The sequence below is a fragment of the Wolffia australiana genome, chromosome 3, assembly GCF_029677425.1.
Source record: "Wolffia australiana isolate 7733 chromosome 3, ASM2967742v1".
NCBI lineage: Eukaryota > Viridiplantae > Streptophyta > Magnoliopsida > Alismatales > Araceae > Wolffia > Wolffia australiana.
The window spans coordinates 3,689,181-3,833,359 of NC_135837.1; the positions used below are offsets into that span (position 1 = coordinate 3,689,181).

The 144,179-nt window shown below is 40.6% G+C and overlaps 3 protein-coding genes, 2 long non-coding RNA genes, 1 other non-coding gene and 1 pseudogene across 11 annotated transcripts; 4 read left to right on the top strand and 3 right to left on the bottom strand.

Annotated features, from left to right (window-relative positions):
• Positions 1–307: 307 nt before the first annotated feature.
• LOC144700477 (subtilisin-like protease SBT5.3) lies at positions 308–8,654 on the bottom strand (annotated as a pseudogene). The gene is made up of 15 exons (XR_013580778.1): positions 8,565–8,654; positions 8,371–8,483; positions 8,234–8,296; positions 7,987–8,151; positions 7,806–7,914; positions 7,116–7,651; positions 6,933–7,030; positions 6,615–6,860; positions 6,046–6,161; positions 5,469–5,999; positions 5,055–5,357; positions 4,224–4,928; positions 1,375–1,512; positions 962–1,175; positions 308–882 (listed from the first exon to the last, which is right to left on the bottom strand). The product of XR_013580778.1 is annotated as a subtilisin-like protease SBT5.3 (transcript).
• A 9,985-nt stretch (positions 8,655–18,639) lies between these two features.
• Positions 18,640–21,881, bottom strand: LOC144700666 (uncharacterized). Its single transcript, XR_013580821.1, has 2 exons — positions 20,704–21,881; positions 18,640–18,899 (listed from the first exon to the last, which is right to left on the bottom strand). It is a non-coding gene; the product is annotated as an uncharacterized LOC144700666 (long non-coding RNA).
• Positions 21,882–24,318: 2,437 nt separating this feature from the next.
• LOC144700667 (uncharacterized) lies at positions 24,319–31,918 on the top strand. Of its 3 annotated transcripts, XR_013580824.1 has the most exons (3): positions 24,338–25,429; positions 28,800–28,968; positions 31,745–31,918. It is a non-coding gene; the product is annotated as an uncharacterized LOC144700667 (long non-coding RNA). The 3 variants fall into 3 exon arrangements; XR_013580822.1 differs by lacking the exon at positions 31,745–31,918 and having other exon boundaries at positions 24,319–25,429; positions 28,800–29,017; XR_013580823.1 differs by lacking the exon at positions 31,745–31,918 and having other exon boundaries at positions 24,319–25,429; positions 28,814–29,017.
• A 25,288-nt stretch (positions 31,919–57,206) lies between these two features.
• Positions 57,207–60,354, bottom strand: LOC144700669 (seipin-3-like). The gene is made up of 2 exons (XM_078572123.1): positions 59,636–60,354; positions 57,207–57,694 (listed from the first exon to the last, which is right to left on the bottom strand). The coding sequence occupies exons 1-2, from the start codon at positions 60,290–60,292 to the stop codon at positions 57,248–57,250; spliced, it is 1,104 nt and encodes a 367-aa protein (XP_078428249.1). The 5' UTR covers positions 60,293–60,354; the 3' UTR covers positions 57,207–57,247.
• Positions 60,355–72,337: 11,983 nt separating this feature from the next.
• LOC144700670 (cyclic phosphodiesterase-like) lies at positions 72,338–75,789 on the top strand. 2 transcript variants are annotated; one of them, XM_078572125.1, is made up of 4 exons: positions 72,338–72,716; positions 73,092–73,128; positions 73,232–73,456; positions 75,637–75,789. In XM_078572125.1, the coding sequence occupies exons 1-3, from the start codon at positions 72,438–72,440 to the stop codon at positions 73,447–73,449; spliced, it is 534 nt and encodes a 177-aa protein (XP_078428251.1). In that variant the 5' UTR covers positions 72,338–72,437; the 3' UTR covers positions 73,450–73,456; positions 75,637–75,789. The 2 variants fall into 2 exon arrangements, with proteins under 2 accessions (XP_078428251.1, XP_078428250.1); XM_078572124.1 differs by lacking the exon at positions 75,637–75,789 and adding an exon at positions 75,054–75,248 and having other exon boundaries at positions 72,339–72,716.
• A 12,455-nt stretch (positions 75,790–88,244) lies between these two features.
• Positions 88,245–100,347, top strand: LOC144700671 (Integrin-linked protein kinase family). 2 transcript variants are annotated; one of them, XM_078572128.1, is made up of 13 exons: positions 88,245–88,685; positions 89,663–89,737; positions 90,402–90,497; positions 90,606–90,691; positions 90,768–90,888; positions 91,265–91,344; positions 91,424–91,486; positions 91,582–91,700; positions 98,493–98,578; positions 98,668–98,789; positions 98,871–98,982; positions 99,881–99,924; positions 100,018–100,347. In XM_078572128.1, coding segments are annotated over exons 1-13 (1,359 nt in total). In that variant the 5' UTR covers positions 88,245–88,331; the 3' UTR covers positions 100,019–100,347. The 2 variants fall into 2 exon arrangements, with proteins under 2 accessions (XP_078428254.1, XP_078428253.1); XM_078572127.1 differs by lacking the exon at positions 99,881–99,924.
• A 39,474-nt stretch (positions 100,348–139,821) lies between these two features.
• Positions 139,822–139,896, top strand: TRNAP-UGG (transfer RNA proline (anticodon UGG)). Its single transcript has one exon. It is a non-coding gene; the product is annotated as a tRNA-Pro (tRNA).
• The last annotated feature ends 4,283 nt before the right edge of the window (positions 139,897–144,179 follow it).

Consider the following 144,179-nt stretch of genomic DNA (forward strand, 5'->3'; position numbering starts at 1 on the left):
AACATGTAAATATATGAAATTATTACTCAATTGAGCGAGTTCTAATTATCCGTATCGAGCATATGATTCACAAAGTATAAAATTTGGTAGAAGTTTGCCCTCAACTGCCTCGTGTTTTTTTTTCGTCAAAGGTTGACAGTTGTGATATTGAATCAGGAAAAACCTACGTGTCCTCTTGTACTTTCACACACAACTCGGTCAATACAAAAGTCTATCAGATTGTCCGTATCAAAAAATTTATTGAACACACTTTCTAAAATACTGAGGAACATCTTCGTTGGATAAGTGGCAATGACGCCGAACTTAATGTCGTTGGGTTTTTATTACAAATAATCACCCCAAAGCATTACACGATCCCAATCACCAGGGGACTGGTGACATTACGGAGGGAGTCGGACCATATTAACCTACCATATACATATCCTTTCGCAGCACCAATCTGTGCTTCGAACGTGATACTGAAGTTCCTCTCCTGGCCGTAAGCAGTAAACTCCAAAGTATTTGGCACCACGGTCACGGAGACGTTTTGCGGTGCGAGAATAAACGCCGTGTACGTGCTGGAAGGCCCAACATTTTTAAGTCTATGACTGACGGTGGTGCGGTTAGCAAGGGACGGCAAAGTAATGGAAGGATAGTTCAGATCAATAATCCGAGACGGAGTAGGAGGGCAGGAAAAGGCCGCCTGTTGGAAGCTGAAAATTTGGCTGGAGTTGTATCCCTTGGCTCATAGGAAATTGAGATAGTCCGTCACTGTAAGGTCATACACAAGGCCGGGATCCGCTGCACGGTTTGGTAGGACATGTCCCGCACCGTAGCTGAAAGGATTGGCCGGAAGGAAGAAGGAATCAAGTATGTTGCCCCCTCTGTTGTCTTGAGTTGTAGCTGAAGAGAGAATGTATTAGTTATAATTCGGATAGGATATTAAGGTTGAAGAAGCAAATTCAAAGTTATAGAGAGTTACCCGTTGTCATGATTGCCGACTTGATTGCCGCGGGGCTCCAATCTGGGTGAAGGGCTTTCAAGAGGCCCACAATGCCAGCGATGTGAGGGCATGCCATGGAAGTTCCAGAAAAAACCATGAAGGGAATGCGTTGTGTGTCGATTGCTAAGTAGGATGGACCGACTGCTCCAGTGAAGGCTGCAACCACTCTCACACCAGGTGCCATGATGTCCGGCTGCACCCATCCCTCGTTAGAGAGTGCGAGACAGACAGACAGACATAGAGATAGAGAAAGAGACATATATAAAAACTTAGAGATATATTATAGAGAGAGAACAAGATAGATAGATATAGAGAGAGAGAGAGAGAGAGAGCAAAAGAGAGAGAGATAGAGAGAGAGAGACAGATGTTGAAAGAGTGGAAGGGCAATTTACCTTGAGAATCTCGGGATTAATATTGTTTGGGTCCACGAGAAAAAAAGGAAGCCATGAAAGGTGCAGGGCGAGTACCCAGCTCTGTAAAGGGCGCAGAGATACTGGCTATGGGAAATCCGGAGCCAAAATGGTGAGCCGCTAGACATGATTAGCTAGAAACTTAATCATGGGAATGTTTTTCAATTAATCAGAAAGAGTGATTTCCTGGCCACGGATATCCTGAATAAATAGATATTATTTTTATAATGTATTTCAACCACTGCGAATCACAATGTTTATTTTAGTAGTTTTATTTAAACAATGCGCGTGATCTTATCAAAGCATTCGAGAGTATATTGTTTAAAAAGATAAAAGTTTTCAGCGGGGAAAAAGTGGGTTTTGTTGAAGTGGAGCTGCACGAAAGAGTAGCGAAGGAAAAACGGAAGAGGATGAAGAAAGACTTGATGTATTCTAGCATTTCGAAACTATTACATAGTCTAAGTATTTATAGAGGATAGTGTTTCTAGTTTGTGTTTCTTATGACGTGACACTATTGTGAGTGGTGGGATCCGTGCATCGCGTTGCTCTGTTGCTTCTGGAAGCTTCCCAGTTGTCCGTTGCGTTGCTCCATCGATGTCGTCACACGAGTCGTTATTGCCACGTGTGTCGACTTCCTTGACACGCCCCTTGGAGCTCACTGAGGGGACGAGGTTGAGCTTCTGACGAAGATGAGTAAAGGGCTGCTTGGGCAGACTCTTGGTTAAGATATCAGCCGGTTGGTTCTGACTGGATGTAAATGCAATTCTGAGTTAATTTGCGGCAACTCGCTCCCGAACGAAGTGGAAATCGATTTCCACGTGTTTCATGCGTGCATGAAACACTGGATTTTGAGCCAAGTAGGTTGCACCAAGGTTGTCGCACCATAGCGTTGGGGTGCTGGCGACGTCGAGCTGTAGTTCCTTCATTAGAGAGAGAATCCAGATGAGTTCAGAGGTTGCATTAGCCATGAATTTGTATTCAGCTTCCGTGCTGGATCACGAGACGGTTGTCTGCTTCTTAGAATTCCACGATATAAGATTTCGAACGAGGTATATGAGATACCCGCTGGTTGACCTTCGATCGTCCACGTCGCCTGCCCAGTCAGCGTCATTGAACACGTTTAAGTGAAAATTAGCGTCATTATAATAAAGTAAGTTGAGGTTAGAGGTTCCCTTGAGATAGCGAAGAAGGTGTTTCGCATTCCTCCAATGTTCTGGTCGAGGGTTGTGCATAGATTGGCATGCTTTGTTGACAGCATGACAAATATCAGGCCGGGTGATCGTGAGATACTGCAATGCGCCGACTATTTTCCGGTATTGCTTGACGTCGCATGAATGTTCTCCGAATTTGCCTTGGGACGTTGGGGCCAGAGTGACCGTTGGGTTGCAGTCGGACATGTGGGCACGGCGAAGGATAGTCAGTAGATAATGGGATTGAGATAAAACAAGTCCTTGTGGATGAGGACTGAGTTGAATGCCAAGAAAATGTTGCGCAGGGCCAAGGTCGCGAATTGCAAAAGTGCGGAGAAGAGAATTGAGTAGAAGATTTACCCCCTTGCGATCCAAGCCGATGACCAGAAAGTCATCAACGTAGATCAACAAGTAAAGGCGAGAGTGCGGAGTAATCTTGAAAAATAAAGAAGGGTCCGTGTGAGAGCCGGAGAACCCGAGACGTAAAAGGTAAGAGGAGAGCTTGAGAAACCAGGCACGAGGGGATTATTTAAGACCGTAAATGGACTTGCGGAGAAGGCACAAATGATGAGGAAAATGAGGGTGGATAAAACCTGGAGGCTGGCGCATGTAGACGGTCTCCTGTAGATCGCCATGGAGAAACGCATTGGTAACATCCAGTTGATGAATGCACCAGTTCCTTGACACAGCGGCGGCGAGCAAAATACGAATGGAGGTTATCTTGACGACGGGGCTGAAAGATTCAGCGAAGTCGACGCCGGCAGTTTGGCGGTAGCCTTGTGCTACCAGACGAGCTTTATGGCGAGCAACGGAACCGTCAGGATGAAACTTGAGACGAAACACCCACTTGCAACCGAGCGGATCCAGGTTTTTTTGTGGCCAGAGCGTGGAGTTCCTGGAGCATGGCCTGACGCCAGGCCGGCTGAGAAGCGGCGTCAGCGTATGTAGAAGGTTCAACGGGGTTGCACGTTGAGTGCAGGCAATGGGAGGTGGGTGACAGAGCAGGAGTGGAGGCATAAAGGTCACGAAGAGATCGGGTGGGTCGGGCAGCGGAGGATGATGGGGAGGAGAGAACGGGTGATGCAGAGAGAGAGTGTGTTGAAGAAGGTTGATTGTTGACGGTGGGAGGCGGAGAGGTAGGTACAGGGCTAGCAGGATCAGCAGTGTGCAGAGGTGGATTCGGGGAGTGGGAGTGGGAGTGTGTTTGGTTGTTTGGTCTGGGAGTGGGTTGGATGATGGGAAGGTAGGTGTTGTGAGGTGGAAATGGGTTGGATGGAGTACCGAGAGGTGGAGAGGGAAAGTGAAATGTAGTGGGTGAAGGTGAGTGGAGCCCATGAAAGACTGTTTCATCAAAGAAGACATCGCGCGAAATGTGCACCTTTCCGGTGTTGAGAGAAAGACAGCGGTATCCCAGATGATGTGCGCTGTAGCTGAGAAAGACGCAGCGCTCGGACCTGGGAGACAGTTTATTCGAAACATAAGCACGTAAATGAGGGAAACATAAGCAGCCAAACGATTTCAAAACGGAGAAATTGGGCTTATCTTTGTGGAGAATTTCGAACGGGGATTGATGATGAAGTAGCGGCGACGGCAATCGATTGATAAGGTAAGTGGCGGTTGCGGCGGCTTCATCTCAGAGACTTGAAGGAAGGTTGGCATGGTGAAGTAGAGCGAGCACCGTCTCCACGATGTGCTGGTGCTTGCGTTCGGCGGTGCCGTTTTGTTGCGGGGTGTGAGGACAAGAGATCCGATGGTGAATCCCGCAGTTTTGAAGATGCGAATGAAGTCCTTGAAACTCCCCCCCCCAGTCGGACTGAAAGGCTTTGATTTTGAAATCGAATTGTCTTTCGACAAACGCTTGAAACTGAAGAAACGTGGGGAGGACTTCCCCTTTCGACTTTAAAGGAAAAAACCAAGTATATCGGCTAAAATCGTCGATGAAAATGACATAGTACGAAAATCCAAGGTGAGACTTGACTGGGGAAGGTCCCCATAGATCCAAATGTATGAGTTGCAGGGGTTGAGTTGCATGAGAAGGAGAGGAGGAAAAAGGCAGTTTATGACTTTTTGACACGGCGCAGTCTGAGCAGACATACTGTTTTGGAAGTTGGGTGGAGGGAAGGCCGAACGTTGAAATGACTTGTTGAAGAACGCGGAAAGAGGGATGACCGAGGCGTTGGTGCCACACAACGGGCATGCTTCGGTGACTGGTGAGGGCCGCCTTGGTAGGTTGAGACTGGAGCTTGTACAGTCCGTCTTCAATGTTGCCCGTGAGAAGTACCTGCCCGTTAGAACTGTCTTTAACTAGATAGTGGGACGGATGAAACTCAAAAAACACGTTGTTATCTGTTGTGAATTGTCAAACTTATAAAAGATTGCGCGTGATGTTTGGAGTATGCAAAACGTTGTTCAAATGCAGCTTTTTCGATGTAGAATTTAAAAATGCACTCCCGAGATGATGAATTTTCAAACCTGAACCGTCGCCAACGTAGAGTCGATCTTGCCCGCTGTAGACTTGAGGATCTATCAGTGTGTTCTGATCTGCCGCTACGTGATGTGTTGCACCACTATCCGGGTACCAATAAGATGACGAGGTGGAAGGCGCCACGGATGAGGTGGTGCTGAATGCTTGAGGAGAGTGCCGATATGCTTGCTCGAACGGGTGTGCCTTATGCCGGCATATTTCATGAGTTGTAGGCGAGTTTGCCCGAGGATCTTGCGGCACGTACGTCCGATTGAACCTCTCGTAGCATTCCAGTGCGCGATGCCCCATCCCTGAGCAAATTTGGCATCTGGGTGGAGGTCGAGGCGAATTTGTTCGTCCTTGTCCACGTCCGTTTCCCCTTCCGAAGTTAGGTTGATTTTTGCTTGAATTTTCAGGCTTACCTTTTGAGGCGTTCGCATTCCCTGGTTGCGCTTGAGTGAGATTGGCAACAGCTGGGAAATCTGCCGGCTCCTTGGCCGCTTGGTGTCGAAGTAGCATTGCTTCATAGTCACGTAATTCTGATATGGCTTTTTCGAAAGTAACTGGAGTTGGAGACGCTCGAATCGTTGTGATGATCGCCGAATATTGCAGACCGAGTCCGCGCAGGAAGGCTCGTACCATGGTACGGTGATCCACTCCTTCGCCTGCTGCTGCTAGCGAGCTGCCGATGCCACGGCACTGGGTGATGTAGTCTTCTAAGCTTGTCGTTCCTTTGACTTGAGTGTGCAACCGCCCGAGCAATTCTTGGACTCGAGCCTCTGCGGTTGAGGCAAAATCGGTTGCCAAGGTATTCCAGATGTCCTTTGCCGTTTTGGCCTCCGTTACGCTTCCAATGACTTCTTCAGTCATGGATGTTAGGAGAAAGGACATCATATATTGATCTTGATACCACCATCGGCCATTTGGATCGTCGGCTTTGGATGGTGGATCTTCTAGAATATGCGAAATTAATTTGTGGGATGTGAGTGTCGGTATAACCTGGGTTTTTCAGACGACGTAGTTCTCCCTGGAGAGCTTGATCGGTGGTGCCAATGTGGCTGCCACTTTGATGGGTCCCTTGTTGGAGGTTCGTCTCCGCGGGATTGACAACTCGTCTGAAGATGAGGAATAGTCTGACGCTCCTTCGCTCCGAAGCTGTTCGTCCATCGCGTGCTCCTGCTTCTGCTCTGATACCATGTTGAAGTGGAGCTGCACGAAAGAGTAGCGAAGGAAAAATGGAAGAGGATGAAGAAAGACTTGATGTATTCTAGCATTTCGAAACTATTACATAGTCTAAGTATTTATAGAGGATAGTGTTTCTAGTTTGTGTTTCTTATGACGTGACACTATTGTGAGTGGTGGGATCCGTGCATCGCGTTGCTCTGTTGCTTCTGGAAGCTTCCCAGTTGTCCGTTGCGTTGCTCCATCGATGTCGTCACACGAGTCGTTATTGCCACGTGTGTCGACTTCCTTGACAGGTTTCAACAATGTTTTTGTAAGTGGAAATAGTTTGATGGTTTCATGAAGTTTAAATGCAGCAAAAAACAGAAATCAGCGTGGGCACTTACGCGGTTGAGGTGGTGTAAGCCAGTAGATTCAGGCCATCTTCGTATGATAGGGTTACGGCAGGAAGGAGAAAAGGCGTAGCTTCCACATCATAGCCCCGCCACAACGAGTTGATGAGGATCATGCCGACACCGCCGGCCTGCGAGACTACTTGACCAATCTCGGCAGCAGAAAAACGGTTGAATACACAAATCACAATCTTCCCTTTCACCTTCTCCAGGTTCAAGGATCCCGGTATGCAAAGTTCGCTAAGAGAGGAGAACGATTTGATTCACAGACAACGAAAACAAACGAATAAGAAGGGGAGCACGTGTTCTTACGCGTTTGCAGTGGACGAATTTGCTGAGGCAGCGGCCGTGGAAAGAATCAGAGGAAAGAATTTGTTCGCGGGAAGACTGGAGGTGGATAAGCTCTGACCCTGAGAGTAAGTAACCCAAAAAACGTTTTAAGCGACGATAGAAAAACCCAAGAGGGATGAAGAATTGTTCCGAATATTTTGTCACCTTAAACTGTGTGCCATTCCCGATCGTTGCAAATGAGGTAAACTCCCTGTCTATTGTGCTGCCAGCAACAGTAAATATCCATGGGGCCACGTTTCCCACGTTTCCATTTCCAGGTCCCCCATTTCCGGCAGAGCAAATAACACTAATCCCCCGCTTCGCTGCGTGAGACGACCCGATAGCCACTACATCGATGAAATAGTCAGTAGCTGAGCCGCCAATGGACACGGAGAGAACGTCGACTCCATCATGTATGGCTGCTTCAAAACCCGCTAACAAGTCCGCGTCGGCACCCGCGGTGGCCGTTGATCGGAGGCCCGCAGACGCGGTACGCTGTCACGCGGGCTCTTGGCGAGCCGCCCTTGGCCGTGCCGCTGCCGAAGCCGAGCGCACTGGCTTGAGGAACGAATGCGCCGGCGGCGGTGGCGAGGGTGTGAGTACCATGACCGTGTGGATCGCGCGGAGTGTTTAGGTTTGGGTCTATTTGACCACTCGCGGCTTGATAGCCTTTGTTGAAAAACCTTGCGCCAATCAGTTTCCTGCGTAATCAAACAAAGGGACAATCTCTGTCGTCACCCTAGAAACTCAACATTGGCTTATGCAAAACTTCTCAGCCGTAATGGAGAAGGGGAAATGACGAAAAGTTTATGGACGATATAATTGATTGTTGAGTAATGAGATGTAAGAACATGCCTGTTGCACGTGACAGGAGCTCCCGTTCCCCTCTCGCAGGTCCCCTTCCATCTCGACGGCACAGGGCCCAATCCTTCGTCGCTGAAGCTTTCAGACTCTGGCCAAACTCCTGTTGGCAAGAAAATCGGCAGGATAAATTAAGTATTAGGTTGCAGCAGCGACCAACGATGAGGATAACTACCTGTGTCAAGATTTCCGATGATGACATCCTCCCCAAATCTTGCCTTTGTCCACAGGGAGCTCGCCGGTATTCCGTTGGCCGTTTCCAACCCCATGAACTCCCATGACCGGGTTGTCTGAATTTGCCTTGCTGTGTTAGGAAACACTGAAAGCACCCCCGGTGACTCTGCAAGAGATGACAAATGAATCGTCATTTTTCCTGTATTTATTCTGGGACGAAGTAATAAAACAATTCACTGTTTGCCCACTTGATATTTCGTCTGCCTTCTCTCGTGTATGAGTAGAAGATTGGGTCTCGCGCCTTCTCTCTACTTCAAGGCGTCGAAGAACGTCAGTGGAGCGATGAGGATTTCATCTTATCGGGAAAAGAGGCGAGACTAAACACCTGCCGAGAAAAGAACCAAGGAAGTCGTGGTGGGAGGCAGTGATATTTTCGGAATTCATCAAAGAGGCTTCCTCCTGAACTTCTGGATGCTCCCCCATGTACACGATGTATGACTGGATGCAGAGTACGAGACACACGGTCAGCTTGCAGCACATAAACATTAAGGAGATTGACATTCATAAAACAACAGTAACCTGTCTGCGAGCAGCGACGGCCGTTAATATCCAAAGTTGAAGGATTATTCCGAGGGAAAACATTATTGGAGAAGAAGAACCCATTTCCAGTTTCTCTTTCCTCCAGTTCTATCGTAGCTCTGCCAGAACTGCCTCCTCTTTTATATCAGGCGAAAGGCGCGTCGGGAAGATAACACGGAATTTCACCGTTGAATCGGTCCTTCGGGATACGTATCAGACTTAGCCACCGGCCTGACAGAGAATTCAAGTGTAGGAAATAAAAACTGTTATGAAAAGTATGCCAAATCAAGAAAAGGCCGTTATAAATTGCATGGGTTCCTCAACCACAATCAATAAACTGTGGAAAAAAAAGATTGAGCATCTTTATATGAATATCTTAATTTTATAGAAAAGGAACTGAGTGAACCGCGAAATATCGTTTTTCTTATTTTTTTATTTTTTTCTCATCGAAGAGTCCCCCGAAGACTGGAATTGACGAAGGAACCAACGCGAAGAGGTTCCGTAATTCTCAGGCCTTGATTCAGGTCATTGGAACTGGTCAAGAAATGCATAAAATTAATTCTACTTATATAGCAGATGGTAGGCAAGTCAAACTGATTTCTTCACCCAATGAAATTATATTAGCTTCCGAGAGAATAATTCATAAAGTTTTTGGTTGCTCCATTATGCTTTGACATGCCAAACTTTGACGAATTGTTGTATCAGTCAGCCTTGTTATTTAGGTACACGATCTTTCAACAACGCCGATCATTGCGGCTATCATTTCACTCGCCGGACGAGCGTTTGGTTTCTCACGTAGGACTAATGCTAAGTTTCCTAGGAAACGCATGCTAAGTTCTTATTTTGAGATATAAGGAAGCCGACTAAAAATCGTAAAAAATAACTTAGTCATCATAATCGGAAAATTAAAGTTGTCGATGGAAGTCTAGGACATGCGTTCTGATACAATTCTAGCGCCTCTAGCTCCATCTAGGTCGCCACTTACGGTTCGTATGCGGAAGGGGGTAATGATTTAAAAAGTAGATGTATCGAACACTGGAAGGCTCTAATATAAGTTGGTGACAAATAGTATCGAGGAATCAAATCAGACAGCTCACAAATACTGAATAGGATGCTGTCGGTTTTGTTAGATCTTCTTCAGCCCGATAGCCATAAACGCTAAACTGAATCCTTCTAATTTTTTTGAAAAAAATTATTACCCGCCCGAAAGAAATAGATGATGATTTGTTAGTAATCATATTATTAGGTTATTTTCTTCATATAGCGGGCGGCATGTTATGAAACTTGGCAACGGCTTACCGCCTTCGGCCATTCAACTCGCCCATCGTTTTCTTTCGATTGTCTGATAAATTAGACAAAAGTCGAAACATATTAACTAACCTATTGTCCTGATGGACACTGTAAAGGATATAAATTTATGAAAACCGTTATGTTTTATTAATATGGTAGTAAATGATTCAAATTAAAATATAAACGAAGAACTGGCGTACATTGTTTTTATCAAGAAGACCAATCAGGTAATGACCGAATGACGTATCCTTGCTGTATATTTTTCCCACATCTATGCCTTCTTGCTATTCATAAACCTAAAGGATGACTCATAACTCCATCCATTTCAACTTATCCAGTATGGTTATAGTTTAATGCTAATAGTGCTGGGACAGAGTCTCTGCTGCCACACCTTGGCAGCACCAATAGTCAGTGCTAATTGGAGAGATCAAGGGAAGAAGAACGAAGGAGAAGAAAAACCAGAAAGAAAACCCTCTTTCTTGTTCTAAAAGTCTAACATAGTTCCTTTTATCCGAGGTACAAAGAGGGGGAACTACAACAAGTGATGAGCGGAAACTTAAAATTAGGACCCGCCTATTAGTCAACGTTAGAAGAAAGAACCATATGCTTATAGTTGGGATACGTCATTTGTCAGCCCACTACCCGACATAACAACATCTGTATTCCTCAAACTATTTGTAGCACGTAGTTATCACATGCTACATGGTTTACATGAGCAATTCGACAATAAACAAATACATGCAGGTATAAATTTTACAGCACGCTACACTCTGATACCTTTTGTTCTTTTCTTTGAATGGGGACTACTAAAGCTTCATTCCTTAGTATGTGGGCATGCTTCCCTAATAGTTTTTGTTACTTTGCATCTGCAGTTTTCAAGTAATAATCGTAAATTAACTAAAAATGATGTGGGAAAAATGAATTAAATATGGTCAAATGTATAAAGTTTAGTTATAGATTCATCTTATATAAGAATATCCAAAAGTCATGGGTAATCATGTAGACCTCTGAGGCTCACCATATATTAGGGTCAACTATTGTGTGACGATAAATGACTGCTCCAGATCTAATCCAATGAAAATATTATTTTTGTACAATTGATCCAATGAAAATATTATGACTTTTTAATCATGGTTCTGGAGGCATTCAAATAATTATTTTTCTATTAACATGTAACTTTTTCATACAAGAACCCAGCCACATGACCTTGTCAGGAGGATGTAGTAGAGCAAGATAGTTGCCACTTAAAGCTGCAGGAAATGATGGGAATTCAAACAAGAAAACATTCTTCTTCTCACACATTGTAAGAAATTCTTCTACCCTGGACTTCCTCCGCGGGAGACTGTTCTAAAGTCATTCACGTGTTCAACCTTTAGAAGTATGTATGGGATTAAGGGACTATTGGATCTCCCTTCGTTCTTCTCTAGCTCATCTTGAATATCTTGGTGATCTTATTACAATAATTACCGTCCAGTGGGTGAGAAAAAAATGGAGAAGAAAGAAAGTAGACTCATCTCTGACTGGCCACAGCCCCTAAAATTGGTGCCCTGCTCTATTTATCAATTCTCAAAATGATCTTCTAAAGTCCTTTAAATAAAGTACATCAACCAATTCTATTTTAATCTTATTTGTGTGACTATGCAGGCCCATGTATAGTTATAGTCAATAAATTTTGTAGCCCAATAATAAATATTAGCCAATCTTCTTAATTAACTATAGCAACATGGAGATTAATTAGCTAAGGATAGATTTAAACCAATTCGATGGTTAAGTTTCCAGTCTATATGGTGCCAAGCTACATCTTAGGCTATGTATCTGGAATATACAAAGCATCAAATGAACTCCCTTATGGAGCCTTCAATATCATCAGTTAATGTGTATGTAGAGTTTTCCACTTGGGTGAGATTCCCTAATCAATTAGGGTATGGATAATTGTCAAACCCTGATATGTCATTCAGTTAGTATTGATGTGTAATTTGAATCCCATAAATATCCAATAGTACTGATCTATCATGTCCACATCAGACTCAAAGTACTAATGTATTCCTAGTCTCTCCTTTATAACGGCAAACAATCCTGTCTTGACAACTCAATCTTCTTCGTGCACTTCATACTATATCACTGCAAATATTTATTTGAATCCCATGATTCGAGACTCATAAGTTGTATTTAAAATATAGCTGTCCTTCCACGAGTTGTTCTCAATGTCATGGTTGAGCAGATCCCTTATGCAACTGTATTCATTAAATAAAGATTTTCCAGAGTGGATATAAATATTTTAGGTATAACACAATTCACAGATTGTATACATATCAATTCACTAAAATATTTATTCAAAGAGCACCCATTGTTTATCCTTATTGTCTCCATAGTAAGGACGACAAGATCAGTCATACTTATCGTATAACTAGGATCAGATAGTACTATTCAACCTAAATAATTGGATCCATCTCAACTATCTATCAAATACAAATGTTAGAACACATGCTTAAAGAATAGTGATCACTAGATTATGATCTAATATTAATTGACTAGGGCATAGTAAATATTCATAGACCTCTCGTATAGATCAAATAAGAATAAATAAATATTTATTTCTTTGAACTTAAGCAAACCATTTTTAGTATAATCACTTTAATGCTGCATAATATTCATCAATCTCACACATGAAATAAAGCCAATCATTTTTAGTCAATAATCCTATTTTTTTGTAGTGACAATCAACTCAATTAACAAAACTCATGAGCTAGATATAGTGAACTCTATGGAAATTGCGGGTCCTACTAAATAGAAAAACCATACTCATTGTACATGTATGCATTTACTTGCAACGTCGAAGACGAAACATCATTTTTTTGTTTCCCTCTCCTCTCGCTTCTTTGTTCTTTCTTCATCCTAGTTCCTTATTTTTTATTTCCTCTTCTTCAAGGTGGTGGGCTGTAGTCACCTCCTCTTCTCTCTTCCTACTCTTTTCCTCTTCTCCTTCCACCCTCTCCTCCTCTCTCCAATCCAAATAACTTGGTACGAGAGTGATGAACTCGATTTAAGGTAGTAACGATCATTGTTGTGAACCGAGTTTCACACAATAAGTTTAAATTTTTCCTCACTTAATATAGGAATTAAGTAAGGGTCGAACCTCAGGGAGCTTGGGTATGAGATTAGATTGTTTGTAGGATGGGAGAGAGTGGAGATATCTATAGTGTTAGAGAGGTGATTTAGGAAGAAAACTGAGAGGAAATGACTGAAACGAGAGTGAAGTAGATTATGGAGCAGACTATTAATATAGATATAGCGATAGTAATGATTAATGAAGATGGTTTTGGGTGATTTGAGGAATTAAAACAAACACTCTAGGGAAAGAACGTGGAGAAGAAAGGAGCGGAGCGACCAAGATTTTTCAATGAAAAGATATGACTAATTCCACTACAAAATAGGTTTAACACTTCTAAATATCCATGGAAGGCTTACAAGTAGGGAAAAAGTCCAAACCAACACACACAAACCCGTTGATGATGTCTGTCCTTGAACCGGGTGATGCAAGGCCTGCTACGACGGTGCTCCTCCACTTGAATGCACTCCCACAACACTCTTGAGCATCAAACAATGCTAGGAGTGGGCCTTGACCTTGCCCTGGTTCCTTCTGGTAGCCTGGTGCTAAGAGGAGAACAAAAAGCACGAAGAGAGAGAAAGAAAATAGTATTTGTAGGGGTTTTAGGGTTTATGGGGTAGTTTGTTCAATTTAATATTTATAAATTATATGGAACTCAAACTCGTGCCAAACTTATACCAATTGCTAGGTATGATCATTAGGAATTTACATTTAAATTTCAGTGCAAAAGGATATGTATATCAAAAGAATTTAAGGGTCAAATGGTAGGTTTCTGCGGCACCAATTTTCTCCCTCTTTATATGGAAATTTACAGAAAACCCCCTATTCATTAAACTCACTGTAACTTTCTCATTTTAACTCCGTTTGACCTCACATTTTTTTCATTGGATCAAGAATTTAATCCTTTATTTATTTACATGTTTGAAATCCTTAAATTTAGGTCTTTCTTATATTTTGTCCAAACCCTATCCTTGGAGACTTACTTATTGTTTCCAATACCTTTAATGAATGAAACCTGACCAGTATGACTACCTAAAGTCATGGATCAACCAGATATAAAGGGATGATCCCAAACTACTTGCAAAACTGATTTGGTGGTGCCCTGTAACTTTGCATTCGTCCATGTGTCATTTCCTGTCCCCTAGCATTCCAATACTCATGAAAAGCATGAGATGGCAACCACTTAACCTCAGGGGTGTCAAGTGGGGTTAGTCTCGTAGAATAAGCACATAATCACATAAAATGATGCATTTTAGGGTTAGGATGTGAATTAACATAAATGCAGTATTTCACCTTAGAATTAGCATAAGTTCATGATGTTTTTGATGAATTACTATCTAAATCTGACATTTTTATACATGTATGCAACGACAAATTCATGCTTATCAGAGAGCCAGTCTGACCACCTCATTCAAGCCAGTCACTTTTGAAGGATTTATTCAGCTCAATAAAAACTAGTTTACCATTCTTTTTTATTTCCAACTAACAAATGAAAAATAGCAGGTTTTTTCTTACAAGCCATTCTCCTTGTTGATCTATCATGAATCCTGTCTTTAGTAGTGTTCCAATGTTGATTGGTTATCATTCTAGTGTCATACTTGAACTAGTTGATAGCCCATAGCTGGTTTGGTTGATAATGTTCCTTAAGATGGCAGAATCTTCCTCTATTATCACGACACTTCAGAAGTTGATGACACGGCTGTGAGAGCAGCACTCTTCAAGCGACGATAAGCCTAAGGTTCTTGTGCTTGAACCCAATCCAATCAAGTCTGATAATCTTGACATATGTGGAAGCTAGATGAGGCAGGTGAATCTTATCTTGACTGCACATAATACATTAGGACATATCTCTAGGGGAAGAGCCCTTTTAAGGGGATTAGAAGGCTCTAATGATGGGGCACGCCTATAATTTCCATATCACCAGTTAGTAACACGGTTATATGTTTCCAATCGTGTCACGTACCCTCAATTAATCACTATTGCATCTGATTTGTGGAGGCCCATCTCTAAACTTTACACTCACGAGAATAACAATTTACCAGCTCAAAAGGCACACCATGAAATTTGAACAATTGTCCAAAACACCAAGTTAAAGACTGATAAAGTTATTGTTAGTATTAAAAATATACACATTTTAGAGTTAGTATATGCCCGATTTTATAATTTTTATATTTATTTTATTATAAATTTATCCTCAATGCATTAAGTCTTAAATATCTTCATTATGATCATGTATCTTCATTTAATTCTCTTTCATGACAGAATGTGAATTTTTATCTTGCTGTAAAAATGCTTATGGTCTTCAAAAGATAAAAATAAAAATATAAACAGTTTGCAGTGGCCAAGCCAAGGACATGCCAGCAGCACTCAAGCCAGCCGCCAGCTAGTGGATGCATAATGATCAAGCAGGCTGGTAGTCAGCAAGCACTATTGCACAAGTAGCCCAAGCTAGCCCATGTATGAGGCCAAACATGTATTCATGCACGCATTGAGGGGAGTATTTTTTATTTCATCAATATGAGATAACTAACTGGCTCTGTTTTCAAATCTGCATTGGGCCACACCATTTAGCCACAAAGTTATCGCGGTCTAATGGGCCGTGATCCCATGAAATTATAAAAGGAAATCATCAACGGGGTTCATACTGACCGGGCCTGAAGGCCGTTTCATTTCAGGCTTATCTTAAATAGGTGAATATGATCTCATCCATCCGATTTTCTTAATTAAGACCAGACGGCGAGATCTACCTCGTCTTAATTAATGATTTTTTATTTTCTTTTTTCGGCATTCCTATGGGGTGTCGTGGCTCCCCTAAGCGAGGGGCCACCCAAATGGATGAATCACATCAGATGCATAGTTGATGGGGCACGCTGACATGGCGTAGAGGGGTACACCATTTTAAAAATGGCTCACAACTTCAATTTGGTCACAGCCGTCGAACCATTTGAAGGGGATGATCCAACAATTGGGGGGCAATAACATCTTCTTCGCTCCCCCAACCGTTGTCCTCATTGGGCGCCCAGTGAAGACTTCCAATGAGGGGACCACTGGCCCATGGATGAAGTCTCACTCCGTGAGGGGTTGAGAGAACCCCTCTCAACCCCTTAAAGGGAGATTGGGGTGTATCTTTTCTCTCATCTTTGTTGCACGAAAGAAGGAGGCGGCAAGAACTCTTGAAGGTGACCCCGGATCTTGTGGAGGTGCTGTGACATGCCATAACAGCTTAAAGGACTCTCAAGAAGATCACAAAGGATCAAAACAGCATCGAATAGCACCAAGATGGAGGAAAAGAGCAAGGGAACCTACATGCCAAAGCTAGGCGGTGGTGATCAGCTCCGTGACTCTCGTTCCTCAAATCAGGGCATTTAGTGAGTCCTGATTACCGTAGATTAATTCCCCAACGTATCATCTTAATGATAATCAAAGAATTATTGTGACTGTTATAGGAATCATCAAGTTCATTTTCGGTCAAAATCCATAAATCGATTTCATTTTGGCATTCCATCGAACACCATGTGTTACAGAAATATAATCAATTCATATACATTCTTTTTAATAAACATTATAAAATCTTAAACTTTACATCTCTCCTTTATTGACCTCTCTCAGGCCGCCTGTCGAACATCCGAGAGGCATTCGATAGAGCTAGCCATTATAAACCATTTTCGACTCTAAAAACTATGTAATATACATAAATCATATAAAAATATGTAAACAGACCCCTCTCTTATCCAAAAAATATTTATTAAAAAATATAGAAGTATATGAGATAGACATATATATTAATTCTATAATAAATATAATAACTAAATAAGTCAATTTTTGAAACTATATGCAACTTTATAGATAGATATATACTCCCTAATAACCATTTAGTAACCCTTTTATCCTCTCTTAATCTATCTACAGCTATCTAACTACTTACTTATTCAATAGTTAGGTAATTATTTATCTATCCCTAGCTATCTTCTTAGCCTATATAAATATTTCTATAGCTTCCTAAGTTACCCCTAGGGAAATAATATCTCCCAATCTATCAAATTTCTACTCTAATACTCTTTTATTCTTTACCCTTATTAAATAATTACTCTAACAAAGTAACAATATCTTTCCTACATCTTATTATTTTAGATCATAAATAATTACTATCTAATCAAATATTACTAGCTGTTATTATACCTATTACCTATCTGAATATAAGTTGCTATTAGTTAAATAAATATAATATTGTCTCTATCAATAGTATTCATCTTATCTACCTCTTCACTACTTATATTAGCATCATCCTTAACTATATTATCTAATATCTTTCTTCTTTATTATATCTAGTATCTACATATATAATATTTTATATTCTCTCCTATCTAATTTTCTTATTCACCTATTAGTTGCTCTACTTACTCACAACTTATTTATTCTTATACTATATATCCTTATCATTACTATTATTTCTTATTAACTAAAGTGCAATTCTTAAATACATCTCTAAAGGCTAGTCCATGTGGCGATGACCTTACTCCAACTAGACCTTTCTGTGAGCTTTATACTTTTATCAAAAATTTTTGCTTGTATGCAAATAAACATTTAACTCTAAAAATTATTACACAATTTGCTTTCACCAGGGACTAAATATGTTGGAGAATTTTATCACTTACAGAACAGTATTGATTATTTTCATTTTATTCCCACTAAACCTGAAGATTTCATCATATTCAGGCAATGGAGTGAGCGTCTTCAGTTGGTTGATTTTATAGATGGTTTAAAGTTTGAATTTAAGCATGTCCTGCATTGTGCAAAAACGACATGCATTCCTATTTCATCCCCATTTGAAATAACTCATTTTGATATATGGGGAGCATGTAGGACGTCCTCAATTTCTGCTCATTGATGGTTGATTAAATTTATTGATTGGTTTAGTCGGTGCACTTGGGTATATCTCATGAAGCACAAGAGTGAAGCTTTTACTTGCTTTTAGCTATTTTATAATATTTTTCTACACGATGCTCAGCCATTGTTAAGCCTTTCACTGGGAAAATGGCACAAAATACATGTCATAGGAGTTCTAAGATTATTTTTCATCTGTTCACATCATACAACAGACACAGTCCCTTAATAACACCTGCCTGGAATGGAATGGCAGAACAAAAGAACATAAACTTGCTTGAAACAGCTTGCTGCATAATATTTTCGATGAATGTTCCAAAGCTTCTTCAGAGTGATAATGTGCTCACAGCTTTTTATCTTAATAATCATATTCCACTCTAAGTGTTAGGGTTCAAGACTTTGATTGAATTTTTGCAAGGTAGCAATTCTTTCATCGTACCTCCAAAGGTATTTGGGTGTGTATATTATTTTTCAGGATCATCAAACCTCTGTGAGTAAACTTGACCCTCGAGGCATCAATTGCATATTTTTGGGATATTTGCCAGTGCAAAAGGGATAAAAAGGTTGGTCACCTTCAGAATGACAAATGTATATAAGTATGGACATCACTTATCATGAGATCAAATCATTTTATGGGACTTATCTTAGGGAAGGAGACACCACAACTTGGAAGCCACTATTCATGCTTGAACACCAATCTCAAGCTCAACCTATATATCAGAATATCCCAATTCACACTTCAATCATCCAAGCCAATGACGGGGGGTTCAACTATTGCAAGAACTCCATGTGTGGAATAGAGAGTCCCCTACATCATATGTTATAACTCCACAACCCGCATAATGATGAAAATCTTGAAGATAAGTCCAATGACCATCAAGATATTTAGATGTTGCTTTTCACATAGTGACACGTCGCAAGATGCTCCCTTCAAAAGTTTGGGATGGAATCGGGTACAAACAGGATCTTCAAAACTTTGTGTCTTATGTAGCCCTTGAACCAAGCGATAAAAGCTTTATTGCATCTTTCTCTTCCATAATTGTTCATGGTAACTGAAAATCAGGGAGACAAGATCAAAAGTGGAAACAAGCAATGCCTGAAAAAATGGACACCCTTAAAGAAAAAAAACATGGAAACATACTGCACTACCAGAAGGGAAGAAGTCAATTAGATGCAAGTGGGTATAGATGTGACTTAGAAAAAGATGAAAATCACACAAATCTCATCACCAAGTGCCCTATTAGCTGAGTAATGTTTTTTCTTCATGTGTCTTCATCTGACCACTTTTTCAGTCCTTCACTCTTGGAGTACAAGAACGAACCCAAACGAGATTTTGAATGGGAAAAATATTCTGCTAATCGTCATTAGGAATAAAATTAAAGGGTGTCTTTTTTATAATTATGCTGGTTCTATTTATATATCCAAGATAGTAGATGGGTAGAAGATGGAGATCTGGAAGTACCCTCAAAATTTCAGCCTGAAACTCCTAGATCATTAGATATCATCATTTCAATTTAAAACCATATGAACCATATGATTTTATCTCCTCCAAAGGATATGGTGGATTCCCAGCATGGCAAAACTTCTAAGAGTGGAATAAATCAATTGATTCATTAATAATATCTTAATAGATTCAAATCTACATTTTTTGAAATAAATAATGGTTTTATTTATGAATTTATCTATGTAAAGGTCGATACAAATACTTCAAAATTGGTAAAATTAGAATGTCATATTATAAATATAAGGAATCCCTTAAATATTTAGATATATCTAAATTAATATTTGCTTACTTGTGAATTTATTTGATACATAAAATTAATTAGTAAAAGTGTATTAAAATACCGTAAAATAAAGAAAGTTTAAAATTTAGGATAATTTGAAGGAGAATAAACACAAAAATTACATGAAATTATAATTATTTTTTCTTGTTATTTGTGATTATCAGTACACTAGAGTTAACCTCATCCGTATATTGGACATATTGCGTCAGGTGAAGTCAAGACACTACATCTTGAAGATGATGATCCTCTACCATTCAATTAGGCGGTTGAAGCTTTTGACTCTCACAGATGGCAAGAAGTGATGGATTCTGAAATTCAGTCCATGCACAAAAACCAAGTATGGTACTTGGTTGACCCTCCTCAAGGTATACTTTGTATTAGGTTTAAGTGGATCTTTAAGAAAAAGATTGGTGCTAATGCCCAAGTCGGGAAAAGGTTGCAAAAGGTTATTGTCAGACTCATTAAGTTGAGTATGATAAAATAATTTTGCCATCTAATATGAGAAAGTCCATTAAATCTTTGTTCCATAGTTGCACACCATGACTATGAGATCTGACAAATGCAGGTCAAGATTGCTTTTCTCAATGGAAACCTCGAGGAAGAAGTGTGATGCCGGATGTCATCGAGGACGTTGTCTGGTCGACTCCGAGTATGATGGATTGGTGCCGAAATAGTTAGTGTATCGAACGTCGATGGTGTCGTTGTCTGACGAATGAACCCTAACGGGTTGATGTAACTACGATGCGCAGAAGATGCATCCTATGTGTCATACGTGCAAGCTCCGACTCGACGGAGGCACCGAGGTCCGAGCTTGGATGGGGTCCTCGAATGACACCGACGGTGACCTCTCGAACCTCTTCAGATCGACGAGGACGTCTACGGCCAAATGGAATTTATTCGTAGGGCTCACACGTAATAGACGGACTCATCCGTATTGGTAGAGACGCTCAAATTTCTTCATAGTTTCTCTCAATTCTTTCCTCTCTCACCTACCTAGCCCGAGCGCGGTGTAATCAAGACAAGATGAAGGTATACTGCATGAGGTAAAATAACAAGCGGCGGAGAGGTGTACCTCATCGTCGGGCCGCTCATCGTGCAGCCTGTTCATTGACGTGGCGGCCCGAGTGAGTGTGATGGATAGGAGCCGGAGAGCGATCGGCAGAGAGTGAAGGAGGGGAGCGAGGAGGGCGGCGCGAGGCAAAGCTTCGGCTCAAGCGATGTGGGGCCCGGCTAGCGCGTCCCCACGGGGCCGGTGCGGACGGAGTCCGATGGTTGCCGCGAGCAGTGGGTCGTCTCAGCGATGATACGTGGTGCCGTGGCGAGCGCCAGCAGCCTCTCGGGAGGATTGGCGACTCGGAGGCGGCGAGGAGTGGACCGGGGTGTCTGCATGTGGTTGAACGCCATCGGCCGACCAGTGTTGGGCCCGATCTGCAGCACAAGGACCGGTGTCGAAGGGCAGCGCCGACCAGGTTAGTGTCGACGGTTTGGCGTTGGGCAGAATGGCCACGGCCGTGACCGACGTCAACCAGTGGTCGCTGGCCAGACTGGTGTCGACTGTCGGCATTGGACTGGTTGGCCACGGCGATGACAGGTATCGTGCAATGGGTGTCGGCCATGTCAGCACCGGCTAGTCATTCTGATCTGTCCGACGCCGAATCGTTAGGCAGAGAGTCTTTTCGGCGGTGGTTGACAGCTTAGACTGGCCGTGTCAACGTTCTTAGCACACACTTGGAGCGCGGACGTCGGCCTCACGGGAGTCTCCCGTGGAGTCCGAAGATGGAATTCCGTCCACGGGATTGTCTGACGCTACAATCGTGCAGAGTGCCTATTCAGAAGCAGACGGTGTCGTCGGCCGTAGCACAAATTCGGCCGTCCAAATTTGAGCCGGTCGGCCGATCGAGCCCAAATTATGTGCCCAAATTGGTGCAGATCGACCGTCTGGGGAGGGGGAGTTCCTGTCCGTCGGTCGCTGCCTACAGTGACAAAGGCGGATCGACGGTGTGGTGGCAACCTTCAGCTCCGTCCGCGAACGATCATCTTCTCTTGGGTCGGTGGTAGAAAACGAAAATCACAGCATATATGTTCCGTGCGGAGAGAAGGTAACCGGGGGGGAAAGAAGGGCGACTTGTCCACCGTTTCTGGCGAACAAGATCTCATCCACACCCCCACGTCCTTCTTCCTTCCCTTCCTTCACCCTCACTTCTTCCTGTGCGGGAGGGGAGACCTGTCTTCCTTGAAGAAAACACAACAATTTCAAAGGAAAACAAATATGCCTCTTAGGGCGCCCACTATTCCCTTGAGTAGGGGAATTAATGGGCCCCTAATGGGTTAAGGGAGAAGGGGGTAGGTCCACTAAGGGGAGCCCTTGTATAATGGGCTCCCTCTTTTACACCAATGAAGGGGAATAAAGCAAATAAAAGAAAGGGGAAGGCAGGGGAGGAGGTCCAAATGTTTGACCTCTCCTCATTATGACGTGAACCGACCTGCGAGACGCGTCGCAATGCGTCAAACACAAAACAACGAGTGCGAAAAAGCACAAAACTCGACTAAAAAAGGACTATGAATTCAAAATGTGATAGACGAGCAGTTTCACCCGGCTGTAGACGACGGTGGCGGGCGGCGCAGATGGCGTCGTCGACGGTTCGAGATGGCATGCGCCATCAAAGTGTATATGATACAACACGAGGGTTATGCATTGAAGACCTTTTTAGATTCGGTGTGCAAGTTGCAAATATCCGTTTATGGATTGAAGTAAGCTTAGAGGTGCCGAAATCTCAAGTTTCACAAGGCTATGAGATCTTATGACTTGATTAAAATTAAAGATAAATCATGTCTGTCTAAGAACCCCACTAGGAGTGCAATCACTTTCATAGTTTATATGTGGATGACATTCTACTCATTGGAAATAATTTGGGAATGTTGTCATCACTAAAGGCATGGCTGTCTAAAAACTTCTCCATGAAAGATTTGGGAGACTCAAGTTATGTATTATGAATACATATCTATACAGATGGATCAAGAAGGTTGCTAGGAGATCCCAATCTATGTACATAAATACTATTGTCAAAAAAATTGCATGGGGAAATCTAAGAGATGTCTCATATCGATGAGACACAGAGTTCAAGTGTCTAAGGCGCACTCACCCAAGACTCCCTAAGATAGACTGATGATGGCTACATTTCCATATGATTGAGCTTTTGGATCCATCATGTAATGTTATATGCTAGGCCTGATGTTGCATTTTCTCTAAGTGTAACAAGCTCATTTTAATGAAACCCAGGAGAGGAACACTGGGTAGCAGTGAAATATATCCTTATGTGCTCAAGAATGCCAAAGGTTTTATTTCTGATTTATAGAGGAGAATATATAAAGTTTGGTTGCACTAAGTTGAGTTTCTAGTTAGATCCACGTGATCGCAAGTCGACACCTGGATTTGTATTCATGTTAAATGGAAGTATGATATCTTGAAAGAGTTTCAAGCAAATCACTATTGAAGACTCAACCATAGAATACATTGCAGTATCTGAAGTTGCCAAGGAAGCAGTATGGCTAAAGGAATTCATCATGGAACTTGATGCTTTTTCTTCATTCTCAGAACCTATTCCATTATTGTGGCTTAAGAATGGTGCAATAACACAAGTGAAAGAGCCACGTCTCATCAGAAGTTAAAGCACATTTCGAGGCAATTTCAGTTGATTAAGGAGATCATAGCTTCAAGAGGTATTGCTATGGAACGAGTTCCATCAACTGACAACATATCAAACCCAATAATAAAGCCACTAGCTCATGATCTTTGACTATCATTATGAAAAAACTGGATTATTGAATAAGGTCGACTGCTTTATTCCAAGTGGAAAATTGATCGATAATATGCGGCCATCAAGCCAAATCACACCACCATGTTTTACTCAATTCATTTAATAAAACTTAAGTTCATAATTTTTCAAGTACAAAGTTTATAATGAAGTCCATGAAAACATGCAATGACTAAGTGACTGATGATAACATCATAATACAGTGATCGCCAATTTTTTAACATGTATTCTAAGCATTATTATTCAATGGATTATCAAGATGGTATCAAATAATATAAATAGAATATCACTACCCGATACTACATATAAGGTGAGTATAATGGATCTTGTGGTTATTCGTGTGGAGACGCTAAGAGTAGATGGCGAATGCTTAGTGAAGAAAGATTTCATTGAACTAATAAGTATGGATCCCTAAATGATATTATGCCTAAATTTCAATCAGGTTGATTTATGTCACACTTGTATAAGTGATCCGTTGACCAGAGACTCCAAGAACATCTCACGGATATATGATGGTGCATGCCATCGAAGATCATCGACGACGTCGTCCGCGCCGCCCGTCGTCGTCGTCGAAGCTCGGTTGGGATTGCTCACTTATCGTTTTTTGTTTTCATCACTCTCTTTCTCGTGTTTAGTGCTTTTCTCATTTTGTTGTTGTGTTAGAGTCGCGTTCATGACGCGTCTCTACGCCCTTCATCGTCGTCACGGGGAAGAATCCTTAGCCAATTTGGAACCCCACCCTTGTGCCCTTTTTATTTCTTTCATTTTCATTTTATTTTAATTTCCCTCTTTATCTTCTAATGAGGGGGTCCATTATATAAGGGCCCCCTTAATGGACCCTTCTCCCCCCTTGTTGACCCAGCTAAGGGGGCCCAATTGACCTCTTCCCCTTTGTAATGGAAGAGGGGGCGCCCTAGCTCGTTAGACCAGGGATTAACGAAGAGGAAGAAGTTTTTTTTCTGGTCTCTCCTTCCTCCATCGAGAGAGAAAAGAAAAGGGAAGGAGAAGGGAGCAAGAGAAGGAAGAATCAGGAAGGAGGGAGATCTTCGAATCTAGAGCCTAGGAAGGAGGAGTGGCCGAACCCCTTCCTGGAACCTGTAATTTGCCGCAGTCCTCAAAGACCGACGGAGCTTTCTCATTCGATCGACTCACGATACGTCGGTGAAGATTTCCCGCGAACTGGTCGCTGAATCGACGTAGGACAATTCTTCAGGGCTCGTCGCCGGATTCCCACAGGAGATCTTCTCGGCTTCGTCCGAGGAACTCCTTCAAGTAGGCGAAAATACGATTTTGGATAGACGAGCATCGCAGACCCTTCCTGCGTTCTGTGGAAGATTGCATACGACACTGTGGAAGATCATTGCAGATCCCTCACAATTTCGGTGGAATTGCGTCGCAGAAATTCTGTCGCAAATTCTGCCGTAGGGAATCCGTCGGTATCTTGGCCACAAGCTCAAGCAGGCGACAGTCGAGGATTGTTCCCCCACCCCTAGCGTGAATTAAGTCCGTGTTGGGGGCCCCCATCCACATTGGTAGCGCCTGGTCCCCCCTCCATTGGTCGCATATTCTTCTGGCGCCCTGTGGAAGGCCGCACGCGACCCTGTGACTCACGGGTGCTGCAGAAGAGGGCCCCTCCACTGACGGCTTCAAACATGGAATCCTCCATCGAGCGCAACGTGACCAATGACACATCTTCGATCGGACGTTTAAGGTTTTCCTGGATTCCAATTCACTCCCCGAGCTGGCGATCAGCGTTATCAAGACCGCAGCCAGCTGGGTGGGGATCGGTCTTATTTGGTCATCACGCCATTGGTCGACGCCCTCTCCACCGACTCACACTCACGTTCTCCCCCACCCTTTTTACCAAGTGCCTGCAGCTACCGTCAGTAGAGGCGCCGTACGCTCTCCGGCTCTTCCCCACCCCACCCGCTTCGACGGCCTCCCACCGTCGACAAAATCTTGCACCGAGAGCCATGTCACGAGGTACGCCATCCTCTTCCATCGCTCGTTTATTTACCCTTTGCAGTATATTCTCGTCTTGACTCCACCGCGCTCGGGCTAGGTAGGTGAGAGAGGTTTTGAGAGAACAACGACATTTGAATGTATTACCGGTGCGGACGAGTACGTCCATTACATGCGAGCCCTACGGACAGATTCCGTTCGGCTGTATACGCCTTCATTGATCCGACGAGGTTTGAGAGGCCACCATCACCATGACTTGGCGACCCCGTCCAAGCTAGGAGCTCGACACTTCCCTCGAGTCGGAGCCTGCACGTACGACACGTAGGACATCCATTCATCAAGTCGTAGTTACATAACCCGTTAGGGTTACATCCGTCGGATGACGACACCGTCGACGTTCGATACCACCATCCTTTATCAGCACCGAACCATCATATTTTGTGTCGACCGGACGACGTCCTCGACGACGTCGGACATCAAATTGGTATCAGAGCCAGGTTTCGATCATGGAACCTGTGGGTTTCGTCCCCGACGACGTCCGCCATCACTATACCACTACATTTTGACTCAACTTACAAGTCTCTAATCATGTGATTCAAATAATTTTTAAGTCAGATATAGAAACAAGTCCACGGAGATGATAGGGTGGTCAAGACGCGATCATTCGCCCTTGATATTGAAAGAGATTGCCGATAAGAAATCAATGACAAGGTAGTCATGATATTGGAGAATACCTGATTAATGATCCCATTAATAACCAAATTGCGTATTTGGGTTTGTGGATTAATCATACCCTAAGACATACAAAAGTCTCAAGTAGATGAAAGATTATACATGTACGACAACTTATGACTGATAAGATTACATAAGAGAGTGAAAAAACTAGTCTATATCTTTGAAGAGCATGAGGTATACCTTGGCACCCCACGGGCTAGAAGCTTAACCTATCGATTGGGTTCAATTGTGGATATAGTTAATTGATAAGGTTGGTGAATAAATATTTTTTGTGCTTAAATTTAATAACTAGAATAATATAGGGGCCTCGAGGGTCACACATGAAAGATTAAAAGGATGTTGGAAGGTTCACTTTATTTAGTGCATTTTTGTAAAAATTATTTAATCAGTATAAGTAAAGAGGCCCCCATTTTAGATGCCCCGCCAAGCCCGATTTGGTCCCCCTTCCTTTCTTCTTTCCCAACCTTCTCTGCTCATTCCATAAGTTACTTTGATGGTGAGAATAATCACATGGTCTCTAAGGAGTGGTGAACAAGGAGAGGAGATCTAGCAACCTTCTAGTCGTACAGATACCAGTGGAGGCTGACCAATTGATCAACTTGAACAAACTATCACATGAACCAAGTCAAAGATGGAAAATGTTCCTCAAAAGTACTCGTTACATTGCATATTTTTATGATCATTTAGAATGATCTAATGTTTCCACAGATGAAAATAATATTTCCTGCACCAAAACTATAGACCCACAGCCCTACAACATACTTTCTGACAATGATATTAGTTGAGGAACAATAAATTAGAGTCGAATATATCGTTTAAAGCTTCTATTTTATCAAAGATTATATATTTTCCCTTATGCGCATTAAGTGACTCAGAGTTGAATCCATATGTAAGGATTGAACAAGACAATTTTATTTTTAATTTCTACTTTTATTGTCATATTTATTTTACGACTTTATTTTTATTTAAGTAAACCAAATCAGGGAAAAGTAATTCAAAAAAATTATAGAAAATTCAGAACATCTTACACCTGTTTAACCTAATTTACTTGCATTTTATCAAAAATTCTGAGAATTTAAGATGTACTTTTTAAGTATAAAATAACAAATTAGTTATAACTTAAAACCCCTTAGCCGGCACTTTGGGAGCATCACGTGATGCTAGATGGTGATGGACATGAGTGGAGTGGAGTGGATGAAAGAGGTATCATGCTGATTGTGATGGCGATGACGGTGGATGTGCGCCTAGAAGCAATGAAGGGGAGGAAAGTGATGACAACTTTACCATTGCTGGTGCGATGGAGATGGATGTGAGTATACGCCAAAGAGAGGCAGAACTGAAGGTGTTCTATGTGATAGTCGAAGCATAGGCTATCGGCAACGATAACATATAAAAAGGACGAAGACATGAGTTAGAAAAGACAAGGATCATAGTAATCTCATCATCACGTGTCCGACGGGTAGAGTGGTGCTTTTTCTTCGTGTGTCTTGATCTGTACATCCCTCCAATCCTTTACTCTTAAGGTACAAGAATGGACCCAAGCGACATTCTGAATGAGCAAATCATTCCACTATTTGTAATTAGGAACAAAACCAAAAGGGTATTTTTTTTATAAGAATGGGGAATCCTATTCATAGATCTAAATGGTGCATGTATAGAGGAGGGATAAATGGAACTACCCTCACACATTCAGCCTAATACGTCTTCTAGATCATTAGATATCTTAGATTAATTTGGAATAGTCTTACCCATCTAATTTTCCTCTTTGAATTTTTTGTCATCTTTGAGTTGTATGGTGGATTTCCAGCACGGCATTTGTTTCTAGGAGAGGAAAAAGTCAAATATTTTATTAAAAATATTCAAATAAAGTCATAGTTATACTTCTGACTTATAAAATTATTTTTTGTCTAAATTTATTTTCAGGTACTTGTATACAATATAAAATGCAGAAAAATCAAATTATGAATTAGATAATTTAATGAATTTTAACATTTAAAATAAATAATGTTTTAATTTTATTTTTATTCGTTCAACTAATATCAAAAAACACGTTAACATAACATAAGATTAAGAAAAATGGGAAATTTATTGTAAAAATGCAATAAATCATTTGAAGCATTAATAAGATGCATTGATGATCATTTTTGTGAAAATAGGCACATAAAATGGATCAAAGTATTACTAAAAATAGGATGATATTTATGTTTATCGATGTTAGCTTGCATCACATTCTGAAATGGGAAAACCCTAAGTGGGAAAGTCCTACTTATTTTACATGCAAGCATTTGGTTGAAACATTAAACACAATTAATTATTTTTCCGCCTCCCTCCTCTCCTTTCTTCTTTCCTCTTTCTTAATTCTAGTTACTTCCTCTTTCTTTCTTTCTCTGCAAGAGCTGGAGCTGCATTCTCGTTTTCTTTTTTTTCCCTCCTCTTCTTTTTTTCGTCTCTTCTCCTGTTCTACTTTGCTCACCTTCTCATCTCCTTCTTGAAAAACCCTAGATGCCTTGTCAATTGATCTGCCATATTTAAGTTGATGGAACTCTTTCCATAATGATAGTTCCTCGAGAAATTATCTCTCTAATCAAGTGCGTGCATCTTATAATGTGTTTTTACTTGTGATGAGACCGTGGCTCTTTTACTTATGTGATTACAGGATCATTATCACAGGATAATGGAGTAGGTTCTTAGGTTGCTGAAACCATACCAAGCCCTTTGAGGAATTTCTTGGACCATACTGCCTCATTGGAAACTTCAGCTACTTAAATGCATCCAGTTTTTGGTGTCATCTCAACAATAGTGTTTTTGCTTGGAACTCTTTCAAGGTAGTGTGCATATTTTTAATGTGAATTAAATTGTAGAATGTAAAACTAACATCATTTTGGTCTGAATGGATACTTGATTCAATATAACTTTGGAGCTTGGGCTCGTCCTCTTGATTAATTAGAAATAAATTAGAAGTCCTTACGTTTGCTTCAAATCTGCTCATTCCATTAGACAAAATCCTACAAAAGATCTAGTTCATAGCATTTTGTATATGATGGATGCCATAGAGGAAGCATATGGGGCTTTCTTTATCATTGCTTTGTCTTTAGGACTTTTAGGTGACTGCTCCTTTGATGCTTGATCTCGATGTCTCATCGATATTAGACCCTCCTTGAAGTTATCCATGCCAAATATTTTAAGAATAATGTATCTATACATTGATTATGATACACCTCGCAACCTCATCGATCTATCTCTATATATACGCATTCCCCATGCGCAGGTTGCATCTCCCAAATCCTTGATGGAGAAGTTTGTTGACAACTTGCCTTTACTGATGATAACATTCCTGCATCACTCCTGATGAGCTGAATGTCAGCCACATAGAAATAACAAAAGTGCATATTCTCCCCCTAGTCTTCTATACACAAGGCTATCTTCATCCTTCATGAAGTCATAAGATCATATGGCCTCCTCAGATCTACTATTCTTTCTTGTCAAAGTACTATGGATATTTGCAACTTGCACACCTTACATGAAACCTTGCATGTGTCAAATGTTCAATCCACATAAAAATTCACCTAAGAAAGATTTATTTACACCTGAGACCTGTTATACCTCAAGGAGGGTCAACCAAGTACTATGGTTTCTGTTGGTTCATCAATTGAAATCCAAAACCCATTTTTTTAATCCCCTTTTTGAGACTAGGAACCTTAATATGTTTGAGTGTAAGGCAGAGGATCATCATCCTTTAGATGTATTTTATTAACTTCATGTAACAATAAGTCGAACATAACAGTTCCACTATCTAGCTAATCTTTCTGACGTATCACGAAGTATCCACTAGATCATGTTCTTGAATGGAGCCCTCATCCAATTAGGTAGTGATTATGTTCTGGGTTGGAATTTCTTCTAAGTCCACTTCACATAGACTATCCTCTCATTGAAGATACTCATCCTCTATCAAAATGGCCCTACTTGAAGCAATTATTGTTCTTCTTGAGGGTGGTACATGTAGTAATCACATGTTTCCTTTGGGTGTCCCAGAAATCTACGTGGCTCAATATTGGAATAGTGGGTGGATGAAGTTTCAACTAAAAGTGATGAACTAGAGAGGTAGTGAGGCATGTGAATATGGTCATAACAATGGGCTTGAGTAAGAGTATGGAAGAAAATAATGGTGGAAGTCCATGTAGGACATACTATGCCTTCCCAAGGGATAATTTGTACAACATAAACCTCTACACCAAGTAGATTCCATACCTCACTCTCCATTTAACACTTATAAAACTCTAATCAAACCTCACTTATGTCCGTTGCATATCCTACCCCAAGAGCATTATTTTAGCATCGTCATCCTCATGGTCGATATGAAGCTCATGGCCTGGATCACTCGCTCATTCGCTTGATTACCTCAATAGGTTGATATATCCTAAACACAAAGCTCACAAGTGAAAAGTGATGGAAATATATGTGATGCAAAAATATATCTTGTTATATGTTCATCACCAGAACATATTTCTTTTAATGCAAATGTGATGCTTATAATGAAGTCCATGAATACATGATCAGACTTAGTCAATTATGATGAGAACATAATATGAACATCACAATTCTATAAGCTTGTGTTCTAAATATTACTATTCGAAGAATACTCGAGAAGGACATTGAAGTATCTGAATAGAATATCACTATCTAGCTTGACTAGGATGATGAGTATGGCCATACCCGTAGCCATCAGTTTGAAGATACTAAGGATATATGGTGGGTGCTCTTTAGTGGAAAGAGCTCACTCAATAGATCCGTACAAATCCTTGAATGGTATTACACCTAAGACACCAAAGATGTCATGTGGACGGACAGTTGTCCTTGGACTAGAACCTATAAGACTCTAATCATGGGATTCTATGCACCCTTAGTTCGGGTCCATTGAATAAGTTCACAAAGATAATTGAGTGCTCAAGATGGGATCATCCATCCTTGATATAAGAGGTGACAACTCAAGGAAGACAGTGCGATTAACTCCGTTGCGAACGCAATGAAATATCATAGAAGAGTTCTTCGATGATTTTTGAATGTATCAGTATTAAAATGGATGACCGATTAGGGTTTGACAATTGACCATACCCTAAGTCATCCTAAGAGTGTCAAGTGGATGATGGACTATACATATACGGTAAATAATGATGAAAATATTCCATTAGTGAATCGATGCACACTTCTTTGTATCTTCTAAGACGCATGGCCTAGATTGGCATGCCACGAGTTAGAGACTCAGCCTATTGATTGGGTTATGTCAATGTGACACGATGATATAGTTAATTAAATTGAAAGGCTAATAAAGTTTATTAGGCCATTGGAGTCGTTAAGTGGACAAATACATGGGCCTATAGGGTCATGCGTAAATTGTATTTTAGACGTCAGAAGATCAACTTAAGAATTGAAGGTTGTATGCAAAATTCCCACTGAGTATAAATAGGGGAAGGCCTTGGATGAAATTCGCTTAGGCTAGAATTGTTCTGGGGCCTTGCACTTCGTCTCCCTTCTCCATACACCTCCTCTCCATTCCTAATGTGATCAGGATGGCATAACAATTGCAAAATACATTTAACGCAGCTCACCAAAGTGGAGGAACAGACTCAACATGCCAGGGACTGCGTGGATACGTCTAGAGGCTGCACACATGATCAGCTTGACTCATCTCGCTCAAGGATCAAAATTTCATGAATGTGATTTATGCGCATGTTCCTCGTTTCATGTTTTTCATGATGTTATTCATTTTTGTTTTGAGTCTTTTGCTCCATATAGTCATTGTCTTCATCCAAATCAATGCCTCTAGAACTCAACACCCATCGCATACATTTTTTCAATTTAAAAACAATCTCTTCTTTTCACTTATGAATGGGCCCATTAGGAAGATACATCGAGATGCTTTTTCGCAATGAATCAGTTTAAAAAGGCTGACTTCATCAACATATGGTGAATCTCCCATGTGCCTTGCAATGATGAATGATAGAGATTGGGATTATGTCGACCCAAGCTACCGATACAACACCTCTTTGCATTAAATTACTACCGTGTAATAGTATCCTTTGCAAACCAAGTCATCTTATGCCACACCACTTCTTCTTTTGAACTTCTCTTCAATTCGAAGACCCACTTCACACTAACGGGTATTGCCTTTTGGTGATGATAGCACCAGCGCCAACCTCTCATTATGGTCAATCACATACATCAATGTTTATAGGTAGATTTTTCCCACTATGAGATGCATTTGTCCCTAAAATGGCTCCAGCTTTTAGTGAAATAACTGGATATTTGTATGTCTTGGAGGAGTGGCATCCTCCCTCTCTCTCTCACACACTTCCCCCCATGAATGAATGGACTACATCAAATAATGAGATGAGTCATCTTCCTTGTGGTCAGAGGCAACGGATATTGTGTGTCTGTCAAGCCAATATAAATTTCATGTTTTGTTTTAAGTTTACTGTAAAAAAAATTATTGATTAATTTATCTATGTGGCATTTATAATGAAGGTCATGAGTACATACAATAACTTAGTGAATTACAATGTGATCATAAAGGTGCAATCACAACTTCACAAGTGCTTTAAACATGTACTCTAAATATTCCTATATGATGGATAGTTGAGATGGACATAGACTTCTCAAGATAACATAATATTGTCATATCTTACTGATATGATAAGTATGGTTGATCTTATAGCCATTAGTGTGGTGTCACTAAGGAAAAATGATGGACACTCTTTAGAGTAAGATCTCATTGAAATGATCCTCGTGAATCCCCGAATGATATTCTACCAAAATGTAAATGACGATGATTCATGTCTTACTTGTACAAGTAATCTGTTAAAGTGAGACACCAAGGGCATCTCCTGGATGAGCACTATGTTTTGTCTATGGCTCATGAGTCTCCGCTGCAACTTATTTGGAATATAAATTAGGTCAATAAACTAATTGGTAGATATATGCCACAGCTGATCAATTACAAAAATGAACCAGATATGTGCTAATGAATGGTGGGGTTAATAGTTGAAAGAACAAAGATTTGGCCCAAAAGAATAAAATATATCAATAATCTTCTAATCTCATGTCCAATAGGAAGATGGGTAATTTTATTGACTTGTATTGGTAGGTTTACACCATAAAAAGGGGAGTTTATTTAGGAATTATATTTTTTTTGGTTTTGGAATTCAATTTCTAGATGATTGAGTCACTCTCTAGTGCAATTGAGATGAAGTATTCAACACAATAATTTAACACACGTTAGGATTGGTTCAGTCATCCTATTCCAATAATATCCTCGCCCAGAGTTCAAGAATGTCCTATCCTGAGTTCAAAAGCCCCAAAACATGCTCGGAAATAGGGTTGTACAATCATATCAAATAAAAAAAACTGGTGAAGAACTTGGCATTCCTTGGCGCTCTTATCTTTATTCCAGGCACTTCTATTCCACTTCATCTTATTCTGACCACACAAGTCAACTTCACTCTGCCCCTTAAGCCACCTTAACTTATCTCACCACAATCTCGGTGTTTGACCACTCATATCAATAGAATAGCTTCTTTATGCTGTTCTAGGAAATTCTCTAAATTTTGTGAACTACATTGGATAGTTGAATCAAATAAAAACTAAAAATTAGGACAAAGAGATAAGATCAAGTTATTTTTTAAGATATTTGAATTTTTGTTGGCAAGTCAAATTAGTCATTTCTTTCTCAAATTTAGTCACTCACCAAGATCCTACTTGATGTACCAACTTGGCCCAAAAAGCTTCACTCACCTTAATACACTAGAAACTTTGACTTACAATTATTCAAGAGTATTACTTACAAGTCACATGATAATATTTGCTAAAAACGCCCAAATAGATCCTTTAATACAACCAATGAACTTTGACTTAAGGCTAATAGCAGCCCAAACTCTGTCTTAGATGTTACCAAATAGAATAACAAATAGGAATATCTAACCTGTACATTAAATCCTTCTCAACTCCAACATTTCTCTCTTTCCGTCTCCTTGAAAAACTTCTAAACAATGATTTATTTTGCTTTCTTTCTATCTCACTAAAACTTGATCCCTTATTTCTCTTACTCTCAGTTCTATTTTTCTCTTCTCTGTTCCTTTCTTTCTCCTTGTTTTATTTTAATATCTAGTGTATACCCACTGTGCAAGTCAAACCCAATATTAATATCTATTAGAAGCTTTCAATGCGTGAATTCATATCTTCTCTTTCTTATGTTTTGTTCCCCAAAAAAAGTCTCCTACTTATAATCAGTAGAACCTCAATTCAAATCCATTTTATTTCTTTAAAATCTAGATTCAGTTTTAGCTTTATTACTTTCAAATCAACCTTCATAATTACTCTACTTAAATTCATTTTCAATATTTCTATTCATGGATAAGAGAAACGATATTGTGCATCTTATGCATGTGTTTGAGCTTTGATTCATTTGTTCTCTCTCCCTCATATATGATAGACCTCTTCTTCTAATCTTTTACTTTACGCTCTGATCTCCAGCTCTTGGATAACCTGAAACAAATTCAAATAAAATACAGAAAGGCAGAGGAAAACACCAGTGAGGAGTGGATATTAAAGCTGCATCCTTGATCTTCCTCCTTGTGTTGGGTTCCTGAGAATGGAAGTCAAATGTGAGAGCGTTTTTCTTCTCTTTGAAGATTGGAGTGCTTAAAGGTTGACAAATGCATGAAGAGGTAAGCCTACATCGTTCAAGGGCAGCGTATTTATGGAAGGGGATGAAATACCTTTCTTGAAAAATTAAAGAAGCTTCTAATGCAGCCATGATATTTTTACCCTTTTCTTTCTCTTACTCCCTTAGACTTTGTAATGATATTCATGCAACTTTTGTGGAACCATCAAACCTCCTCATGATGAAGTCACATCATACAGGTCATAATAAAAAGTATTATAAAATAATAACCATTCATAAAGCAAAAAATAATTTCTGTAGACCTTTGACTAAGGTGTGAGACTTAACTGTTTGAATATGTGTCAAATTTTTTTTGAAATAAGTATTTTTTGAAAGCTTACTTACTAGCTTACAATATTCATGCAAAAAGTGATACAGTAATGTGATCTGTAGTTTCCTATAAAATTACAGATTTAAATAATGCATGATTGACCCAAAACTGGATTACAAGGTCAACCAATACTTTCAACATCTCAACTTCTCTAATAACCGGTTCAAAAAATTCTGAAATAACATTTCTCATACACTACATTAGAAATATATAAGCTTAAATCCAATAATTAAATATTAGTTTCATTGTTATGTCGCGATCGAAAATGTTTTACTAAATCAGGCATAGTAGACCCGACACAAAAAGGATATTGGTCACTGCATTTGGGTGGCCAAATGAATTTGACTCGATCCAAAACTCTGGGATTTGGTCAGATATGGGGTTCAAGTTTCATTCTAAAATTTACCATTCAGATATGGGGTTGAAATGTCCATTCTCGAGTCTTTGTATTTGTAAAATTACTTATGCAGGATATTCCATGAGCATAGATTCTGTGTGCGCATAGGAGACGGTTTTGAGTATCAAAGTCATCCTAAAAATTTCTAGACATGATTTCCGCTATATTTGTAATTTACAATAAATAAGTTGGCCATGGAATGGTTTTTTTTTTAAACATTACTTCGATTGAAAAAATTTCATGTAGACTTCATAAACTCAATTCATCAAAATTTATATATTAAGCTCAATGGTCTTTAATTTTCAGATTTCTGTTCACAACTCCTAGTCAAATCTTGCATCCTTCAGTTGGACAATCGTATCCCTTTTATATTCTTTATTCAAGTCCATAAATTCAATATAACTGGTGCATGTTTTGCGGGATACATTTCAAAGGACTGTAAAGGCTCAAAACTAAATGAAATCAATCAAATTTGGGATTTCCGAGTCGGACTAGGGAATAACATATTTCATGAATGCAATTCTAGGGTCTTAGTGATTGATAATATGAATCAAATTACAAACATTTAAGGTAGTAGTGAGCCAACATGTATGGCTAGATGAAATAAGAATAGGACATCTTCACTCAAAGCAGATGGTCAGCAAGTTAAATGGACATAATCTATTTAGGCGCTATGAGAGGTCCATCAAAACATGGATTCGTGTAAGGCAACTACGATCTTATTCCTTGCATGTTTTGAAAATTTTATCTTTGAAGATCACCCTCTACATCTTTATGTTTAATTTACCATTAACCAAGTATCTCAAAAAAATTGATAGAGTATGCAAATCAGCTTATCCCCATAGCCTTTGATTATAGCCCCCAAATCTCCACAATGGATTCAGTTTTGGCATACTTACACAAGTCATGTACTACATCTGCAACTCTACGAGATCCACCTCTGCAAATATCACCACTAACACCATTCTTCTTTTAGGGACTAATAGTTATTATCTTATTTTTTATACATTTATTATATTATTTAATTTAGTATATGTTTTGAAAATAATGTAAATAACATTTTTTTCTACAGATAGATAACTATCTAAATTATTTGGCTGGCTTTGCCAATACACTTACCTGAGTAGACTTTTTTTTTTTTTTTAATTTAGCAAAAATCACGGTGCCGGGTACGGCCAACCCTAGGGTTGTGCCCGTAGTCCGATCCAGCCGTGCCCTGGATGCCACCAGGGAGATTTTATTTATAAAGTGTAGTGTTTTTCAATGTTTGTGGGCGTGGATCGAGTATATATATCCCAATTACACGCGGATCCCACTTGTCCACGCCCATAGTTAGGGAAAAGAAAAGATACATGAGTGGTACCTCACGGACGCTCGAGGAAGAGTGTACGTCGGCGTCTCTCTAGGGCGGCTGCACGAGGTCGTTGTAGCGCTTGGCGGCGCTCTAGTGGTGGTGGGTCTTTGACGTCGTCATGTGTGCTGGAAGTAGTGCGCAGTGACGCTCTAGTCAGGGAAGGCGCGGTCCATGCCTCGTACGCCAGCGCTCTAGGCAATCCTCCAATCTCGCGGGCCTGTCCTCACGCAGAGGCGGCATGTGCGGAGGGAGGGCAGGCCAAGACGATCGAGCCGATGGCATCCTCGGGCCATGGGTGGAAGCTCCTGCCAAGAATAGAAAAGTGAAGTGGGGGTGCAAGCTTGTACCGCATGGTTGGAGAGGGCATCAGCTGTTTGGTTGCCCTCTCTCAGCTGATGACGAAAGCACGCGATACGCGAGCGGCACCGCGTGATGTCTCTCCATGCTCGATGTAGTCGCCACTGAGAGCATGTGCTTGTACGAAACATATCAACTAATAGCTGTGAGTCCGATTCCACGACGATATTATGAAGGTTCCGTTCCTCACAGAGGAGGAGACCGTCACGTATCGCCATAGCCTCGGCTACCGTATTAGTTTGTACACCATAAAAGGAAGAGAAGGCAAAAAGGAAACTCCCTGTGTGATCTCGGAGGATGCCTCCGCCTTCGGCGGGCCCCGGGTTCCCTTTCGCCGCACCATCTACATTTAGTTTGAGGTAGCCTATGGACGGTGGACGCCAATGGATAACTCAATACTGGATGCGGGTCACAGCGGGGGTCACTGAGATCCCAATGGAGCGGAGGAGCCTACACGCGAACTCTGATCGGCCGACTCGGGGGGGCAGAAGAGGATGAATCCGCCGAAGCCACAACTGAGCTCGTCTCATGATGTCCGTTGCACGCATGGGTGTACCTGCAAAACGAGAGGAATTTCGCCCTGTCCAAATCTCCCATAGCAGGTAAGCTATGGTGATGGGGAGGATGGGGCTCCGTACAGAGCGAGTTGGCGAGAGGATAAACTTGCCAAAACACTCAGATGGGGTAAGAGGTCGAAGGCGATCGGTAATGAGATGCCAGCATGCCACTGTTGTCTCACTGTGGAAGAAGAGGTGGTCAACCGTCTCCGCTTGAGGGTGGGTGGGACAGCAATGGCACTGTGAACTAAGGGAATAGCCTATGCGAGTCACGCGATCATCCGTCGAGAGGTCTCGGTGTATGAGTCTCCAAAAGAAAAAGGAGACTCGCGTGTGAATCGCTGGATACCAGACGCGCGGACCCCAGGCCTGTGGGGGGAATTTCTCGCGGTAATGCTCCCAAGAGGAGCGACAGGTGTAGGTGCCATGGGGTGTGAGAGTCCAGATAGCATCATCAGAATGAGAGTTGAGGGGCGTTGTCTGGACCTCAAGGAAGGTGTCCAAGGGGAGACCGTGCTGCTGCCAGAGGTGGGGTGTGTTGCTTCTAAGCAACTAGGCTACAGTGAGGTGCACGTGGTGTGGTACAAACTGAGGATGGGAAGCAAGTGGCGCGTCGGCGTGCCAAATATCATACCACGCGCTAATGTCTCCTCGCCCGATTTGCCAACTGGTCACATGAATCATCTCGAGCTAGTGACGCTGCCACATCCGCCACCTCTTGGAGCCTTTAATATTAGACTCGCGCCGGGCCCATTCGCCATATTTGGCTAGAATAAAAGTCTCCAATGGGGAGTGAGTGGTTCGCATGCGCCAAACAAGTTTCTTTTGAAGCATGTCTTGGACGTCCGAGAGGCGTCTGATCCCTAGACCCCCCTCATCCGTCGGCCGACACACTTTCTCCCAAGAAACCCAATGATGATGCCTCTCTCCCTCAAGGTGGCCAGACCATAAGAAGCGCGCACATAGGCGTTCCACAGAGCGGAGAACTGTAAGAGACAGGGAATGTACCGCCAAGGTGGCCAGACCTCCTTACGTTTTTTTTTCGTTTTCTTTTCTGCATTTTTTTGTTATTTTTTTTAGGTTTTTGAGGCCGTTGGATTCGTCCCTGCTGGCAGATCCGTCAGCGCGGACGCATCCAACAGGGCTAGCATCTATTGGCGGGTCCACAATAGTTTTTGTGGACCCGTCAACAACCGCCACGTTAGCCGTCTGAGCCAGCTAGCTCGTCGACATGGCGGTGGCAGCCAGCAAAGGCTCAGCTGACTCAGCAGCCCGCATGGGATTGCGGGCTGCAAGTTTGGTTAAACGACAATAGGGATTTTTAAATCAGAATATCTGATTAAAAAGACGAATTCATGAAAAACTATTGATATAGAACGAAGCGCGTTGTCAAGACGAACAGTTAGAGTCTAAATTTCATATATTTAGCCTCTCTAAATCATATGAAATCTTGAATTTAAAAATCGAGTTGAGCCACTTACCTCTTGGAATCAAACGACTCGAACAAGAGCTATAGGAGTCTATATTTGGTGTTCTTGTAGTGGATTCCAATATATTGAAGCCATCTGATTCCAGTGGAATAAAACTCACAATGATCCGAGCTCTCTAGCAGAAGTTATGAAGGAATCGCCGATTTCGGAGTTTCAGAGTAATCGCCGATTTTGTTGTATGAATTTTCCTTCTTCAGTCACCTTTATTGCATTCCCTTCTCCAAGGACTTCATCTCACCCTCTTCCTTGAGTTGTCACCTCTTATATCGAGGGTGGGTGATTCCATTTTGACCCCTCAATTATCTTCATGAATTTCTTCATGGGCCCAAACTAAGAGCGCATGATTAGAGACTCATAGGTCACAACCCACAACTGTTTGTCCATAAGACATCGTTGGTGTCTCACATCTAAGGACCACTTACACAACCGTGACCTGAACCAACTTGATTGAAAGTTAGGTATAATACCACTTCGGGATTTGTACATATCAATTCAGTGAACTCTTTCTACCAAAGAGCACTCACTATCTATCCTTAATGTCTTCACACTAGTGGCTACAGGAATGGCCATACTCATCATATAACTGAGGATAAATAGTGATATTCTAACCGGAAGCTTCAATGTCCTTCTTGAGTATTCTTTGAAAATTAATATTTAGAGCACAAGCTTAAAGAATTGTGATCTTCGTATTATGTTCTCATCATAATTCACTAAGTCCGCTCATGTATTCAGGGACTTCATTAAAAACATCACAGTTGCATTATGATGAATATATTGTATTAATGAACATGTAAAGAGATATGTAATATGTGATTCACTTGTCGGCCACATATATTTCCATCAATGGGTTCAAGGAGGCTCCACATTACTGGTTTACAAAGCTTGACTTTTATCTTATCTCCCTCGCTTCATGCCAGAGCTCAAGCGCACATGCTATCATCATGAGGATAAGAGAGGACTCCAAACTTCTTGTGGTGGTGTATTTAGACAATGTCATAGATGTTGGAGGAATGAAATTACATACTAAACAACTCCATAACGAACTGGTGCTTTTGAGATGACTGACCTAAGCTTTATTGTATCCTATAAATGAATGCACGTCACTAAAATGATAACTCAACTCAAGTGGAGTCAGAGAGCACATGCGCTTATAATTCTTGAAGAGGGTGACATATTCAAGTTTAATACTGTCCAAAACCCCTTGGGGCAAAGGGAAAAAGTTTCCTTGAGATGAGCCATTCAACTCTATTGACTTAAGATGTATGCTTGATTCACTAGAATATTGATCCCTACGGTTGACTATGTACACTATACTAACAGATTAAACATGTACATGGAGAGGACACTCATGGCTTAATTGATGTATATATTTCAAAAAAAAATTGATCCTATGAAGAGGGTTAAGGGCAGAGAAGTTCGTTTGGTAATGTGGCATTCATATTCACCAGAAAGATAATCTTTTTCCCCATATTCATGATGATCGCAATGAGTTTAGACGAGACAGAGATAGTAAATCTGACCTCATGTGACACGTTTCTCTTAATGGTACTCCTTTAAAATAATTTTGTTTGAAAGGTGAAGAGATGGGTAAATAAATAGGATCTCTAGCTCATGAATATTTTGTAGGAAACACATGAAAACTTAAAATCATTTAGAATCCAGAATTTTATTATCATTCTAAAAACATATATATCGATTATCATTTTATTAGAAAATGTGATGGAGCATGCCAGTCCACTCCATCGGCTACATCTTCGGAGTCAAAGTCATCGTCATCGATGACCTCGCTGGCTTGCCTCCCGCCCGATGGGCATGCCAAGCCGTTAGTAAAGACACCCGTTCGTGTCATCATCGTGTCTTTTAGTTTTTAGTGCTTTATTTTTTTGTTGTTGTTGTTTTAAAGGGGGTCCTTGGTATATGGACCCCCTTAATGGACCCCACTTATTGGACCCTCCCTAAGGGCCCATCTTGAACCCCTATATCAAGGAGAAGAGGCTGCCCTAGGTTGGTTAGAGCAGATTATCAACATTTGAAGTTTTGTTCAGAGTTTGGTCTCACCAAAAAGAGAGGGAGACGGAGACGAGAAGAAGGAGAAAGTGGAGAAGAAGGACACCGCCCAGGGCCAGCCATCGCTGTTTCCAGGTCTTCGTCGTGCCACGCATGTTTCTTCCACCCGCCAACTGCCTCGCGTCGTTCGGACCCCGTGTTCCATCACCACGATGTGCAACGCTACCACACTTTGCTGAGCTTCCCATGCATGTCCTGTTCGGTTCTAGAGGCCTAGATCTGGATGAACAAATCAAAACGAAGCGCAGCGGAAGACTCTTTGCGAATCGAACGGCATCAACAAAAACATTGAAACGACGTATCTTGCACGAATCTCATTCATGATTTCTTCGATCCCGAAGCGAGACGAGTCGAGCTGCTCAAGTGGGCAGCCTCTAGACGTATCCATGTGGTCCTCAGCGCGTCGGATCTCCTCCTTCTTATTGACGAGCCCCTTTCTTTCTCCGTCGGCGTCGTTACGTCGTCCTGATCACATCAGAGATGGAGAGGGGGTGTGGGGAGAGTGGAGAAGAAGGGTAAAGGCCCCTGAAAAATTCTGGCCTGGGTGAATTTCGTTCAGGGCCTTCCCCTATTTATACTAAGTGGGTATTTTTCATAAAAACCCCCAAAACTTAAGTATATCTTCCAACGTCCAAAAGACCATTTGCGTGTGACCCTCTAGGCCCATGTATCAGTCTAGTTAACGACTCCAACGGCCCAATAACCTTTATTGGCCTTCCAACTTAATTAACTATATCATCATATAGATTAATTAACATCGGATCGATTTAACCCAATCGATAGGTCGAGACTCCGACACGTGGGGTGCCAAGCTACACGTCGTGTCCTAGAAGATACAAAGGAGTGTGTATCGACTCACTCATGGAACCTGTTCATCATCAGTTACCGTGTATGTATAATCCCTCATCCACTTGATGCTCCTTGGACGACTTAGGGTATGGTCAACTGTCAAACCCTAATCGGTCATCCGAGTTAGTACTGATACATTCGGAAATCATCGGAGAACTCTTCTCCGATATTTCACTACCTTGGCCAAGGACTTCGTTGCATCGTCTTCCTTGAGCTGTCACCTCTTATACCGAGGGTGGACGATCCCATCTTGACCACTCAATCGCCTTTGTGTACTTCTTGATGCACCCGAACTAAGACCGTTTAGAATCCCATGATTAGAGACTCGTTGGCCATAGCCAAAGTACAACTATCCGTCCACAAGACGTCTTTGGTATCTCAGGTCTAAGGACCACTTACACAACCATGATGTGAATCTACCTGATTGACAGTTCGGTATAATACCATTCAGGGATTCGTACGGATCAATTCAGTGAACTCTTTCACTAAAGAGCACCCACTATCTATCCTTAGTGTCGCCACACTAATGGCTACGGGACCGGCTATACTCATCATATGAGTGAGGCTAGATAGTGCTATTCTATCCGGATACTTCGATGTCCTTCTCGTGTATCCTTTGAATAGGAATGTTTAGAACACATGCTTAAAGACGAGTGATCTCCGTATTATGATCTCATCATAATTCACTAAGTCCGATCATGTATTCATGGACTTCATTATACGCATCACACGTGCACTATAATGAATATGTTCAATTAATGAATATGGAATGAGATGTGGAATGTGTGATTGGCTTGCCGGCCACATATATTTCCATTATGTCCCGCAACCCCAAAGTGACTCCTAGAGCGGTCAATAGTCCTCGTGTGAACCTGCTAAGCAGAAATCATTGATCTGCTCTCCCACGGGCTCGTTGGCTGGATTCTTCCCGTGTGAGCTCCTCTACTAGTGGTCAACGTGGGTTGTAGTCGCACTGAATTGCAGAGTCGAGGTCGTGTAGTGAAAACTTTGAGACTAGCCAAGTGACTGACGTACGCGCACATCTTGTGTGCACCAACATGCCAGCATGACCCATGACACTACTCCCCGTAGTGCCGCTAGTGACAGCGAACAACTGTGCCATAAACACTCTGTCGTGCCCAACGAAGCCCAGCCAGTGCACTCTCTGTGAACTAGACCGGGTGTGCCAATGACAGCTGGCTACTATCGCTCGACTATTGCGTACAACCGACACCTCCTCGAGCCGCCGTCCGGCCCAATACGCTGTGCACTATGTTGACCATCTGTAACGCCCCTTTGTGCCTCGCTCATGGGGCCGGTGCTGTTTTTTCGCCGCTCTAGCCTCACAGTTGGGTCGTCAATCTGCTGCACAACTGTGCCTGGTTCTGCCTCATTACGGCTCATCAGTGCCCCCTAGTTGTTTCGCCAGAGAATCATGCCGCCCACAGCCGTTGTTCCTCACTCATCTCCTCCTTGCCTCCATTCTCTGACTACTACTCCAGTACTACGCCTCAACCGCCTATTGAGCTACCCCGTGCCCATCTCCAGACCACTGCACTACACATGCACGTACCAGTTCATGCTAATGAAGACGCTAACTACGAGCGACACCGCCGATGAGGTATTTCATTCCCCTTGCTCGTCAATTATATTATGTCTTTTAGTATATTCTCGGCTGCACTTCACCACGCATGGGTTAGATTAGGTGACAGATAATATCTTGAAGACTACGACACGAGTGAATTTCTTAGGTAAGAGTTGAGCCCATCTGTTACGTGCAAGCACTAACAGAAATGTTATGTTCGATGTCGTATTCGTTGTCATCGCTGCGACGAGGTTCAAAAGGTCACCCTCACCATCACCGATCGCCCTCACCCCGGAGCTCGAAGCTCAATGAAACCCCACAAGTTGGGGCTAGGATTCATCGCATCATGTAGGCACATATCCTTAGGGATTTACCCGTCAGACAATGTCATTAAAAACGTCCGACATCATCTTGATATTAGAGCATCGTCTCAATACCCATCTGGACGACGTCACTGACCACCTCCAACATCAAAATGTCTTTTAGAAAAGAATGAGAAACTTGAGCATGTGATATTACATCTTAAGTTGGCTGATATTTTCACTGAATCTTATGTGTCAAGATTGTTATGTGTGTGGGGTCTAGGATCAAACACCCTCACGACATCCAAGACATGTTTTAGAAGAAGCTTGTGTGGTGTATGCATACCACAAGCTTCCCGTTGGAGAGTTTCATCGCGGCCAAGTACGACGAGTGGGCTCATAAAGAGTCACATATTCGAGGCCACAAAAGATAGCGGTCTTGGCAAAGACATTGGCTAGTGATATCCATTGTCACATGTTGGCATGTAGGTGATGGAGGCAAATCACGTAATTATTTTTTTTTGTCGTCGTTGTAATTTTAATTTGCCTACAATCAAATAAATTTAAAAAGTAGAAACTTACTCAAATGTATAGTTGGAGTAAGGTCGTCTCCACAGGGACTGGCCTTTAGGTTTAGATGTGATAATCGAGTTATTAGTTATTAAAATATAGTAATATTAAGATAAGAAGAATAAGAAGCAATAATTAACAAAAAGTATAGGCAATATTAGTTTAATAAGATAAGTAGAGAAGATAAAATATCTAGATCGTATATATATGTACTAGAGATATTGAGAATAATAAGGGAGTAAGGAACTAGATATTATATTTAAGAAGGTTAAGAACCTAGCTAGTGCAAAGATGGGTAAGTATTCATAAAACCACTTAGTTTAATGAGAGAGAATAATAAGGAGTTAGAAGGAATGTGTACTTCTCTAAGTAATTATAAGTATAGAGAGAGTACTAAGTAATTATTTAACTATAATATACTAAGTAAGAGGAATAGAGAGATATTGACAAGGGGTAAGGAGGTCTTAATAGGACTTAATAGACCTCTAAGTTTAGAATACTCCTCAGAATTAGTTTAGGTTTCTTATATATATATATATTTTTATGTGATTTATGTATTCTGTATAGTATTTTAAGGGTCGAATTAAAGAAATATGGGTCAATTTAGGAGGTAGTGGGTCGATTTAGTCGAACACCCAAGAGGTGTTCGACCAAATGCCCGTAATGGGGCAGAAGAAGAGATCTATAGTGTGGTATTTAATTAATTGTAAGTTTATATAGAGAGAGAGATTTTATAAAGGGAAGAGGGTGTTTCTGTCGAACGCCCGTAAGGTGTTCGACATAATGCCCGATAGATTTTGAGTAATCAGGAAGAGAAAAGGGTTGATTCTGTCGAACGCCCGTGAGGTGTTCGACAGAATGCCCAGAAGAAGACGGTATATATTTTTAATGTTTTATAAGGTTGAGTGGGGTAGAACTTAGTTAAATCGAAGAATATTGATCGAACACACTAGGTGTTCGATGAAATGCCACAACGAAATCTGTGAATCAAAATCGATTGAAATTGCACTATATGGTGAAATATTTTGTGAAAATTTCCGCTAAGATCAAAACAGATGTATGTGGGATAATCTGCGATGATCAGATCTCACCAAAGGCCCTGATTTGGAGATCAGGAGTGGCGACGCCGATCGCCACCGCCGAGCTGTCGTTTAGTCATTCTCCTGCTCTACTCCTCCGTTCGGGTGCGACTCGACGATGCTCGCCGCCAATTTGACGGAGGCAAATTGCATAATTAACTTTAATCATCGTTGTAATTTTAATTTTCCCACAATCAAGTAAAATTTATAAAAAGTAGAAACTTTCTCAAATGTATAGTTGGAGTAAGGTCGTCTCCACAGGGACTGGCCTTTAGGTTTAGATTTGATAATCGAGTTATTAGTTATTAAAATATAGCAATAATACCAAGGATAACAAGTATAAGATGAATTAAGTAATAAGTGGATAAAATATTACTTTAATAAGATATGTATAGAAGAGAAAGATGTCTAAGATTGCATATATGTACTAGAGGTACTAAGAATAATAAAGAAATAAAGAGGCTAGATATTATATTTAAGAAGGATAGGATTATAGCTAGTGAAAAGATAGTTATTTTTAAGCATTAGTATCAAGATATATATTCATAAAGAATAAAAGAGCTAGAGTAGTATTTTTTTATACTAAAAAGATAGGTAAAGAGAAGTAGTAAGAAGTTAAGAGGGAGTAGCGGAATTTAATATTTATGTAGGTATACTATTTATTCTATAGTTTGAATAAAAGTTAGAATAGGTTATACCTATTCTAGCCGTTGTTTTTTTTGGTTATATATTCTTTTTTATATAGTTTTTATAGAGTATAGTATGGGTTATTTAGTCGAACACCTTAGAGGTGTTCGACCAAATGTCTTGGTCTGGGTCGAGAGAGGATTATATATGTAGTTATGTAAAGTTTATATGATTTTTCTAAGTTTTATGTAGTTTAAGTAGGGGAAAAAATCGAAGATAGGAGGGCTTTTCGTCCAACGACCCGCTGGTGTTCGACAAAATGCCCGAATGACGGTTGCTAATGGGATAGGTGTAGATTTTTCAATTTTTATAAGGTGAACTTAAGCAAGTCAAATATATTTATTGATCACGCTAGGTGTTCGATGAAATTCCCCAACAAAATCTGTGTATCAAAATCAATCGCAAATGCACTATACGGTGAAATGTTTGATAAAACTTTCCCCTAGGCTCAAAATGGATGAATAAGGGATCTATCTACTAAGATTAGATCTTACCGAATGCCCTGATTTGGAGAACAGGGATAGCGGCGTCGGCCGCCATCGTGGAGCTTCTGTTTAGCTGTTCACCTACTCTCCTCCTCCGTCCGGGTTCGACTTGATGAAGAACTAACCTCTGAGACCTTCTCGAGAGTCCTTTGAGCCTTTAGAGGCGTGTCATGGCACATCGCTAGCTACTAGGTCACCTACGAGAGTCCTCCGCCGTCCCGTCTTTTCTTGGGGCCGGAGATGCTCAAATTGGGGCTCTCCATCCCCTTTTAATGGCTTGGGAGGGATGACTTAAGCCGTCTGATGGAGGGGGACGGACTTGGGAGTCTTCTCCCACCGTTGGATTGCTAAATGGTCCTTTTGGTGGGCTGAAAACAGCCTCTAGCCGGTGGCGTCGACGGCCAGGGGCGCGGGTGGACCAAAATACCCCTGGCCGTTGGAGATTATTCATCGAAATCTGCTGCCACGTCAATGAGCCCGGTCAGCCGCACTGTTAGCTGCGCTTCTTCTGATTCATTCGTCGAGGGGTCCCATAGCAGCGTGAGCTTGAAAAAAAGAAATAGAAATATGTTAAATAGACGGGTAGATCTCTGCCGTCTGATCTTCTTTAAAAAGATCAAACGGCTATGATCATATCCGTTTTTTAAATAAGCCCGAAAAGAGCTGGGCTTCATTCCAGATTGGCTCGAAGCTCGGTTCATTTTTTTCTTCTTATTTTCTTAAGGTCGCGGCCTGTTGGGCCGCGATTGTATTCTCTCTATGGCCCGGCCCGATGCGGACAAAATAAACATGGGATTTGCATCCTATATTGGAAATTTCATGAATAAAGTGTACTATATAATATGTGGCAATTTACTACTAGTGAAATCAAAACACATACCTCTGTAACGCGACCTTAACATCTCCTGTTCTGGGCATGATTTGGGCCTGCTCTCTTGGGCTCCTTGTGCATGGGCTTCGCCGACCTTAGCTTGAGCACTCCGCGCTCGCTGGCCTGGCTGTTGGCTTGAAGCCTGATGCTTGGAATGCCCCTTAGCCATCCCAATACAATCCCCCTTTTTATCTTTAATTATTATTATTATTTTTCTTTCTTCAAATTCAATACAGATTATTTCCCTTCAATTTCATATACAAGATACTAAATAGAACATGATAAAATTAAATAGGTATTAAATGTATATTTCAAAAACATATATTAAAATTTTATAACATGCGTAAAATGAAATTAAAATGCATCATTTTTATCATTTGCTCTATTAAGTGCATGACATGCGATATTTCATAAAATAGGGTAAACTACACATGAACTGATCCCAAAATGCCCTTAAAATATGTATAATTACATGGCTCATTTTAGACTTATCAGTAGATCAATGCACAATTAGCGCGTGGTACGATACATGACTCCCCGACGTGCCCCTAGCCCGCCACGCCCACTTTGTACCACATATAATGTGATTGACTATGCCATAGCTGCTCACGAGCAACACATACCATTTATGGGAGCATCATGGCCTCCCACTCGATACGCTACTACATGCTCTGAATAATATTATAGGAACCTCTAGCGATCGCCCCATTTGGATGCTGACACTTGACAGGTCCTTCTCCTAGTGGTCCTCTTGGGACCATTTTCACAATAGATCCCCTACACAGATCTGGGGTCGCCGCATCTGGCATCCATCTATTCTCACTCATGTATCATGTTTCCTTTGGAGAGTCATGCATGATGGCCTCTCGACCGATGATCGAGTGACCCGTATCGGTCACTCACTCAGCTCGTGTTGCCATTGCTGCCCCACTTCTTCCCAGGTTGAGACTATGGAACACCTTTTCTTCTATAGTGTGATTGCTCTAGACTGTTGGTACCAATTTACACATCATTGGCTCCCACTACTTAGCAATTGTGCTTCCCTATCACCATTAAAGTGTTTTGGCAAGATGTTTATCTCGCCCACATGCTCTAAGCGGAGCCCCTACCTACACATCAGCATAGCTTACTTATTTTGGGAGATATGGAAAGGGAAAAATTCTTCTCATTTTGTAGAAACCCCCATGCATGCGTTGGATATCATGCAACAAGTCAAGCAATGGATATAGGGCACCCATCATCTCCTACCACCCCTTGCATGTAGTTCTGGCCTTATATGTGATATTCTTTGCACTTGGGGCATTCTGGTGACTCTAATCCCCATCACCACTTGGCTACACATTGTTTATTGGCAGCTGTCGCCAATAGGCATTCTCAAGCTGAATGTGGATGGTGCGGCCAAAGGGAACCCAGGACTGGCTAGAGGAGGCAGTATTCTCTGAGATCATACAAGGAGTATTCTTTTTGTTTTCTCATCTTTTTACGGCATACAAACTAGCACAATTGTCGAGGATATGGTGATACATGATGGCTTGCTCCTCTACGACGAGCAAAACCTTTGCAATATCATCATAGAATCAGACTCACAGGTGTTAATTGATATGCTTCGTGCAGGTACATGCTCCTAGTGGCGCCGATAGAGTGTGTGGCAGGACATCATGCAGTGTCGTCCCCACTTGACTAGTGTTTGCCACCAACTGCACAAGGGAAACCAGTCCATATTATTAATGAAAATAGCTTTCTACATCATTATACTTTATAAGAAATCTCTGATCTTTATGTTTGAAGATAAATCAATATTTCATCAAATTATATATATCCACATATATCTAGGGTTTTATTATAATTTTAAATATTTTTTCCAGCTTTCATTTCACCGTGCCACTTATTGCTGTTCAATTTACTCAAGTGGGAAACATTTTTGTTACTAAGGATTAGTGCAGCTAATCATTGGAAATAATCGCCGTAATAACATAGCCATTGATGAAAAACAGGAGATTAAAAAATATGTTGATGTGGCCATTATAACATACCCTATGCAACCCTAGGCACCAAATACATATAAATTACTTTAATGTTTATTACTTTGTGCATTGAAAATGTCAACCCCATATCCATTTATGGAGCATGGTCTAGCAAGCAAAGATTTTCAAAATGATAAACTATCGGGCACCTATTATGATAACAAATATTATAGTCAATGAGACACTTATGCTGAGACAGAAAGATTATTTATATCAAACAAAATAGTTTGGAAAGCTTGAAATTGAAACCATATCATTTTATCAAATATACAAATGCTCCAACTGAAAATTTGAGGGCATCTTTTTCTCTCTACCCTTTATCCATCCATCCCCTCTAGTATATAAGTACAGATGCTGTAAAATTCATCTTTGAAGTTGCTTCCTACTTTTTTGGGCCTTGTGGAAGCAATTGAACAAGATATCCATGAAGGTGTTTTTTATTTTTCCTGGATGATTAAATACAAGAAATAGAGAAAAAAAAGGACCTCTCTTCTCACTCCAAACTTCTGTAGTTATGGCATAACAGAAGAATCTAAGCTTTTGCCTTACATTATTTACCTCTTCACCAACTATTGTCTAGATTAGATCCATTAGCTGCTTCCATGAAATTACTTTTCTTCATGATCCTGCCATTGCTAAACTCAAATAATTATATAAAATTTATATACACCTACTCACCTCATCATCATCACTCCACTCGACCTATTTAACATTTCTTATCTTCATCATTGTCTTTGGCCTTTGAGTTTCCATAGTGATAGTCATCGAATCTCTACAAATATTATCCATCACATACCTACCTCAGCAATACCCTCATACATAAACTCATATGTTACTCAAACTCATAATCACTGACGAAGGCAAATCACATGTGTTTTTGATTGGCATTGTAGATTTAATTTGCCAAATAGGATAATATTTGTAGTTATTTAAACTCACTCAAATATATGTATAGTAGGAGTGAGGTCACCTCCACAGGGATTGGGTTTTAAATGTGAATCTATCATTGAGCTAGGGTTAGGGGAAATAAGATGATAATAAATATAAGAAGAGAAACTATTTATAATTGATAATAATGATAATGAAGATAGTGAAAGGATGAAGGATAATTAATTAGTAACTAGGACTACATTGTAAGACTTAGAGAGAAACAAATAAGGTAATAATTATATTATTTACCATATATATTACCTTATATTGTAAGGTGTTTATATTATTTTTTAGATTTAATAATTTTATGGATGTTAGAGAAAGTGAGTAAGTGAGAATGTGATTTACCTAAATTCCTAATTATTAAGGATGTAGACAGGGAGGAAAATTATGCTTAGATTTTTTATTAAGATATAAGTTAAATTTTAGATAAAAGAGAGATAGAGTAGTGAGGAGTTTGAAGAACTGTGTAGCTAGGGAAAAGGGAGTAATGTTTTAATAATATGTAAGAGGAAAAAGAATGAAGAAGAGAGAGATAAGAATTATGACAGATACGGCGAATAAGGGATTATTTAGTGATAAATAGATTAATGGAGGGCAGAAAGATGTGTGTGTGTGTGTGTAAATATACCTATGGTAAGAATTTGAGTAAGGAAGATGCAGAGATAATATAATTTATTTAGTTTTAAAGGATTTAAATTAATTTGTTTGAAAGACACATGTTTGAAGGAGATAGATGAAGAAGAATACTTATACGTGAGAAGGATCTTCTACTGCCCCCAAACGAAGGGCCGTATACCCCGTTTTAAGACCTTTGGATGACCAAGGGTAGAGAGAGGCAGATCTGCCCCTAGCAGTTTGATTTTCTTCATAAATGGTCCAATGGCTCCGATTAAATTGCTGCCATGTACCTCAGTAATTGTGATGCACCCTTCTTGCCACACCAAGCATCCTTGTCAACATGCCCCATCAGCAATTTCTTTGATGATTTGTCATTATGTGGCCTGGCGTCATTGTCATTTTCCGCAGCTAATCAGGGGCCTAGAAAGTAAGAAAGATTGTTAAAAATATGTGCTTTAAACCTCGCCATCTTATCTTCCTCAAGAAGACTGATACAACCAAGATTATGTTCCCTGTTATAATATGGGTTTCAAGATGGTTTTGCTTGAAGCCTGGTCATGCTTCCTTTCTGTTTCTCTTAAGATTGTCGCCTGTCCGGCTGTGATCCATTTCGAATATTCTCAGCCCAGCCCATGAAAATGTGAAAGAAATCAATTGGATTGATATCACGTATTGAAGATATTAATAATAGCGATTGTTATATTAATTTTGCATGCGATATCAATGAAATAAATGAATTTTCCCTTGTGTGCGTGTGCAGGTTATGTTGTGTGCGTGCTTGGCCCCAATGTGGGCTGCCATTCAGGGGCTCTTTATAGGCGTTCTATGATCTTATTAGTATTCCCCTTTTGTCGAGCAGTACTACTTGGGTGTCGGTGTTCACCAGCTATGGAGGGGGCTTCACTGCTCAATGCTTACCTGCCTGTGGCTGGCTTGTGCACTACTATGCCGAGCTATATCCCTTAGCCTCTATAACCTTTTTGGGTTCATCAACAACCACTTAACAAATTTTCAATCAGTAACCCTCCGGTCCCTATGGAGATGATACTTACTCATCATTTACTATCCAAATTTCAGTGAGTAAATATTTTATAAATATCATTAACTAATGACTACAATTTGAATTTTATCACACATGATGACTCAGGCCAAACTTCTTTTTAAAATGAATGAGAAAATTATAAGAACTCTGGACTCTGAGTCTCAATGGCAATGAAGATAACCTAAACTTTTACTTCTAATCATGGTATCCACCCAATTCATACCCATGTCAGTAGCAAATATGGAAGGATTATGTTGGCCATTTCTAAGGGAATGAAATCCCATGACTGGGTGATGCACATACATCTTGATAATTGACCGCACCTTGATAGCATGAAATTTATTGCATTATTTTCATACACGTTGCATTTTCATTTGTTCTCAAATTATTGTTAATTCCATGTTATCAGATTAAAAATACAATGAATTCGTCTTTAGTATTTAGAACATCAAATTAAATCAATAAAACTATGCTTCAATTATTTTTTTGCCAAATGTTTTGGATTTTCTCCAGCATTATTAGTCATTTAAGTATGAAATGAGAAATTTATGATTTATTTTCCCGAGCTCTATTTTAATAGTTTTCATTTATTATTTAAACTAACCCCACTTGAATCTTTAGATTCAAGTAGATTTCTTGCATCTTCTTGGAGTTTTATTTGAAAAACAGGACTTAGGTAAATATAATAAGGAATTTGAGATGCAAATGGGAGGAAAGTATAAACCTAAGCCACCTAATAGATAATAAAAAGAGACCCAATATACAAGAAGGTCACTCTAGAACCCCATTCAAATCTCCTTAAGAACCAGGTCAACTAAAGGCAACAACTGTGCAACTAACCCACAATTTGAATTCGAAACGTCTATTTTCAAATCTGGGAAGGAAGGAATGTAATCCAGGCTGGAGGTCAGCTACTCCTAGCCCTCCAAATCCTTGGAATTAAATCCACTGGATGGGAGAGTTAGGGAACTTCTATTTAATATATTCTCCCTTTTTTTGTATCTCATATTGTATTTATGGTCCCAACTTGTTGTTGGAGGCCTAGTGCATCAGATTTCATTGATCCATTGTTTTTCCTAGAAGAGTGTGGGAGAGAGAGTTCCATGGTGACCAAGATTCTTGGATAGACAACACCACTTGACCCCAGGGGAAGTGACAAGGGTCATGTGATCTCCTAGATATTTGATTTGAATTTTCTCACTAGTTTAGGAAAATAGTCTAGAGGATAGCCTAGACGTCAAGCTTTCCAATGCATCAAACAGCACTAAACAATTCTTCTTGTAGCAAAATTTAAATTTTTTACGCTACTCGTTTCTTGCTGTGATTTCACCACTAGAATGACAGCCTAAAGTTCTCTTTGCCTTAAAATTACTATCTTGCACTAAACAAAAACAAAAAAATCTTAAACATCATAATAAAAATCCTTCATTTGCTTGAGTTTCAATTTAAAAAATAGTTTAAAAAATCCTTAAAATATAAAATCACTAAAATGATTATTTTAAAATATAATTTAATTACTATTTACTCTCTCATTACCTTCTTCTTGTGGATTCGACTCCTACGTACCCTATTCAAAGTATGGAAAATTGTATACATGTTATTGCATAAATTAGACCCTTACAACGATTATTTAGCCCAAATTTAGGTTTATCAAGTATATTCTATTTAATTTTCTTCATTTTTACTAATGTTTCATATTTTTATTGAAATTAGTGAGTGGATGACATGAAGAAAATGACTCCAAAACTTCTCTCGATTGCCTGTGCAGTCGTAAATCTCCAATTTCATAAACTATTTTGGCATTTTGAACTTTTTGAAAGAATAGAAGGAATTTCAGCAACTTGTATAAATTTATTACAAACAACAACAATAACTATACTAGTTAATTATAGTGGAAGTAAGCTTATCATACCTTCGTCAATGTGAGAACACACATTAACTTTTGGATTAAAAATTGAAAAGTTAATTCTTAGAATCTATTCTGTCTTCCACTTGACATTTCCTCTTCATCTTTATCAGCAATGACTGTGCCAAATCTGCTGATGACTTTCATGTGTGAATACAGGCACAGAATCATATGGTTTCTCTTTACTGAATTTTAATAAGTTAAATTAGAAAATATTTTAAATCTAATTATAATGACTGTCTATAAAAGGAGCATGTTCTGGTAGATTCACATAGAGAACAGAAAAGACAATTTACCATGTGGGATAAATTAGAGAAAGGAAATAAATATATTCATCAGAGCAAAGTCCTGCACTTTTAGACTGAAGTGGCTAAAGCATAACAAAGAAACTTTAAAATGAGACATGTCAAATAAATTGTACGGCCATGGTAGAAGCAACTCATGCAACTTATGGAAGAGTAGTTCTCTCCATTGTTCAATCTAAAACCATAACTTCTACTGGTAGCCTTTATAAAATCAAGCAGGGTTGTTTTGTGTCGGAAAATGATGTCAGATTGAAAACCCAACAACAAAGAAGCCAATATTGTTGTTGTCAGAAGAAGTTTTACTTTCTGTATTAATCACATAAGCTTAACCTTAGCCTTTAGAAGTTCCCTTATTAAAGATATATCACTGGTAGGATCGTGTAAACTACTTCTTAGAAAACATCCCAGTAAGAATAAATGATTGATAATATTTATGTGGTGATATATTTATGACCTAGTTTTTTCAATTGATTAAAGCAGCTTTAGTATGATTTTTCAATTTTAAAGACTTTTACGTTTTTCAAAATTTTGAACATTAGATTGATTATTAAGAATTTATTTTACAAGTTTGAGAATGTTTTTGTTGGAGTGCCTATGAATGAATAATTATTCTGGATTTATTATAGTTATAAAATATTTTTTTGCAACTCATTCATCTGAAAAACTGCTTTGAAGTCTGAATGTTGTTTCATATGTTGTTAAAACATAAGATGCATGTGAATCAGTTTGATGGAACTAAATGGAGTAATTCCTTGTGCCGCCTATAATTTTGCCCATTATTTGACCAATAATCACCAGTAACAGCAATCACAAGGCATGATTTTGGCATCACAAATCACAATGTTTTAACACTGAGACATTAAATGATTTATTTTGCTTCATAGGTACAGGTAACTTATGAAAAAAACCATTGTACATTTTATGATTAGTTTTATTTCAACGTGTGCATATGTGGATAAATGAAAAAATTGGATATTTTTGCCAAAAAAAAGCACAGACTTTACTAACATTTTTTATTCCTTGGGGATATGTGGTGTGATTTAATTTATTTAATTATAGGGCCTTCATGGCGATGCAATGCATGCCACAAAGATGTTAACATTTTTTGTTTGAGATAATAGTCCTCTTTTCTGTCACGGCATGTAATGCAGTTGATTTTGTTGAGACATTGCATTTAACTGGCTCCTTTAATGTGCTTACCACTTTTGTTTAAGTCATATGGAGCCAGATCATTGATTGGTGGAGCAAAGTATTAAAAAAACCCCAGCCAATTATTGGCCCGGAAAATTTGGGGAGATCTAAATGGGACCCAACGAATCACATTGCTCAAATTAAGATACAGATATCTATATATCTAAGACAACAACTGGGTCAGAAATGTGAATATTAGTCTTATTTATTAATCATTAAACCATCCATACAGTTCAACTAACCTAGAAAGTCACGAAGAGGAAAAAACCACTTTTGAAGCTCGCCACAACCTAGTTAGCCCAAAATGACAGAACAGCTTATCAAGTAAAAATTTTCATTGCATCTTGTAATCCAAATCCAAATTTCTTCTTAGTCATATGACTTTCCACTTGAACATCTCTGAAACTCCAATGCATGGGTGTCATGTAAATGCCCATGGAAGGTTGAGATTAATAGCCTCAAGATCAATACTAATTCCCATTTTTAACCTATGGATCTAGAGCTTTTGAATATAAAAAAACTCAATTCCCTGTTTCTCCAATCTCTCCATAAATTTTAATAAAAGTTTCATTAATCTTTAGTTTTGCATTCCTTTTTTATCCTATAAAATTTTGAGCTGATCCCTTTGCAAATTTATTCTTGCTGTTTCATATCCCGTTGTGTTATGTATTTATCTCAGGATTTAGCATAAATTATGTCAAAAACTACAATAGAAGATTAAATATAGTTCAATAAAATGCATTTTTGATATTTAATGAAAAAACTAAAACTTATAAAATTCCAATTAACAAATAAAATCATTAAAAAGTTCTAAAAAATATTTTTGCATTTCTCGGTTTTATGTAACATCCTTGATCAAAGTATAACTCAAAACTTTTATTGGCTAACATCCCTACTTTGGGCCAACCCGTTTAACATCCTATCTACTCTATAATTTGACAATGGGAAAATTAAAATATTTTTTCCTTTCTTAATAACAACGAGATGATCACTTCACATTAATAACATATTTATTAGACTTGTATGTAATTAATTTGTTGCATATAGAGAAAATTGGCATTGGTCCTACGACCATCCTAACCTGTCGGAGTGCAGGCATAGCCATCAATATGCAAAGTTGAAAGGCGAATGGGAGGAGAAACTTCACTATAGAGTAACCCATTTCAGATAGCTCTGCTCTCCCATTTTGAAACAGGTTCACCGGGAACATATACCATGGAGTGTAACTAAACCCTTTGTTACTATTTATCTATTATCAAATTATAGAGTATACTCCATGGAGTATAAAGGGGTTAATTTTTATTCTAATTTAATAAGTCCCATGGGAGTTAATTCATGAATCCAGAGGGACCCAAATATTTCCGTCATTATGAACATGTTATGTTCATTTAGCCATGAGCCCTTCGATAGTACCCAGGTAAGAGAAGAGGGGTGCAGCAGATGAGGAGAAGCAGTAGCTCAAAGTTGAATATGAAGATGGCAATACTAACAAAGAGTGTTCTTCTCCAGCTCCAGAGAAGCCTCCTCATCAGAGGTAACTCGGATTCCATTCTCAGACTTGCAGAGTATAACTCCGGCAACCCGGTGCCGAGTCGCTGCCCGGCCCTCGGCTCGAGCACAACCATGGCAGAAGCGGCGGGAGCTGACGCAGGTACAGCAAACCCCCCCATGCTCAAGCTGATCGTCTGCGTCTCGGACGAGATATCGACCAGAACCAGTACCAATTTGAGGATAGTTTCCAGTATTCTGACTGGCGCACTCTTGAATCGCATCATGCATGGCCGGCTGGAGCTCGCCAATGGCTTCTGGTCTGCCGTAAGAAACTCCACCCTCACCTTTTCTCCACATTTTCAGAACAAAGAGAATGTGATTCAGATGATTTGGTGGCACCAAAGGTGAAAATGAACTGATCAAATTGATGATGATGATGATGACGACGACGACGACGACAATGAATTGATGAAAATGATGATGATGATGACGACAATGAATTGATGAAAATGATGATGGTGATAGTGATGAATTGATGGAAATGATAATGAATTAATGACAACGATGATGGTGATACTGTTTGTTTTGTGAAGGAATATTATGATGACGATAATGAAGAGGAAATTGGTGAAGAAGGAATCGATGAAAGTAATGATGATGAAGAAGAAGAAGAAATTGATGAAAACGAAGGAATTGATGAAGACAATGAGGATGCTGGAGATGGAAATAATGATGACGTTAGTGGTGGTGATGGTAAAATAATAGAGGGCAATGGCTCGTAAACTCACGCCTTATCCTCAAAAAAAGAGAACCATGACAATGATGATGATGATTATGATGGTGGTGGTGATGAAAGAATTGGTGATGATGATGATGATGGGGGAGCTGGTGGTGATGATGACAGAATTGACTGTGATGATGGTGATTATTATATACTGATGACGAAATTCATCATCAGGTTGAAGGTTATTGATGATAATGATGATAACGAAAAAAAAGAGAGAATCTGTGCAGATGATGATGATGGTTATGATGTTGATGAAGAGAAGGAAATCAATGATGATGACGATGGTGATGATGTGGACGATGATAAAGATTGTGAAGATGAAGAAAGAATTGATGATTTTTCTTTGAAGAAGATGACAACGTTGATGATGGAGGATTTGAAGATGACGACAATGGTGATGATGTGGACGATGATGATGATGACGTTGATGATGAAGACAGAATCGATGATGATGATAATGGTGACGATGGAAGCGATGCAAAAGATGGTAATGATTCAGAAGGAATCAACAATGACGAGATAGAGATTTTTTTTTTGAAAAGTGATGATGACGATGGTGTTGCTGAAGAAGAAATATGACAATGATGATGATGAAGGATTCGATGACGATGGTGTTGCTGAAGAAGAAACTGGAGACGATGACAATGATGATGATGAAGGATTTGAGGACGATGGCTATAGTAGTGATGAAGACGACAGCATAGATGATGAAATCAATGAAGAAGAGGAAATTGACAATGATGAACGCGACAGACTCGCCGTAGATTAAGAATACGGAATCAGTGATGATGAAATCGGTGTAGAAGAACGTATTGCTGCTTCTATGATGATGAAATCGACAAAGAAGAAGCCATTGACTATGATGAACATGACAGAATAGACGGTGATTAAGAATACGGAATCAATGATGATGAAATCGGTGAAAAATAATGTATTGCTTCTTCTATGATGATGAAATCAGCAAAGAAGAAGGAATTGACTATGATGAACACGACAGAATAGACGATGATTAAGAATACGGAATCAAAGATGATGAAATCGGTGAAAAATAATTTATTGCTGCTTCTATGATGATGAAATCAGCAAAGAAGAAGGAATTGACTATGATGAACACGACAGAATAGACGATGATTAAGAATACGGAATCAAAGATGATGAAATCGGTGAAAAATAATTTATTGCTGCTTCTATGATGATGAAATCAGCAAAGAAGAAGGAATTGACTATGATGAACACGACAGAATAGACGATGATTAAGAATATGGAATCAATGATGATGAAATCGGTGCAGAAGAAGGTATTGCTGCTTACTATGATGATGAAATCGGTGCAGAAGAAGGCATTGCTGCATACTATGATGATGAAATCATCAAAGAATAATAAATCAACGATGATGATGACGACCAAAGAGAAGAAAAAAAAAAGGGTAATTAAAAGAACAAAAATCGATGGGCACAATGATGAACAAGAAGAATTCGATGATGATCGATGGACCTACCTGGAAGATGCCAAGGTTTCTGTTGTACTCAGACTCCGCCAAGGTTAAGGATACAGTAGACCTGAACCTCCTTCCCGGAGGAGAGAGGGGGCGCGGAAACGACACCTCCGCCATCGGACTGCTCCGCGTGAAGTCGAAGCTCAAATCCATGGCGAAATCCAGCGGCTCCTCCACCGCTACAGCCATCACAATCTTCCCGACGAACAGGGCAAAGACCAGGCAAGCCATCAGAGAGCAAAGAACGACGAGAGCCCAGAAGCAGCCCACCGAGACCCTCAGCGCGAGGCCGGCATGATTCTCCACGAACGAGGAGGAGATTCGCCAGAGCTGATCCGCCCAGCGATGAAGGGTTCCACGGGGATCGGAGAGGAAGGAGGAGAAGAGAGAGATCAATCGCAGAGGGAAGGCGATGGAGGAGAGGAGAAGGGTTGTCTGGAAAGCTACGATCTTGAGGAAGATGTTGATCAGAGCTCGAAGAAGGTCTGGCGATGGCGGAGAGTCGACGCGATTTGGGAAGGGTAGGGGCGAGGGAGAGGATTGTTCCCAAAAGGGTAGTCTGCGGAGGGGGAGGAGGGGAGAGGGTTGAGCGGAGTTGGCCAATGGCGGGGTGTCGCAGGCATCGAAGAAGGCGTCTTCGGCCTCCGTCTCCGACTCCATGGCTCTGAGAACAAGGCGAGTTTGTGTTTCTCTTTCTATCTCTATCTTTCTCTCTCTCTCTTGCTCTCTTTCTATCTATCTATCTCTCGCTCTTCCTCCTTATGTCTCTCTCTCATCTCTCATCGTGGTGAAACAGAAGGATCATTGCTCTATCTCTCTCTCTCCATCTCTCTATCTCTCTCTCTCTTTCTATCTTGGATCCTGGTTACTTATAATGATCATCTCTCTCTCTGTCTCTCTCTCTCTCTCATATTCTGGGAACATATAACGATCATTTCTCTCTCTCTCTCACTGATCCTGGTAACGTATAAGGATCATTTATGTGTCTCTCTCTCTGATCCTGCTAAAATTTAAGGATCATTTCACTCTATCTCTCTCTCTGATCTTGGTAACATATAAGGATTTTTTATCTCTAACTCTCTGAGCCTGGTAACGTATAAGGATCATTTCACTCTATCTCTCTCTCTCTGATCTTTGTAACATATAAGGATCTTTTATCTCTAACTCTCTGAGCCTGGTAACATATAAGGATCATTTATCTCTTTCTCTCTGATCCTGGTAAAATATAACGATCATTTCACTCTCTCTCTCTCTCTGATCATGGTAACATACAAGGATCATTTCTCTCTCTCTCTCTGATCCTGGTAATATAATGATCATTTCTCTCTCTCTCTCTGATCCTGGTAACATATAACAATCATTGATGTCTCTATCTTTATGTCTATATCTGTCTTTCTCTCTAAACTTGGTTCAGTATGAGGATCATTTTTCTTTGGTTGTTTCTGTCTGTATCACTCTTCCTCTCTCTGTGTATGTTTGGCTCTCGCTCCGTCATCCTGGTCAAGTATAAGGATCCTTGACCATCTGGCTGTCCATATGTCTCTCTATGTCACAAATCCGAGTTTATGCGTCTATATTGTCATTCTCTTCTCTACACCTATTTAGTGAGAACCATTATTTTTTCCACCAAAACTCTTTGCATGATAGCATTCACAAAGTTCTCCCTTCCATAACATCATTCTCATTCAGCCAGCATGACCTAATTATCATATCTCTGTTAAATAATTCAATACAATTATACAGATCCATATTTTTATATTAGCCTTCTCAACCATCCATCATTTCTACATTATATTCCCTATCTCTTTCCCACAATCTATCTCTACACCCATGACCCTAAGTTCCATACTTCATTTATTCTCATATATTTTCTTTATAATTCTTATTGACCGTCTTCTTTTCTCACCATTTTTTTGCTTCTCCTTATCTCTCTCTTTTATTTTTAAAAAAAAATTATTGTCTTCTCTTAACCATAAGTTAAATTTGATTAAAATTTATAATCTTGATTCTCTATGGAGAGGATCTTGGCTCACTGCTACGTAGATATATCTTTTCAGTGTCAAATATATTTTAAATATGTTTTAAAATAAACTTAAATATCGATCGTGACTTAAGAACTCCTAAATTTGAAATTTTTAACAATCCTTTAATTAGCAAATTAGATCATAGCAATTATATAGTCATCCATGCACAGCATGTATTGGGTGTCTTATGTCTAAGAATCAATTGCCCAACTATGACATAAATTAGTATGTTTGACAATTAGGTATAAATCAACCAGGACGTGTAAGGCCCCAAAGTAGGCAGCACTCGTGCATTGAGGCCTGCATGCTAACTGTGCGGAGTGAGCGGGCACACATGCCCGTGGGGAACTTGCATATTTGGATTCAGGATAGGTTGCCAAGTTTGACGCGTGGACACCACATTCACTACAGGTGTTGACACTGGTCACTAATATTTATAGCCAATACCCTCATGGTACTCATGCTCGCCGGCGCGCATGCGCCATGGATTGTGGAAGAACGTGGGTCAGCTGGGCACGAAGGCCACTGCCGCAATCCACAAGTATTCCTCGAGTATGGGCGAGGCCGTATCCTGCCAATGGACTAAGGTGTGCTGATGTTGCAGCGGGTAGCCATGGGAGCGTGTGGAGCACAGAGATCATCCCGGGGCACTCGGCGTGTCAGTGTGGCTTGTGCTACACCGTTAGGCAACAAGGCTTGGGGCAACAATGTGGACAAAAGCAATAGAGGTGTCAGCACTTGCTCAGGAGGCGAGTGGAGCATCAAGGTTAGGCACCGAGCACGATGGTGCTGGGGTTGGACATTGGAGCATGTGGTTCAATAAATGGCCATGGCCCATGAGCGCCCAGCTCGGGGGCACAGTAGTAACAGTGCTGCCTGCAACCGTGCATGGGTGCTGCGGGGTTCAAGGCGCTAGATAACTACAACCCTAAAGCTAGGACTGCACCTTGTCTCTACATTTTTATATTGGCCTTGTGCCTTATTTTGATGGTTACAGCCATCAATGTATATTTACTTGTGTAGTAATAAAATGTCTCATTGTTCTGCTAAGGGCCTAGCCCTAGTTCCACCTTAACTCCTAAGAAATATCAAGCATGCGAAAGAGACTTCCACCACACAAGTGAAGGCTGCTCAATGCTTCTGCCCAAGCATTGAGGCCAGTGTGCACTCAACCAGAGTATTGTTAGGGAAGGTCATTTTATTGAACTATTTCATTTGGTATCCTCCAATATCACTTATTGTCTCTACACTATTTTTTATGACGTTGATTATATCTATTGGAGTCTTTCATTTAATATTGTTAGTTTAGGCGGCCAAGGAATAACTCAAGAAGGGGTGGTGAATTAGGTCCTCAATTTATATTATATGTTTATTTTTAATTGGCCTAGGATTTTTTTACCTAAGAAATGAGGTTGGGAAAATGGGAGACAAAATTATTTTTTTAGGTAGCTTAGGCTAATCCTTAATACTGTTTGGGGGTATCTGTTCCCAGGTGATGATGTGCCCTAATTGAGTTTGTGTGAACAAGTGGGGACCGCTCGCAATGCTTGCTTTAGATAATTTTTCGTGCGTTCGTCTCGTGCGGTGCAAATTTTGCACATGGCATCGCACAGAATATTCACACACCGTACCGCACACTGCACACGGGTTTGTGAGGTGGGGTAATGTGCGCACGCCGCAGCCCCGGCCCTTCCCAGGCCGCCCGCACCCCTCCCTGTCGCCGCCCCGGCCCTCCCCCGACTGGCCACGCCCCCTCCCAGACGTCGGCCCTCCCCCGACTGCCCACGCCCCCTCCCAGACGCCGGCCCGCCCCTCCCCCGGCCGCCTGCGCCCCCTTTGCGCCGCCGCCCTGACTTCCTTACCCGGCCACCCGCGCCCCCTCCCCATAGCCGCCACCCCCCTTCCCTGCCACTCGTGCCCCCTCCCCCCCGGCGGCGGGGAGGGGGCCCAGGCGGTGAGGAAGGGGGTGGCGGTGGGGAGGAAGCGCATGGGCAGGGGAGGGCTGGGACGGCGGCAGGGAGGGGGGGGCGGGAGGCGGTGGGAGGCCTGCGGGGTGGCAGCACAGAGGGGGCACAGCAGCGGGGAGGGGGCGCGGGCGGCGGGGAATAGGGGTCGCGGTGGCGGGAAGGGGGCTTTCTCACTCTCTCTCTTCTCTCTCACTCATTTGACAGCCAATCAGAGGCGAGAAGGTTACATGTATTCCTATTATAGTAGTAGAGATGCCCCCCAAGCAAATCACTTGGAAATAGGGCTGAGCAAGGATACCAAGAAAAAAGAAAAGGTTTATGAATCTTTGTCGTCCTCAACCCTCAAAGTCTTCCAAGGAATGACATTGCTTCGTCTACTTAAACTTGTCCCCCAAAGCCTTCTTCTTATGGGCCCCAAAGCCGTAACCTGAGTGATCCCAAATATCTAGTCAACAGCACTTAGTATTGATGGCTACTTAAAATAGTATTCAAGACAAGGACCAATTTTGTGTATTTCAACAAGAGTACTTTTATTTCAATTATTAATTCATTGATAAAAATTCATAAATATAACTATGAAATCCCTTCAGTAATACCTCCTAGTTTGCGGTCGTTTTTTGTTCAGTCCTCATCTCCTTCACATTTTTCTTTGGATGAAATTCTTGATTTGTGTTTTACCTTTGATGTTTAAAACTCAAATATCTTTTTTGATCCTGCACCAAATGTGATGATTCCACCTGGAACACTTTTTTAACATAATTTTGCACAATTGTTATCTTGCTCGTTCTGAGGTTATCGGCAACGTCACCAGAAGAGAGAGTGTTGCATGCTCGTAAACTCGTGCCTCCTGCATGCAGACAACTTCTATAAATTAGGTTGGCCACGCTACTGATAACCACAGAACAAGCAATGAATCCACCCCTGGGAGGGGTGAAGGGGAGGTTTAGATACAACCGGGGCTAAAAGGTTTAAGATCAAATCTCAGAGGCATTTTTATCATTTGGTAGATCCAAGTCCATGGCCTATTTTGAGTTCACTGTGAGCTTTTGCAACCACCGTAGGAGGTGTGATGTACATGCACCCATTTCAAGGGGGTGTAACACTTCTCAGTTTGGGTCTAATATTTATCCTATATACCATGTTCGTATGATGGCGCGATGTTCTACGTGAATCCACGTTGGAAGGGCATCATACAAAATATGTACAATTAGGACTTCGATATAGTTTTATTCTTTTTGTAGTATCGGAGGTTATGTTCTTTTTTGCTCTTTTTCAGGCTTCCTCTTATTCTTCTTTGGCACCTACGGTAGAGATCGGAGGTATTTGGCCCACAAAAGGGATTCCGGTTTTAGATCCTCAGGAACTATAAAATAATAATAATTTTTATGTTTATTTTTATATTTACAATTTTGCCATAAGTTCAAAATTTGTTTCATGAGTTCAAAGCAAAAACTAGCAGTTATGCCAAGAATTTGAGTTTTAAAATAATCTTAAAATTTAAGATATTTACCACATCATTGAAATGAAGATATCACCATAGGATTATAATATCTTCATGTAATTCATTTTCATTAAAATCATCAATAATTTCAGCCTTAAATACTCAAAGATAGTAATTAGGATTTTGATTAAGTTATTCAACAAATCAAATGAAGACAAATTTACACAAATATCTAAACAATGTTAAAAAATATGTTTGTCTTCATATCATAGAATCTACAAGTCCTAAATACATGATTTGACTTGTTCAGTGTATGGTCAAACCAAGTAGCATTTTAATATAACTAAGGCTCTGATTTTATCTTCACTTAGAATCATCAACTAGTTAACCGAGGGCCTATTGTGCTTTGATCACAACCCTTATTGAAGTATGCATCACCTTGAACGTTCATCAAAACAGACATTAAAGCACTGAGCTAAAATGCCTTTAAAGCTTAATCTTCAAATATGTTAAACTATCACTTATTGCCTCTACATTATTGGATATGGGATCGATCATACTTACATAGGAGTGGGAGCTTGATGTGATTTTCATTCATAATATTTTGATTTCCTTCTAACTATTCCATAAGTAGGAATGGTAAGTATATGTGTTTTGATGACAGGTGATCATCTTGTCAGGATATCTTCATAACTCACAACTCATTGGACATATTCTTAGAGTATGTGATAAAAATCTCACATAAAAAATAACAAAGATGATTTATTTTATTAGAATTAAAGAAGATATATACGTGAGTTTTTTGAAATCCATATAATTATATCGGATTGATGCATCAAGGAATATTAGGTTAACGTCACTCGAGTTAAATCTGTGTCACTCAATTTATTTGTGTCACTAAATTTACATATTCACATTTAAATGATTATTCATGTGTGTTTCAACCTTAAAATGATTAAATACATTTTAAGGATGACTGTCTGATTTTTGTGCATTTTGTGATATTTTGAAGGCCTTTTTTACATCTTATTCTTGAATAAAATAATTTTTGGAATCCTTGTATATTTTTATTAATCCTCCGACATCACAATCATGCAAATATATTATTGTAAGGCTGAAAATAGTTTTTAATTCTTTGAAATATAGCATCCCAGCAAGAACCATTACAACAAATGTACCATTATGGCATCAAAAGTCACAACACTGTAATGACCAATGGTTAACAAAAAAAAAAATCTATTTTTAAATGGAAGGGGTGATGTGGACCAATCATATTTTATGAAACAAGAGACAAAGCCACATGGTGTAAATCCAAACTCATCGACCTAATTACATTGAATCCACTCAAAGTTACAGAGTAAAGAGGGAAAAAGGTTTGATGTGAGAGGCAATTCATTCCCATCTCAATATCCTAACTATGCCAATCATATTTTATCTGAATCGTGACATTTGGGAACATGTTAGTGGATAACTATCAGACCACATGTAAACATGGGATACAATGATATGACATGTGTATTATTTATTTGACATTCAATTTTCTTATCTTATTTTCAAGGGATACATCAGAATTACAAGGCCATTCATCAATAAAGAAAATGAGAAAAACCATCAAAGAAGGCGTCGCCGGTGTAATGCAGGCACTGAAAAAGGCGTCGATAGATTGCGTCTCTAGCTCCATGGTTCTCAGAACAGAGCCAGTTTGTGTGACGGCATTTCTCTCTCTATATATATATATGAATCTATATATATATATCACTCTCTATCTCTAGATATACATCTCTTTATCTCTCTCTCATTTGCTATCTCGCTATATCTACATCTACTTATCTATCTCTAGCTTTGTCTTTATCTCTATCTTTATATCTATCTCTATGTACCTCTATCTTTGTCTCTATCTCTATCTTTATCTCTATATCTATCTCTATGTACCTCTATTTTTGTCTCTATATCTATTTTTATCTCTGTCTCGCTCTTGATCTCTATATCTCTCTCTCTCATTAGCTATCTATCTCTATCTATCTTTTGCCATCTCACTCTTTCGCTATCTATCTCTATCTCTCTCATTCACTATATATCTTTATTTATATCTGAGGTTTGTGATGCAGGACGACTAAGGGAGTAGACGACTGGGAGACCGGTGTGATAACAACGGGTGGGAATGCAATACGGGTTAGGGTAGAACGATAAAATGAACCGCAAATTCACATGATCGAATTCAAAAACCCAAAGCCGATGGAATAATGGTGGTGCAGCCCCGTTCATCGTCGAGGGCGGGAGTACTGTCTTCAACCACTACGACGATGCCGAAGCACCAAATTCAATACTCGAATTCACGTCTGCGGGAAATCTCATGAAGGGAAGAATTTTGGGAAATTCCAAATCAGTTCAATTCTATTGGCAGTGGAAGGACTATCATGGAACACTGGACGAGGAACACTTCGACACCAAAGAGTTCAGGCGTACCTAGGCACCGGAGTGCGTGAAGAGATTGCGGGAAATCCAAGTCGTGATGTAATTGGGTGTTCCGGGCGTTGTATGGCCCACTAGACGAGAAATCTGGGCGTTCTGGGCATTGGATGGCCCTGGCAGGGAGCATGATGAAGGAGTGATGGCCATGAATGAACAGTGGGCAGAGGCAATTGAATGAACTTGGCTGGATCGCGCGTGAGCGCCGGCGAGGATGATGTGTGCGATCGCTGGAGTGGCCAACGCAGGGTGTTGGTGCAGACGGTCTTGGGCGGCCCTGGGCGGTGGCCTTGGGTGGCCCTAGGCGGGCGGCGTAGGGCTGTCTTGGGCGACGGCCTAGGGCTGTCCTGGGCGGCAGCCTTGGGCGGCCCTGGGTGGGCGCCTTGGCTGTCGTGGGCAGCGGCTTGGGCGGCCCTGGCCAGGCGGCCTAAAGTTGTCCTGGGCGGTGACCTTGGGTGGCCCTTGGGCGAGCGCCCTAGGGCTGTCCTGGGTGGCCCTGGGCGGGCGGCCATGGGCAGCAGCCTCAAACAGCCCTAGGTGGGGTGGTAGAAGATAGAAGAGGATAAAGGAAGGGAAGGAAGAGGAAGAGAGAAGAGAGACAAGAGGGAAAGAGAGAAAGAGAGAGATGGAGAGGGGGAAAGAGGAAGGGGAGGAAGGCGGCCAGCGACGCAAGGCAGCGAAGGCGGCAGTGCGGCGATAGAGGTGGAGAAGGGATAGGGGAGGCTGGGTAGTCCTCGAAGAAGAGTTAAAACAAACTCAATTCTTGAATAATGACTACCTAACTATTTCTTGAAACAATGGCCTATACATATAGGCCTTGGAGGAAAGAGAAAATGCAGTTAAAAGAAATAAAAATAAAGACGAGCGGCGTAGTTTCGTGTCACGTCAAGGGGCAGTTCTGGATCTGCCTTTGGCGACGTGTCACGACGCACAAAGGGGTGCGCGTGGGTGGAGACGTGCCTGACGCTGGCTCGTTGACTTGATCCGGTGACGATGGTGGCGTGTCTTCAGCGGTCGTGTTGACTTCAGATGACAGTGGTGACGCGTCCGGTGTCGATGCGTTGACGTCCTCGCCACCAGTTTGACAGTCCCAGTCCACTCCTAATTGGTATGAAAGACCTAAACCTTACCAAAAGTTTGGTCTCGTTCAGCTCCGGTTTTGTTTAATCCCAGTTCTGTCCTAGTCTGCTCAGGTTGGCTAGTTGACATTAAAGTCAAAGTAAAATATTTATGTTGATGGTTGTGCTAATTATCTACATAGCCAGCTTTAGAACCGTTATTAATGAATGTCCTTGCACTTCCTTCCCTTCTTTCCATCTTCTCTCTCTATAGACCTTTCTCCCTCCACACCTCCCTTTCATGTAGAACTTTCGAAGGGTGAATAGAGAAGGAAGAAATAATCATATCATAGAGATATGATGATGATAATGATTATGATGAAGATCCCATGGGGTGCAGTGATAATATCTCCATTTAATACTTCGATGAAGAACTCTTCCATCAAGTGGGTGCTTTCAGACCATGCAATATGCCATGGCTATGATGCGCTCAATAGGACTCTGTCCCACACGTTGGATTTAATATTTTTAATTTTTTACAAAAAGTATTAAATAAATATTCATTGATTTATTTCTAGTTTTGGTCTAGTTTGACCCTTGGACCTAAACCTAGTCAACCAATCGGTCCACCCTCAAATGGGAGACCTACTGTCCTGGTTTGGTCTAGCCTGACTTCTCCTCGATCCTAGATGTCCAACCTTGTCTAAATCTCTCTCTCTATCTCTCTCTATATATTTCTATCTATATATCTCTATCGCTCCCTATCTCTTTCACTCTCTTTATCTCTATCTCTTTCTCTCTCTATCACTATCTCCCTCTTTCTTACTCTATCACCATATCTCTCTTTCTCTCCAGAATTATTTGTCTCTTTCCCTCTCTATATCTACATCTCTCACTGTCTCTGTCTCTCTTTCTCTTTGATAATCTTTCTCTGTCTATCCCTATTGAAATACAAGGATCCTTTTCTCTCTCTCTCTATTTCAGTCTATAAGGATACTTCTGTCCAGAAATTAGGATTATTACCTCTCCCACGTCCTACCTCTATCTATCTGTCTCTCTCTCTCTATTTGTTTCTGTCATTTAACAAGTACAACCTTAGGTTTTTTATACTATTGTTCTAATTTAAACTCAAACAATATTATATAATGATTTTCCAATTAATACTATATAAATAATATAGGGTGATTCGTCAATGTACTGGCAAGCGCTAGTTTAATTTTCAATCTTTTGTTAGCTGGTAATGAGAGAACTAAGCTCGCAAGTTAAAAATAATTTTATAAAAATTTTATTCACATTATTTGTCCAATATTATTTAAATGTGTAAATAAAGTACATATCTTTTAGATGTTGTGTTGCTTTTTAAGAATTAAATTCAAAGAAAACTTGATGGAAATGATAAATACTATTTAAGGCTCCAGACTCAACCAAAACTTGGTTAAGTCCGAAAAACAAAAGGGAGTGGGTAGATTAATACTATTTCATAAAATATAAAAAACTTTATTAGCAATGCCTTGCTAATAAAACCTATACTCTTCTTCAAAATGAATATTCTCCCAGTATGAGTTAGCTAAAAATTACACTTTTCACTGGTATCTCAAAACATAATTATTAAACAGTCTGAATTATTTTTATTAAGATATATTAAATAAAAATCACAAAGAAAGAATAATTATGAACTTTTTAGAAATATTTATTTACAATTTACAGAATATTTCCAATATTTTATTTTATGAATTTGATCTTACAATTAGAAAGATAAGATTTAAAAATTGTGAAAAAACTAAAGTTTAACAATCAGAAAGATAAAAATACGGTGTGTATTTTTTCTACTTTTTAGGTAATTTTAATGCGAAAATATACCCCTGCAAATGGTTGGTAGTGTTGTGTGCTATTTGGGAGCAGATAAGTTGAGGACACGTAAAGCTAAGCCAAATCGAGCTTTAGAGAGAAAGGATTCCTAACTAAGTCAATTTTTGGCCTAGCCCGGATATAGATCATTGAAAGGAATGGGATGAGAGTGGCATAGATCACATTATTGCACTGGGTCCTTTAAAATATTGAATCCAAGAAAAATAAAATGCACCACTAGACTATGAAATTTTAAAAAATGAATGAATCCATTTACGAACTTTTAGGGACATGCAGTTGAGACATGGAATTGAGTTTATGAGAAAGAAATTTGAGTCTAGAGAGAGAGATAAGAGAAAAATTGAAGGAAAATTTGAAAGGGACCCAGAAATATAACACATGGATCTGGATTATTAATTTTTATGTTTAAAAACTTTTCCTTGAGTAAAATATAGTGCACTTAACCATAAAAATCCCTGAAGGACATGTACATGCCACTCATGCCTTGGTAGATCAGAGACATTTAAGAAATCAATTGAAGACTACAACATCTTCATTCATTCTGATGAAAAATCATAATTATATGTTGATGAATTTTCAATGTGTAGTATTCCAAATCAATAACCAGTCAATAGGTTTGAGATTAGTTCGTTTCGAGTATTTTGCATTTGAAGGCAACTAATTTCATGTGTTTCAAATTATGCAACTCACATTTCATTTTTGGCCATCCAGTCAACAGCCCAAGCTTTCGAATTTGGACTTGAAATTTATATGACATTTCAAAACCCATTACATGTTGTTGGTAAAATATAAATGTCAATCAGATACTATTTGGCAAGTTAAACATGACGGCCACCATGGAAGCATCTGTTGAGGATCCTAACTTAATTCAGCTTAAAATATGTATCCCACCAAGCACAAGAATCAACCAACACTATTGGGATAAGAGTAAACAAAACCCACATTGGAGAAAAACAACTATCTTGAAAGGGATGATAAATATGTTGGGTTAATCGATTTGAAACAGCTAAAATTCTCTGAACCAATACTTTTTGATGAATTTATATGGCATCCAAGGCAAAACCACATTCTCTGAACACTCGAGCGATCAGATCGAATCCCCGATCCTTAGTACTGTGATATGCTGAGGGAGAGAGAGTTCGGTACACCGAGAGAAAGAGAGAGATAGAGAGAGAGAGAGTGTGTGAGAGAGAGAGAGAGAGAACGAGAAAGAGAGAGAGCATGAGAGAGAGAGTGAACGAGAAAGAGAGAGAGCATGAGAGAGAGAGAGAACGAGAAAGGGAGAGAGCATGAGAGAGAGAGAGAACGAGAAAGAGAGAGAGCATGAGAGAGAGAGAGAACGAGAAAGAGAGAGAGCATGAGAGAGAGAGAGAACGAGAAAGAGAGAGAGCATGAGAGAGAGAGAGAACGAGAAAGAGAGAGAGAGCATGAGAGAGAGAGAACGAGAAAGAGAGAGAGCATGAGAGAGAGCGAGAACGAGAAAGAGAGAGAGCATGAGAGAGTCGGGGAGCAAACGAGAGAGAGAGAGTGAGCGAGCACGAGAGAGAGAGAGAGCACGAGAGAGAGAGAGGGAGAGAGGATGAGAGGATGAGAGAGGGAGGGAGAGAGGATGAGAGAGGGAGGGAGAGAACGAGAAAGAGAGAGAGCATGAGAGAGTCGGGGAGCAAACGAGAGAGAGAGAGTGAGCGAGCACGAGAGAGAGAGCACGAGAGAGAGAGAGGGAGAGAGGATGAGAGAGGGAGGGAGAGAACGAGAGAGAGAGAGGATGTGAGATAGAGAGCAAATTGTCATTTTTTGGCGAACTGTTCGATAATAATATCCGATCTGTTCGGATCGAATATCCTTCTGTGGGATCTTGGCGTATTTTGACTACTTGTCAAGAAAATCACCAAACAGCGTTGCCCTTCTGCGGTTTCGTCAGGACGGGTGATAGTACAGGAGAGGGCAGGGCGTCTCCCTGGTTCGATCCGTGTGGCGATGGCGGAGGCGATCTACTCTGTGTGGGCGTTGCCGCAGGAGGCGGTGTCCGAACGGGTGAAGAGGGTGATGAAGGCGCTGAGGAAGGAATTCGGCGGCCCAGAGTTCGAACCCCACATCACCATCGTCGGCGCCACCCGCCTCACCCACGAAGCTGCCCTCCGAAACCTCCACGCCGCCAGCGCAATCGTCGGCCCATACACCGCCCGCTCCACCGCTGTCTCTCGCGGCAATTCCTTCTTCCAATGCGTCTATCTCCTCGTCGATCCCTCTCCAGAGGTCTCGTCGATCCTTCTGCAATTACCGTCTTCTTCTTCCTCAATTGCCGTCTTCTTCTTCTTCTTCAATTACCGTCTTCTTCTTTTTCAATTGTCGTCTTCTTCTTCTTCTTCTTCAATCACCGTCGTCTTCTTCTTCTTCTTCTTCAGTCACCGTCGTCTTATCTTCTTCTTCTTCTTCTTCTTCTTTTACCGTCTTCTTCTTCTTCTTCTTCTTCGTCTTCTTCTTCTTCAGTTACCGTCGTCTTCTTCTTCTTCTTCTTCAATTACCGTCTTCTTCTTCTTCTTCAATTACCTTCGTCTTCTTCTTCTTCTTCTTCTTCTTCTTCTTTCTTCAAAGACTCTTCTTTTTTAATCCGCCGTATATCTCTCGCAGGTCGTAGCCGTAAGGTCGAGCTGCTGCGAGCTGTTCGGTGGGGACTGTTCTTCTTCCTTGCAAAGACTGTTCTTTTATGGGTTCAAGGTCTCTCTTCGTCTTGTTTGATTTTCTGGTACGAGCTTGGGTGTGTGGTGCAGGGGTTGAGGGAGGTGGGTACATGCCTCATCTGAGCCTGCTTTACGGCGAGTTGAGTGAGGAGGAGAGGAGACGTGCGGCGGCGATGGCGGAAACGATAGACGGGGAGCTTGTCGGGAGCGACTTCTCTATTGCCGCCCTCGCTCTTTACAAGACGGATACCAGTGACAAAACGCTCGAATCCTGGGAGAAGGTTGCCGTCTGCGACCTCATCGTTTAGATTCCAGGTTTTTATCTCTCTCTCCCTCATTCTCTCTTTCTCCATCTCTCTCTCGTTCTCTCTCTATCTTTTTCCTTTCTCTCTTTCGCTCTGATTCACACTCTCTCTTTCTCTCTCATTCGCTCTCTAAGTCTGTATCTCTTTCAAATTCTCTCCGTCTCTCTCTTTCTATCTTGCTCTTATTTTCTCCATCTCTTTCTCCCTCTCATCCTGTCTTTCTCTCTCATTCATTCTTCCTCTCTCGCGCTCTCTCTCTTAACATCCTCTCTCCCTCTCATTCTCTCCCCCTCTCTGCTGGTCACTATCATCCTGTCTATCCCTCTCTTTCTCTCTCTTTCGTCACTCTCTCCCCCAGTCCCCCTCTCAGTCGGTCTCTGTCATCCTGTCTCTCCCTCTCTTTCTCTCTCTTTCGTCATTCTCTCCCCCTCTCAGTCGGTCTCTCTCATCCTGTCTCTCCCTCTCTTTCTCTCTCTTTCGTCATTCTCTCCCCCTCTCAGTCGGTCTCTGTCATCCTGTCTCTCCCTCTCTTTCTCTCTCTTTCGTCATTCTCTCCCCCTCTCAGTCGGTCTCTCTCATCCTGTCTCTCCCTCTCTTTCTCTCTCTTTCGTCATTCTCTCTCTCTCTCTTTCACTCTTGCTCTCGCTCTCTGTTTCTCTCTCTTGCTCTATCTCTCTCTTTCTCTCTTTCTCTCTCTCACTCTATCACTCTCTCTCTCTCTCACTAGCTCTCATCATCTCTCCCTCCTTGACATCAGGGATTTGGACAGATCTTTCAAATGTTCGATCGGATCGGAGCAGATCATTCGAACACCGATCTGTCTAGTTCACATCCGATCCGAACCCGATCTGCGGGTTTGGATCGGATTTTTCAAACAAGCTGGACGTTCGGATCGAATGTTCGAATTCGGTCCGATTTGAATCGGATTGAATCTAATGTTCAAATCTGAATTCAGTGTTCACTTCGGCTCCTGCATTACTGGGTTAGCCAGCGGCGGCCAGCGACCGCCAGCAGCGCCCAGCAGTCACCAGCGGTCACCAGCAGGCGCCCAGCGGCGCCCAGCGGTGCCCAGCGGTGCCCAGCGGCGCCCAGCAGTTGACGCCAGAGAGAAAGCCCCTGGCGGTCGCTGGCGCCCGCTGGCCATTTGTTCGAACTTGTTCGAACAGTTGGAACAAATGGACGATCTAACACAAATGAACCAAATTGTTCGTTCGAAACTTTCGATCGAACACAAACAAAGGGTCTGTTCGCTCAAAAGATTCGAACAGATCAGTTCTAATCGGCATTTGTTCGTTCGAAACTTTCGATCAAGATTTGAACTATCCGATCTGATCTGATCCCCGATGCCTACTCTCTCCCTCTTTCTCTCTCTCTCTCCTTTTTCTGTATCCTCCCCCTGCAAACTCCTCGTCAAAGTTACAGTTCTCTCTTCCCCCTCTCTTTCTGAGCTCATTGAAGTTGGAATCTATCTCTTTTCTCTCTCTATCAATCTATCAATCATCTATCTATCTCTCTCCCTACCAATCTGCGTCCAGTCCCTGTCCTCTCCTATGATATTAAAACACTGAAAATAGGGTATTTAAGATGAATAAGTTTCATAATTTCAGGGAAATTATTTTGCGCAAAGAATGATGAAAGGCACTTAAGTTCAGTCATTACATTAATAATGAAGCTTTTGTACCCATCACTTATTTGGCCTATTTTGTTTCTGTAAAAAGCTCAGTGGGTTTTCTGTCAAAGAAATTAAAAAATTATTGATTTTGGTGTATGAATTATGATGTGTTTATTATTTTGGATGGGAACTCTGACATGTAATAGTCGCTAAAACTCTCAAAAGTAATGGGATAGAAATGATTTTCAGACGCATCACCCAATCTCTCTCCTACTCTTTATCCCTTTCATCTTTTTCGCTCCCTCCTCCCCCTTCTCTATATTGTATCATTGATGGTTTTCTTAGTGTAAATATTTTGAGATGGGTTTATATGCTATTGAAGGTCTTTCAGTGCCTAGAAGTCCAAAAACTTCAATGATAAGGGTGCAGATTTTTGGGGAATAATCTACATATATATATAGTTTATGATTATTTGCTATGAGGAGTAAACCAAATAATTCATGGCTAGATTGGTTTCCTTCTGGGTTGATCTTTCTATGCCACATTAATGGATTTACATTTTGATTTGTATCTTCCAGGTTTTGGAACATCACAAAGATTAAAAAGGTAATGTCAACTATGTCACATTCTGTGGCTGGATTGAAGGCTGAAAAACACTTTTCTAAGCAGCGGAAATCTAAATCAATTCTAAATTGATCTATAAAAAAATTAAACCTCACATACGATGTGGGAAACTTGTTCCACCCTTGACTTTATCACTTAGAGAGTGTTCTAAAGTGATTCACGTGTCCAAACTACAGAAGTATCCATGAGATCAAGGTGCTCTTGGCTCTCTACTTCTTCTTCTCCAAGTCTTCTTGAATCCCTTGGAGATCTTCTCACCATGAAGACACTCTTCTTGATTAACAGGAGAAAATGAAAAGGTAGAAAGGGGGGAGGGCATCCAACTCAGGCTGGCCAAGGTACCTAAAATGTGTACCGCTCCCAATTAATACTTTACTTAAAATTTTAATATAAAAGTCCCTTAAATAAAGTGTGTGCAATCCTCTTGACTCATGTATCATTCTAGTTGATAGCTTTAATAGACCAATAACAATTTATTAGCCAAATTTATTCACTAACTATAGCAGCAAATGGATTAATATATTGAGAATCAGTTTATCCCAATCAATCAGTTAGTTTTCTAGCTCGTGTGGTGACAAGTTACACCTCAAGCTCTTGAAGATACATAGTGTTAAATGAGCTATTTCTTAGAACATTTACTCTCATTGATTATTGTACATGTATAATTATTAGACTGTATGAGAATCATGAGCGACTCATGGTATGGTTAACTATCAGGCCTTAATCCATCAACAGCTAGCATTAGTGTTTTATGGGGATCATTAGAGAATGCATTCTCTAATATCATCACTAAACTCGCAAGGATTTTAACTGGATCATGTTCCTTGAATCTAGACCCTTATATACCAATGGCAGATGATCACGTCTTGACCACTCAATCACCAATGTGTACTTATTATCATATTTGAGCTGAGACACTTGTTAGAATCTAATCATTAGATATTCACATGCCATAGTCAAAACATAGTTGTCCATCCAAGAGATCTCCCATGTGTCTCACATCAACAAATAACTTATACATCCATGACTTAAATCAATACGATTGATACTTAGGTATAATACCATTCGATGATTCATATGGATCAATTTAGTACACTTTTTCTCTAAAGAGCACCCACCATTTGCCCTTACTGTTTCCACACTAATGCCCAAAGGATCATCCATACTTCTTATATAAATAGGATCAAATAGTATCTTTCTATCCAGATAATTCAGTGTATTTGTACATTATCCATTGAATGGGAGTATTCACAATACATGTTTAAATACTAGTAAACATTATATTACGTTCCCGTCATAATTCACTAGGTTATTGTACATACTCATGGACTTCATTATAAACATCACATTGGAATAATGATGAATAAACTTTTCTTTTGATGGACTCAAAGAAAACATCATGGTGTGATTGGCTTGACGGCCACACAATATCCATCAGACTATTTTTAAAATTGCACTTCAAAGATGAAGATTACGAGGGTAATTTAATAAATATGAATCATGTGCTTAAAATATTAATTTTATTGTATGTTTCAAACACACATACGACTTATACATATCATCAAAATAATTTGTGTAGAATGGGATTCTAGTATTTAATAAACAAAATATAGCGATAAATGCCTTTCTTGCAACAACAAATAAATGGCTAAAAATTCATCCTCCATATGAGTCAGATGGTACACATGGATGTGTTCATTATTTGGCTTTTATGGGCGTGTATCCTTTTTGTACAACTCCAACTAAACTATAAACTTAAATTTAACTTATTCATGTATTGATCTTATGGAGCGAGCCCAAGCGTCATCGACAACACGTCATCAGAGCCGTCTTCATCGACACCAGCATCACCGCCAATCCGTGTCCAGCCCGACCGGCACGCCAAAGCGTCTGTAAAGATGCCCGGGTTTGAATATCCCAGGTAGAGCATGTCCGCGTCCGTATCTTCGTGTTTTTGTTATCTGTTTTTAGTAGTTTGATTTCATGTGTGTGTTCATCATGACGAGCTCACCATACTCATCATGACGCATCAGTATGGTCGCATTTCATTCATCGTTTATTTTGAGTCATTTCAAGTCATTTTATTATTTCCCCATGCTTTTCATTTTCAGTGTTGTAAAGGGGTCCCGTATTGGGCCCCTATGTGTACTGTGTATTGGCTCCATTATGGGCCTATATAAGGCCATGATGGACCACGTTCACATGAGATCTGGTATTTTGTGGAAGTTGTGTTTTTCAGTTACTAGATCTCACAAGAGAAGAAAAGAGAGGAGGAAGAGGAAGAAGAAGGTGAAGAAGAAAGAGAAGGGGAAAGTCGAAAAAGAGAAGTCATCACTGCCGAGCGAGTCGCTGCCAAGCCGCTTCGCCTTACCCCATCGCTTCAATCGGACTGCCGTCGCACCACATTTCCCGCGGTCCTTTGCGTGTGTGTTCGCTTCTAACAACACCCACGCTTGCACAGCCTGTTGCTGCTCACAATCCCGCTGCCGCCGCTGCGTTCAATACGCTGGCCAAATCGCTGCTATTGCTGCTATCAGAGCCGTGCCACATCCGTGCATTCAAGCGTCATCAAGCGAAGTCCTCTCTCACTGTTGTGCACCTCGCCAACCGATTTCGGAGAGTGGAATCGCCTAACGTGACCCCTCGCCAAATAGTCGCAGGAAATCACCGCTGCGGACGGTGCGGTCACATACCCTTTGGCCTGATGTTCTTACGCCCATGACAGGACTAACGCCGGCCGGGGGCTTAATGCAACGGCCTAATCAGTTTCTCTGTGGACACCGTTCACTTGGCCCTTCGTGGACGACCACGAGACCGCGGCCTTCCCACAGGATTTGTCGTTGACCCTTGGTGATTACAGCCATGTCAAAGCAGTCCGGTCGACCCTCCATTGCACAAAAAAAAGAAAAAAAAGAAAGGCCCACCCGTAGTCGTGGTTGTGGGCAATGGCCACTCAACTATCATCGACAGTAGTGCCGGTTGACCAAGCAACTCGCGGCCTAATCGCCACTCAGAGGAGTTGCGACACCGCTCATCCCTTGTACAGGCAGAACACCAACCGCCCGCTCAAGAGCCTCTACCTCGTGATTGAGCCTTCACGCCTGTCGAATGACCATGTGACCAGTCAACTGCATTGCACGGTCGCCGTGCAACCACGTCACTTCTTGGACCACACTACGCACTAATTGCGCGATCCGGCATCTCCGGTGAAGCTGTTCCTCCAAAGGAATTCATTCCTGCTGAGCCCGCCGACTGATCGAACAGGCCTGCCGCTGCACTTCCACTCAATTCAACTTCGACCTCCGCTGATTACTCCTGCGTTGCACCACCAATTGAGCATGCCGCCTTTCTCCAGCACGTCTCCACCGCTCCTACCCGTTGTGCAGTGACAAAGACGTCGACGACGAATGCCGCCATGGACGAGGTACAACGTTATATTACGTCCTTTAGTATATCTTTCGACTGCACTCCATCACGCTCGGGTTAGGATAGGTGAGATACATTTATCCAGAAAACTACGAAGTTGAGCGTCTTCCTAGGCACGGGCTGAGCCTGCCCGCTATGTGCGAGGCCCTACGGACTTGTTCCATTCGGCGTTGTAGTTGTCATCGTCGCTCAGACGAGGGTTAGAAGGTCACCGTCACCATCATTAATCGTCTGTTTCGGAGCTTAGAGTTCGGCGAATCATCACAAGTTGAGGCCTGCATCTACATTCTCCTAGGTTTCGCATCACGCACTTACATTCACTGAGTACTTTTAGCCATCGACGAAGACCGACATCATCATCACTGTAGATTTGACCCTTGCCCTCTCTTTCGTCATCAGGAACATTAAAAAATATTTTGGATAAATCAGAAACCTTATATGAATAAATTAAACCCCATTTCTGGTTTATTAATTGATGTTTCTGCATTAGAACTAGTTTCATTTAGTGAATTTCATTCCTACGAGTATCCTTGTTGTTCATGTTTTAGCGCACAAAACCCCAAAAATGGACTTTAGATATTTCTTAATTTTTTCGTTACTATTAACTTTTTATGGTAAATAGTAGATCAAATAAACCTAATGGTAAAATCCATAGCTAGAAAGTATTGACTAATTCAATTTTAAGTTTAATATTTTTTTATTTTTACGGCTTATACATATATGCTTAGGAATTAAATGTAATTAAATAAAATAAAAATATTTAAAGTTAATGAAAGATGAAAAAATAAATTTCCAATTCAACCCATATTATTTAAACTTTATAAAAAATCATGGGAATCTTAATGGAATTTCTCATAACAAATATTAAACAGTAATAATTAAATAACTTAGATGGCGCCTATGCAGCATTAAGGACAGTTGATGGTGGTGTCATGAATGGGGTGGAGGGGATGAAAAAAATACCACCAATGATTTCTTTTTAGAGATAGTGGAAGAGTTGAACAATTAACGTGGATTTACTATTGCTGGAATGGTGATGGATTTACAAACAAGAAAGTAATAGGGTTAGTGGTGCAATACATAATGGTGAAAATATAGGCTATCAAGAATGATAACCTCTGAAAGAGGAAAAAGACATGAGTATGAAAAATACATATATCGCACTATCCTAATTGTCACACATCTAAAGCCTGGCCAGTAATTTCACTTCAGAAGCCTTAATTAGAACATTACTCCTTCAATCCTTTACTCTTGGTATGTAAGGACAAATCCTAATGATTTTTTGAATGAGAAAACCATTATACTAATCATAATCATCAACCAAATACATGGGTGCCTTCTCAGAAGATTTGGGGGGTCTATTTATAAATCCAAAGCCATGGATAGATAGTGAAGATAAATAGTTGTGTTAAAATTTCAGCCCAAATATCATAGATTTCTATATATTAGAATTGAAAGTAGGAACAATCTTGGCCATTTATTTTTTCTCCCTCATTTTGAGAATTTCTACCATGGTGCAGAATTCTTGGATTTATTGAAAGGATGCTTCAATAATGCACAAACGTCTGCCTTCAATTTTTATGAAAAATATATGAATTATTTTATAACTTTCAGCTATAACTCTAATGAGGAGACTTGTAATTGAATTCTCAAAAATTTTCAAATCATGCATGCAAACTCACATGTATAATCATGCACGAAATCTCGTTATGCCACCTACACTACCGAAAAGGAAACACACAACGAATAATTCGTGCATGATGAGTTTATTTGTTTCTTGTTGAATCATGTAGCGCAACATGTCTTTATGCCTTAAAGATGGATTGATGCACTTATTGTAAAAAAACCCTTATTTTTCTATTGATCGCGATTATAATTAGGTAAACCTATTTATAAAGTAACAAAAAGATAAGTATCAGAATTATTTGGAGCCTTCAATAATTGGTTGACACCAATCATTTCCCTCAATTTGAACTGATTGGACTGCACCACTGCCAGATAAAATTAAATCTTAATTTTATTTGTAAGACATGTGTTCTAAACATTCCTATTGGAAGGATACGCGAGAAGGACATCGAAGTATCCAGATAGAATAGCACTATCTAGCCGCACGCATATGATGAGTATGGCCAGTCCCATAGCCATTAGTGTGGAGACACTAATGATAAATAATAGGTGCTCTTTAGTGGAAAGAGTTCACTGAATTGATCCGTACGAATCCCTGAATGGTATTATAACAAATTGTAAGTGGTCCTTAGACCTGAAACCCCAAAGACGTCTTGTGGACGGACAGTTGTACTTTGACTATGGCCAACGAGTCTCTAATAATAGGATTTTAAATGGTCTTAGTTGGGGTGCATCAAGAAGTTCACGAAGATGATTGAGTGGTCAATATGGGATTGTCCACCCTCGGCATAAGAGGTGAAAGCTCAAGGAAGATGATGTGATGAAGTCCTTGGCCAAGGCAGTGAAATATCGGAGAAGAGTTCTCTGATGATTTTTGAATGCATTAGTACTAACTTGGATGAACGATTAGGGTTTGACAGTTGACTATACCCTAAGTCGTCCAAGGAGCGTCAAGTGGATGCGGACTATACATACACAAAAACCGATGACGAACAAGTTCCATGAAGTGAGTCGATACACACTCCTTTGTATCTTCTAAAATACGAGGTGTAGCTTGGCACCTCGCATGTTGGAGACTCAACCTATCGATTGGGTTAAATCGATCCGACATTAATTAATCTATATGATGATATAAGTAATTAATGTGGAAGGCCAATAAAGGTTAGTGGGCTGCTGGAGTCATTAACTAGACTGATACATGGGCCTAGAGGGTCACACGCAAATGGCCTTTTGGACGTTAGAAGACATGCTTAAGTTTTGGGGGTTTTGTGAAAAATACCCACGTAGTATAAATAGGGGAAGGCCCTGAAAAAAATTCACCCAGTCCATAATTGTTTAGGGGCCTTTTCCCTTCTTCTCCCTTCTCCCCACACCCCTCTCCAACCCAGATGTGATCGGGACGACATAAAGATGACGATAGAGAAAGAACAGGGCTCGTCAACAAGAAGGAGGAGATTCAACGTGCCGAGGATCGCATGGATACGTCTAGAGGCTGCACATTTGAGTAGCTCGACTAGGCTCGCTCCAGGATCCAAGAATTCACGAATGTGATCCGTACAAAGGTACTTTGTTTCATGATTTAATGATGTCGTACGATTTCGCAAATGTCTTCCGTTGCTTATTGTTTTGATTTGTTCATCCAGATCTAGGCCTATAGAACCCATCATTTCCTCGGGGGGCTTCTTTTAACCTTTCTATCATGATATTTATATGCTCAAGCTTTCTTGGTTGGAGAAACTATTGCCTGCTCGGAACAATTCTCTCTATTTCTGTAGAATTTTAAAAATTTTCAATATCATTTGAAAATATAATAACCCTTAAAGTAAATTGAAAACATACTTTCTGATTGATAATATTATTTTTATGATTTAAATTTCATCAATTTACTTAAAAAATCAAAAAAGAAATCAGAATTTCATTCCAAAATTAAACCAAGAACTTTAAAGCTTAAATAATGTTTATTTATAATCATTTACATGAAAATCAAAACATTTAAATACATGAAATTTGTAGTAAAATAAGATTGTTGTTTGTAATTATCAAGAATGCACAGGATTTTTTAAGCTAATCTATGGCATATTTCTGAATAACTTTTTGTACATTGTGGAGGGATTTGGAAATATTCTTGTGACTAAGTAGTTGATATCTAGTTACAAGGATCCCTTCATTTTGACGAGTATTTGCATCTAATATATCATTGTGATTTTTTGTGTATTTTCATTTTTCTTGACCTTGCCACCAATCATGAGAAGGTTTAAATGAATGCATTTACCTGTATTCTCCTCAGGTATTAACATCATTAAATAGGTTATTATTAATTGGATCCATGCCTTCATCAGTAATTCAAAGCAATCATAATTACCTTATCTTTTGATGAAGTGGTAAGTAAGAGTTAATGTAAGCAATTTTTGTAGCTTGATGAACATAAATATTAGTATATAGAATTTGTTTATCTAACAGTTAGGTCTCTATATTCCTGTACTGAAAATTGTTAGAAACAACTTATTGAATTCGGTCATGATGAATCACCTTGTGTTTAAGGCTGACCTTAAGAAAAGGCTAAACTCAAATTGGTCAGGAAAAGGGGTAACATGGCGTTTTGGTTTCTCAGCAATTTACATTGAAAACACAATTTTAGAATATTAAAGTGAAGCAATCCATGATACTTCTTGATTCCATTGCTCGTCTGTTTTACACTTGGTGTCATGACATTCAGAAATCAGTCATAGGTCCGCCACCACCTATCCAAAGGAGATACAAATTTATTATGCCATTGAAGGTCTGCTTTGGGTTGTCATGACCTAGCCAATCCAGTCACAGCCCAATTTCCAATTATATATAAATATATAAAATGGACTTGAGTCCCTATTTTTTAGTTAGATTTATATTTTTTATTTTAATCTTATTTATCTTTCTATTTATTGAGTGTAACATCCAAAGAATCAAAATTTGAACTCATCAAGTGTAGTTCAAATTAGTGGGAATGAAATGGGGCATCTTATTTACCAATTTTATTTAAATTCATACATTTAGTTTAAGTGGCTAAAGTAAGACATAAATTAGCTTTTTTAATTTTTTTTGCACTGTAATCTTGTTAAGTATGCAATCTATGGTCTATCTAGAATGTATCAAAATTGAGAAGTATAAATTAATCTCAAAATATGATTCAATTATATTGGGAATATGCATCATATGGCATCACAGTCACAAAATCCCTTATCCATTTTTGGTGTAAAGGGAGATATGGAAAGATGTGAAATATTTTGCATTAAGATCATTACAAATCCAATAGAACACTTTTCACATGTGAATAAAACTGTAATGAATAACATAGTATTCAAAGATGGTTGAAAAACAATGAGCCCTAATCTGATCTTAGAGGCTCGAATTTGGGGACTCTAAGGATACATATTTCCTAGAACGGTCCATAACAGGATTCTTAGAGGCCAGTGCGATGTAGAAATTGTTACAGAATGACTTTGAGGATGTAACTTTCATCAGTAGGAAATGCATCATATAGATATTGATTCAGGGATTTGAAGATATAAAAGTTGAAGCAGAATATTTGACAAAACTGAGCAAGGCACCGTCATGCTGGAAATACAAGATGTAAATCAATGGAAGAGAGAAATAATCAATGGCTTAAAAACATCTAATTTTATGATGCAATATCTGATGATCGAAAATGGTTTTTATGAGTTGCTCCATATGTATCATTTGTATCCATCTATATTCTAAGATAAATGACTGCACACTGACATCTATGCGAAAATCATCTCATGTTTTGCTCTAGCATCCGTTAGCTGAGTGAATCAGCACAATAAATGACCACTTTTATTTAAGAGCTTATTAGCAAGGAGATGAATCATGGATGATCAAGAGGCTGCTCATCAGTTTGTGTATCACTAGCATCTCAAAAAGGCTCCATGATACATGGGAAATTAATATTTATGTTCCCCTTTATACATTTAATTTTTACCTTGTTGTGGAATATGTACCGCCAATTATAATTATTAATTTACAGAGGCTATGGATCATATAGGGACTCAAAGTTTGTACTGTTTTCATTCATTTTATCCTCTTATTATTTATGTTAGGTCTTCATTACACTCAGTACCATCCATTTCCCCTCTATAAATCACAAGAAACTCCACACATATATCATCTTCTCTCAGCCTTTCATTATAAGACATTCGTATCCTCAATAATTCATCTAATATGTACTTCAACACCTCATTCCAAAATTTATTCTAGTAATATAATAACCAAATCATTCATTTTCCTACATATTCTTGTATCTTCTTGCCTGCATTTCTATCCCTTAATTTTATCATAAACATCTGAATTCTAGTGTTACTAATTTTCATTTACTGTATTACGTATATCATCTTAATATATTTACATACATCATCTCCCCCTCCACCTAGATTATCGCTAATATTTATGCATCTTCCGACTCTTCCCTATTTGTTATTTTATTGATTTATACCTTTACCCTCTTTCATTTTTTTTATATACCCCATTTTGATTTTTTGTTTTACTTTAAAAACCATATGTTCTTAAATCCCTAGTTCCTTGTTTATTTCATCCGTACTTATCCCAAAGCAACAGTGATAGATCATAATTCTTATAAAGATATATTTAGTTTCTAAATATATATACGTAAGAGTTTTTTGTAAAATCCCCTGCATGTAAAACATATAAATTGACATCAAATAAACCTTAAATGTGTGATCTCCTAGACCCATATATCGTGCTGATTAATAACTCCATAATCCTCATCAGCTTAACCACTTAATTAACTAAAGTAAACATAGATTAGGAAATGGTGCTCCTATGATGACTTAGGTAATGGTCAACTGTGAAATCCTAATAGAACTGCCTACTAGAGAGATTAAGAAAATAATGAACAAGATAATTATGCCAGATAGGAAGGATTTATGGCTGGATGGGGAATCATTTTCATAATTTTAATTTTCACTACATCATAGAGATACAATGAATAAAGGAAAAAAAATATATTTTTTGTTTTTTACAGTCAGAAGAAAAATGAAACGTCTATTCGGTTCTCCAAAAGTAATTTTATTTATTTCAACTTGTTTAGAAAGAGATTGAAAAAGAACTCTAAAATCAAAATAATATATTATTTTTATCTAGTTCTAGGATATTCTTAGAAAAACAAGAAAATAATTTTGAAATATTTCAAAAGAAAAAACAATGTGTTAACAGAATAATTATAGTTATGAAATAACTTGAAAAGATAATAAACCCAATTTTTTGCCCACCCGATATTAACAAACCCATTTTATCTATCCTATCAAGTGAGAAGATAAATATGGCTGATGCGAAAGATTTGTTAAGTTAATTATATAATGCCTTAGGGCGCCTTTCGGACTGCCTATTAGGTACACGTGGGGATGTCTCTTTATAGTCTAGCCCTTGGTAATGCTTACCACTTCCAGTAGAAATTGAACATTAGAAAATGAAATTAGTTTTTATCATTGCAAAACTTTATCTTATTTTGATCAATTTTGACCTAAATGTTACTTGGAGTCCATTAACTATTATGTAGAGTAACAGGAATATATAATAAATAACATTACAATTAATAATTAAAAAGTATAAGATAATAACTTTTATTTGAAAATCAAATTAAATGTGTGATTTTTCTTCATTCTTCCTTGTTTCTGCCGAAAAATTAGTCAAAATTACATCAAAATTCTTGTTTCTATAAATATTGATAACTAGCGAGGAGTATTTAGTCTGAGTGAGAAATCAAGGATTGAAGAATCAATAACAGATTATCTTTATACATTTTTGTAAATTATTTGACATACATCATGCAACATATTAAACAAAAGTAACTTGTCGTTGGATGTCTAACTGAAGATCAAGAGTTATCACCTTATTTCCTTTTTTCAATGACATTTTCTTTTTGAAAACAACAAATGGATATGTTTTCAATTAACCTTTGAATTTTATGAGTAAAACAATAGTCATTTATTTTTTATTGAATATGTTAGTTCCATACCTAAAGGTTTGACCTATGGACCATGTTAAGAAAAATCATAAATCCTATTATATTGAACAAAGTGAATATTTAATCAATCTATTTTCTTAAAATGATTTCTCTTTGAATCTGTTAAAAAACTAATGTCTTTTTGAAATATTTAAAATTTTATTGGCATTTCTTTCAGGTAAAAATGTGCTCAAGAGGGTTCATTATCCCATCATAACTATGGAGTTATGGTGCCTCATTCATGCCTATCAGGAAAAGAAACCTTCATCTATAGCGCATATGTGAACTCATCATTGTGGTTTGACAGACAATGTGACCACCAACGGTTTGCTCCTGAGCCACAAGTTTGCTGAGCTCTGCTCAACTTCCTTTCCCATGCCAATGCAAACACCTTGTATATTTATGATGCCAACATTTTGCAACATGCACACAATATTTATTAAATATTCCTTTCCAGTAGTTTCCATGTGTTGTCATAATCTAACAAACATCTTCTTGTATCATTTTCATCAGTGTCACTGGTGATACACTTATTCAATACAAGGATGCATCATCTCAACATGAATTTTTATATTTTGATGATATGAAAAAAATACTGTTATAATTGTTCGAACCCACAACTTTCCACATCATCATATGAAAAAAAAATATTCATTAGCTTTTATCGACCAAATGGAAGTTGAATATCACCATTAAGGTTTGGAGACTGGAGAGGACTTCAACTGAAAACAAAAACAATGGATTTAAAAATTAACTGGTGACCTCGCCTTTTAAGAAGACAAACATTATCCTGGGAAGCCCTATGTGTGAGATTATTATTAAAGATGATCAAATAATTATCTCCAAACAGCACAAATTCCTCGCCACAATCCGTTGACAATGGAGCATATAATAAATAAAGAATGACGTGGGAAAAACAATAAACTATAAAATGCAGGCGGTACTAGTAATATGTACAGGATTTATACTATTTGAAGTCGTCATGAGAAGAAAAGTCAACGACAATCTTTCGTGTTGACCAAAACAAAAACCAATAATTTTCAAAGAACATTCAAACGGTAAAATTACCATAAACCACAGAAACTCGCCAGTAATTACAATTTGACCTTCAATTATCCGCATTTGTGTTTGATTCCTGTCGAAAGATTCCCTCAAGGAGAACAGCTGTAGCCGCGAACGTCGTCGGAGTACATATTCGGTGATATTTCGTAATCAATCTTTTTTTTTTTTTAAATACTAAAGTTGTACAAAAATTTTATAGAACCAACAGCGAATATCTTTTATCCGCCGCCGAATTGGAAAGAATAAATCGAGAATAATGTTTATTAAAACAAAGTTCAAAGTAGCCCATTTTGAATAGTGGCAATCTTCCCATAATAATAGGATTTTAGCAATTTGAGATTCAATTTTCGTTTTAAAGAGTGGGAGTCGGTAATTTCGAAAAATGAGAGTATTGGGGGTCGGGGGGATGAGTATAAATAGGCCGGTTTCTTTCCCAAATTGCGTCGCTGAGATTTTCACGAGGTTTCTTCCTCGCCGGCGCCGGCGATCGGGAAGCGCGGAGAGGAGAAATCCGCCATGGCAGCGATGGAATCGAAGTTGGTAGGGCGATTCACGCTGGGAAAGCAGTCGTCGCTGATGCCCCGGCATGAAGACAGCGTCGAAGATCTCAGTGAGATGAACATGTCGGCGGAGGAAGAAGATGAAGAGATTCCTGAGATCCCTGGCGGGATTCAGCTCATGTACTCTGCAAATGAAGGCGATGTCGAGGGAATTGACGAGCTGCTGAAATCGGGAGTGGATGTCAATTTTAGAGACGTGGATGGCCGCACTGCGCTCCATGTCGCTGCTTGCCAGGGTTTTGCGGATGTCGTGGAGTTGTTGCTCCGGAATGGCGCGAAATTGGATCCCAAGGACCGTTGGGGGAGCACGGTAGGGTTTGCTGTGATTTGATTTTAGAGTGCGTGAATGTCAATGAATTGTAGTCTTGAAGGTGAATTGGCCTTTTCTATTTTTTTTTTCGGTGATTTTATGTAGCTTGTTCTTTCGCCTTTTGGCCATGTCACTTCGTAATAGTAACGCATAATCTTGATCGTTTCACTCACTGGTGTGTAGTTGACTCATGATCAGATGCAATTTTACCCTATGCCACAGTATTGTCGCAATGTTTTTTGCTTTAAACTCGGTCTAGATTTTCATTTGATGGTAGGAGTCACCCGAGCGGTTTTTTCCTGATTCATATCGGAGGGAGTAGCATCTTTGATGTTGCTGAGTGTTAGGGAGATTAAAAGGTTGATAGGCCGATGGTGAAGAATCGAATACCTTTTGTAGAAACACAATGCCCATCAACTATGGATTAATGGAATAATGAGGCAACGTAGAGGCTTTGGCCTAAATGTTTTAGAACTAAAGTCAGAAATGTCATAAGATAATATCATGGGAAATACATTTGAGATAAGGGTATCCAGTTAGAGAAAATCATCGTCTCAGGACATCCATATTCATGGCTTTGAATATCGAATGTGCTTATGGCGTATGTCAACCTCTTTACTGGCTTCGTGAAATTGGGCGCCTGGTAATTCGCTTGAGTTCCTGTTAAGTAATTCTTGTCATAGACCATGAATGTCGCGGAACATCCGAGATTTGTAAAAAAATCTTATAAAATGTAAGAAAAGATGATTGTAGGACCAAAAGTGCACTTCTTCAGATTTTTTTTGTGAAGAGTTAATTGCTTGAATTGGTTATGATATCTAATTCTTTACGAGTTTACGAGGGGAGTTATTTAGTTTGAAAAGCGCAACTGAATGTCATATAAATTGTTTGTGATATCACGTAGCATCTCAGTCTCAAAGTTAATGCGAGAAAATGTTTTACATTTGGTATTCTCAAGTCTTTCCTTTTGCGTACAGCCCCTTGCGGATGCCATACATTACAAACACAATTCTGTGATCGTTCTGTTGGAGAATCGTGGGGCAAAAATGCAGGTACACTACCTTTCTTTCTCGTTACCTGTTACGTTGAAATATTAAACGCCCTTACCTTGCCGCCGGTGATAGATATTTTTTCTCCTTTAGTGTATTTCCATGATGAAAAAAGAAAAAGATTAGTGTAGTGCAGTCACTTCAATGTGCTGTCATAGTCCTCGAGACAATAATAATTGTAGCATGTGCTGTCTTATCAATTCCTTTTGTATACTTGAAAGTTTTAATTTTAGAATCATGCTATCATCTAGTTTATTTGATTTAAGTACCCATTTAATTGACATTGTTTTTATCGTGGGATGCTCGCTACATTATTTTGAGAAATCCACATAACTGGGTAGGGTTCTCAGATGAGCTCCTAGCGTAGTTTCTTCTGATAAAAGCGCACAGTTTGATATTTCATGCTGTTGAGGGAGAACCAAAACTTATATGACGTAGGCGATAGTTCTCAAGAAGTTTGGTTTCGAGCTTGATCATATGGATTTATTACATGAGATGATTGAAGTACAGACATTGAATATTGAACTTTTTGCCAAAATCCTTAATATATCCAGTGATATCTTCTTGATGCTTAATTTATACTTTCTATTAATTTTGTTTTTTATTAAATAGATGATTTGATTGTTATTTACGTGTGGTAATTACAAACTGATTACATTTTTCGTAGGTGGCTCCCATGCTTGTAAAAAGCTCTTATGAAGTTCCAGAGTATGAAATCAACCCTAGCGAACTTGACTTTACTAACAGTGTTGATATAACTAAGGTATTCATGCAATTTGCCAATCTGATCCAATTCATTACTGAGAAATATCATAAATTTCTCCTAACTGCCAAAATTTTACTCTGCTTGTTTAACTTTTCAATTGATCAGGGCACGTTTCGGGTGACAGTATGGCGTGGGATTCAGGTTGCCGTGAAGAAGCTTGGTGATGAATTAGTAGCCAATGAAGAAAAAGTGTGGGTTTCTCTTTTGTCAGTATCCATTTTTCCACTTCTTTAAAATGTTTATTGATGGGTATTTTGGTTCCTTCAGAAGAGCATTTAGAGATGAGCTCGCTCTACTGCAGCAATTACGTCATCCCAATGTTGTTCAGTTCCTGGGTGCTGTCACCCAAAGCACCCCAATGATGATTGTGACTGAATACTTGCCCAAGGTTCTTTTTTTCTTTGCCTATTAATATTTATTTTATTAGTTTACCCAGAAAAGCTCATTAGACACAATTTTCTATTTGTTCGTTTCTACTCAAGGCAGTATATGTTTGACTTAGATGATGAAAACAATGAGAAAGGAATATCCCCGTATGACGATGATGTTAAAGAAGTTGTCATCATCATCATCATCTCTTGTCCTTGCTAGGATGGCTATGGCCTCTGGCCACCGTTCCTTTACAAGCCTTGCTCAGATGGCAAGGGACGATGATAAAGTTGTCATTTGTCTGCAAACACTAGTTCTGAGTAGAGATTTTAGTAGCCCTAAGTTCATCAAATAAATTACTTGACATTCACCACTCTTTTTTGGTAAAAAACCAGGGTGATCTTCGTGAGTACCTAAGAAGAAAGGGGGCTTTGAGGCCAGATCATGCAGTGCGACTCGCTCTTGATATTGCCAGGTCTGGCCCAGCCATTAACTTTGTTACCCTATGATCTGATACTCCGAGGTGACACATTGACCTTGAACGCTTTTTTCAGGGGCATGAACTATCTTCATGAGCACAAGCCTGAAGCAGTTATTCACTGCGATCTAGAGCCGTCGTAAGTTCTATGTTACCTTATTATTGGCCCTTCTTTGATGCAGTTGACTTTCCTTTCACTGAATTATTTGCCGTTGGCATTTCATTTCACTACAGGAATATCTTGCGGGATGATTCGGGGCATCTGAAAGTTGCAGACTTTGGAGTGAGCAAATTCCTCAAGAAATCTACGTCCATTCGAGAGGACAGACCGCTGTCATGTCAAGACACGTCATGTAAGTTCAACAATATTCTAATTTCGGGATAACGGATTATTATTGATCAGGAGGGTCACCAATTTTGTGTGATCTCATCAATCTTTCTTAAAAAAAACATGTTATTATTGAGGCAGATCATGCATATTACTCTAGAAATGTTGAACCGAGGCTCTCTCTCTCTCTCTCTCTCTTTCTCTCTCTCTCTCTCTCTTTCTCTTTTTTCACTTTATTTCTTTCTCCATTGTGAGTGGGCCACGTTCTATAAGTGGCCCACGTGGGAGTTCTTCTTTTTTATTCGAATTTCACTTAAGTAAAATCCCACGTGGGAGTTCTTCTTCTTTTTTAACACTATCAATCTGCTATCCTGTTTAATGCTTGTTAGTATTCATAATATTGTTCAGCTCATCAGCGTCGTCATCTAGAGATGAGTACTCAACCACGATGATGTTAATGACAAAATCTGTGCTCTTTGTTGAGGAGCTCAGTTTACTCGGAAGCTCTTTCTATTCCAACTCATAGATAACAAAGCTGACATTGTCACTATCATCCAGGTGTTCTGTCATAGTCATCTGATGTGCTCCTTTGAAAAACTATTTTGGATTCCTTGAAAACCTTCCAATTTCTAAAGTAAAATATGACAGATAGTTTTATATTTTCAGTAGAGGAAGGAGAGATGAGAATGAGAGACATTTGAGGAGAAGTGAAGAACGTGAATGGCAAGGAGATGGTAAAGGATTGCTGACGAAATGATTGTTGCTCGGGAGGGAAATGGTGTCAGACCTGCGAGCGCAGCGAAAGAAGAGTATGACCAAGTGAGGGAGTGTTAAAATTGAGAGAATGGAGGGAGGATAGAGGAGGAAGGAGCTCCAGCCAGGGGCGGCGCCTGAGAAGGGACAGAAAGGAACAAGAATCACTCTTACTGTTGGGGAAGAGAAGAAGAAGATAATGACATGACTTGAACAGAGTACATGTAAGGGTATATGTACCCTAAGAGGGAGAGAGGATAATAGGGCTAATGGGCTTATAGAATAGGGCCCATTAGCCCATGAGGGATAGTCTATCACTAACACTTACTTTTTTTTTTTTTTTCGGGCTAGGGGTTTTGGGGCCCTTTAAAGGGCCCCTACACATGTCTCCCATGTTTGAGCCACTTAAAGAGGTTCATTAGGGAGGATCCCATGTGTGACCATTAAAGAGAGAGATCACACGTGGGAACCTGTAAGTAGCGCTTTAAAGGATAAGAGGTTCCCATGTGGGCCACTTATAGGGTGTGGCCCACTCACAATGGAGCTGAAAGAGAGAAGAGAGAGAAAGAGAGAGAAAGAGAGAGATCCTGGCAGCTCCAGTTCAACACCCCCCCTCAAGTTAGGTGTGGATGTTGTCCATGCCTAGCTTGGTCACCAATGACTGGAATCGCGATGTTGGAAGAGCCTTCGTGAAGATATCAGCTTTCTGGTCAATCGATGGCACAAACACGGGTCGAATAACCCCTCTGTCGATGTTCTCAGCAAGGTAGTGCCGATTCAAGGCCATATGCTTCGTCCTGTCGTGCTGAACCGGATTCTTGACGATTGCCAATGCCGATTGGTTGTCGCAGTACAGAAGAATGCCCTGATCCCCATAGAGGCACAAATCTTCAAGTAAGTGCTTCAACCACTGACACTCGGAAACACCCCTCTTCAAGGCACGGAGCTCTGCCTCAGCACTAGACAGCGACACTTCCTTCTGTTTCTTGCTCCGCCACGTAATCAGACTCCCACCCAGAAACGTGCAGTACCCTGATGTTGATCTCTGGTCAACTACGGATCCTGCCCAATCCGAGTCGGTATATGCTTCTAGTGTGAGTCCCCCTTCCCGAGTAAAGAGAAGGCCCTGTCCAACAGTATACTTTAAGTAAGCCAAGATTCGGAAGGCTGCCTGTAGATGGACTTCGTGTGGTGCGCTCATGAACTGGCTGAGTAGACTCACAGCAAACGCAATATCGGGCCTTGTGTGGTTTAGGTAGATCAACTTCCCAATCAGCCTCTGATAGAAACTCTTGTCCACTGCAGCTCCATCGTCCCCTGTCCCAATTTTGACATTCGGGTCGAGTGGAGTTGCAGCGGGCTTGCACCCTAACTGCCCAGTTTCCTTCAATAGATCCAACGTGTACTTGTGCTGGCTCAGTGAAATGCCAGCCCGGGAATGGGCAACTTCGATGCCCAAAAAATACTTCAACAGGCCCAATTTCTTTAGGTCAAATTGTCTTGCTAGGGCTTCACTCAGCTGCTGTACTGCGACGACATCGCTGCCGGTGATGAGGATGTCGTCTACATAGACAATAAGTAGGGAGACTGTCCCGTCTTTTCCGTGTTTGATAAACAATGTGTGATCTCCCCTTGCTTGATGATAGCCCAAGTTCAGCATCGTCTTTGTGAATCTCCCAAACCATGCTCTAGGGGACTGCTTGAGCCCATAGAGCGCCTTTTTCAATTTACATACGAGATATCCAGGACCCGGTGGTTGATATCCCGGTGGAAATTGCATGTAAACTTCCTCTTCCAGTTCCCCATGGAGGAACGCATTCTTGACATCAAATTGAAGGATTTCCCAGTCACTCTTCGCGGCTATAGCAATCAGTACTTGTACTGTATTAAACTTCGCGACAGGGGCAAATGTATCGCCATAGTCAATCCCTTGCATCTGAGTATATCCCTTCGCCACCAGTCGGGCCTTCAACCTCTCAAGTACCCCGCTGCAGTGAAACTTTGGGGTAAATACCCACTTGCAGCCCACTGTTCGCTTCCCCTTGGGAAGTGGAACGATGTCCCAAGTGTCATTTCTTTCTAGGGCAGACATCTCTTCGTCCATTGCAGCTCTCCAGCCCGGATGTTGAAGAGCTTCCTCAACCCGGGTGGGAATGACAATATCTCCTAGAGCTGTTAAGAAACTCTTATAACTTTCTCCCAGTTTTTCATACCGCACGTACTGTCCAATAGGGTACTTGGCAGTTGATCGACAGGACCGTACACCCTTCCTTAATGCAATCGGCCATCCCAAATCATCCTGGACTAGTTCTGGTGGTTGACTAACCTCCACTAGTTCCGACGGGACTTCTTCAACATTTTCCTCAGGTGGGCTCGAGGTCTGAATCTCGTCATCAGGCTGCTCTTCTATCGCAATCTCAGGTTCCTCCGTTCCACAATGTTCTTCATTTTGTTCACTGGGACTGGCACTCTCGTCCGACTGCTCACCACTGGCCGATACATCGGATCTCACTGCTGGAATGGACAGGAATTCCAGTCCACTTGCATCAACTTCTGCCATGGTTCTGGGGGGCTCTACAGACGCATAGAACGGTTCAGATTCATGAAAGACCACATCTGCAGAAACGTAGAACTTCCGGGATGTGGGGTGGTAGCATCGGTACCCTTTTTGAGTACCCGAGTATCCAACGAAGACACACTTCAGTGCCCGGGGATCAAGTTTTCCCGCACTTTGATGCACGAACACAGTGCAACCAAAAATGCGCGCAGGCAACCCGGAGAACAGCTTCAGACGAGGAAACTCAGCACTTAGCAGGCCCAAAGGTGACTGACATCCCAATACTCTCATCGGTGTCCGATTCATCAAATAGGTAGACGTAAGGACAGCCTCACCCCAATAGTGCTTCGGCAAATTTGTTTGGAACAACAGCGAGCAGGTCATAGCCAGAGTGTACCTGAGACGACATTCTGCCAAACCATTCTGCTGAGGGGTATTGAAACACGAAGATTCATGCAGAATTCCCCGGTCTGAGAGGTAGGTCTTAGCAGTCCCGTTGAAAAATTCAGAGCCGTTGTCTGTTCTGAACTTCTTCACAGTCCTTCCAAACTGTGTGGAAATCAACTCACAGAATTGAATCATGACCTGCGGAACCTCTGCCTTCGACCTCAGCAGATACGTCCACATTGTCCTTGTACAATCATCAATAAACACCACAAAATACGGGCACCCTGTAAGGCTCATCGTGGGGCAAGGTCCCATACATCACTATGGATGCACTCAAACGGTGTGAGACAGCGTTCATCAACCGATTTAAAAACTGACCGACGATGTTTGGCCAAGTGACAGGCCTCACAAAACAACTTATCATCCAGAATACCACGAAATAGAGTAGGATACCAGTTTTTCATCAAGTCAAAAGGTGGGTGTCCCATTTGCCGATGAAGCCGTATCACCCGCTCCTCCCCGGTCCGATTTCGCTGCGTCACCAAGCACTGTTGTAGAGGCAGATCGAGGAGGAGAAGTCCGCCTTCACGTCTAAAGGATGAAGTCCTCTTCCCGGAGACCTTGTCACAGAGAAAGCAGCTGTCACTATCGAGGATAAAGCGCCATCCATAATCATCTACTACTCTCTGAATAAAAATTAGATTGGCCCTGAGATCTTGGACGTGTAGTACCCTCTTGAGAATCCCAAGGGTGTCGATCGAGATGTCCCCCACTCCCTTGACCAACAAGGAACCTCCACCCGCAGTCTGAACTTTGTGAGGGCTCCCCGCTTGAACATAGGTTTGAAACAACAACCCTTCTGGGGACATATGGTCTGTTGCCCCGGTATCGGCTACCCATTCAGGAGGAGAAGAATTACCTGACTTCACAAGGGCTGTGGAGCTCAGGCGTTCCTGGACTTCATCGACTTCTGGGCTTGTGACAGCAGCACTTGAGCTTTGCGGCTGCGACGCTGCCACCATAGCTTTCTTCCCAGAGGTTGAATTCTGGTTCCTCCACGCCAACTTCCAGCAGTTCTCCTTGGTGTGACGGCGCTTCTTGCAATAATTGCAGAAAAGCGCATCACGGCTGTCCTCTCTTTCAACACCAGCTGCTGGGGTTGGTTGTGTTGGTCGTGCTGTCCAATTTCCCATTGGGTTTGCCTGACTCTCAGGTTTTCTGGTGAGCAGCGCAGTGGAATTCTGACCCTGAGAGTCGGGTGTCAACCCAAATCTGCTCTCGGCTTGCAGCACAGCACTTATAGCTTCCTCCAGGGTAGGTAGCTTTTCCCGGTGGAGGAGCTGGCTTCTCACTGACTCATAGACTTGGTTCAGCCCCATTAAGAAGGTGAAGATCCGCTGCTTCAGAATATACTGGCGCTCCACAGACAGCGGATTCTGTGTAGGCCATAGATGATCGATCTCCCTCCAGATTGCCTTCAGACGTGATGAATATTGACGGATATTCTGTCCCTTGACAAGCCAGGGACTCCTGCACTTTCAACTCGTAAATGCGCCAGTCGTGGGACTGTTCTGCAGTGTATCGCTGAATCTCGTCCCACAACTCCTTGACAGTATCGCAGTAAAGAAAGTCTCTGCGCATCTCTGGCGTCATCGACCTCAACATCCAGCTCAGGATGAGGGCTTCTTCTGCCTTCCACTTCTTAAAGTCTGGATCTGCCGCAGTCCTAGGCAGATCAGTTAAATGGTCTCCCAGCAAACATCCATAGACGGTTAGGGTAACCATCTTGGACCATTCAAACATGTTTCCCCCATCAAACTTCAATTCTGAAGGGGGAAACACCACAGCTGGTCTCCCTAGCTCCTGCACTTGGGTCGACGAGCTACTCTGGACAGCACTTTCATCTTCATGAACCACATTGTCATCTCCTCGACTTTGCCATAGTGTAAGCAGACACCACAAGTACCCAAACAGCAGCTGGGAGCTAACTGAAATGAAGGTTCAGCACCCTGAAGCAGGCTCGAGGACAAAAAAGACCTTGGTAAGGAAGCTCCAAGGCACAACTGAGAGAGTAATCAGAGGATCAAAGCTCTTATACCATGTTAAAATTGAGAGAATGGAGGGAGGATAGAGGAGGAAGGAGCTCCAGCCAGGGGCGGCGCCTGAGAAGGGACAGAAAGGAACAAGAATCACTCTTACTTTTTTTTTTTTTTCGGGCTAGTATTTTTGGAGCCCTTTAAAGGGCCCCTACACATGTCTCCCACGTGTGAGCCACTTAAAGAGGTTCATTAGGGAGGATCCCACGTGTGACCATTAAAGAGAGAGATCACACGTGGGAACCTGTAAGTAGCGCTTTAAAGGATAAGAGGTTCCCATGTGGGCCACTTATAGGGTGTGGCCCACTCACAATGGAGCTAAAAGAGAGAAGAGAGAGAAAGAGAGAGAAAGAGAGAGATCCTGGCAGCTCCAGTTCAACAGGGAGAAGGGCACAGATGGCTCAGGAAACTAACGGTTCAATTCCCATCTAGCGTCCCACAAGCCAGGGCTGGATCATCATGTCGGAGATGTGCTTCTGTCTGAGGTTCTTCCGGGTGTACAGTCGATGCTGAAGCATATCATCGTTGTCATCATCTTTCATGCTAGACGTGGTCAAATGGTGATGACAAATTCTTCACGGACAGATGGATGGGAATACCAATGTGGATGATGATGATGCAATTGGCGATAATCTGCATCAGACTCATCATTGTCTTCCATCTACTGACGAATCTTCAACATTGTCAAGGCCATGAGCAAACAAAGATATCTGCAGGGGCCAGTTCGGCTTATTCAGATACAAATGACCAAGAGAAGCGGTATTGGATTCTCTTTCACATGATTACAACACGAAGGGGACGGAAGAATCATCATCTTCATAGACGATGGTTTTTTGATACTATCATCATTGTCTACTCATCATCTTCTTCATACTCATCATCGCCATCGTCATCAACGCTATCAAACGCAATGTCTTTCTTCTTTTATTAAAGATCAATGGTCTTTTTTACCTTTGGAGTGTAGTTATCGCATGCAATCTTTGTTTTTTTGATTTGATGCTATCCTCTTGTCCATAATTATCAGGCCGTTATGTTGCCCCAGAGGTCTTCTTACGCAAGGAATATGACACAAAAGTGGATGTGTTTTCTTTTGCGTTGATTCTACAGGAGGTAATTGGGAGTGTAAATTGATGATGGGAAACTTTTACTCGTGGGCATTTGAACCATTTTATTTTGTTCTTTTTCTTGAAACTTGACAGATGATCGAGGGCTGTATTCCGTTCTCTGCCACAAGTGAGATAGACGTACCCAACTCATACGCATCAAAGCAGCGACCTCCCTTCAAAGCTTCTCCGAAGCTCTACGCCCATGGATTGAGAGAGTAATAAGCCTCAATACAACCTGATCTATACAAAAGTCATACTTTTTTCTTAATAATACATGAAATTGGAGGATTTTTCAGACTCATCGAGGACTGCTGGCATGAGGATCCTAGCAAGAGACCCACATTCAGACTGATCATATCCCGTCTCTCCACCATTCAGAATCATCTGGCCCACAAGAAGCGTTGGAAGGTATTTTTCTCTCTATATAATTTTCTCATACGTTTATTAGATGTCTATCTCTCTCTCTCCAATTCCTCCTCTGGGGTATGTAAAATTCAAGGTCCGTCGTGGACCTTGGTATATTACTCTATGTCTATGGTGAAGTAAGGCATGAAGAGATGAATTGTGATAGCTAGAAGATGATGACAATAGGGTTCGGAAATGGACAATGGTTTGGGATGGACCTAAGGGTACTAAATGGGCCTTCTTATCAATCATTCGTTTCAGGGCTCGCATTTTGCTGTCTGAGGGTTAGGACAAGATAAATGATGGAATGGAGAGATCTGTTAAGGCATCCGTTACAGAGTCTGTAGTTTGTTCTGTTTCTGTGTGAGGGTCTGGACAAAATGGACGATGGAATGGATGGAGGATGGTTGTAAACTTAGTCCACATTACAAGTACCTGATGATGGAACTGGACTTGAGGCACGAAGCCTTAAGTTCCATTTCTGTTCCCTGGTCAGAATGGATGACTGATGACTGCGATGGAGCGCCATCTGGTCAAGTGCATTAAGTGGAACAAAGTTTTACGAAGAAATGCGACCGAACAGGACAGAACAGAATCTGTCGTCCGTTCTGTCCGAGGGACTTGATGGATGTGTTGACGGAACGAGTGGAGGGATGCCTGTAATATAATCCAACGGAGCGGAGTTTCATGATGAAATGAGATGGAAACCAGCCCGGTTTTGTTTTTTTTTCTGTTCGGAATGATGGACTAGGTTCTGGATCCTTCCATTTGTCATCCTTCCATGAACCCTAGTAACACGCGAGATGAGTTGCTTCACCCGCTGTTCTTTGATTGGGAAGCGTGTTTGTTCCACGAGCATTCCCTAAAATAGGCGCTGGTGGTTGGATTTTTGGTGTTGCAGAATGATAGGTCATCGGGGGTGGTCCGCTGTTGTGGCTTCTTCTAGTAAGAATAAGCCCGTTTGGGAATGAAATTTAATCAATGGTGGGATTTCCTTTTTATTCATTTTTTATTCTCCCTGGGTGCTTGGTCTTCTAGGTGAGGCCTTTGAAATGCCTTCAGAACATTGAGGCCATCTGGAAGAAGGAGCCCTCTGACTCCAGCGGACGCTCCTCTCGCTCCTCCCGCTCCTCCTGACTCGTTCTCTCTCTCTCTCTCTCCCCCTCTCGTGTTCATATCCTTTCTGCTTTCCGCTTGTTTCAATTTCATTTTATGATAATGCTAGAATGATATGTGATTGGTGTGATTGAATATTTGTAGGGAGAGAAACAGATAGGCTATGTATGGGCTAGGCAAACTACGTAAGCAAGGGATAATTAGGCGATTGAGATTTTCCTTTCCAGCTTAATTATTTATTGTTTTGCCAAAGTTTTTATGTTGTTGGCACAGTTTCAATAAGAAGTTTCTTCCTGCTTCTCGCTTTTTGCTCAATATAAGTCTCTCTGATGTTGGCTTCTCCTAAACTTTCTAAAGTTCAAACATTTCAACCTTAACTTTCTATAATAATGGAATACACCCAAAAAAATATGTCATCTCTGCATTTTTACCCTTCATCACTTTCTTGCAGGTGTTTTTCCCTTTCATCTTGCTTGCACAATACCACCCTTTTTGCTAGCCTAGTATAGCCTTTCCATTCTTGCTCCTTACCTCCCACACTTCTTTGGTTCACTGTTTACATTGTGTGATAAACAGGAAAAGAGTTTGTTTTTGACTTTCGTGTAGGATTAAAAGTATTGGGGATCCTGAGCTCTAAATAACCACCCATAGTAAGAGGTTGATCTTGATTGTAAGATATAATGAAATCTTTTTCATAGTATCATACCTGGAGATGAGTCTCTCTTATGCATCATATACATTTTACATAAGGGGTATAAAGATGTGAGCCTACATGGAACATACGTGATCACATATAAAATCCCAATGAAACATTACAGTTTTAATTAATGCTAATGGGTACCTACATTAGACCATATGAGGCTTTTTTAATTATTTATTGAATTTTCAGCATGATCATTTATATTTTCAGTAAGCAGCATATAATTTCAATAATTGAATTTTATACTATTGCATTCAACAATTCCTAAGCTATGGATTTTCTAATCTGATGCATAATTAATGAAGTTAAATAGAATCTATTTTCATTTATACAAGTAAGAAAACTGAAAACATACTTTACCAAGTTTCTACAATTTATATATTGCTTTATATTAATTTTCTTATATCTACTTTAAGTCTATATAGTAGTGATATTGTATGTTATTTATCAACTTAATATTAGATAAATTTGATATTACACAAGATTTAAATCACTAGATCATGGATATTATAGGTTATTTTACTTATTTAATTGTAGTAAATTTTTGTATCATACAGGTTATATATGACTAGCTTATTGATACTCTAAATGTTTATTATTTAGATAGATCACAAATAGTCACGAAATAAGTGGGCTGCAGTTCGGGACCCTGAGTTCATAATGGGTCCTGAAATAGTGGGAACAACGCAACCAGATTTCTCTTGCACCCAATGGTAGTGAGACTTATACACATGAGTGGGGTGGTGATGAGTGCTAATCTGTGTGTTTTATGTTGCTGCATAAACTTCCTCTTAGTAAAAAATATCTATGAAAAATTTCAAGTCAATAGTATATTATCTTTATACAGTAACTAATATAGGGTAAAAGTTGACACTGGGCTTTTGCCATTGGTTGGAAATAAAAGAAATGAGTTTAGAGATTAAAATTAGTTCACTACGTCATCTAATTTTCAATTTGGTAATTTCTATTAAAATTTTGAGGATATATTTTTTAAAACAAATGGAAGAAATTTCCAAATTGTTTTTTAATGTTCTCCTAATTTTATTTATTATTCAAAAAATGAAATATATATATTATTTTTATCAAATTAAAAAAAACCAATTTTAAAGAAAAAATTTGGAATAGTAAACATGATTTAAGACATTTTTCACGCATTCAAGGTTAAAACAAATATATACGAATTACATTTGTTCTTTTAGATTTATTTCTAATTTGTGAATCCAATTTAACTGCATCAACGCCTATACTTCTAGTTTCTTAGTCGGCGATGGTTGGGCCAATGAGCAAATTGTTTTGTCCAACTAGTAAGCTACCCTTTCCAGGTGATTTCAGAGTTATCTAAAACTTATCCTCCCATAGTGGGGTTTCATAGTTGTATGTGTAGCCCATGCAAATGTGTTTGACGGTGGATGAAGGACAAAACCTATTTTTAAAATGTTAAATATGTATTTTTGGTATTTCTTTAAGTAGATAACTGAAGATTTAGAGGGGTTTAGAGAGACAGAGGAAGAGGAGCATGATAGATAAAAAAAGGTAATACAATGGAGATACATAGGGAAACAGAAACATATTGAGGTTAGTTACTCAGACAGAATTTGATGCCGCAGCTAGTTGATTTTATATGGTGAAAGAGCTAGTTCTAAAGATATAAAGTTGTGAGAATGAAGAGTTAGACAAAAAAGTAAAATTAATGCTGAAGATGATGGGGTTGAAGGGGAAAATTGATGGGGCGAATTGGGAAGTATGGATCTAAGCTTTTTAACCATTGAAAATTCTCTTGACGCTGCCATGAATAATGCCCTGCCTTGAAACATACAATGTGCCCATATTAGTCATTTTTCAATCCAAACAAAGAAGATATTGAAAGTTAACAACGGAAGAATTACATTAAGCAGGCCAATAACTTGGGCCATGGAGAATGTCTTATCCTACTGTCTAGAGACTTTCTGGAGCACATCCATGATGGTGGAAAAATATGGTTAAAAATAATATTTATGCATTTGGATAGTTGAAACCCAATACTTATTTAAGATTTATATTCTGTTTTGATGTCCATTTTTCTCATTTTTATCATTGGTTCAGAGCTTCTCATTTTAAATTGTTTCTGCTCCATTTTCAGACATTTTTAGGCCTTCATGGGGGCATCAGATCCTGGCCCCTTACTCCTACGATTTACCATTTGAAGGTGTGAAACCAGATATGACCCGTTTAGGCTTAGTAGCACAATAGTTTTCCTCATTTAGTTCCTACAAATGTATGCCCTAAAAAAGCTATAAAATATTATTCGGTACTTAAAGTACATGATTTCAATGATGTCAAGCAGGGCTTGTTAAACTCTCCATAATGTACATAAATGTAAAGTTTAGAAAATAGTATTTAGTATTCAAATAATCCAGAGACAATGTTTTCAACTCAATTATAACAAGTATAAATCATACTAAAGGTATGCAAGTAACATTACATTTATCATGTTATGACCTGGGCTGGCCAGGTGGCCTGAGTGGTCTCGTAAAAAGGGATGTGCTGTATTTCCCACTACCTCGAGACACATGACCTGTTCCCTCACATAGTTGCACCTTTGTGGCAAAGCCACCTAAGTCAACAGTGCCAACTTGAACCCTTACCCATGGCATAGCCAACCGATTGCTACAACCTACCATGTAGTACAGTTGTTTGCATCACAAAGCCTTCAACATAGTGTAGCAAGCACATGACATGACCTCTCAGATAGTGTGTCTTATCACCTGAGTCCCATAAATTTGGGGATTTAGTAAAACCTGATCTGTAGATGTTAAGCTCATCAAGGGCCTCGTGATGAATGAATGAATGAATGGGGTCTCACCTAATCTACACCACATGTGGCTCTTCCAATGATCATGCCCCTGATGACATATGAAATGGGTCTGACCTGGTTTATGACATCTAGGTTGTGTGTGGCATGTAGGCCTCCACTTATGGGTTAAAGCAAATCCAAACAATGTAATAAGTGATGTTGGTGGATGATGTGCAATGGCTACACATAGACCACAGAGTTCCATTGACATTATGTGAGGGCACCAGGAGCTACTGCTATCACATGGGACATTTCTTACACAAACATTAGCTATTAGGCCATGCCAAAATGGTGGGAAAATTACCTTTTCTTTTAGATTCACGTTTGTAAGATAATCTAATGAGAAATTTGGATCTGAGACTAAAGATTAAACATTAAGGGCATTTTAGTTAAATGCTTGAATATGAACTTTGATGAATGTTTAAAGCAATGCATGCCTCAATAAGGGTTGCCATCAAGCACAATAGGTCCTCATATTACTATTTGGCTGATTTTAAATGAAGATAAGAGGGCACTAGGTTATATTAAAAGTCTACTTAGAACTTTCTCTCTCTCCTCGAGTAGAACCTCTCTGTTTCTTGTGTTTTCAGTTTTTGGCTCTTAAATTTGTCATCTGATATCTAATCATGCTCTTACTAGTTTTGTTGGATTTTTAGGGTTGAATTGTATTGGATTCAACTCAAAAAACATAGCAAATGGATCATTATAATTTCTGTTTGGGTGGGTTGAAGAGTTAAGATTTATTCTCTCACGAATTTTGCCATTTTTGTGCATCTTTCCCCTGTTCAATCTCAGATCACACTCAAATCAGTTTTATTGGATTTTTAGGGAAGATATCTATTGAATTTGACTCCAAACAAGAGAGCTCTTGGTTGGACAGGTTAAAGCTTTGATGTAGGTTCTCTATGATTTTAAAGAGACAGATTTCACGGCAATTTTTTTAAGAGCTCCTGTTCGATGGTCCGAGACACTGGACGGCTGATCGACCAGCCAGACCATTCTTGAAGAGACGCACCAGCATCCATTTGACACATCTAACAAACCAAATGAACACATTGCATCCATAAAGCTAGGGATATGCATACTCGCTGTTGGATGTGCCAATGTGGCCACATCTAACTACCAGTCTCTCATGGGTCTAGTGAGCACCACTCTTGTGATTGCATTAAATGGTGAAATGGAACCAATCAACTTGGTCAAACCATAGCTAATCAGTCGAGTTGATCTAGACCTGATCGACCTGATCGACCTGATTAACCTAAATAAACAAGATGCGATAGCTCCTCTTATACTAGAACTGATCACTACCCTCGTATCATTGGTGCCACACGTGATTGATACCCCCGTCCTGGTCATTCTAGACACTCCTAACCAGATCGATTCGATCATTCCTGATTAAATTGGTATGGCTATTCACAGCTTGTTTGGTCCATGCAGTCCATCCAGATGATGTAAATTTGTTTGATTGCGTCAATAAGGATATGATCCATTCGTTAGTCCCACCATGCATGGTCCCTTACATCCCCTCCCTCCTCCCCATTCGAGACCCCTTCTTACACATCCACCCTCACACCCCCACTTTTGCATCCAACCGTCCCAACCCAACGCCAGGGTGGGTGACCCTCTAGGTCGAGGTCCAAGTAGGCGTTCAATGACTTCATAGACCATACATCACTCATTTAGCCACCTACTATGGGCAAGATTTGGACATGGTGCATTGAGCCATCTACAAGCAACTTGATTCCTGTTTTACAAACAACAATACCCTAATGCAATGCTATCGTTACACGTATACTGTTGTATTATTTTGATCACCCATTGGTCCGCCTTTGATAAACTCAAAATTGGGGTAAGAATTACATCATTGAGAATTTGAGTTTAGTGAATAAAATTTATAAACCTATACTCGTAAAAAAATTAACTAGCTAGTGATGAGTAAGGTTCGCCTCCACAAGGAACATATTTTAGGGAAAGTCCGACCTCATATCTTGAAGTGAATATGAGAAGCGTTATGCATACGGTAGTGAATATGTGATGAGAGTGAAAGATAAGATGTGATATGGCTAAGTAGGGTTTTACTAATTCGGGATATAGATGGACAATAATGGAAAGTGAGACAGGTTCGTAACAGCGGCATGGTAGCTGGTGTACACCCAAGGGGATACAGTGATAGAGATAGAGAGAATGAGGTAGAAAGATGTTAAAAATAAGAGGTAGTGATATGTGTTTCTTTGAATAAGAAGGAAACACAAGCATGAAGCGATCATCACAGTGTCGGGTGCATGTTGAATGAAGGTTAAGGTGAGGATGGATGGGGAAGATGACGGTGCATATGAATGAAGATGAATGTTAGATGAAGGATAGGATGATGGTTGATGATGATGAATGCACTTAGTGTTAGAGATGATTCAATGTATGGCAAAAGGCTAACCTTGGATCCCTATATTCCACCATGATGATGGCGTCTTCCTACAGCAGATCAACCTCCCCACTTCAGGAAGTGAGCTTAAAGATGGTTTTTTACAAATATCGAGGGCTCAATTCATGTATCCAACCATATGCATATATTGATGATGAAAATACAAAGCTGCCCTAAAAATTTTAGCTCAATCCAAGTTATGAATCCTCAAATATCAATCCTCAAAGTTGGATGATTTCTAGCCGTCGAAGTTAATTCAAATGTTTCTCTCTCCTCATCTCGTCACCGTCGTCACACCATTTAGCTCAGGTTTTGCCTTGTCTAAGCATTAAATGTGATAGTTGGATGAGATTCCTTTGTCAGCGGTGATCAACAGCTCTCTACACGTCACGTGTTGCCCTGGGAAAAAGATAAAAAATAAACAATAGTATTATATTATTTAAATATATTATAATATACTATCTCCTAGCTGACATGGTGACACGACAACGTGCACCACGTCAGCCATTTGCCCCTTTTTATCCAATGGAATATTGACATTTGTGCACCACATGTACATGTCGCCCCAGCTGTCATTGTTGATCATTACAAAGAGAGATAAAGAAATAAAGAAGTATTATTTTAATCATCTCTTTCTTTGTCTATGGAGTGCATTTATTACCAAAAAAGAGCATCTTTTTATTGGACCAATCACCTGCGCCAGGAAAAGCAAAAAAAAACCAAAAATATATTCTAAAGTTTACATTGAATAAAATAAAGGTCCAAAAAATCAAATAAATAAAAAATTTGACTTTTAAAAATCGTATATTTCCTAATTTAATGTGAAAAAATTCCAAAAAAATCATATTCTTTGAGAATCTTCTGTCAAAAAAATCTCAAAAAATATATAAAAATAAAGAAAATTTAGAATATCATTCTGAAAATAAATTTCATCATTTTAAGGTTGATAACATACATATATAAGTAATTGACTGGAAACAGACATGTAAATATGATCATATTAGGCTACTAAAAATGCATGTTATCGCCTGCTGATCCTCCTGCTGAAAACGAGTGCTAGAGTCTCTAGACCTCTATTCCAGTTCTATGCCAAGTGGCTCCAGCATGAGGCTTTTCAAAACTTTGTGCAACACCACTAGAATGGAGAGATTTCTACATCAAGAATGGAGAACTTTAGTTATCCATTGAGGAATCTAAAAGTCCACCTGAAATGGTGGAAAAGACATGCATTCAAAGAGGTGTACACATAGGTTTAGATGCTAACGATAAAGCTCGTAACAATTGAATTCCACCTTCAAGGAGCTTTGATAGTTGCAGCTTGGAAGTGGAAGATAACAATGATCAAGCAACTTGATCATGCCCTGCGACGACATAAGTTTTACTATCTCTGTAAATCACGTATCCAATGGCATAGAGAGGTTTATAGAGATATGTACTTGTTTCATGCCTCGACTTGACATCAATCTAAAAATAACTATGCGACCCTACTAGTGACATATAATCAGGATCCAAAACAGTAGGCTATAGTTGGTATTACCTACTTTCGTTCCCTTCTTACTGAAGATTGATGCCTAAGCATGAATCTTGAGTTTTGGTAATTTTGATGAATTTACAATGATTCTGTCAAGGCAAATAAGAAGTCAACTATATTAATATGCAACACTAGGTTAAAGTTGACTAAAATTATTCCCTATGTATTATCTGATAATCAAAATGGTTCTTAGCAAGAAATCTACACAAACGACATCCTAATTTTCTTGGATTTTTCAGGTGCATAAAGTAATGTTTGGATGGGTAAGTTCATAGAGTAATTTACAAATATTAATGAATTTTAATTATGTTCATTATCTTCACTATTTTACCCTTGAAAGAATAGCCATTACACGACGCAATGCAATTGTAGGCATTAGGCTGGGATGCTTGCAATAAAAAGGGAAATGGCGGCCTTTGGCTCTCTTGACCATGTGTGCATTCTTCAAGAGATACACAAAGAACTTTGATCCCATTCAAAATAAAGCAAAATGAAGAACGACGATCTCTTTTGAGAGAAAAGAAATTCCTGAGTACGAGTCGAGTAAGAGGGGAAGACTCCTCCAGAACGGTCCCTAAGCTAATCCGTTAAGATGAACGTGTGAGACCTAGATTGTCCAGAAGAAACTCGATAAGATCTTTCTGGTTTTTTGAGTGTTAGTTTTTGTAATCCTTGATTCCAGGATTAGCTGAGGAACCTCTTGACGAGGTGCTGGAGGCAGAAAAATATTCAATAGTTCAAGATTAAGCTTTGGTAAAAATTATTTGAGTATCGTTGGGGTATTAGTAGGGTGCATTATTCTCCACATAGAATCAATAATATACATGCATATTTAGTCACACATATATATATATATATATCTGATGAGAGCATCAAATATAATTCTATAATGTGAAACTAAATTTTAATCGTTCAATTAGATCATTAACCCTTGAATGAAATTACAAGTCTGATCAATTTCATCTGAACATTAATTTTGGGTCAATCAAATTGTTTTTATTGAAATTAACACTTTGAAGCCAGTCCCATGCTGAGATTGAATTCTGACGCACATTACTGAAATTGTTTGAAATTTGCTTCATTCTAGGGTATTCATGAATTGACAGAATAAGTGAGATTAATCTTGGAAACCAAGGTGGATCATCCAAGCAAAGTTTGAGATAGATAACCTATATCTTAACTAATTTTGTATATCTGCTGATTGTTTATTTGAACTTTTTAAAAACCTCAGCTGAATATTGGATCATAGCATTTATTCTTTAACAAGATCATTTGATCAAAATCTACCCATAATCAGTGAATCTAGTTTGATACCAATTTTTGTTTTGAACTGGATTAAATAAAGTTTAGCTTGGATTGATCGTGATCAAACCCTAGAAATCAATACGCAATACTTTGGAGAATTTTCCATTGTGTGTTGGGGACAGATTAATGATGCAGGAAAGTAACCACCTAATTGACAAAGAAAGAAGAAGGAAGACAATTGAAGGATTTGCACAAATCATTCCAGGTTTGAGTTTAAGTTTGTGTTTTGTATTGTTTATCCTTCAAGCATTGAATTTCCACTAGGCAGGTAAACATGAGAGTTTGCTGAAGTAGACACAAAACTCTGTTGAAAATTTGATTAAGGTGAGCTGTTGATGGTATTGAAAGAGTCATTTTTTAGTATATAAAACAACCTTTGATTGGTTGTTTCAATTGAAAATTAATATGTGTGATTGATCATTAACATGCAGTGATCAAAATATTTGAAATTACCAAATTGATAGTTGTTGATTTATCTATCAAGTATTATTCTCTTACTTATTGTGAGAGTGTTCAGTGAAGCATATTGATTATTGAACACACTACATTGGTGAATCCAAGTACAAACATAAGTGTATCTCAAGATAAAGGCATAGTAGGCCAAATGAGAAGGCGTATGAACCTGCTAAGGCTAAGGGTTGATACTTGGGGAGCTATAAATACTTGGTTAGGGGTTGATTAAGAATTCGGCTGGATATCCCAGGATAGGAGTAAGGGAATAGCCTTAACTTGCATAAAATTATTGAGTGTCATCTTTCCCTCAATCATCATCTTTAAACAATGACGAAGAAAATCAAGGATTGTAGTAAAGCTCACTTAAGAAATTAAAAGGTCTAGAGGACAACCTAATTCACCACCCCTCTGAAGTTATGCCTGCAACATAATTCAACAGTTAGCTCCAAGTCGATAGAGATGACCAAGGATATACTCTCCTCAATCCCACACCTAGTGACTAACCAAGAAAACAACATACTCACAACCCTTCATATGCGCACAAACATCAAGTAGGTGGCCTTCTCACTTAGTAGGAACAAAGCCCAAGGGCCTGATGGCTTTTCATCTGAGTTCTACATAGCTTATTGGAAATCATATGAACAAACCTAGTGCGGTCTATCAAGGAGATCTGCATACACAAAGCCTTTCTTAGAAGCTGAAAATCCGTTTACTTAATGCTTATCCCAAAAGGGGTTATCCAATTTCTTTTAGAGACTTTTGACACATAAATCTAAGTAATGCATGCTGTAAGATTATATCTGAAATCATTACAAATAAACTTGGGATCTTCCTTGATAGGCTTATCACTCCTAGGTAGTGTTGTTTTGTCAAGGGCCGATAGATCCATGACAATGTCATCCTAGTTCACGAGTTAGCACAGTCATTGGACTATCATATTCGGGGTACATACATCATCACCAAACTCGACATGGGGAAGGCCTTTGATAGAACCAAATGGACTTTCCTTACCAGAGTGTGGCGAGTTACATTGATGCTTGTATTAGAGAGACTGATTTTTCTTTATTGGTGGATGCGAACTCCAGTCATTTCTTCACTACCACGCGCAGTCTAAGACAAAGTGACGATATCTCAGCCACCCTTTTGATATTGTTGGAAGAGGTCTTCAACTGTTCACTCACACGAGCAATTACCCAAGGTCTCATCCAACCATATTTTTTGAATTCTCTATTTGTAGATAATGTGATCATTCTCCTTAATTGATCTAAAAAATACATTGAGGGGCTTATGAGTGTACTTGCTATGTATTAGAGGACCTCGTACCAGCTATTTAATGCCTCAAATAATAGCTTTAGGGTAGGACCATCTACAACCGTAAAACACTAAGAGATCATCTAGCATTACTCTAGATATTCACGAGTATGCCTGCCTTTCTCCTATCATAGGTGTCCCATATTTCTTTTTTTTTTGGCAAAAATCACGGTGCCGGGTACGTCCAACCCTAGGGTTGTGCCCGTAGTCCGATCCAGCCGTGCCCTGGGTGCCACCCAGGGGGTTTTTTATTTATAAAGTGTAGTGTTTTTCAATGTTTGTGGGCGTGGATCGAGTATATATATCCCAATTACACTCGGATCCCACTCGTCAACGCCCATAGTTAGGGAAAAGAAAAGATACATGAGTGATAGCTCGCGGACGCTCGAGGAAGTGTGTTCGTCGTCGTTTCTCCGGAGCAATACCACGAGGTCATTGTAGCGCTTGGTGGCGCTCTAGTCGGGGTGGTTCTTCGTCGTCGTCATGTGTGCTCGGAGTGGGCAGAGTGACGCTCTAGTCGAGGTGGGCGCGGCCCACGCCTCGTACACCAGCGCTCCAGGCGATCCTCCAATCCCGCGGGCCGGGCGTCGCGAGGAGGCGGCGTGTGCGGAGGGAGGGCAAGCCAAGACGATCGAGCCAATGACATCCTCGGGCCATGGGCGGAAGCTCCTGCCAAGAATAGAAAAGAGTGGAGTGGGTGCGAGCGTGTACCGCATGGTTAGCGAGGGCATCAGCTGTCTGGTTTCTCTCTCTCAGTTGATGACGAAAGCACGCGATACGCGAGCGGCACCACATGATGTCATTCAACACTCGACGTAGTCGCCACTGAGAGCATGTGCCTGTATGAAACATATCAACTAATATCTGTGAGTCCGATTCCATGACTATATTATGAAGTTTCCGTTCCTCACAAAGGAGGAGACCATCACGTCTCGCCATAGCCTCGGCTACTATATTAGTTTGTACGCCATTAAAAGAAGAGAAGGCAAGAAGGAGGCTCCCTGTGTGATCGCGTAGGACGCCTCCGCCCCCTACTGGCCCTGGGTTCCCTTTCGCCGCACCATCCACATTCAATTTGAGAAAGCCTACTTGCGGTGGGAGCCAATAAACTATTCGATACTGGATGTGGGTGGCGAGGGGGGTCACCGGGATGCCAATAGAGCGGAGGAGGTCGCATGCAAGTGGTGATCGGGTGTCTCGCGGTGTGAGGAGAGGCTGAATGCGTCAAAGCCACAGCTGAACTCGACGCCTGATGTCCACAGCTCGCATAGGTGTACCTGCAAAACGAGACGAATTTCGCCCTTTCCAAATCTCCCATAGAAGATAAGCTATGGTGATGGGGAGGATGGGGCTTCGTGCAGAGCGAGTCGGCATGAGGATAAACTTGCCGAAACACTCAGACGGTGTCAAAGGATGAAGACAGTCGGTGATGAGACGCCAGCAGTCCACTGCAGTCTCGCTATAGAAGAAAAGATGATCTATCGTCTCTGTGTGCGGGAGAGTGGGGCAGTAGTGGCAGAGCGAACTAAGAGAACAGCCTATCCGAGCCACTCGGTTGTCAGTCGGGAGGCCTCGGTGGAGGAGTCTCCAAAGGAAAAAGGAGACACGTGTATGGATCGCCGGATGCCAAATGCACTGACCCCAGTGCTATGGGGGAGATTTCACACGGAAATGCTCCCACGAGGAACGACACGTGTATGCTCCATGGGGTGTGAGTGTCCAGATGGCACAATCAGGACTAAGGTCAAGAGGGGTAGTCTGGACCTCGGATAAAGTGGCCAAGGGAAGGCCGTGCTGCTCCCATAGGTGTGGTGTGTTGCTTCTAAGCAACTCGGACACTGTGAGGCGCACACGGTGTGGTACGAACTGAGGATGAGAAGCGAGCGCCGCATCAGCATGCCAGGTGTCGTACCAAGCGCTAATGCCGCCTCGGCCGATGTGCCAACGGGTCACGTGACTCATCTCAAGCCAGTGGCGCTGCCATGTCTGCCATCGCTTGGTGCCCCGAATATCAAGCTCGCGTCGGGCCCATTCTTTGTATTTAGCTAAGATGAAACTCCCTAATGGGGAGTGGGTGGTACGCATACGCCATACCAGTTTCTTTTGAAGCATGTCTTGGACATCCGAGAGGCGTCTGATCCCTAGACCCCCTTCGAGCGTCGGCCGACATACTTTCTCCTAAGAAACCCAATGGTGACGTCGCTCCCCCTCAAAATGACCAGACCATAGGAAGCGTTCACATTGGCGTTCGACAGAGCGGAGAACCGTAAGTGATAGTGAGTGGACCGCCAAAGTGTGTAGCGGGATACTCATGAGGACATGTCAGATTAGTTGGATGCGGCCTCCATGGGAGAGGAAACGTAGTTTCCATCCCTCTAGTTTCTTCCTTAGCTTGCCTAGCACGGCATCAAAATAATGATGACGAGCATGGCCAAGGAAGATAGGGCATCCAAGGTAGTCGAATGGAAGCTGTCCTTGTGAGTATCGTGTGGAGTGATGAATGATCCCAGAGCGCCTCAGAGTGGTGGACGGGCCCACAATAAATCTGCTCTTCGAAGCGTTGACGAGTTGGCCGGAGGCTTGCTCGTACGCTGTAAGGACACTCATAAATTCCTTGATGGATTTTTTAGATCCATTAAGGAACAGGATGGCATCATCAGCAAATAAGGAGTGAGAGATGATCGGGCAACCCCTCTTCGTAAAGTACGGTTGGATGAGGCCTTGGTTGATCGCCCGTGTGAGCGATCGGCTAAAGACCTCCTCCATCAATATAAAGAGGGTGGGTGAGATAGGGTCACCCTGCCTGAGTCCCCGTGTAGCCGTGAAAAAGCCGGTGGAATTTCCATCCATCAAGAGGGAGAAGTGATTCTCCCTGATGCAAGCATCGACCAGTGCGATGAACGCATCAGTGAATACGAAGCGGCGCAACACTTCGAGGAGGAAGTTCCACTCAACTCGATCAAAGGCTTTCTCCATATCAAGCTTGATGATTACGTTAGAGCCTGGAATATGAGTGTCTATTGATTGGGCTAGCTCGTGTATTAGTGTGATGCTGTCATGGATCTGTCGACCCTTGACAAAGCCACACTGTTCTGGCGAGATAAGTCTATCAAGGAAGCGTCCAAGTCGGTTTGTAATGATCTTTGATGCAACTTTATAGCATACATTACAAAGACTGATCGGACGAAAGTCACGGAAGGAAGTGGGGGTGTCCACTTTCAGAATAAGCGCCAAAAAAGTGGATTTCCAACTCTTTGCGAAGACTTTATGTTGGAACGCTTCCTTGATAGCTAGGACCAAGTCGGTGCCTACCACATCCCAGCACGCCCTATAGAATTCGGTAGTGAAGCCATCGGGTCCTGGGGCTTTGTTACGGCCCAAGGAGAACACTACCTCTTTGATCTCCGCGCACGTCGGGGTAGCTAGCAAAAGTGCATTTTCCTGATTGGTCACTAAGGGGGGGATGGAGGTGAGAATATCCTCGCTCATAACAGTGGGCTGTGAGGAGAGGAGGGAGTGATAGTACTCCACGCCTGCACCTGCTAGCTGGATAGGGTCCTGTCCATGCGTCTCGAGGAAGGTCGTATAGTTCGGGTGGGCTCTGTGACGGATCGAGGCGTGAAAGAAACGTGTGTTCCTATCACCCTCTAGCAGCCATTGGACACGCGATTTTTGGAGATAAAAAATCTCCTGTCGTCGCATAGCATCCTCCAGCTGCTCTCTAAGTCGTAGCTGTCGCTCCCCCATGTCATATGTCCAGCACTCCTGTAGGTGACGGTCGACATCAACCAATTTCCGTTTAAGCTCCTCTACCGGGGAATGGACGTCTCCAAAGACATGGCAGTTCCACCATTTGAGGTGGAACTTGAGGTTGCGCAGACGGTAACTAAAGTTTTCCATAGGTGACGTAGAAATGGAACCGTGCCAATGACTACGTACATATCTATGGTAATCACTATGCTCCAACCACATGGTTTGGAAGCAGAATGGGGGGCGGCGGATCAGATGACTCGAATCCGGGAGGAGGAGAATCGATGTGTGGTCCAAGTAAAGTCTCGGAAGGAGCTCTACCGTGAGAGTGCACTGCATCAATGCAGAGCTATTCGTGAAACAGCGGTCAAGCCGTTCGTATATACGCGCATACGCTTGGCGTTCATTGCACCAAGTCCACTTCTCCCCGGTGGTAGGTGGTTCCACTAACGAAGTGATGTGAATAAAATCATTGAAGGCTTGCATAGAGCGTAGCCGAGGTGGGCGGCCCCCTTTGCGCTCGCTAATGTCCCGTATGCAGTTGAAATCTTCGGCTATAAACCAAGGGAGTTCAACTAGCTGCGAGTGAGAGTGAATATGGTGGGCGAGTTCTTCCAGAGGGCCTCCTGCTCAGTTTGTCTATGCGGAGCATACACAATGGTAAGTAGATAAGGCTTTGGGGAGCACAGCACGTCAAAGGTGACGTATTGTGTTCCTTCGGCCAAGAGTGCGATCGAATAATCTCACTTCCAAAGAAGCCAGAGTTTATTTGATGGATGGCAGTAAGCATAATCCATCTCAAGTTTCCTCACGATGGTTGGGGACTGATCCGATGTAAGCATCGGCTCGAGTAGCCCCACGATGCCTAATCTATGCCTAGTAATAAGGGTAAGTAGATGGGTTTGGGTGAGAGGGTTACCTATCCCTCTACAGTTCCAAACAAGACTTGGAATCATAAGTCTATTGGCTCGCGTGACGCACCCGAGATCGGGTGTAGTACGTGCGGCGTGAAGATGGGGGTGATGCATGTGAACGGCGTCTCAAGCCAGGAGGGGTATCCACATCCGAGTCCTCGGAGAGGGAGATATCATCCTCCGCGCCGGTGCTAGTACCGCTAGTACTGCTAGCACTGTCCTCCGAGCTAGTGAAAGGGGTTTGACAGTTTGTCAAGCGTTCCACTTGTTCAGAAGGAATATGCAATGGGTGGAGGGCGGGTGTGGGGGCGGGGGAAGGACGTGAAGGGTGTGGAGGGGTGGGGGCGGGAGCGGGTGCGGATGGTGAGGGGGCGGGAGCGGGTGCGGGGGCGGTGGTGGGGATGGCGGGAGCGGGTGCAGGAGGGGAGGGGGCCGGAGGGGGTGCGGGAGGGGTGGTGGGGATGGGTGCGGGGGGTGATGTAGGGGGGGTGGGGATGGATGCGGGAGCAAGGTGGGAAGAAGAAGAGGGGTTGTGTGTGGGAGTGTAGGAAGGACGTGGTGACGGGGAGGATAGCGAGGCGATAGGTGTGGCAGAAGAAGGCGTGGGGAGCGGGGCAGGTGATCGAGGAGGGGCGGTAGATCGGGTGGGGGAAGAGGTGATGCTAGCCTCGGGGGCATCGCGGACCATCAATAGTGCGAAAGAGTTCGAGGTACGCATGTCCTCGCTGACCTCCTTACCCTTGCGGGAGGAGGGAACTCTAGTGCGTGGTGGGGATTTGGGGCGCTTCTCAGCACCCTTCCTCACCCACTGGGAAGTAGTGGGGGCAGGCTTAGCCACTGGTGGCTTGGTAGGCCCGCTGGGTCGTGGGGGCGGAGGTGGTGCAATGGTGGGCTGCACCGATGTAACCACAAGTCAGGAACCGAGGGGCGGTTTCGCGCGTCGCCCTTGGGTGTCGGAGATAGTGGCTGCAATGTAATCATCGTAAGCCAAGGATGGGAGATATTCCTCCTCCGTGGGGGTAGTCTGCGTCGCCTTTTTGGCGACATGTCCTAGGACAGTGTAGAGTGTGCAAAACCTCGGGAGGTTTTGGTACACCACAGTCTGACGGATCAGCTCATCTCCATTCCGGATGAGTATCATGCGGTGGAGAGGGGCGAGTAGGTCTATCTCTACACATACTCGTGCATAGCCAGGACGGCTAAAAAGTTGGACATCTTTGTCCGCTCGTATGAAAGTGCCGACTGTACTAGCTAGAGATTCTAATGACGCGGGTGTAAACAAATGTGGTCGTAGGCCAGGAAAGCCTATCCACGCCGGGACGGAATGGGGAGAAACATCATGTGAGTTCCCTGACTGCTCGGCCACCCGGCGAAAGGTATGCATCGTGCAGTCCTTGGTCGTCCATGTCGTACGGCTCCAGGCCCGTCGAAAGTCATCCTCCAGCTCGAAGCGAATGAGTACACTCCGGTGATTCCGTGCTCCAATGACCACCGATCCAAGGAAGTTGCCGGGTGTTGCGTATACTCTCGTGATGTCATCGATGAGCGGTCGCTTCGTCGCGAACTGCCCTATCAACGTGTAGGCAAACGGCGCTGCCATACATGTTACCTCCTCCTTGGAGAAGGTAACCAAGCGAACACCCTATGTGTCAATATAACCCCTAGGGGGGATCGAGTTATCATAAAGAGGGGGAAGAGTAGGCTTTGGGTGTGAGGTAGTGGGTGGTGTACGTGTGACGCCCGCCACCCTCGCTGCCCAAGTCATAGTCGGGAGTGGTTCTATGCCGTTAGTAGTGGCCTTGGGGGGGGGGCTCGTTCACCGAGGTAGGGGGGACATGGTCTCTCGTATCCGGATGATGTGGAGGTGTGGAGGATGCGGTACTATGGTTGACCAAATCACCATGTTGGTCAACGCCGTCCGTAGTATCAACACGATCGTCCCGCCTCGAGTTAGCCGGTTGGTCAACACTAACCGGCTGGTCAATGGTAGCGTCGTGGTCAATGGTGATCATTTTTGCACCGTTGACCGTTTGGTCAACGTTCACCGTTTGGTCAATGTTGACCGTTTGGTTAAAGTTGACCGTTTGGTCAAAGTTGACCGTTTGGTCAAAGTTGACCGTTTGGTCAAAGTTGACCATTTGGTCGACGTTGACCATTTGATTGACATTGACCATTGGGTCGACATTAACCATGTGGTCGATGTTGACCGTTTGGGCTCCATTGACCCTTTGGTTGACGTTGGTCGTTCGGTCAACGTTGAACATTTGGGCGATGTTGTCCATTTTGTCAAAGCTGACCGTGTGGTCAACGTTTACCGCATGGTCAACGTTGACCATGTGGTCAATGTTGACCAGGTGGTCGGCATGGACCGCATGGTCAGCGGTGGACTGGTTGACTCGGTCAGCATTGACTGAGTCAACCAGTTCGGTTCGGTCAGTGCTGACTGAGTCAACTCGGTCAGGCTTGACTGAGTCGACCGGGTCGACTCAGTCCAGCTTGGCCAGTGCGACCGGGTCGACCAGGTCACTCACGACCGGGTCGACTCTTTGATGAGTCGCTGAGTCGACAGGGTCGACTCGGTCGTTTCAACCCGATCGACTCGGCCTTTAATGGCTAGGCCGTCGCGTGCTGAGTCATCCCAGCCGACAGAGTCGACTGGGATTGATTCAGGTGATGTGGCGACGTCACTGGGGGAGCGGTGTGTGCCCGATGACCTGGCTGCATCGCAGCCGTCGCTCGTGTGGCCTTTCGATGGATCGGACGGTAGGGAGATGTGAGAACGGTCAAAAAAATCAGGCGAGGGTGGCGTCGAATGGGCTTTTAATGCGGCCTCTGACTCTGACACAGTGGAACGGTCAAAGAAGGTGGGCGCTGGCGGTAGTTTTATCGCCAACGGTCCAATTTTTTGACCGTTTGTGGTGTCCATCATGGGTCCACCATGCGACACCTGTCGTCACCAATGGTCCGGATGAGCAGACAAGTTTCATCCGCCGTAATAAAGGCGGATACGGGCGCAAAAACGGAACTTTTTTGGGTTTTTTTAAAATTTGTTTTTATTTTGTTTTTTGTTTTTTTGTGATCGTGAGATCCATCCAGGCTGTCACCACTGACGGCCTCGATGGATCCACATCTGATAATATCTAGGCCGCCAACATTTGATGTGTTAAGCACGTCAGATGGGCGGCTTGGCTGGTCCCTCTGGTTGCCTGACGTGTTTGACATGTCAGGCGTCCAGCGAGGATCCTCCGCTGACTCAGCGGCCCGCATGGGATTGCGGGCCGCGTGCCTTCGTTTTTGTTGTTTTTTCGGCGAACGCTCAATAAAACGAAGATTTTACATGAGAAAAATAAAATAAATGTAAAATAAAATTTAACTTGCTATTCTTCGTCTCGAGACGAAAAATTCAAGCGCAGATTTCACCCAATTTCGTCTAGTATAATATCGTTCCAATTTCAAAAAATAAAATTCGAAAATAAAAACTTACCTTCGAACTTAAAATCTCTCTAGAATGAGCTATACTGATCCGTTTCAGGCGATTTTTGTGTTGATTCCAATAGATTTCAGCCTTCTGAATCCAATGAGACCAGAATCAGCTCAATCCAAGATCCGACACAAAAGTTATGAGCAAATTGCCGATTTCGGAGGAGAGAGAAGTTCTTTGTTATTATGACTTCCCAGGTGTCCCATATTTCGTAGTCACACGTCATCATTATTTTGATGCCTAGTTGGTCAAGCTGAGAAATTCACTCAAAGAATGGAAACTTCATTTTCTATCCTCTAGAAGGTGCGTTCAACTCATATATCACGTCCTCATTAGCAAATTGATGTATACCCTTGTGTACACTATATTTCTCATTGGGCTTCGATCCGTAGAGCGCTAATGTGTGTAATTCCTATGGCTGAGACACTTAGAGGGAGGCCACCAACATCATTGGATATTTTGGGAGAAGTCATATCGACCAATGGGTGAAGGGGTATAGGGATCAAGCACCCTCAAGACGTCCAACACGTGCTTTAGAAGAAGCTTGTGTGACATATGCGTACCACAAACACTTTGTTTGGGTGCTTTATATTGGGTAAGTACAACGAGTTGGCTTGTTGTGAGCCTGGTATCAAAGGTCACAAATGGTGGTGTACTTTGCAACACCACTTGCTACAAATATCCATGGTGATTTGCTGTCTTGTTGACCATGGCCCAACTACTGCTTGGTATTGATGCCGGATGTCGTCTAGGCGTCGTCGGGTCGTCACTAAGGGTAGCGACTCGGTATCGATAACGGAACTCTATCGGACAACGACGGAGAGTGTCATCGGATAATGATGATAAACAGAAAGGAAATATGATGGAATGCGAAAAGTCTATATGTGGTACGTGCAAGTGCCGACTCGCGTGACGTGCCGTTCCTGGGCTCAACGGGGTCGCCTAGGGAAGGATTGTCCAGGCTTCTCGAACCTCGTCCGAGGGGTCGAGAATGACTATGCGGCCGAACAGGATTATCCCGCTAAGATGCTCACAAGCGACGGGCGAACCCGACTCGTACCGAACAGGTAAGACTCTCGAGTAATACTTTGTCGTTTTCTCAATCTGTCCCTCTCACCTACGTCTAACCCGAGCTCGGTGGAGGCAATTCAAAAGTATACTGGAAAAGATAAGAGACGAAAGGGGAGCGAGGAGGGGTACCTTCGTCGCGTTTGGCAACAGCTATCTCGGTAGGCCCACTGAGGGTTGTAACAGAGGGCAGCGATGGCACGTTGGCGTGGGCAGGACGGGCGGAAAGGAGGTGAGCACGATTGGCAGTAGATGTGGTGGCACGGGTTCAGCAGCACGAGCACGGCGGCACGGAGCGAGGGGGTAGTGCGAGGCCGTCAGCACAGTGCAGACGTGGCAGCGCGGACAAGCGGTGCAACGGCGTGCGCGGGCGGCCACGCACTCGAGTGCGGGGAGCATCCGCGCGCTGGCGTGCTTGCGGCGATGCACGCGGACGCGCGGAGGGCCGCGAGCGCAAGCGCGAGTGGCAATGCGCGCGGACGCGCGGGCGGATGCGCAAGCGGATGCGGGTTGCGGCGGCGCATGCGGACGCGGGTTGCGACGGCACGCCCGCTCGCGGAGCGGCGACACGCCTGCGGGCGTGCAAGAAGCTCGGTCGCGGCGGCAGCGAGCGGCGGCGGGTGGCAGTGAGCGGTGGTGTGGGTGACGGCAGGGGCTGCGGAGACAGCGCCAGTGAGCTATGGCGGCGAGCGGCGGCGGCTGCGACTTGGCGGCGGCGAGCGACGGCGGCGGCGGTTCTCTTCTTTCTCCTCTCTTCTTCCTTCCCTTCTTCTTCCTCCTTCCTCCTTCTTCCTTTGCTCAACGAGGGACTCTTGAACTTCCAGACGTTATGACTTTTCAATAAAAATTCAAGAGTAAAGTGTTGAGGGCGCCCACCCATTCCCTTTATAGGAGAGAGGTGGATGGGCCCCTTGAAACTACAATAGAGAATGGGAAGGACTATAGGGGTTTCGGCCCATTAACGGGAGGGGAAGATATCCTCATACGGGAACGTCCCCTCACTACAACGCAGGTACGAAGAACAGAAAATTATGAAAGAAAACATAAATGCGGAAACACAAAAGCGGTAAAGGGGATTGAAGATGGCGCATCGTTACCCGGGAAACACAAAAAATTTATTTTAAGTGCACTCACTTGTGAATCTTCAATGCCCTTACCCAATGAAAATCTGTTATGTCATTGCCTATGTGTGCGCTTTGCATGCGCCACATGAGTGGTGAACTTACCATCCCACAAAAATTCCTTAAAGAACCTTTTTTACGACGTCAGATTCTCATCTGATGGCTAACATTCGGCCACATTGCCCCTGGAATCTATGTCTTGGCAGTTTTGCGGTCAAGTCCCTCAAAATATTTGCACGCATAACTTGACACCGCCCAAAAGTATTTATGTATATGCCCCTCTGCTTTCTCTCTCCTCCATTTTTTCTAAAAAACCATTAAAAAATCTTGAATAATATTAATAAAGCCCTGAAACTATTTTAATTGCCTACAACCACGAACGAGAGCTGTTTTGAGGAATTTCTTAAGAAATTTCTTAAGAAATTTCTTAAAAACTATTATTTTCCTTAGAAATATACATTTTTTATTCAAAAAATTATTTCCTTCTTGAATAAAGTCCCAACAAATCGAATAAAATCCTAGAAAATTCCAGAAAATTCGTTAATTCTTCTCCACAATAATTAACATTAATTTTTTTTTTATAACTAGCATTTTCATTTGAAAAGAGTTATTCTAAGCTAAATAAATTCCATAAATTTCATAATTAACAGAAAATTAGTGAAAAATTAGAATTAACTTGGAAAAGTTATTTAACATGCAATATATGATAGCACCCTTATTTTAGACTCTTTACATGCATATAACTGTGATAATTGCTTGAAATAAATACCAAATTTAGGCTGTTATCACCTTCTAATGGACAAAGATGAGTAAGGATATGCTCTCCTCTATCCCACACCTAATGACTGGAAAGGAAAACAATACACTCACAACCCTTCCTGGGATCCTAGAGATTAAGGTTGTGGTCTTCTCACTTGGTAGGAACAAGGCCCTAGCGCCTAATGGATATTTAGTTGAGATCTGTATAGCTTGTTAAGAAATCATAGGCATAGATTTAGTGTAGTCTGTCAAGGAGATCCTCATACGCAGTCTTTCCTACAAGCTAAAAAACCACTTTCCTTGCACTTATCCCAAAAGTAGATAATCCAGTTTATTTTAGAGACTTCGGACCTATCAGCCTTTGTAATGTATATTACAAGATTATATTTTAAATGATTATAGCTGACTTGGGTCCTTCCTTGATAAACGCATCCCTCTTAAGTAGTGTAATTTTGTCAAAGATCCATAGAGCCATGAAAATATCATGCTAGTTCACAAGTTAGCACAACTAGTGGACGCTCATATGCCAGCTTTGAATGTCATCATCAAACTCGATATACAGAAGTTCTTTGCTAGAGCTGAATGGGCTTTCATTACTAAAGGGTTGTGACACTTTGTTTTAACTAATGCATTCATAGATCTTATTGATTATGGTATTCAAGAGAATCATTTATCTTTCTTGGTGGATGGAAAATCTACTTGTTTCTTCATTACCACGCATGTTCTACATCAAGGTGACCTTACCTTATTCCCTCTTTATATATTGATGGAAGAGGTCTTCTACCAATCACTTACACGAGCGATCGCCGGAGGTCTCATCCAACCATATTTTTTAAAAAGGGGTGCCCAATCATCTCGCATTCTCTATTTGCATATGATGCAATCTTTTTCCTTAGTGGATGTAAAAACTGATTTATGGGGCTTATGAGTTTACTTACTATTTATGAGAGGGCCTTGGGCCAACTTGTCAATGCCTCAAACAGTAGCTTTATGGTAGAATGATCTAAAATTGCAAAATGCTAAGAGATCATCTAGTATGGCACTCGATATTCACGAGGATGCCTACCTTTCCACTATCTTAGATGTCTCATCTTTCATAGCCACGCATGTCATTTTTATTTTGATGCTTGGTTAGCCAAGCTGATAAATTAACTCAAAGAATGGAAACTTCATTTTATATCCTCTAGAAAGCACATTCAAGTCATCCATCACGTCTTTATTAGCACCCCACTACACACGTTAGTAGTACACTCTGTATCTCTCATTGATCTTTGATCAATAGAGTGCCTATGTGCGCATTTCCATAGGGTCACCTATAGGGAGGCCAATAACAAATGAAAATATAGATGGCCTGTAAGCCAATCTCAAATTTCATATCTTGTTCCATGTTTATTAATAAAACATATTCATTATAGTACACATGTGATGCCTATATTAAAGTCCAAGAATATATGATCAGACTTTGTGAGTTATGATCTGATCGTAATACAGATAGCACTAGTCATTCAGTATGTGTTTTAAATATTTCTATTCAAAGGATACTTGAGAAGGACATCAAAGTATCCAAACAGAATATGATTATCTAGCCTGACTCATGTGATGAGAATGACCAGTCCCGTAGCCCGCAATGTGGAGACACAAAGGATAGATAATGGGTGATCTCTAGTTGAAAGAATTCAATATACTAATCTGTAGGAATCCCTGAATGGTATTATAGGAAATTTTTAATTAGGTTGGTTCACGCAATGATTGTGTAAGTGGTCCCTAGACCTGAAACACCAAAAATGTATTGTGAATGGACAATTGTACTTGGACTATCACTAATGAGTCTCTAATCATATGATTCTAAATAATGTTCGTTCAGCCTTTAAGTTCACGAAGATGATTGAGTGGTCAAGATGGGTTTGTCAACCCTCAATATAAGAGGTGACAGCTCAAGGTAGGTGATGTGAAGAAGTCCTTGGCCAAGGTAATAAAATATCAGAGAAGAGTTCTCCGGTGGAATCGTACCAAATCTGGACGGACAGTACGCCATTTCCTCGGGGACTGGCTGGTTGGTCCGGATCTAGTCTGAGGATCATACCTGACTGGTACCAATTTTTTTTTTTTAATAATTTTTTCTTGACCCCCCCCCCCTCGTTCGCCATGCCCCCCCCCCCCCCCCCCAGCTCAATGCACTCATCGATTTATACTTTTTGATTTCTACAAATTTATCGTTTATGAACCTTTTAAAAATATAAGTATATACATATATATCATTTATGCTAATCTTGACCTCTCAGAGGTATTCCATTGAACACCTCTCGAGTAAGGATGGAATTACATCTATTCTTCCCTAATTAAAAATCTAAAAACACATTAAAAAAATATCTCTCTTACCTTGACTTCTGTCGAACATTCTGTCGAACACCAGAGAGGCATTCAAAAGAACTGCTTACTTTCCCCAAATTTCTCTTATCACGGTTACATAAAAATAATATAAAACATAGAAAAATTAAATAAAATATATATATCTCTTTGATTTTGACCCCTTTCAAGGATTTGGTCGAACACCTCCAAGGTGTTCGACTAAACTACCCCTTCAACTTCAGTAATAGACTATAAAAATAATACATATATATTAAAACATATGAAATACATATATTAACTATATAGTAGCTAATTAAACCTCTATAATATTCGATAAAATATACTCTTTCAAATCTCTAAATCTATCTAGGTAGTTACTTAGTTATATTATAGTTATATAATCACTTAATCTCTCCATAGCTATCTAATTGTTAGTATATCTGTGAGTACTTCCTCGAGCTAGCAAATTTCTACTCTAATATTTTTGTTCTTCTTTACTTTTATTAAAATAACTACTCTCATTAAGTAACTTTCTACTTTTTCGCTAACTATATTAATATCATCTTTAACTATAAAATCTAGTCTATCACTTCTTTATTATATTTAGTGTCTATTAAAAGATACCTACACAATTTTTGATATTCTATTCTATGTATTCACCTATCGTATATCTAATTACTAACTAGTTATTTGTTCCTATGCTGTCTATCCCTATTATCACTCATATTCCTTATTAAGTAGTAACTCAACTATTTAATATATGTTTAAAGACCAGTCCCTATGGAGACAACCTTACTCTAACTAGACATTTGAGTGAGCTTTATACTTTTATCAGTTTTATTTGATTGTAGGCAAATTAAATTTACAACACCATTTGCTTCCATCACAAACCCTAGGAACTTAGGTACTATACATAGAAAGTGTCAAGTAAACCAAATTTTAATAGCAGGATTTTAATGCCATCTCACAACTCAGAACTGGAAAGTCATTGCTTGATCCTTATAATGACTTGGTTCTTGAGGAGGAGCAAAAAGGATGCAAGAGGTGATGATCAAAAGAACTGAGAAGTCGTGGAGGAAAGCGATGATCCAGAGCCAACAGTCTACACTCTACATATTCATTTTCAAATAGTGCTCACTAAGCCAACCATAACGAACTCCGAAGCCACAGAGGAAATACTTTAGAGCTTTAAACAAACCACAATTGCAATACCCCCTTGTGGATGCCATCAAACTCATTCTGTCCAGCATACACAAAAGTTGTGAAGAGACTACACACCCCTCAGCATAGTACTAAGAAAATTCAGCTGAGTAAGAGCATCAGTTCAACATAATTAGATCAAATGTCGGATAAACGAACAGATCCGAGATAACATTTGATCAGATGCAAGACTGGAGGCCTGATTTTTATTAAGTTCAGTACTGGACACTAGAACATCAGTCAACATGATGCGTAAAGCAGTGTATGACCAATTCAATTTAGGCGAGCCCCAACCACTTCTCATAGAGCTACAATAGCAGATGGCTCCATGAGACAACTACATAAAATTGTTGGCGAAGTCATTGTGAAGGTGGAACGCCGCCAGTTTCCCATTGACGTCATAGTGGCCGACACGAAAGTGACTCATGAGTTAAGTCAAGCTCTAATCATATTAGGACACCCCTTCTTAGGAACTAGTAAACTCACGACGGACTGGGTAAAAGGGAATAGCTGAATTGAAAGTGGGAAATGAGAAAGTAAAATTGAATATTGCACGGCCCATAAAGGATCCATCTAGATCTACAGATGAGGTAAGCGCCATTGAGCTTATGGAGGAAGTAGTGGAGGAGACATTCATAGAGGAGTTAAATTAAATATAGAACTTTGAGAGTCCTCTTTTACAGCTTGTTGAACCTAGCGTGGAACCTAATCCATTGTAATCATCATTGAAATATGCTTTCTTAGCAAAAAAAGCAGTAGAAACCGCTGATCAAATCCGTTTGCTTACATCTGATCTAGAGGATAAACTCCTGAACTAACTTAAGGAACATAGTCCAGCTCTAGGATGGTCACTCACCAACTTCAAAGGTAGACCCAAATGTATGCATGCATCGAATCTACCTTGAGAAGAATGCTCTGACGATGAGGGAAGCTCAATGATGAATAAACCCAAAAGTTTGGGGTGTAGGAAGAAATGTCTTCTTCAACTTCACAGACTTCAGGAAATAATAAATGACTCATGTGAGACTGCCTCACATTTGAAACTATTCACATGAAAACTGAGATCATGATGGCATGGCCCATACACAAACATGCATTATGTGGCGACAAGGAAGCACTGATAGAAGAAACCAAGATTTTGAAAACTTGTACAAGTAAATATGTGGCTACAAGTAAATGGAAAAAGGATCAAGCCATATGTGGAAGGAGATACCACCTGAAGAGTTGATTGAATTATATCCTTCATATGAAGAGTTAGCCCTAAACAGAATTGATTGAGTAGGAATTTTGATTTCTTTTGAATAAACCAGCCATCGGTTGGGGTTTTTTTTATTTTTTTTATTTTCTATATAATAAAATACCAAGGTGATGCTGAAGGAGGTATCACAAAATGTCAACCAAGCAATCAAGGAAGAAGTCAATGCCACCTTAAAAATGGAGCGCTTAAAATCACCGATTCTTTTTATTCCCGACTATTCATATTCAAGAACATCATATATAAGAATAATTGATGCATGGGGATACAGAACCTAGCTAGACTCATCAGACATAAATTTTTGTCTTGCCATGTGCTCCCTATCACCACTATCATGATCAAAACGCCATGGTGCCTCATTTGAGAGTAAACGGTGAGTCATTGTGCAATTCTTTATACTATCTAGTTGATGAAAATGACCAGTCAGATCTTCTGAGCCTATTTTGTAGTCATTTATTTTCACCAAATAGCCTTGAGAGGTGCTGTAAATCTCTTGGCCCATTCCTAAGCTCCTAACACATCTATCTTCAACCGGAAATTTATAATGCTTTGACACCTACAAGTATAGTGAAAGCTACGAAAGGGCAGTGTAATAAATAGGATGTGGAGAAAGGGCCAGAGAAGTATGGGATGAATATGCCTTGTGAATCCAACCCCACAAAAACAAAACTCAAATGAAAATATTAAGGAGAAAGTTGCTAAAAAATGAAAAAAAATCAAAGGAATCAAGTCAATAGATCTATCCTTTCTCGAATAGAGTGGCTAATAGTATGCATGCTCAGCTAGAGGATGGGATCAATGGGTGTTGGCTAGTACCAAAAGAAAGAGCTGGATTGGAATTTTTCTTAGTGTATAGAGAAGCTCGTAGAGGACCCCAGTCTTGAGTAGTCCAAGTGAGTAGAGAGAGTGATGTGGTGGGAATGTCTTCCAGCATATACCTCATCAACAAAATAACCTAACCCATATGATAAAGACCAAGATTTCAAAGTCAAGATGCACTATGAGGAATACTTTGGCTTGGTTATACATCATTATTATGTAAGGGGCTGTTGATAGAGTAATTTTTAGTATTAAAAATATACATATCTTAGAATCATTATCTGCATTGATCAATTAATCTTATCTTTATATTACTATAAATTCCCCTTTCATGCAATAATTCATGAATAGCTTTAACATCCTTATTTCCTCTCACTAAAATTCTATCTAGTGCTTGAAGGCCATTTTTTATCTCATTTAGCAAATGTTTTGAAATTATTTTTTGTTGTGGCATTAAGCTTAAATTGGATTAAAAAAAAAGAAGAAAAGAATAACAAAAAAGGGGCTTTTTAGTGACTAGCTAAAGGAGGGAGTCGGCGGCACCCAAACCCGTCGGTAGCTAGCAAGCGCATAGCATTCAAGCAAGCCAGCAATCAGCAAGCACCACTACTCAAGGAGCCTTCAACCCCTGGCACACAAAGCCCCACACAGAGACCCATAAAAGGCCACCTAGAGGCCTAGAAACAGGCCCACAAAGAGGTTTGTGCATGCACATGGGAGATGTTAAGTAATTTAAAAGGGGTAAGAAACAAAGGAAGTATATGCTCATGTTTATTTTTTATTCTCCAATATGGGATCAAAAATGCCCTCTAAGTTTCAGATCCACATCAGGCCAGGCCAAGAAGCAAAAAAGTGATAATGGCCCATTGGATCACAATCTTAAACAATAAAAGAACAAATTATGACCAGGCTTCAACCAACCCAGTCCGAAGCCCGTGTCCTTTCAGGCCATTTTAAGTAAAAGGGCATGATCTCAACCATCCTATATTCTAAAGGAAGGTTCAACATTGAGATCTGTTAGTAATATCTAATCAGTTTTTTTCTTTTTTTCGAGTTTTCTGATTTGCCATGCCAAATGACACGAATAACGGGACCAAGGGCTCAACAAATTGGAGCATGGGTGATGCCAGACAACAGCAGTGTTGTCGTTCATGCGGGTACCGAGTATGATGGCTCGGTACCTAGATAGTAGATTGGGTGTCGAGTGTGTTGTCGTCCGATAAATGATAAACCTTAATTGGGTAATATGTAACTATGATGCAATGCGTGAGACGTCCAACGTGTCATAGGTACAGGGTCCGACTAAAGGGAGGCGCCGAGCTCCAAGCTTGGACGTGGTCAACCGGTGATAGTGACGGTGGCCTCTCGAACCTTGTCGAAGGGACAAAGAAGTCTACGGCCAAATGGAATAAATCTGTAGGGCTCGCACATAACAGACGGAATCATCTGTACAAGTAGAAACGCTCAGAATGTTTGTGGTTTTCTCTCAATTCTTTCCTCTCTACCTACCTAGCCCGAGCGCGATGGAGTCAAGGTGAAGGTACACTACAAAAATGTAAAATAACAAGCAATGGAGAGAGGGCATACATCGTCGTTGGGCGGCTCATCATGCAGGCTGTTCGTTGATATGACAGCCAGAGTGGGTGCGATGGAGCGGGGCTAGAGCGCGTCGGCTGGAAGGTGAAGAGGGGCTGAGGAAGAACAGCATGTGGTGTGGCTTCAATTCAAGTAGACGAGGGGCCCGGCTGTCACGAACTAGAGGCTGGTGTCAGTGGGGTCTAATGGCAGATGCGAGTGAGATAACGCCTTAACGGTGGGTGCGATCGAGGTGGTCGACGACAACAACTAGTGCGAACAGGTGATACAGGATGGCGAGACCACAACATGGTGGATGACTCTTGGTCGACTAACGTCTCATTGAGAGGCGTTGGGCGGACTGTCATAGGTCATCCAGTGTCAATTTGGCCATGTAGATTGACTGGTATCAGCCATCGACAGCAGCTGAACCGCAATCGTCATTGACCAGCATTGGTTGACAGGGTCGAGTTGGCAGGTATTGATGGATCGAATCTGACCTGCTCGGCACCGGTTTAACCTACCAAGCACTTTGTCGATGGCGGGTGGTTTGGCTCAACCTGACCATCATCGGGCTGCCTAGCGAATGCCTGGACCGATGACGATGGCCTGTGTGGAAGATTGCAGGCTGCAAGGGAACACGGTAGCTTTCCGTAGAGGGAAAAAATCATTACCTCATAGAGAAGACTCAGGTGTCTCTAGCCAGTGTCGATTCATGAGGGAGTGAGGTTCGATTGATCGGCCGATGTAGGCTAGAAGGAACGTGGAATACTGCCCAATTCGATGCCCCGGATGCCACATTGATTGATTATCCAACCGGTCACCTTCCTCTGCCGTCCGCGAGCTGTAATTGCAACAGCAAGTCGACAGACAAAGAGTGCAAGAGAGGGGCACTAACCATAGTTGTAGACCTCTCTCATGCGATCAGTGGGAACAATCGCAAAGGGGGTCGGCGCCGAAGGTGGGAGAAGAATTTGGGAAAGAGTTTGGCGTAGGGCGATTTCACCTGGTGTGGCGACTCCTCTCCTCCGCCCCCTTTCCCCTTTTTTTCCTCTTCTGCTTCCTTCCCATTCTCCTCTTCCCTTCTTCACCTTCCATTCTTCTGGTGGGGTAGGGGGAGACTTGTCTTTCATTAACAAAAAATTCCAATTCAAAGAAAAAACAAGTATGCTCCATTAGGGCGCCCATTCTTCCCTTAATAGGGGAATTAATGGGCCCCTAATGGATTCTTAAGGGGGGGGGATCAGTGGTCCATTAGGGGCCCCTTATATAAGCTCTCCCCCCATTACAAAAATAAAGGAAGAAAACAACAAAAAAGGAAAAAGGGGAAAAGGAAGGGGTTCCAAATGGCTAAGGACCCCTCCCTACACAACGACAAAGACACACGAGCACGGACAACAATAGACGTGTCACGAAGTGATGAAAACAAATTGACGAGTGGGGAAACAAAATATGACTAACAAAAACAATGGAAAGCAAGATGGGATAAACGAGCATGCTTTACCCAGTTGTCGACGACGACGGCATTGGCACGGATGACGTCGTCGACGGTTCAAGATGGCGTGCGCATCAATGCGCAGCTAATAGGATGGCTGATGGGGCAGTTGACGTGGAGAATGAAGGGTATGCCATAAGAATGGGTCCATTTTTGTGATTTAATTGCAGTCGTTGAACCCATTCAAAGGGGATCGGAGGGGCTATGGGTAGTCCCATCCTTCTCCACCCTCCTGCTGCCACCCTTGTCAATCGACTGGTAGACATCGCTAACGAGAGGACCACAAATTGATACAACTGCCGTTGGACAGCTGTTAGATCAAATCTGATCCCTTGGAAGGTTGAGAGAACCCCTCTCAACCACCTAAATTAGAATTTGAAGCCTGAAAATACATGTTACCATGGAAGAAGTAAAACGGCACGAGACCCTTCCAGTTGTAGAGCAAGCAACAAGGGAAGAGTGACACTTCTCCAACGACTCCAACCACTCAGGATGACACTTTGAGAGAGTTAAATAAAACAAGGATTTGTACCAACACAGAGGAGAAGAGCCAGGGAGAGTGTACACAGAGGTTAGGCACCGAAGACTGGTGCCCCCACCCCTTGCTCTTTGAATCAAGGAAAATCTGGTAGGATCTCTACTTGGGCTGGTACAAAACTAGTTGACCAACACCCATTAAGTTTATTGATATTGATTTAAATAGAAGAGAAGCTTGCTTCACTAGATCCTCATGAATTGGTTTCATTGCAGTATTTATCAACTATTAGTGTTTATTCGAGAGTATACATCAATTATCTAAGTTCCGCCCCAATTTTTCGGTATTAAAAAATACATATATAAATCATGTTTTGTCATTAAGACTAATTGGGGCATTATGTTGAACAACTGGAGGGTGTTGACACAATCACCCTCATTTCTCATGAGTTTTTCCGTAAAAATATGTAACTATATAATACATACTATACTTATACAAGTCATATTCTACTAGTATAATAGACCTATAAATCATACATATTCATCTTCAATCAATCTTATTGGTCTCTCACATTCTCTTAATCTTTCTTTATATCTATTTTGTTAATAAGTTATATTATGGACCAGATAGTCACTATTCTCTTACCCAACTCTTTTAAGCTTAAACTATAATGACAAATAAGTATCTCTCAATCCCATTAATCTACATCCTAGTAAATATATCATTCCTTACTTTTCTATCAGAAGTAACACTTTCTCTTCCTTTCATTCTTCGTACCTATTACTAAACCAAACACTTCTATCAACTAGCTACTTTCTTCTGCTTACGATAACACCTTATTCACTAACTAACTAAAATATTGATATACATTATCATTACCTCCACGTTCTCTTTTCCACATAACTTTATATTAATTAAATGAAAAACCTCCTAGCCCCCAATCCTTTTTTTACTGTTCTATCTATCTTATTTGTCTTCTCTACTTTCTCGAATCCCTATACCAAGATCATCCTTAACTATAACACCTGATTATTATCTCTAGTATCTACAAAAATATATAAATACTGTATTATATTCTATCTTCCTCTAGTTCTCTCTCATATTCATCACTATTCATTATGATCGAATATTATCTTAAATTGTCTAATTGATCGAGCGCATCCAGATGATCCCTATGAATCATTAGAGGAGCCGTCTTCGTTGTCATCAGCATCACCGTTGGTTGGTGGCCAGCCTGACCGGCATGCCAAAGCGTCCGTGAAGACGCCGGGGTTTAAATACCCAAGGTAGAGCATGTCCGCGTTTGTATCACCGTGTATTAATTATCTGTTTTCAGTCATTTGATTTCATGTTGGTGTTAGTCATGACGAGTTCACCGTACTTGTCATGATGAGTCCGTATTGTCGCATTTCATCTGTTATTTTATTTCGAGTGTCGTTATTATTTTCCCATGTTTCTCATGTTTAGTGTTGTAAAGGGTTCCCTTTTTGGGCCCCAATGTGTACTGTGTATTCGGTCCATCATGGCCCTATATAAGGCCATGATGGACCACGTTCTCATTCAGATATGAAAGTTGTATTTGGCAGTTATCGTTTATCCTCCAGGTCTCATCGTGAAAAGAGAAGGGGAAGGAGAGAAAGGAGAAGGAAAAGGGGGAAGAAGAAGAGGAATGAGAAGAAGCCCAGGAATTATCGAATTGAAAGCCCACCCGTCAATCCAAAATCATGACTAATAACATAGAATTCACCGCCCTGCAATCGTGGAGAAAGAAAAGGGGCATCGCGGTGCCCCTCTTATCGGGAGATTCTTCACTCGTTTGGGAGCACTGGTTCGCCAATCTGGTCATTCCCACAGTGTTGGAGTAGGCCGCCTCCGATAAGTCAGTGTCCGCATGTCAAGCAAGGAACCACCACTTTGTTTAACGTGAAAAGAGCCTCGACGACCAGCGAGGCACCGCCGGACAAGCTAGTCCAACGGAACGCCTGAACGGCGTCAAATTCCAAGGACATAGTCAACCTCTTTGGCCATAGAGACTCAACGTCATTGGAATCTCATGGAAATCTGGGAACTGATCACCCATGTATCACCCTTTGTTATGCCTGTCGCCGACCTGCATGGGCGCACGATCAGAGAACTTCTAGCGGCCGAATGATATGACCCAGCTATGGTCTGGACATCGCCAACCGATGGAAATATGATCTGAGTCGTGATAATTGGCCGCAATTCAACATCGCCATCCGATCGGTGAACACCAGACGGTCAGTTGACACCAGACATTTGTGGTTAATGCATCCTCAGAATGGAAAAAGGACAGGTCATTGACGCTCGATCTGAAATCCACCGACCGGCCTAGTGACGTAGCCCTCCCTTCCCACTGCAATGTGAGGGATTCCCAAACATGGACATTGCATGGTCACTCTAAGGCATTTCTGATAGTGTTCGATCCCTCAAGCGGGACTGTTGGTGTGCACCTGAATAGGCCGCGCTGAGTCTCCGGCATCGGTCGCGTGCCGTCTCCCAGCCCGAAGGTCTGGAGGTACTGTCTGATTTTGCTCATAGCATCTCGGACGTCTCGAGCCCCCTCACCGACCGCTCGTGGGCTCCGCTACGTTGGCCCACTACTAGTTTGCATCCGTGGCCTGCCCGGTCCATACTATTCCATGATCCGGATGCATAGTCGGAGCTAGCGAGTGCTTGAGTCGCGCTACCACTGGTCCACTTGCTCACCTTCATCCCGCCTCTGAACTCCACCAATTGCTCCTGCGCCACACTCCGCTCGCCGATCGAGATACTCTAGCATCTCTCCGGCACCACTCTTTACACCGGCTTGTGCCCTACGCAGACGCCAACGGTGAATGCCCTACCGACGAGGTATGCCCTCCCCCTTGCTCGTAAGTTATATTACGTCTTTAAGTATATATTTGACTGCACTCCACTGCACTCGGGTTAGATAGGTGAGAGAGGTTCTGGAGAAAACAACGTGACGAGTGATTTCCTAGGTATAGGTCGAGCCAGTCCATTACATGCAAACCCCTACAAAATACTTTTGTTCGGTGCCGTAGTCACCTTCGTCGCTCTGATGAGGGTTAGAAGGTCACTGTCATCGTCCTCGGTCAACCATCTAGGAGCTCGGAACTCGGCAACTTCCTCCGCAAATCAGACATGCATGTACACTCATCTAGGTTTCATTGCATTCACGTAGTTACACTCACTTTAGTGAATTACCCTTCGGACGAAGTCATTGACGACGTCTGACATTACTTATCCATTGGATACTACTCCCTTACTACTAATTTCTAATCTTCTACTATTATTACTCCTTAAGTGTAACTCAATTATTCAACTTACATCTAAAGACCAGTCCCTATGGAGAAGAGCTTGCTCTTACAATATATCTAAATGATTTTCTATTGTTAAACAAATTTATTTTGTTTAAGGTGAATGTAAAATCACAAAGGCAGTAATAATTCATACCCTATTTTCCTTCATCAGATATTTCATAAAATCAAATTAGATCAATGAAAATTATGTTGTTATACTTCTTTTTTACCACGTTTCATTAGATTTGGACTGGAATGCTTTCCCATTTAAGGATAAAATGAGAAATTATAATATGTATGACATAACATATTTAGGTTTCAGTAAAACCATTAAATTTAAAGAAGCACATATTTCCATCTCCCTGATAGGTGTTACCCAGCCAAGCTAAACCAACAATTGGTTGCAAAGACTAACAATATTTTAGAGACCAACAGGTGATTTTCACAACTCTTGCTTCGATGGCACTACTCATACTAGAAACATAGGATGAGGATGTTCCTTATTTTGTTTCCATCATTCAACTTGTAAATCTCAAGTTCAGTCATTAGAATACAAATGGTTTTTGTCTTTACCTTGGATCTAATGCATCTGATGGTAGATATCCTTTTTGAATTATCTTTATCAATAATCAGATATGAAATCTTCTTGTGTTTCGAAGGTTTGATGCAACATAAAGTTCTGTTCATGGCCGTGGATTTCAGAGACAATATTTTCATCAGCCTTATGAAGGACTGTGCAAAGTTGTTTATTTACATTTTTCCAAACTTGATGCCAATGGCATCAATGCTCTATGATCTGCACAATGGTGATTTCTGGCTTTGCCTAGAGAAGTAAAATGACAATAGTGAATCGTATCATCCTCATGGAGAAGACCATATGCTCACTCAAAACATCAAAAGTATAATTCACAAGTGTAGGTCTGTTGGAATACATTTCTGATTAGATAAGCTTATTTTGCAATATTATTTGAATCATCAATTTCATCAATTTTTTTTATTTATGAAATCACTCTAAACATCATTTTTTTTTATTGCTTAGAACCCTATTTTATACAGTTTGAATTTGAAAAAACAAGAATTCATTATCCCATTCGAATAGACATCCTGTTTTGTCTTTGTTCAGTTATTTTTTCAATGTGCTCAAATCCGATTGAATTATATTGATCACCTCTAGACTTGACTAAATTTTGGTTTACTTTGGGTTCCTCTAGGCTACTTTATGACCTGGACAGGTGATAAAGTGATTTTTGTACTAAAAGTATACACATTTTAGAACTATTATATATATATATATCAATTTATTAAGTTTATCTTTATGTTACTACAAATTTTTCTTCCATGCATTAGTTCTTGAAAATCTTCAACATTACCATTTCTCCTCACCATTTCTCCTCACCATTTCTTCCTAGTGCTTGAAGCCCATTCTTGTCTCGTTTGGAAAATGCTTTGGAAATTTTATGGCATTAATCTTTACGTGCAAAAGAAGAAGAACAAACAAAATAAAGTGTCTTTAGCGGCAAGCTGAATGAAGGAACACAGTGAGCACTGCCGCACAAGGAGCCCAACCACTAGCGAGCACCACCCCGCAAGGAGCCCAACCGCTGGTACACAAAAGCACAAAGGAGGCCCGCACAGAGGTGTCTCGTAAAGGCCCAACTGAAAGCCCACACGGGCCTCATAGAGAGATCAGCATGCGGGCTAGAAGGAAGTCTTTTATTTTTTTATCTATAATATCTTGTTATATTTTTATAGCATCACATTTTTTATAATATCCCAATATGGGATTCGATTGGCCTTTCTAAGTTTTAAATCCTTATTGCGCCAACCTAAGAAGTAACAAAAGCGATCACGGACTGTGATCTTAAGAAATGAAAGTAGAAATTATGACTGGGCTTTGAGCCAACCTGACCTGAAACCCATGTCCTTTTACGCCATTTGAAGTAGAGAGGTATGATCTCATACAACCTTTAGAAGAATGGCTGGTGAGCTCTGTTTATAATTTCATATCATTTTTATTTTTCTTTTCCAAGTTTGTTGACCGGCCCATGGTGACCACTAACGAGGGGACCCCAGGCTCAGATCTGACTCTTAAGAGGGTTGAAATAAACCTCTTAACCCCTTTAATAGTGATTTTTTCAAGGCTTTAACCACATATCCTGACATAGCAAGAAACGAAGACGGCAGAGGTCCCTTTTAAAGTTAGAAGCATGCAACAGCGTTGTAACAACTCTGTCGGTGTGCAGACAGCTCTAGGATGATTGAAGGAAGGGCGAGGAAGTGAGGAATATGCTCCAGCAAGGAAGAGAGGAAGGGGGGAATGTCACGCTGGAGTTAGGGGGTGGAGATTGGCATCCTCACCCCCGTTCCTCAATTCAGGGCGGATCTGGTAAGTTCTTGATCTCAAACTCAACGAGAGTCATCCAGTTAGCATACTAAAATACTAAAATTCAATTTGAGGGAAGTTTTTTTGGTGATCCTATTATTGTCTTTTGTCCTCGTTGAGGCATTATATCAAACACTTGCAAGGTATTGACAGAAAAATTGATATTTTGTGAGATTTTTTGCTATTAAAAAGAACTATATATAACCTATATAGATTATCTTACTATCTACCTAGAATAGTTATGAGTATAAAATCGTAAAAACCCCTTGAATATCCATCTTCACTTTGCTCTTTATCTTTCTACCCTTTTCTCCCTTTATCTCTATCTGTCTAATTAACCCTTAACTCACTTTTGAGTTAGGTAACCCCTCGCATCCCTCTCTCCTCTTGTTATTTCTTCTTTCACCTAAATTATTTTCAAAAATTAAACAATAATTTAATCTCTCTGCCTAGTTAGTTAATTAAAATATCTCAGATATTAGTCTTCTTAATTAACTTAATTATCTTGCTAATCAAATAATACCTATACTTCTACTTATCTCTCCTATTCTTAAAATTAAACCATACCTACACATTTACTCATCTACTCCAATCCACCACTCAACATGTAATACTAAATTTCACCCATCTTTATAATAATTGTTCTTGCTCTTTATTCTTCCTCCTACTTCTTACTAAACTAAATACTTCTATAAACTAAGTATCTTGTATTACTATAACCTCTCATTCCCTATCTAACAAAAATATTTATATCAATCTTTATATCCACTTTCAATTTTCCATATAACTTACTAATAACTAAATAAGTAATCTCCTAACTAATATTAATAGTATTTTACTACTCTATCTATCTTACCAATCTTCTTTGCTTCTTCCACTACCTTTATTAACATCACCTATAACAGTTACTCCACTCCAAATCTCTTACTCTTTGATTATTAGACTCTATTAAAAAAATAAACAATTAATATCTGATATTCTTTCTCTCATCTCTAGTTTTCTCATCCATCTAATATTTCCTCCATTTACGAACTACTTACTCCTTACATTCCCTATCTTTTGTGCCACCATTACTGCTCCTTAACTAACTCAATTATTAAATTCAAATCTAAAGACCAATCCCTGTGGATACGACCTTCCTCTAACTATAAATCTGAGCAAGTTTCTATATTCAATTTTTTTTTGATTTAGTCAATTTAGAATTACAATGACATTACAATTACATACTTAATTCACCTTCATAAACATGCCTGCTTTCTCTGGATGCTGAAGGTCTGGGTGATGCGGCCCTTTCTTACAACCGTAGCCACCAACCAAAGTTGAACACCATGGGTCATGTAAATATCATAAGTTTTAGGGATAAATAAATATTTTTAAAAATATATAAACATAAAATCTATTGTCTCTAGTTTTTCACTTTAAATATAAATGATAGAGAAGTCTTTATCTCATACTTATTATTTTTAATTTTTTACTTCATACTTATTAAATAAAAATATCTAAATGAAAATAATATGTTTATTACTTTATATTTTGAATAACAAATAGGAATTAAAACATATAAACACCCAAATGATAGTTCATGAACTAGGACTACAGCCCGAGAGAAGGTGTCATTGCGTTAGTAAATTTGTATTTATTACTTATAATTCTTACATTTTTTTGTTAACAATGCATCAAAGGATACTTTAAAAGGTATATTTATTTATTAGATCATTTGAATATTTTATTATGAATTCAAAATTTTCTTCTAGAAATGTTGATTATCGATATCTTGATTCATGTTTTATTTCTGATGATCCAAAATATCATGCAAGTTATTAACATGAACGTATTCTCTAGGAAAAAATAAAAACAACATAATATTTTTCAAGGAAAAATTATCAGGACCAAACATATTCTAATCATTCTTTGAGTATTTTATTATGGAAAATAAATATTTCCGTTCCTTGTAATACATTTTAGTCAACCAGATATGGTCAGCATTATCCGAGAAAAACGAAGTAAAGCTCAATCTGGTGAAAGGTCATTCATTAATCAAGATCAATCATGTGTAAAAATCAACCTTAAGTCAAGGCCAACCTTATTCAAAAGTCAAACACATCGAAAGTTAATGACCATATTACAATACTTATTTATTTCTTGTTTAATTTATATGCACATGAAATTGTGATGTTACACATAAACTCCATTTATTATGCCAACTCTTTATGAGCAGAAGTATCCATGTGGACATCCACTCAAAGGAGTACATGACGGGTTACCAGAGTTGAGAAGCAAACAATGTGGAGGTACGACAAGTCTTTCACAGTGCAGTATCTCAGCAAAGAGATTATCCATGGGAAGTCAGGGTGCTGGGTACGAGAGGACGTCAAGACTCGAGTGGTAGTAATATAGGACCATGGTGAGTGGTAGGGATTGCTGTGGGGGCTTCCTCTATGGCGTGCATCAATTCAGTCTTTCAGCTGTAGTGAAGGTTTTATAGATCAGTATTCCCTTGTGAGGATTAGAGGAACTGATGTAAAGATATGCAGGACTAGATTTACACAACATTTGTGTTTTGCAAGGTTAAGCAGTGAGCGAGAAATCCACCAATCCACATAGAGAACTGAGAAAACATAGACAGTGCTGTCATAACACTTCACTCCCCCTATTAGTTACATCATGGCCGACTTGGGACCTTTAAAAGCAAGACGCAATTATCATAGGGCACAACCATAATCCACATACTCAGACTTTAATTAAGAGATATATTGATCAAGAATGTTATCCTTCAAACAGAAAGAGTTGGTTATGTAATGAAATGTGAATCATCATAGTATTAAAGCCTAATTGGTATCTATTATAGATCTGAGTAGCTAATAAAACTATAAGTTACTTTTCATTGACCTAAAAATCATGAAGTTTCTTCATGTATATTTTCTCCTTTTGCTCACCGTTTATCAAAAACTCTGTTAGATTGAATTGACGTAGTTATATGTTAAACTGAGTGCATAAATTACTACTAGTTCAAATGAGTTAATAAAAAAATAAGAGAACATCTACAATAGTGATTAAATTCCTTCTATATAATCCATTTCACAATACATGAAGAAAATGCTCTTTCCATATCGCATTCAATGTTAATTAATAAAATATATAACTATTCTTTATAGTCATTTCTCTTTTCTATTGTGACCCGGCCCTTCAGCCTCCGTTTGCATGGTGAGAAGAGGTGTAGCGCAGTCTGGTCAGCGCATCTGTTTTGGGTACAGAGGGCCATAGGTTTGAATCCTGTCACCTTCATGTAATTTTCATGCACATGTTTTTCATATAGCTAATGTCCAAACACACACTAATTGAACTAGTGAAATATCGTGAGATCATAATATGGTGATCAGTATTCTTTAAAGAGGTATTCTAAATACTCATTCCCTGATGGCACTCATAAAGGACATCAAAATATTTAGAAACAAGAGACTTTATGGTTGATCCTGTAACCGTTACTGCGTAAATATGTCACTGAATTAATAATATGTCCTTTTTGGGGAAATATGTCCCTGAATTGATCCTTATGAATAACTGAATGGTCTAAAACTAATCTTAATCAATCTGACTCATATCACAAATTTTAAGATGTCCTTAGACCTGATATACCAAAGACACATTATGGATTGAAGGTTGTGTTTTGAATATGACCTACATGTTTTAAACCATTGGACTCCAAACTGTCTTCTCTTGGATGTACCAATTATTCTGCAAAGAAAATTGTGTGGTGGTGTGATCATGTGCCATAACTCTAAGAGGAGATAAACTCAATGAAGAAGATGAAGTAATCTCCTTCATTTAGGTAGAAGATACTACCAAAGGTGTTCATAAAAAATCCATTCACTAGTACACACTAGCATGACGATTAGAGTTTAACTGTTAACAATATTTGACTCCATTTTATACTTGATCATACAACAGACTATCTATACATGGTAATTAATGACTAAAAAGACCCCACAAAAGAGTTGACATATATCTTTTGCGTATTTTAGAACATGATGTGTAGCTTGTCACCTCACAAGTGGAAACTCTATATATCGATTCAGTTAAAGCAATCATTGATTAACTATCCTATTTTTTATAAATAGTTAACTAAGAGGACTAGGAATTATGATTATAGTGCAATGGAAGCATACAAATACATTAATACTTAGGCCTATAGGGTCACCCACAAATAAAATTCATATTGTATTGGATTGCCTCTATCTTTTGGGACATGATTAAAAACTTTCAAGGTCAGTGTCCTCATAAAGTGGCCTTAGAAAATTTTATGAAAGTATATAAAATAATATAAATAGGGGACAACCCTATTAAGTACGCATGCTAGTGATTAATAAGTTCAAATTCAGAGTTTTATGTCATTATTTTGATTTAGATACAAGCAGGACTATTTATAATAAATTTTTACTTAATATTATATAAATAATATAAGGTAATAAGGATTCCTTCCATAGAGAAGCACTTATCAAAATCTACATTTTCTAATCATAGAAATGAAAGAAATATCCTCACAACTCAAAAATATATTTTTGGATTATGGATTTTATAGAATTTTAGATCTAGGTTCCTTAAGTGTCAATACGTATTTATTGAGCCCCGATGCATCTTATCAACCTTTTCCATTTTTTATCCTTCCATGTTGCCAGGATCAAGCATTTTCTATGCAAAAAAGGATGATCAAAGGAAGAACACTTCAAAATACTTCAATCCTCTTGAAGAACCTCGGTCCTAGAGAGCCTTATCCTACTAGTTAGAAACTGTTAGAGAATGTCAAGAATGAGATAGAGAGAGTGTGTGGAACACAGTATGTATAAGTCTAGAGAGAGAGCAGTAGTATTTAATAATTCCCAACTATACGCATGCCACTTAAAGAGGTTATCTACCAATATCATATAAAATCAGTTTACAAATGTTTGTTTATTTTAGAACAAATGCTAATGAAAGATACTGGAGTGAGAAGTTGAATTGGTGTCTTAGAGATTATATCTTACTTACTCTTAGGTTCAGTTTTATAATCAAGGGCTAACGCTCACCCAAATTCTCACACTGAATTAAGGAACCAAACTACTTGGTTTCAGAATTCTGCAAAGAAGTGTAGCTGAGATGATGGGTGTTCCTTAGCCCAACCCAATGGATAATTAACCATAAAAATTGAATCTTTACTCCTTCATTCTTACTCTAATAAACACATAACATGGTGTTCCCAACCTTGTTGCTTCAACTTGGGAATCTCCAAGTATTCATCCCTTTATACATGCCTCCTAACTCTAATTTCATCTTTCAAAAGCTTCCTTCAAAATATGGCTTTTTACTTTTGACAAATTAACAACTACATATATTTCCGAATGTGTATATACTTTTATTTCAACCAGTTAATAGAGAAGTCCTTTCATTATACATAGATGAATAATCAAAATGCTAGAAAGAATTTAAAAGAATTAGTTTCAAATGAATTTCTAAAGCAGTGATGTATCCAAATGACCATAAATATTTCAAAAGCAATTTCCAGATTAGAAGTTATTGAAGTTTGTTATTTCAAGTAATTATTTTAAAATAAAATTTTTATCATGTCCAAAAATGTGTTATTCGATATGGTGGGAAACATTGTAGTGAGATAGATGAAATTTGTGAAAATGCAGAGATATACTTATAAGTCTATTTCTATCTAATTGATACCAGTTTAAGGTCTCCCTCTGTAAGCCCTTTTCAAACTTTCTTAGGCTTACGCCTCTCAATGTGCATCAAATCCTACGTTCTCCAAGCCATTTGAATTTTTTGAAATTTAATTTATCCCAATCAGAAACTAAACATCAGATCATTTCTCCTCCACCCTGTGGATCAACCCCATTCACATTATTAAATTTTTATATTTTATGAGAAGAGAGAGATGTAATTATTTTTTAATTGGAGTACTCTAACAATATGGTTACTTCACACTAATCACTTCAAAGTTTAGGCTTTTGTTATCTCAAATCCTACATAGAGGTTAAAGTATGCTTATGGCATCTGGGAAAATACATTGGAATCATTTGTCCATGAATTTTTTGACTGCTGATTTCTGTTATTTATCTTTGACTCAAGCACTAGCTCCTTTATGGTTATTCTGTTAGTTGATTTCCAACATTAGTTCATTAATTGTCAATTTCTTATTATCGGAGACATTGTAATGTTGAAGGACATTGGTAGGATCTGCAACATGCAAAGAAACACATATTGCTTCAAATATTTGCCCAACAATGCCACATATTATAATGATGTGCTCAGGAATGCTTGGTTGTCCTAGGTATCAAGTTATGCTGAACCTTTAATACCAGGCCAGAGATTTATCTTTAGTATCTGGGAAAAACTCTTTCTATATTCTATATAGATAGATGGTCGTTAGAGAAAGGACACCCAACTATATCCTGGCACAATTTTCTTGGCCCATATAATATGATATTCCCATGAAAGTGTATCATTTGAACCAAACGAGTTAAACACTAAGGCTTAGTGAATGATAATTCCAATTTTGACGTATGAAATCTGAAAAAGCAACGCATCATTTCAATCACATAAATTAGCTCTACCCAAAGAAAGAACTCTTACACTATTGTGCTTTGAAAAAAAAAAATTGACAACTGATGATTCAAAACTTAATATTAAACATTAGTCATTGTAACTTTATGTAATTAAATAAGACAAAAAATTTAGAATTTTAATCTGGACACATTTAATCATGCACAAAATTTATAAAGATAAATTAGAAACTAAGTGGTTATTAAATAACAAATTTTACATAAAAATTTATGTTATCTATTTATGTGATCCTTGTTAAAATCAAATTAATTTATCCAATGATATTACCATTTCCACTATTTTTTAGGTATGTGATTCAACTTTTTGTCATTACAGCCATAATAAAAACCACTATATGTTGAAATTTAAAGAATTATATTTAAAAGTCAATATAAATTGGGGTAACATTTGCTTTATGGACTTGCTAAAGGAGGCTTTTTTACCATTTCTGCTTTTCCAAAATTTTTGTCACATTTGTGTTACATATATTATGTGATCTTCAAGCATATTAGTGTTCCATTTTATACAACTCTCATGTTCTCTTTATAATCCAGTCATTTAATCATGTAATTCCTTAGAAAACTTTGATGAGTTCATAATAAAGTGATTACTAATTTCTAAACATGTATGGTAAATATTTGAATACGACAAATAAGTGAAAACAAATATGAGGTTTCCCTACTCCACATTTGAACCACCCTAGGCAACCAATGCTTCGCTCAAAGATTGGCCTCGGCTCCGTCTAAGTTGTCACCTAGGGCCAAGATGGGCGTCACCACCTTAAAGTTGAGCATACGGTATGCAGGGAGCGTGCACGTGTTCGTCGTCAGTGGTGGCATGTTTGTCATTACCGGTACGAGCCAGGACACACGTAGACCGCTCATGCGTGCAGTGCGATGTTGGCAGCTTTCACGTCTAGATGGCGTTGCCCTCCACAGCAAGAATCTGCATCACTTCCCCCCACTCCGGTGTTCATTGATACA

Excerpts from the sequence above, each read along its gene's own strand:
- LOC144700670 (XM_078572125.1), top strand. The coding sequence starts at position 72,438 with ATGGCGGAGGCGATCTACTCTGTGTGGGCGTTGCCGCAGGAGGCGGTG. Across the intron at positions 72,717-73,091 it reads TCGTCGATCCCTCTCCAGAG|GTCGTAGCCGTAAGGTCGAG; the intron begins GTCTCGTCGATC and ends TATCTCTCGCAG. Across the intron at positions 73,129-73,231 it reads GAGCTGCTGCGAGCTGTTCG|GGGTTGAGGGAGGTGGGTAC; the intron begins GTGGGGACTGTT and ends TGTGTGGTGCAG.
- LOC144700671 (XM_078572127.1), top strand. The coding sequence starts at position 88,332 with ATGGCAGCGATGGAATCGAAGTTGGTAGGGCGATTCACGCTGGGAAAG. Across the intron at positions 91,487-91,581 it reads CACTGCGATCTAGAGCCGTC|GAATATCTTGCGGGATGATT; the intron begins GTAAGTTCTATG and ends ATTTCACTACAG. Across the intron at positions 91,701-98,492 it reads GTCATGTCAAGACACGTCAT|GCCGTTATGTTGCCCCAGAG; the intron begins GTAAGTTCAACA and ends CATAATTATCAG.
- LOC144700669 (XM_078572123.1), bottom strand. The coding sequence starts at position 60,292 with ATGGAGTCGGAGACGGAGGCCGAAGACGCCTTCTTCGATGCCTGCGAC. Across the intron at positions 57,695-59,635 it reads GAAACCTTGGCATCTTCCAG|GTGAGGGTGGAGTTTCTTAC; the intron begins GTAGGTCCATCG and ends TGTGGAGAAAAG.